Source organism: Lynx canadensis, chromosome A1 (assembly GCF_007474595.2).
Source record: "Lynx canadensis isolate LIC74 chromosome A1, mLynCan4.pri.v2, whole genome shotgun sequence".
Classification (NCBI taxonomy): domain Eukaryota; kingdom Metazoa; phylum Chordata; class Mammalia; order Carnivora; family Felidae; genus Lynx; species Lynx canadensis.
The window spans coordinates 155,850,951-155,991,475 of record NC_044303.2 but is presented as its reverse complement, the minus strand read 5'-3'; the positions used below and the strand labels follow the sequence as shown (position 1 = coordinate 155,991,475).

At 36.3% G+C, this 140,525-nt stretch overlaps 2 long non-coding RNA genes across 2 annotated transcripts; one reads left to right on the top strand and one right to left on the bottom strand.

Annotated features, from left to right (window-relative positions):
* Positions 1–39,064: 39,064 nt before the first annotated feature.
* Positions 39,065–47,466, bottom strand: LOC115520398. Its single transcript, XR_003970785.1, has 3 exons — positions 47,456–47,466; positions 44,070–44,073; positions 39,065–39,122 (listed from the first exon to the last, which is right to left on the bottom strand). It is a non-coding gene; the product is annotated as an uncharacterized LOC115520398 (long non-coding RNA).
* A 7,216-nt stretch (positions 47,467–54,682) lies between these two features.
* LOC115520403 lies at positions 54,683–107,525 on the top strand. Its single transcript, XR_004343795.1, has 3 exons — positions 54,683–54,813; positions 96,104–96,283; positions 106,945–107,525. It is a non-coding gene; the product is annotated as an uncharacterized LOC115520403 (long non-coding RNA).
* Positions 107,526–140,525: the final 33,000 nt, after the last annotated feature.

Sequence of the window (140,525 nt, the reverse complement as noted above, 5' to 3'; positions counted from 1 at the left end):
ATGGTTTTGATTTGCTTTTCCCAATTAGTGATGTTGAGTATTTTTATATAACTGTTGACCATTTGTAAGTCTTCTTTGAAAAAATGTCTATTCAGATCCTTTACCCATTTTTAAACCAAGTTATTTGTTTTTATGCTGTTGAGTTGTATTATTTATATTTTCTGGGTGTTAATATTTTGTCAGAGAGGTGATTTGCAAATATTTAATTTATAAATACAGTCATTTTAATTTCTAGAAATTCCATTTGATTCTTTTCCTAATTTGCTTTTCACTTCTTGTAGTTTCTTACACCTGCAGATATTTTTAAGCATGCCATTCATTTTTTAATGTAGTAAGCATAGTTTTATAATTTGTCTCTGATAATTCTAATATTTAAAGTATTAATGGGTCTCTTGCATTTGTTTTTTATTTGTGTAGGCTTTTGTCTCCTTGTGTTTTGTGTCCTTGTATTATCTTTCTCATTGCCCTTGAAATATTATTTGGAGAATCCTGAAGGCTTAGAATAAAGCTACTTTTCTATAGAGAGGATTTGCATTTACTTTTGCCAAAGAACCTAGGGCCATTTTAACCAAAAATCACAGCTTGAGTTTTCCTATCATTTAAGGTAATGAGAACCTGGTGAGCAAATCCCCATAAAGGCTAACCTTTGGCTAAAGATTTTTAGTAATGGTAGGCTGGGAGTTTTATGGTTTCAGGCCTTACATTTAAGTCTTTAATCCATTTCATCTTCATTTTTGTTAGTGATGTAAGATAGCAGTCTAGTTTCATTTTTTTGCATGTGGCTATCCGGTTTTCCCGGCACTGTTTACTGAAGAGTCTATTCTTTCCCCTTTGTATATTCTTGGCTTCTTTGTTGCAGATTAGTTGACCATATATACGTGTGGGTTTATTTCTGGGCTCTTTATTCTGTTCTGTTCATCTATAAGTCTGTTTTAATGCTTTTACCACACTGTTTTGGTTACCATAACTTTGTAATATAGTTTGAAATCAGGTTGCAAATGCCTGAAGCTTTGTTCTTTCTCAAGATTGCTTTAGTTATTTGAGGTCTTTTGTAGTTTCATATAAATTCTAGCATTGTTCATTGATTGATTGATTGCCATTGGGATTCAAGGTCTTTCATGGTTTCATGCAAATTTTAGGATTGTTTGTTGATTGATTGTTTACTGTTCGGATTTTGATAGGGGTTGCATTGAATCTGTAGATTGTTTTGGGATAATATGAACATTTTAACAGTATTAACTCTTCCAGGGCATGAGCTTGAATATCTTCCCATTTATTTGTGTCTTCTTTAATTTCTCTCATCTGTGTCTTAAAGTTTTCAGTGTATAGGTCTTTCACCTCCTTGGTTAAATTTATTTCTAGGTATTTTATTCTTTTTATTGTAATTTTAAAGTGATTGTTTTCTTAATTTCTTTTTCTGATAGTTTGTTGTTAAGTGTATGCAACAGATTTTTGTATGTTGATTTTGACCCTGTAACTTTACTGAACTTGCTGATTAGTTCTAACAGATTTTGGCAGAGTACTTAGGGTTTTCATATAAAATCATGTTGTCTATGAATAGGGAAAGTTTTACTTCTTCCCTTTCAATTTGGATGCTTTTTATTTGTTGTTCTTGCCTTATTACTGTGGCTAGGGTTGCAAATACTATCTTGAATAAAAATGGGGAGAGTGTATATCCTTCTCTTGTTCTTGATCTTGAAGGAAAAGTTTATGATGTGTGCTTTAAGTATATGGCCTTTATTATGTTGAGGTACATTTACTCTATACTCACTTTTTTTTTAAGTTTATTTAAGTTTTTTTTTAAGTTATTTTTTTTTAAGTTATTTTGAGAGAGTGTGCATGCAAGTAGGGGAGGAGCAGAGAGAGAGAAAGAGAGAGAATCTTAAGCAGGCTACATGCTGTCAGTGCAGAGCCCAGTATGGGGCTTGATCCCAGGAACCACGAGATCATGACCTCAGCTGAAATCAAGAGTTGAATGCTCAAAAGACTGAGCCACCCAGATGCCCCTCTATACTCACTTTGTTGAGAGTTTTTTAAAATCATAAATGGGTGTTAACTTTTATCAAATGTTTTTCTGCATCTGTTGAGACGATAGGGTGATTTTCATCCTTTAATTTTTTAATGTGTATCATGCTGATTTATTTGCAGATGTTGAACTATCTTTGCATCCTTGGAATAAATCCCACTTGATCACAATGTTTTATTCTTTTGATGTGTTTTTGAATTTGGTTTGTTAATATTTCATTGCATCTGTGTCCATCAGAGATATTAACCTACAGTTTTTTTGTGGTGGTTTTGTTATCAGAGTATTGCTGGCTTTGTGAAATGAGTTTGGAAATGTTCTCTCCTCTTTAATTCTTTGGAAGAGTTTGAAAAGGCTAGGTATTAAATATTCTTTAAATGTTTCCTAGAATTCAGTGATGAAGTTGCCTGGTTCTGGACTTTTGTTTGTTAGGAAGCTTTGATTATTGATTCAATCTCATTTGTAGTGATTGGTCTGTTCACATTTTCTGATTATAAATCATTCAATCTTGGAAGATTGTGTTTTTAGAAATATATATATTCTCAGTTGTCCAGTTTGTTGGCATATAACCATTCATAGTAGTCTCCTATGATCTTATGTACTTCTGTGATATCATTGTAACTTCTCTTTAATTTATGATTTTGAGTCATCTGTTTTTGTTTTTTTTTTTTTTTTTTTTGGCTTAGTCTCCTAAAGGTGAGTCATTTTGTTTGTCATTTCAAAGAAACATCTTTTAATTTCACCGATCTTTTCTATTGTCTTTTTGGTTTCTATTGCATTTATTTCATCTCTGATGCTTGTTATTTCCTTTCTTCTAACTTTGGTCTTCATTTCTTCTTTTTCTAGTTTCTTTAGGTAAAAGATTGTTTATTTGAGATTTTTCTTGTTTCTTGAGGTAGGTTTGTATTGCTATGAACTTCCCTCTTAGAACTGCTTTTGCTGCTTTTCAAAGATTTTTGTTGACTTGTATTGGCTTTTTTATTTGTCTCAAGGTATTTAAAAATTTTTTTTTAATGTTTATTTATTTTGAGAGAGTGACAGAGTATGAGCAGGGGAGGGGCAGAGAAAGAGGGAGACACAGAATTTGAAGCAGGCTCCAGGCTCTGAGCTGTCAGTATAGAACCCAATGCGGGTCTTAAACTCAGGAACCATGAGATCATGACCTGAGCCAAAGTCCGATGGTCAACTGACTGAGCCACCCAGGCGCCCCTGAAAGAATAAAATCTTGAAACTTATGACAACATGGATGGAGCCCGATGTTATTATAATAAGTCAGATGCTTAACTGACTGAGCCACCCAGGTGCCTCTGTCTCAAGGTATTTTTAAATCCCCTCTTTGATTTCTTTGTTGACCCATGGGTTGTTTAATAGCATGTTGTTTACTGTTCATGTGTTTTTGTTTTTTCCAGTTTTCTTCTTGTAATTAGTTTCTAGTTTCATACTATTTTGTTCAGAGAAGATGCATATTATGGTTTCAGTCTTCTTAAATGTATTGAGTGTTATTTTTTGGCCTAGCATATGATCTATCCTACAGAATAATTTATGTGCACTTGAAGAGAATGTGTATTCTGTTTTTTGGTGGAATATTCTCTATATATTAAGTCCATTTGGTCTAATGTGTTGTTTCCTTATTAATTTTCTCTCTGGATGAGCAATCAATTATTGTAAGTGGAGTATTAAAGTCCCCTACAACCATTGTATTGCTGTCGATATGTCCCTTTAGGTCTGTTCACTTTTGCTTCATATATTTAGGTGCTCTTATTTTAGGTGCATCGGTATTTACAAATGTTATATCCTCTTGTTGGATTGACCCTTTTGTCATTGTGTAATATCTTCTTTTTCTTTTTTTTTATAGTCTTTGTTTTAAAGTCTATTTTGTCTGATATAGCTACTCCAGCTTGTTTTTTTCATTTCTGTTTGTGTGGAACTTCTTTTTCCATCCCTTCACTTTCAGTCTGTGTGTGCCCTTACATTTGTAGGCAGCGTATAGATTGGTCTTGTTTTTTAATCCAGTCTGCCACTCTGGTCTTTTAATTTAAGAATTTAGTCCATTTATATTTAAAATAATTATTGATAGGTATGTGTTTACTGCCATTTCATTAATTATTTTTTGGTTGTTTTTAGTTCCTTTATATTCCTTTCTTATTCTCTTGCTGTCTTAGCTTGTGGTTTGATGACTTTCTTTAGTGTTTTGCTTAGACTCCTTTCTTATCATCTTTTGTGTATATATGATAGGTTTTGATTTTTGGTTATTATGAGGCTCACACGTAACAGCCTATATATTTATATAAATCCATTTTAAACTGATAGCAGCTTCAGTTTAAATGCATTTTAAAGTCTGCATTTACCTCCTCCCACATTTTATGTTTTTGATGTCACATTTTACATCTTTTTGTTTTGTATATCCCTTAACTGATAATTGTAGTCACACTTATTTTTACTACTTTTGTCTTTTAACCTTCATACTAGCTTTATCAGTGATTAATCTACTACCTTTATTATATATTTATACTAGTGAGGTTTATACTTTCATCTTCTTAATACTAGTTCCCTTTCTTTCCAGCTTTAAGAAGGATTTCTTGTAAGATTGGTTTAGTTGTGATAAACAATTTTTAGCTTTTTTTTTTGTCTGGAATACTCATCTCTTTTTGTATTCTGAATGAAAACCTTGCTGGTTAAAGTATTCTTGGTTGCATTTTTTTTCCTTTTAGCACTTTGAATACATCATGCGATTCCTTTCTGGCCTTCATAGTTTCTCTCAATAATTTGCTGATAGTCTTATGAGGATTTCCTTATATGTGACAAGTTGTTTTCTCATGCTGCTTTCAAGATTCTCTCTTTCTCTTTAATTGTTGACAATTTAATTATGATATGTCTTGGTGTGGATTTTTTTGGGTTCCTCTCATTTGGAACTTTCTGGGCTCCCTAAATCTCAATATTGGTTTCTTTTTCAGGTTAGGGAAATTTTCAGCCATTATTTCCTCAGATAAGTTTTCTGCCCTTGTCTCTCTCTCCCCTCCTGGGACTCCTGTAATGTGAATGTTGTTTCTTGTGATGTTTTCCTATTGGTCTCTTAAAGTACATTCACTTTTTAAAATTCTTTTTTCTTTCTGTTGCTTTATGTGGGTGAGTTCCACTGCCTTGTCTATGAGCTCAGTGTTCATTTCCTCTGCTCTGATTTAGTCTGCTATTGAACCTTCTAGTGTATTCTTCAGTTCAGTTGTTATATTCTTCATCTCTATGACTTCTTTTTGGTATTTTCATATATTTTGTATTGAAGTTCTGTGTTCATTCATTCTTCTCCCCAGTTAGTTGAGCATCTTTGTGACTATTACTTTGAATTCTTTATCAGGTATATTACTTATTTATCTCCATTTCATTGAGGTTTCTTTCTTTTCTGTTTCTTTTTTTTAATGAGGTTTTATCTTGGTCTTTCATTTGGTAGATATTCCTTTGTTTCCTCTGGGAAATACTCTGGTTTTGTTTCTGTGTATTACGCAGAATAGTACTTCTCTCAGTCTGGAAGGTAAACCTGGTTGTCTTTCAAACCTTTGTGATTGTCTAAGCAGCCTGATTTATACTTGATAGGTCAAGGTGTGCCAAGACTTGTCAATGTTCCAAAGGGAGAGATCTCCGTCAGCACCTATTTTCCGGCTGATTGAAAACGAGACCCTCAGGCAGCAGCTTTTAAGTATTCAGATATATACATCCTTGTGGAACTTAAACCTTGCTGGCTTCCAGATAAGGTGATCTGGAGGTGACCCCTGGGTGACAGGTGGAAATATCAGGGCTTCAGATGAATATGCAAGTCCTTTTTGGGAGGTTACTGCAGAACTATATTGAGGCTGAGGGAGAGTATGAAGATGGCATTCCCCTGCATACATTGATTGCCTAAGTGGCTCTGTAGCCTCTGAATATGTGGCAAACCTGAAATCTGCCCCCAGGCTGAAGCTCCAGGGAAAGTAAATAGGTCTTTTCACAGGAGGACTGGGGTGTGTTTCATTTTGTGTCTGTGCAGTACCCTTGGGGTGGCAGCCTGCCAAGAACTGTCTCTGATTCTTTCAGTACCATGGAGCCTAGAAATGTAAGCCACCCCCTTTCCCCCCAGAAGCCAGATCACCCACCAGAGCCAGGTAATCACAGAGTGTCTCCTGTGTGTACTGCTTATGCCTGCTGGCTTTAATGAGGCATCAGGAGAATGCAGGGCCAGCATGCACCCGCTGGCTTTTGCAGAGCAGCAAGAAAGCACTGGGCTGGGATTTGCTCCCTGGCATTAGCAAGTTAGAAGAACACAAAAATGGTGACTTGTAGCACCTTTGTCCCTGGAGATAGTCTCAGCAGGCGTCTGCCCCTCTGGCAGACACTTTAAGATTAGCAAATGAATCTCCTTTACATAGAATCTAGAACTTTTCAAACTGCTGCTTTTGTACTGGTCTCTACAGGGAGTAAGTCTGTCCATAAGCCCTTTTATTTTATTTATTTATTTATGTTTTTAACGTTTATTTATTTTTGAGACAGAGAGACAGAGCATGAACAGGGGAGGGGCAGAGAGAGAGGGAGACACAGAATCTGAAACAGGCTCCAGGCTCTGAGCTGTCAGCACAGAGCCCGACGCGGGGCTTGAACTCACGGACCATGAAATCATGACCTGGGCCGAAGTCGGATGCTTAACCAACCGAGCCACCCAGGCACCCCTCCATAAGCCCTTTTAGAGCAGAATCTCAGTTCCCTACAGCTCTTTGGGTCTCCTAGATGTGAACCCTATTGGTTTTCAAAGCCACACATCTTGGGGGTTTGTCTCTTTTTTGTAGGTCTCAAGGATTGGGGTGCCTTTATGAAGAATGACGAACCCCTTACTTCTCGGGGAGAAGCTTGGGATTTTTGAGATCTGACCCAATTGTGGGTTACCAACTTGGTGGTGGGGTTTTTGGTGAGACTCTTTCTACCTTTCTTAACCATCTCAATGTGGCCCTTTTACCATTTGTTGTGAAGGAGCTGTACAGGTACTTTTTGGATCTTTTTCAGAGGGAATCGTTCCAAATGTATCTGTAAATTTGGTCTGTGGAGGAGGTGAGTTCAGGATCTTCTGTGCTGCCATCTTGGATTGCCTCTGGAGATAATTAATTTAATCAAGTAATTTCTTCAGGTAAATGCTTAATATAAGGCAAAGCCTGACTAAGACAGACTGGAGTTTTGAAAACACATAAATAACTAAAAGATTGTGTGATTTTCGTTGTGTGTTTACAAATTTTGCAGTGTAATAGTTGAGAATATGTAATATTCCAGTTAAAAATTTCTGCTTTTTCTCTTTTCCATGTAGGCCTCATTATACCACTTCTAGTTTATGTATGATTGCTTTCACATTTTGTATGTTAATACTTGGAAGTATACAACATGAAAGTGAACTGAATAATTAATGATTGCTACACAGTCCAGCACTGATTTCAGCTGGTCACAATGTTGCAGTTTGGCTTAATTATAAGAGGAGTCTGAGGCCTAGCGTTTCTGTGACAACTCAAGGTCAGTTGACCTGGATATGTCCTGCCAAACTGTTCCTGTGGAATAAATAGGCTGTGTTTGTAAACAGGATGGCTAAGCATTCTCTCACAAGATTTTAAGTTCACAAAGTATGAGGCAACTAGGTAGAAGGTCAAATGTGAAAGGTAATAAGCCATTTTGGACCTATTCTTTTCGGAAACCTTTGGCTGCCTTAGACTGAGGTCTTGGATATAGTTCACACGAGGCCTTTTGCCAAAAGACTACTGAGAGTTGGCTCAGGCAGGATTCTATTACAAAATCCTCTTCTCTTTTTCTCACTCTTCTGTGTGTGTCCTGCTGTCTGAAGTTTATGAAAATGTAAGGAATTTTATAGAAGCTAAGTATATAAATGAGACAACCAAATAAATTCATATTTTATATAAAATAAATTTAGAATTTTCTTTTTAGGGACAGAGGTCCACACATTGAATGTGTTATGACAAATACTTGCAAAATTAATTACAAATTATATTTTAGAAAAAGAGTTAAGTTTATCAAACTAACAAAGAAGATTGAAAATACTTGCAGAAAACTTTGGGGCTATTATAGGCTTTTTAAAAAGATACTATATATCTGTTTCACCTAAGCCACCAGAGGCAGTCTTTAAATAGTAGTGAGATATTTTAATTAATGAGATCTTTTTCCGTTATATGTTACACCGCTGAGTGTTAAGATTTGCTCTGTATTATGAAGAAAAAAGATATAATTAGTTGTCCTCAAAATTTTTTTTGTCTTGATTTAGGTTTATTACTGTTGTTATTCTTCCTCAGAGGAGGAATGCATTCCAGGAATACAAAAACCAAAGTGAATGTTACATTTACTTTCTCTGGCAATAAAGCTTGGCTTCAAGAGCCTTCTTCAGTTTTTTTGGCTACCATACTTGTCTTCATTACTAGTTTGTTTTCTCATGCTTATACACTACTTCAGGATTACAAGTTCTGACTTGGTCAGTTCTAGTATATTTTCATTTTTGGGTCTGTTGATAAAGTTAATGAAGATGTAGTCAGTGGATATTCTTTTTTAAAATTTAATTTATTTATTTTAAGTAATTTCTACACCCAACATGGGGCTTGAACTCATGACCTGGAGATCGAGAGTAGCATGCTCTTCCACCTGAGCCATCCAGGCACCCTGGCACTGGATATTCTTAATGTATAAAAAAATTGGGGCAAGGGACAATGAAAAGACGGCAAAACAATGATCTCAAACACAAAGTATAAGCCACAGACCGTTTTAACTGTCAATAAACATGTGCGATAGTAGCAGTTACAAAGAAATCACCCCAATAAATGGAAATACAAAAACATTTTATTAGGAAATTTAGAGTAACTCCTAGTGGAAACCAAAGCATGCAGTTTGGATCATATAACAGTGATACCCTGGCTTTCATTATCTTGTACTAATGAGGATAGGCATGGGAAGGATGGGACTTTCCACTGTGTTTCATAAAGTCTGATTTCTTTTTTCCTTGTAGAAAAATAGAACAAAACCATTTATCTTTTAAACAATTTTCTGAGAATATCATAATTCACAGGTGGACTTGTCTTTATCTACTTTCTCCAGAAAGCTCTAAAAAAAATTCTGTGAAGTTTGGAATGCATTTGCCATTATTTTATTTTCCTTAAATTTCTTGGTTTTAGGAACACTGCTGAAACATAAAGTATTGTATGTGTTGATAAATAGATTTCTCCTCTCTGTTCTTTTTTTATTAAACAGAAGGGCAAGTTCATCTTCCTTTATTTTAATGTCTTTCAATCAGACTGTATTGGACAAATTTGAAAATGGCAACTTTTAAAAGAATGTATTTAAAACTTTGGGCAGATTTTTACTTCTTTTTCCCACAAAAAGTTTTCAAAGAAAACTTGAAAAATGTTTACTTCTTTAAAAAAAAAAATTAAACTTAAGAAAAGTAACCCTGGACAAGTCACTGAGCCTTTTTGAATCTTTTTTTTTAATAAATAAAATGAAGGCTAGAAAATCTTTAAGGTTTCCCCCAGTTCCAAACTAAAGTTGCATCTGACCAATACTGTTTCTAGGACTCAAGAACTCTGACTTTCTGATGAGGCCAGCAAGTAGGACCTTACTAGGGCCTAAAGGAGAGGAGTCAGCTGATCCCTGGTAGAACCAGAGATTGATATTCCTGGTATAACATCTCTACTAAGAGCCGGGCATGAAAGGACCATTTAAATTTCTCCAAATCAGGCAGGTCCTCTGATCTGAATTAAAAGTATAGATATTAGGGGTGCCAGGGGGGCTTAGTCGGTTAAGCATCTGAATCTTGGTCTTGGCTCAGGTCATGATCTCATGGTCTGTGGGATTGAGCCCCACGTTGGGCTCTGTGCTGGAAGCGTGGAGCCTGCTTGGGATTCTTTCTCCCTCTCTCTCTGCCCCTTCCCTGCTCAAGCTCTCTCTTTCTCTCAAAATAAATAAATATCTTAAAAAGTTTAGACATTAGTTCATTTTCATACCTTGGCTCTTATAAATACTGTTGCAAAGAACATGGCAGTGTAGATATCTCTTCAAAATCCTGTTTTCATTTCCTGTGGATGTATACCCAGAAGTGTGATTGCTAGATCATATGGTAGTTCTATTTTTAATTTTTTGAGGAACCTCCATACTGTTCTTCATAGTGGCTGTACCAATTTACATTCCCACCAACAGTGCACAGGGGTTTCCTTTATTCCACATCCTTGCCAATGCTTGTTATCTCTTTTCTTCTTGATGACAGCCTCTCTAACAGGTGTGAAGTGATATCCCATTGTGGTTTTGATTTCTATTTTCCTGATGACTAGAGATGTTGAATACCTTTCAGGTACCTGCTGGACATTTGTCTGTCTCTGGAAAAATGCCTGTTCAGTTCTCTGCCATTTTTTTTTTCTTCCAAGATTTTATTTAAATTCAAGTTAGTTAACATATAGTTTGTATCCGTTAGTAGAATTTAGTGATATAACACCCAGTGCTCATCCCAATACATGCCCCCCTTAATGCCCACCACCCATTTATCCCATAACCCCACCCATCTTCCCTCCAGCAACCCTCAGTTTATGAGACAGAGACAATCTTTTTTTATTTACTTAAAAAAATTTTTTTTTTATGTTTATTTATTTCTGAGACAGAGAGAGACAGAGCATGAGTGGGGGAGGGGCAGAGAGAGAGGGAGACGCAGAATCAGAAGCACGCTCCAGGCTCTGAGCTGTCAGCACAGAGCCCGATGAGGGGCTTGAATTCACAAGCTGTGAGATCATGACCTGAGCCGAAGTCGGACACTCAACCGACTGAGACACCCAGGCTGAGACAGAGACAATCTTAAGCAGACTCATGGTCAGCACAAGTCCGACAAGGAACTCAATCTCACAACCATGAGACCAAGACCTGAGTCGAAATCAAGAGTTGGATGCTTAGCTGACCTAGCCATCTGGGAGTTCCATTCTTTCTCAAGATTGTTATGGCTATTCAGGGTCTTTTGTGATTCTATACAAATTTTAGGATTCTTCATTGTATTTATGAAAGATGACCTTGGGATTTTGAAAGTGATTGCATTGAATCTGTAGATTGCTTTCAGTAATATGGATATTTTAACAATAGTAATTCTTCTTTTTTTTTTTTTTTTTTTTTAAATTTTTTTTTTTTTTTGATGTTTATTTATTTTTGGGACAGAGAGAGACAGAGCATGAACGGGGGAGGGGCAGAGAGAGAGGGAGACACAGAATCGGAAACAGGCTCCAGGCTCCGAGCCATCAGCCCGGAGCCTGACGCGGGGCTCGAACTCACGGACCGCGAGATCGTGACCTGGCTGAAGTCGGACGCTTAACCGACTGCGCCACCCAGGCGCCCCAACAATAGTAATTCTTCTAATCCATGAACACAGAATATCTTTCCATTTATTTGTGTTTTCTTCACTTTCTTTCATTAGTGTCTTAGAGTTTACAGAGTATAATTCTTTCACCTCCTTGGTTAAATTTATTCCTAGGTATTTTATTCTTTTTGATGTAGTTGTAAAGGTGGCTGTTTTCTTAATTTATCTTTCTAATATAAAAAGTTAGTTTATAGAAACTCAACTGGGTTTCGTGTATCGATTTTGTGTCCTATGACTTTATGAAATTTGTTGATTAATTCTAACAGGTTTTTGGTGGAGTCTTTAGGGCTTTCTACATGTAATATCATGTCATCTGCAAATAGAGACAGTTTTACTTCTTCCTTCCCAATATGAATGCCTTTCCCCACTCCCTTGATCTTGCCTAATTGCTCTGGCTAGGACTTCCAGTACAATGTGAATAAAAGTGGTATAGTAGGCATCCTTATCTTTTTCCTGATCTTAGAGGAAAAGCTTCTTGTTTTTCACCATTGAATATAGTGTTATTTGTGGCTTGTCATATATGGCTTTTGTTGTGTTGAGGTATGTACCCTCTATATGTAGTTTGTGAAAATTTTTATCATGAATGGATGTTGAATTTTACAGATGCTTTTTTTGCATATATTGAGATGATCATATGATTTTTATTCTTCATTTTGCCAATGTGTATCACATTGATTGCTTTACACATGTTAAATCATCCTTGCATCCCTGGAATAAATCACAGTTGATCATGGTATCTGATACTTTTAGTGTACTGTTAAATTTAATTTACTGGTATTTGGGGTGCTTGGGTGGCTCAGTCACTTGAGCATCCGACTCTTAATTTTGGCTTGCATTGTGGTATTGAGACTCATGTTGGACTCCGTGCTGAGTGTTGAGTGTGGAGCCTGCTTAAGATTCTCTTCCTCTTCCTCTGCTCCTCTCCCCTGTCATGCTCTCTCTCTTTCTAAAATAAAAAATCAAAATTAAAAAAATTGATTTACTAGCATTTTGTTGAGGATTTTTGCATGTGTATTCATCAAAGATGGTGGCTATAATTTTATTTTCTTGTAACTTTTTTTCTTATAATGTCTTTGTATAGGTTTTCTTACCAGGGCAATAATGACCTTATAAAATAAGTTTGGAAACGTTCTCTCTTCTAGTTTTTGGAAGTTTTTGACTAGAACTGTATTAATTCCTGTTTGAATTTTTTTAAAAATAGAATTCACCAGTGATGGTGTCTGGTTCTGGACTTTTATTTGTTATTGTTTTTGATTACTGAATCATTCTCCTAACTAGTAATCGGTCTGTTCAGATTTTCTGTTCCTTTTAGATTCATTCTTGGTCAGCTGCATGTTTTTAGGAGTTTATTCATTTCTTCTAGGTTTTCCAGTTTGTTGGCATATAATTATTTATAGTAGTCTTATATGATCTTTTGTATTTGTGTGGTATGAGTTATAATGTCTCTTCTTTCATTCCAATTTTATTTGAGCTCTCACTCTTTTTTCTTGGTAAATCTTGCTAACAGTTTATTTTGTACATCTTTTCAAGAAATTAGCTCTTGGTTTCACTGATCTTTTCTCTTTTAGTCTCTATTTCATTTAGTTCCTCTCTGCTTTTTGTTGTTTCCTTCCTTCTACTAACTTTGGACTTAGTTTTTTGTTCTTTTTCTAATTTCTTGAGGTGTAAAGTTAGTTTGTGTATTTGGTCTGCTTGATGGTGTCAAATCCCTTAAGCTATCTTAATCTTTTTTATTCTTTTTTCCTTTTGTTCCTCTTTTTTTCTTTGGATGAATTTGAATGCCCCATCTTTAAGTTCATGGATTCTTTTTTTTTTTTTTAATGTTTATTTATTTATTTTGAGAGGAGAGAGAGAGAGTGAGTGAGCGAGCTAGCTCGCACACGTCTGTGGGGGAGGGGGAGAGAAAGAGAGAAAGAGAAGCCCAAGCAGGCTTTGGACTCAGCACAGAGCCCCACGTGGGGCCCAGTCTCAGAGTCAGATTATGACCTGAGCTGAGATCAAGAGTAGGGTGCTTAACTGACTGAGCCACCCAGGTGCCCCTTGAGTTGATGGATTCTTTCTTCCACTTCATCTAGTTTGATGTTGACCCCAGTATTGAATTTTCAGTTTAGTTATTGTATTTTTCAGCTTTGTGATAATGTGTTTAATACTTTTTTATATTTTCTTTTTGCTGAAATTCCCATTTTGTTCATGCATTGTTCCCAGGACCTTGGTGAAGATCTTTATGACTATTATTTTCAAATCTTTCTTGGATAGCTCACTTATCTCTGTTATGGGAAACCTTTTTGGGGGAGTTTTATCTTATTCCTTTGTTCAGAACATATTCCTTTTTCTTCAGTTTCCTTGACTTTCTGTATTGGTTTGCAACATTTAATAAAACAACCTTCTCCTAGTCTTCACAGAGTGGTCTTGTGTAGGAAATGAACCTTACCATTCATCCTGGCCCAAACTTTTGATTGTCAAATCTTTATGGTTGTTCATTTCACCTTATTTGTTCTTTATTGTTCAAAATAGTTGACGGTGTGCCAAGACCTGTTCCCATGTGGGTGTTTTCTTATTTGCTAAATGTGTACTTGTCACTCAGCTAGTTTTTGGATTTCGTATGGAGTGAATTGCCTTGTATATAGTTGTACGTTAGCTGAGTCCTAGGAATTGATGAGTCCATGATCCTCCTATCTTGCCCTCTTGGACCAGAAGCAAATTTCAGTACAGAATTTAAGGTAAAGACATCATCTACATGATACACACTGGTATTCCAGCTTGCTTTTAGCTCTATCTTGGTCATTTCTTCTATAGCCCAGCTTTTTGTGTGTGTATGTGTGTGTTACAAAGAATATTCCATTTTATTTTATTAATTTTATTAATTTTATTTTTGTTAAATTTACATCCAAATTAGTTAGCATATAGTGCAACAATGATTTCAGGAGTATATTCCTTAATGCCCCTTATCCATTTAGCCCATCCCCCCCTCCCCAAACCCTTCCAGTAACCCTCTGTTTTTCCTCCATATTTAAGAGTCTCTTATGTTTTGTTCCCCTCCCTGTTTTTATATTATTTTTGCTTCCCTTCCCTTATGTTCATTTGTTCTGTGTCTTAAAATCCTCATATGAGTGAAGTTATATGATATTTGTCTTTCTTTGACTGATTTCCTCTAGCATAACACACTTTAGGTCCATCCACGTAGTTGCAAATGGCAAGATTTCATTCTTTTTGATTGCCAAGTAATACTCCATAGCACAGCTTTTTTTTTTTTTTTTTTTTTTTTTTTTTTGCATGTGTGTGTACATCAGTGGACATATACACACAAATGGAATACTATTCAGTCATGATAAATAAAGAAATCCTGCCATTTGCAACAACATGGACCTTCATGGCATTATGCTATGTGAAATAAGCCAAAGAAAGACCAATACTGCATAGTACCACTTATACGTGGAATTAAAAACAAAACAAAACACCCAACTTCAGACTCATATAATGAATGGCAAAGTGGTTACCAGAGGCTTGGAAGTGGGGGAAGTAGAGGTTGGTAAAAGGGCCTGAACTTTCAGATATAAGGTGTATAATGCATAAGAGCTAACATAAAACATAATGAACATGGTTAGTAACATTTAAAAAAAGGTATAGAGATTGGAATCTGTCAGAATTCCATTTTGTCAGTTTTGAGTTCTGTGACTTATTTTTGGGTAAATCATTTAATATGTTTGAGGCACAGTTTTTAATTTGTGAACTGGATATTAAGGCTAATGCAAGGACATAATAAGTCAGTTTATGTAAAAGAACTTCGTAAACTTCAAAGTTTACCTACTGTTTTTGGTAGATATGAAATTTGTGAATATTGGTACAAAATAACAAAAGCAAATAATTTTCCCCTCTTTCTACAACATCACAATTTATTGTTTATATTAAAATTTTTTTTAATGTTATTTATTTTTGACAGAGAGACATAGTGCAAGCGGGGAAGGGGCAGAGAGAGAGGGAGACATAGATTCCGAAGCAGGCTCCAGGCTCTTAGTTGTCAGTACATGGCCCGATGTGGGGTTTGAACTCATGAACCACAAGATCATGACCCGAGCCAAAGTCGGACACTCAACCGACTGAGCCACCCAGGCTCCCCTATTGTTTATATTTTAAATTAACAGATCTATATGAATAAAAGCAAAGTTAGAGTTTTAATGTAATGTAGTATTTTTAAATTCAGAGCTAGGATTCCTGGATCCTCAAAATTTCTATAACATGAATTAATTTCTTATTGAAAATGAGTCATCATTTGATTACATAAATTCATCTGTGATCACTTTGGTCTTGATTCCCCAGGAAAAGGGAAGTGGATAGTTGTAGGTGCTTTGAAGTAAATAAACTATTAAGGGAATAAGAAGAAGATTTTAAGTATTTTTTGGTACAATATTTGTGTCAATTAAGATAATTCCCAAATTCTTCACTTTTTCTATAAGCTAAGTGTTAGAGTCAGTGATAAGTATTGATCTTTTTTAAAAAATTTTTTTTTCAATGTTTATTTTTGAGAGAGCATGACTGAGGGAAGGGCAGAGAGAGAGGGAGACACAGAATCCTAAGCAGGCTCCAGGCTCTCAGCTGTCAGCACAGAGCCTGACATGGGGCTCAAACCCACAAACCATGAGATCATGACCTGAGCCGGCAGAGTCAGACGCTTAACTGACTGAGCCACTCAGGTGCCCCAAGTGTTAATCTTTTTTAAACTTCTTGATGTCTTCATCTTTCTTCTAGTGTATATGTATTGGTATATGGTCCCTTTCAGCATCACTTAGTTACCAGTAAGTTTGGTGAGCCTCCTACCTATAATATAGGATTGCTTTAGGAAATTTTATTTCTTTCTTATTTCTCCAGCAGTAATAACAGTACTTTTATCAACTGTTATTTGTATTATGTGATAAAGAATTTTAATTATCACTAATATAGGCTAACCAGCATACATTGAAGACTATACATAGTATATATACACATTCATATACACATATACACATACACATGAATACATACATATAATTTTATTTATTACTCATATTCTATTTTGAATTGCACAAAGCCAAAAATAATTGTCCTTCTTGCTGTTCATTTTTGTAAAGAGATAGAATTAGTTATATCTTCACTCTTTAAATTCAAAAATAAAGTACAGAACATCAAAAATTCATACTACTGAAGTATTCCTCTTGGGTATTTAGAGGATATAATTGTAAAACATTTATAATATTAATATTTCATCTGTTCATTGATGAAGTATTGTCACATTTCCAGATGCTTAGTTTTAGACTTTCATTCTTATTTTGGCCAAAGAATTACAAAAATCACAACTGTTTTTTTCTTTTAGACTAGGAATGTGTAGAAGCTTAATTTTACCACAGAAGAAGAACACTATATTAATCTGGTGTTTTGGTTATGACCATCATTTGCATTTTGCTCATTTAAACAATTTCCTTTGTTTTTTTAAAGAATATGAGAACTTATTTGTGTTCATCAAAGTCTCCATAACATTTGGTGGAAATTCACTTAAGAATGGGCTGTGTTACTCTTAAAAATTTTTGGGCGCCTGGGTGGCTGAGTCGGTTAAGCGTCAGACTTAAGCTCAGGTCATGATCTCACAGTCCGTGAGTTTGAGCCCTGAATCGGGCTCTGTGCTGACAGCTCAGAGCCTGGAGCCTGCTTCGGATTCTGTGACTCCTTCTCTCTCTGCCCCTCCACATCTCACTATCTGTCTGTCTCTCAAAAATAAATAAACATTAAAAAAACATTTAAAAAAAAAGAAAATTTTCTTGAAGTTCATAGGATGAGAATCTGGTCCTAGATTAAATAGTTTCTAATTTAGATTAAGGCATTCTTAGTAGAATAAACCTATACATTTCTTCTTGTTGGATAAAAAAGGAGAATGTAAATAAATAAAATTATTTTTTTGTTTGGACTGAAATTTCAGTGGTGAGTCTACTTGTTTAGGAACTTTCCTTTGGATATTATTGAACATGGTAAATATGTGAAAATGACGCTGTGGATTTGACAACTTTTTTGAGTGGATTTGGCATTTCTTTAGAAAAAAGGAAAATATGGAAGTGTTCATTAACAAAGTGGAGACTAACCAAAACAAATCTATATCCAATTTTAAACTATGCAGAAATGAACAACTAAAAACTAAAAATTTAAACAACCTGTGGTTTTTAAGGATGTACAAAATGTTATAATTATGTATATGTAGTTCAGTTTTGAACAGGGAAACCCCATTATTTTCTATGTGATTCACATGAGTTTTATAGGATCTATCTTTTACTGTAAATAATGGTGCATGTGAATTTATCTCTTAAAAACCCTATGATTTTTAACTTTGAGACTTTAGATACAGTAATGCTCAATTTTTCTTTCTATAAATAGGGTTTTTAAAAACCTTATCTAGGAGAAATGTCAATTTGTATGTAGTCATCGCTGATGAATAATCTTGAAATTCTTAGTCTAGACTTCTTAAATGTTATTTATTCTAATTTTTCAAATAGTATATTGTATTTTAAATGATCTATTGAACAAAGTGGTAGTAGCAGTTGTTGTAGAATACCTTTCTATAAAAGATCACACATTTCTTGTAATCAAGTTGGATATTTTCCTTTATGTCAATCTTTAAGAATTATTGGGCAATAGCAACAGGAATGGGGCTCTAAGTTGCATGTCTAATCAGAAAGCATTGTTTTAGAGGGTCTTCCTTTGAAAATTTTAATATACATTTATGTATGCTTTCATATTGTTAATGGGTATGATAAATAGGCTAACAAGTAAGTTATTACCAAAATATACAGTGTCAAATAGAAATTAAGGGTCCTCTTGGCATTATAAAATGTGGGCAGTTTGAGTATATTTTTGTTTCCACACATGTGAATATTAGTGTGGGTATATGTATTCAAATTTCTATTTTAATGACCTACATTGTGGACTCACATTGTACATATACCTTACCTAAATACATATGCACATATGTGGCCAGAGAGAGAAATTAAAGTATTGCATTCAATGAATCTGTGCTAGGAGTGAATGTGAGAGGTAAATTTTCTGTTCCTGTTGATTTCAACTCCTTTATATGTGCTAGGCTGAGTGTGTTTCTAGGGTTTAAAGACATATAATATGTGTGTGTACGTGAGTACACTTGTATTCATGAATACATATGTATATATACACACATACACATACATATACATATACAGGTATATATATGTACATATGTATGTATTTTAATACAATATAAAGTGCAGGCCAGCTAAATCATCTGGTATTCAACTAAGGAAAAAAGATAACTGTCTATGAGAGGAAGTATGTTGGTCTTCAGTGTGCATTGTACAAAAGGATTTTGACCATATGCAAATTTTTGTGTGCTCACTTTAGATCCTAATCCCTGAGAAAGAGGTCACTTAACTAGTGTATTTTGTTTGTTTAATTTAAAAATTATAATAGTCTGCTAGACAGTTTTAATCTACTTTAAATCTATTTTAATAGATTCCTGCACCAGCCTGTACTATGGTGATTTCCCAGATGCATATTGTAGGAGGCCCAAAGAAGCATAATACTGTGGGTTAAATTGTCAGCTTTGACATTGATCTCCATTAGGCCCAGGCCAGTTTCTTTACTGCTAGTACCCTATATTTTTGTGTGGATGTTTTGTTTTTGTTTTTATAGAGTGTCCAAAGTACTTTCAACATGCGTATCATTTAATCTTGCCTGTCATGTACTCACTAAATATCTGAGGAGTGAATGAAAAACCGTGTCATAGATATAATGGTTCCCATTTTAAGGATGAAGAAACTCAAGCACAGATGAAGGCAAATGTATTATCTTAGAATGAAAAGAGCTGGTTTCATATTCCATTTCTGGAATTATGTGATCTCTGGAAAATCCTTATCTTTTTAGTCTCTTTTGTCTCATTTGTAAAATGGGTTTTGAGGGTTATTGGGAGGGCTGAATGAGATAATCTAAGTGAAAATGTTTGGAACTATAAGTTTCCATACAAATGAAAAGCCAAAATTACAGTAATAATTACATTATCAATTGCATAGTCATCAGTTTAGTAACATTGGAAAAGAACAGTTCAGTGCTCTTTCTGCTGTTTCCACACAATCTCAGGTCTAGAGACACTAGGTCTATTTATTACTAGTTCTGTACCCCATTTCTAATATTTATCATAAATGAAATTTTGCAGAACTCTTGTTATCATGAGCCCAATTTTTAGAGGTCATTTTATGCCTGTAACATATTGCAAAAGTCCTTTGAATCTCTTCTGGAAAGAAGAATATAAGCTTGATTAGATATGACATTTAAGTTTCATGGCATGAGTATATGAAATAAGTTATCTAATTATTGTTGCCCAGCAACATTCTAAATCTATAAGAAAAATACCTAGTTCATATTTCATATTTCTTAAATTTATTTCCCTTTTTGATGAGATTTTTGAGGGTATCTTGGAGTTACCTAGCTTTTTTTTCCCATGTACTTTGAAACAATGGGATTACACTCTGAAACCTACAATAAACAAATAAGCTAACAAAAATTAAACCATTACAGGAGAAAATGTGAAATGGAAGTATGTAATCAAGTAAATGGGAAAAAAAAACTTTATTTTATTAAATGAAGGATTGTAGAAGACTAACAGGAATATCACTAGTGTACTTCTTCCTTGGTAGTTGTTTTCTTTCAGGAAATATCTTATCAGCTGGAGAGAGTTGCTCTTTTCTTTGAAGTAAGCTCTGGTTTCTCTGAAATCAGATTTTGTATTCCCCAGGCTCCACTCTGCAATGCCAGCGCAAACATACATTAGCAGCTGTACAACTTTTAAAGAGTTTGCAAGGAGGTATCAAGCAATTACTTATTCCATTTTTGACCTTTAGAAGTTTTTAAAAAAATTCTAGAGTGGTAGGGAGAGGAAAAATAAGACAGTTTAAATACACTTCATGAAAAAAATAATCATGTAAATTAATTGAAAGATTGCATTCTGTCAGTGAGAGATTCAGGGAAATATTCCTATTATATATATATTTTATAAACAAACTACATACTGGTTTGTATTAACTCTGTAATTGAGTAAATCTGTTATCAGGTTTTTTTGTTTGCTTTTTTTTTTTTTGTTTCTAGTTTGGTATATATGTGCTATTCTAGTGAACCTTTTGTTAACTAGTGCATTGTATAGTGAAACAATTCTAAATAAAATAGTGAGATCTCTTTGATGATTGGAAGGGCTCAGATTATTCTGTTCTAGTCTCTAAACTTCACAGAGGTATACTGCTGGTTTAATACTTGGCCATGCTGCTATGCATTTCAAGTATCTCTAACTTTGTGTATCTGTTTGTGGTGCCCTGAAAAGATGGTGTCAAAACATCTGAGCTATAGTCCTGGCTTTTCTGCTTACTAGTTTTGTGTCTTTGACAATTCATTTAACTTCTTTTGCCCTTAGCATCTTGATTTGTAAAACAGGGCTAATAATACTTGCCCACATAACTCATAGAGTTGCTATGTAGCTTAAGTGAAAATATATGTGAAAATGCCTTGTAAATCGTAAAGGGCTGTTAGATACACCTTTAAAATACCTTCTTCAGAATGAGAACAAGTATAAAGGAAAAAGTAAAAATTAACTGTATTTGTTATTTCTGTTTACTAATGTTCATATGAGAGATGACAGTCATAATCTTTATTCAGTGGGGTGGGAATACTTCAGAAAGGCCAAATACTCTGTCTATTGTCAATAGAGGATTAGAGAGTTTAACATAGGACATAGATTTTATTTTAGGTCATGTATATTCTTATATTTGACATTGATTTCAGCTCTAGAATCTTGTAATCTTACTTTTTGATCTTGTTTACCTGTATACTATGTATGAAAATAATTTGAGTGTCTATGTATTTGTGCGCAGTATATTTATTTGCATGTAATGTATATATACATTGTGTCTGGACAAATCAAAGTACTGCAAAGGTATATGAATAGATAACTTCTTTTGAGGAATTCACTCATTCATTCATTTTTGTGCCATTATTTGTGCCAGGTTACAAATTAATTGTCCTGGCTCCCGTATTTGACTACACTAATTATGAAAACTTGGCTGTCAGTTTGTTGACTGTATGATTATTGGTTTCTGTTCATATTATATACCCTTTCATCAGATCATCAAAATCTTCACTGGATGTAGATATTGTTAAGGATCCATTCTCTTTTCAGTCTATTATTTTAAATTTAAATATTAAAGGTTCAAAATTGATTCACAAAAGAGATAAAAATGGTGTATTTCTTAGATGCACAGCTGCAATTTGAGGAAGTTCTTCTGGTGTTATGTCTCCATTGAGTCACCTATTTATTGAGGCCCAATTTATATATAGCAGACAGGAGAGATTTTCTAAAAGTGAAAGGAACAGTTGGTATTTTGTTTTTGCTATCGTCCACTTATTAACACGTATTTATTGATCATTTGCTCTAAGTCAGACACTATGGTAGATGCTGGGAATAAATTAGGAGTAAATTACAATCTAGTGGAGAACATGGAATTAAATAATTTCAGAATTAAATTAAAACAGTTATAAATACTAAGGAGAAGTATGTGGTTTTAGGAGAACAGACATTTGAGAGAAATAGAAAAAGTAATAAAAAAATATATATGAATGATAAAAAGAAGTGAGAAATTTCCCTATCTAATCAATAACAACATTATTTCATGTATCTTATATATCACAGACTTCTAGCGGTAAGAGTTTTGATAAAATTATATAGTTGGAAGTAATTTTCTACTGACTAGATACACTTAATTTTGAGGTAATAAGGAATTCTATAAAATCGTTTATAAAAGTTATGTTAAATTTAAAACCTGAACCATAAGAGAAAAACCCCATGATTTTATTTTATATGCTTGAAATTGGTGGAATAAATCAATATGCTAAATTATCTCTTTACACATATCCCTTTCTTGTACACAGTGTTCCTTTGCCTTAAAGTGTAGGAAAATACAACTTTGGAAACTACGAAGATAGCCAAAAATTCTTTTCCTAAGATATTAATGTAAGCATTAAGAATTTATATTATTTTTTCATTGATGATTTTTACTCTTTTGAAGTTTAACTTTATAAAGGGAACCTGTTAGTTTCACTCTAAATTTTTCAATTTTGCTTTGTTACATGAACTATTCATACTGTTGTTTGAATTCATAAATTACAAGAAATTTAAGAAATCAAAAGATTTTTAGTTTTATAAAATATTTTCCTTCTCTTAAAAATTTTTTAAAGTTTATTTATTCTGAGAGGAGAGAGGGAGCTCATGTGGGAGGGGCAGGGAGAGAGGCAGAATCCCAAGCAGGCTCCACACTGTCAGCACAGAGCCCGATGTAGGGCTCTATTCTACGAATTGTGAGGTCATGACCCAAGCAGGAACCAGGAGTCCAATGCTGAGCCACCCATGAACCCTGACCCTTCTCTTTATTTTTTTAATCACAGCTTAAATCTAAGTCTTTGAGTTGTATATTTTAATCATGAGGATAGTGCACTTACGTTCATTCCCACCCACCCCACCCCTTCTTTTTTGGTAATTTTCAATTATTTATTTATTTATTTATTTATTTATTTATTTATTTATTTATTTTTGGTGATTTTCAATTTAGATTTATCAAAAAGTAACAATTTTTTGCATGTTCAGTATTTGGCATAGAATATTTAGTATTAGATGTTACTAGAAATACCAAACAGATAATACTTTGTCTCTCTTCTCTTTTAATCCTTGGACTTAAAAAAAGGTGTTCCTTTAAGTAGCCCTGTATTTTACAACCAGCAGTGTTATCTTGGTTCTGAATAGATGAGAATATAAAGGAAGTTTGAGTGTTTCAAACTACATTGTAATTTTGTACTCAAATACATTGTAATCTTATCTGTTAACTCCTGGTTTATGGTGGTCTCTAGGAGGGTCAACTTTATAATTAAGGTTAAGGAAGTTTAAAATGCTTTTTCCCCCCTTTGAGTAGCGGGCATGCTCTTCCCTATTTTCACCCCTTGTACTGCAAGCTTGAATTTTTCCATATGTTAAAAAATACTTATGTCTAGTAAGAATACTGCCTCCCCCTCCCCGCCATCAAGTTTGAGAAGTTAATTTCAGAGCATTGCTAAGTTGTATATATATTTTATGATAGGTGATAGAAACCAGAAATGTGTCAATAATTATGCTACAGAATAAACTAAAAAGTAAGAGTTAATTACCATCATTTCCTGCCTTTTGTACCATCTTCCAAAATAACCCCAAAGCCTCACCATTCAATAATAGTCATGTACATCTTACAACAGATCATAAGCAGTTAAACTTAATCTCCTTTGCTCTGAACATTCTTGTTATACACTTTGTGATGTAAGTAAAAGTTGTGTGTGTGAACAGTAGAGATCTAATTCTTCCACATTCTTTAGATGCATGATAACATGGGTAGAGCACTGAATGAATTGAGATCTCTGGTTAATGTTACACACGTGAGTAGTTGTATTTGCCTTTCTTTCTTCATAGGATCTTCAATATTTTTATAAAATGGGGCATAAATATGCAATTAGAATTATGCATATGTTAAAAATTTTTGTGAGGTGCCTGGGTGGCTCAGTCTGTTAAGCATTTAACTCTTGGGTTCGGCTCAGGTCATGATCCCACCATTAGTGGGATCGGGCTTCCTGCTGTCAGCACAGAGTCCACTTGGGCTTCTCTCTCTCCCCCCTCTCTCTCTCTGTCCCCGCCCCTGCTAGCATATGCACTCTAAGAATATGTACTCTAAGAATGCAGTATATATGGAGAATCACATATTCTGTTCAGGATCTTGAGATATCCACATGAAAATCAACCTATTAGAAGAGTTTCCAGCTTTGCAAAATGAGTTTGAGAGCCGTGGATCCCTGACCAGCTGATCATTTATTTTACTCTTCTATTTTTTTGTCTGTTGTATGGACAGTTAGACAGCAGTAAGGGAATTTGGATTTCAGGTATGCAGATTTTTCACACTTTGATATGAAGGGATGATCATTCTAAACAACTTATAGTACATATTTAAAAGAAGAAATGAAACTGGATTGAAAGTTCCCATCTTATAAAAATTGACAGTGAATGCAGAGACTCTCTAGGTCATCCTGTACAAATGAGCAAACGTGGTGAATAGAATACAGAAAGTTAATACAAACTGGTATTAGAAAGTTAGTATGAACTGCCTGGATTCCTGGTTCAGTGCTACCTTGACTATTTTATTTAATATATTTTTAATACTTCTAATTATAAGATAAACACATGGTTATTCCATTTGGTATATTTAGAATCTAAGTAAAATAACACATTTTTGAAATTTGTTTGTTGGACCTTTGAAAATTAATTGTAAAAATCAAGTTAGTAAGTATGCAAGTGTATTGTGTCATAGCTTTTGCTCCATTGTTTGCTTTTCTCAATGTTATATATGTATTCATTGAGACTATATATAGGATAGTTGATCACCTGGCTTTAGATCTCCAAGTATGATAAATATTTAAACACTGTTTACTTTCAAAAAGTTATTTAAAAATTTAAATAGGTAAATATTTCAAAGAAGTGAAAGGGAAACATTTAAAGTAGGAAATATTAGAAAAAGTAAATAGGAAATATTTCAAACATACCAAAAACCAGATTCTTCAGTTTTAACAAATACTAGTATTCTGGCATATTTGTTTTATATGTTTTTGTTGTTTTAAAGAAATGAAAGGTCACAGAGACTGTCAAATCCCTTCACATTCCATTCCCACCCACTTCACTTCCCCAGGAGTAACTGCTATCCTGAAGTTGATGTGTATTCTTCCTCTAAGTTTTTATATTTCTGTGTATGTATGTACCCATAAATTATATAGCCCTGCTCTGCCAAATAGGGTAGACACATTAATATCTGGCTCTTTAAACTTAAATTAATTAAAATAAAATACATTCAGTTCCTCAGGAACGTTAGCCACATTACAACTGTTTAATAGCCACATGTAGCTTATGCTACTGTATTGGGTGTGCAGATACAGAACATTTTTATCATTGCGAGAAGTTCTCATATAAATCATTGTTTGCATGTTTTTAAGTTTATTTATTTTAATGTTTTTTAAAATTTTATTTTTGAAAAAGAGAGAGACAGAGCATGAATGGGGAAGGGGCAGAGAGAGAGGGAGACAGAGAATCCAAAGCAGGCTCCAGTCTCTGAACTGTCAGCACAGAGCCCCAAGTGGGGCTTGAACTTACAAACCATGAGATCATGACCTGAGCTGAAGTCAGATGCTTAACCAACTAAGCCACCCAGGTGCCCCCATTTTTTGCATGTTTTAAACTTCATACAAATGGTATTATACTTTTAATATTCTGGAGATTAGTTTTAACTCAGCATTATGTTTTTGAGATTTATCTGCAATGACACACTGAATTATGGACATTTAGGCTATTTTCAGTTTTTAATTGTTAAAATAATGCTGCAGTGAGCACTTTTATGCATATTTCCTTACACATACGTGTGAAGGCTTTCTTTTTTTTTTCTTTTTTTTTTTTTTAGGGTATGCATTTCTTTGTTGTAATCATTATCAACTTCACACACTGAGGCCAAATCATTCCTTACAGTAGCTATTTCAACTTATGACTCAACCAGCACTCTGTAAGATTTCCTTTTTTTCATATAGTTGCTGAAACTTAATGTAATTGGACTATAGTATCAAATGTTATTTTGTTTTAATTTGCATTTCCCTAACATTTAGTGAAGTTGAGCAACCTTTTATATGTTTCTTGACCATTTGGATTTCCTTTTCTGTGAAATACCTATTTACATTTCTTTTTTTTTTTAAATTGTTTTTTTTTCTTTTTGATTTAGAAGTTCTTTATAATAATTCATTTTTGGTTGCAAGCTTTATAAATTTGTCCTATTTGTGTCTTTTTACTTTGTTTATGGTGTTTGGTATATTATATAGGAGTTTTAAAATTTACTATGTAAGAAGTTTTAGCTTTTCACTTTAATGCTTATAATTTTTTGTATCTTGTTGAAGCAAGTTTTACTTATTTGATGTCATATGGTTAATTTCCTGCTTTTTTCCTTAGAAATGTTATAATTTTGCTTTCTAGATTTAGCATTTTAAAATTACCTGGGATTTATTTTGTGAGACAGTGATCTAATTTTTTGCCCATATATGTACCTAATTTTCTTCAGATTAATTTTTTAAAATACTTTTTCCTTTTCCTAGTGATTTGTATTGTCAACTTTTTCATTTACCAAATTGCCATATGTAGATGGATCTATTTCTGGGTTCTGTATTCTGTGTTGTTGATTTGTTTATCTTTGTGCCAGTATCATGCCATCTAAACTATCAGAGCTTTATAATAAGATGATGGCTGTTCAAGGTAAGTCTTGCCACCTTGTCTGTCTTCTTGAAAATTGTTCTGTTTCCAGTGTCTTCTCTCATGTGTGAATTATGGGGTCCTGTTGTCAAGTACTGTTAACAACTCTCATGGGATTTCTACTGGAATTGAATTAATAAAGTAATTTAGTGAGAATAGACATTTTCATGAAACTTAGTCTTCCCATCTACTATTATGGAATATCTTCCCATTCATTTTTGTTTCCATTTATACCTGACAATAAAGTTTAATAATTTCCTTATAAATTATAAGAGGTCTTACTCTGATTTTGTTAGATATACTCTTAGGTACATTATGATTTTATTTCTATTGCTAATGAGATCTTCTATTACATTTCTACTTGGTTATTGCTTGTACATAGGAGTACTATTAGTTATTTGTATTTTGATCTGGTATCCAGTAACCTTGTTGAACTCTATTATTAGTTTTGACACTTTGTAGATTCTCTGGGATATTGTATGTAATAATATTACCTGAAAATAATAACTACTGTTGAAATTGGTTAGGATTTCCTGTACTTAAGAAAAGTTGAATGTAGGCAGTATGTAGTAATAAACATTCCCATCTTCTTTCTGACATTAAAGTAAATGCTTTTAAAGTTTTCCCATTAAATGTCAGGTTAAGGAAATTTCCTTGCATTCTTAACTTGCTAAGAGGATCTTAATAAAAGGTAATGAATAGATGTTGAATTTTTTCTTAGATCCTTTTAAAAGTTTCTTGTATCTTTCTTGTTTTACATATTGATGTGGCAAAGTACACTGATTAATCATTGGCTTCTTGGGATAAAACTTGATCATGATGTAGTCTGTGTAGATACATGTATGTAGATAGGTAGATATGTAGACGATGTATATAGATGCACTCTGCATGATTAAATTCATTAAATTTGCTAATATTTTGTGTAGAATTTCTTTAATCTATGTTAGTAAATTTGAATATCCTATTGTTTTTTAAATACAGTTTTGTCATTTTGAGCATTAAGATCATACTAGCTTTATATAATGGGCTGAACAGCTTTCTCTCTTATTCTGTTCTCTGGGATATTTTATTTAAAATAAAGGTTATCTGTTTTTTATAAGATTTGGTAACACTTGCCTAAAAACAACAGCCTTGGCCCGGTGCTTTCTTGTGGATAGATATTTGGCTGCTGATTTAATTCTTTTATGTTTATAAATATATTCAGGTTTTTGGTACTCTTCTTGAGTCAAATTTCGTTTATTTATATAGGTTGGCCCAAAAGTCTTACTGCAGTGTTAAATTTGAATGACCTAAAGAGTAGAAATTCCACAGACTTGTAGAACTATTTGGATGTTTATTTAAATTTCTTTTTAGGTTTTATGTTTCTGAATCATAGAATAAATTTTCAGTCCGTGTTTGCCATATTGAGTCATAGGAACTGAAACAAAACACTATAATTAAACATTTGTTATTAAATTTCTGTATAGATTTTCCCACCTTGTTTTTTGTGCAATTTATTTATTGAACAGATCAATTTATTAATTTGTAAAGTTTCCCATTGTGTTGGCGATTCCAAAGACCACCCCAGGTTTATTGATGGACTAGGGGGACTCAAAGGATTCAGCATATAGTTGTACTCCTGGCTATGATTTATTATAGCAAAAGGATACAGAGCAATATCAGTAAAGGGAAAAGGTGAATGGGGCAAAGTCTGAAGAAAACCAGGCACGAGTGTCTAAGAGTATTTTCTTAGTGCAGTTACACAGGTTGTATTTAATTCCCTCAGGAATGAGTTGTGACAACATGTGTGAAATGTTTAAAAGGGAAGCTTACTAGAGACTCAGTGCCCGGGTTTTTATTGGAGGCTGGTTATGTAGGCATCTTCTGCCTGGCATATACCAAAATTCTGGACTCGTAGAAGGAGAACAGATGTCCAGCATAAACCACATTGTACAAACAGGCACATTGAGCACTCTTATCAGTTCTGGGAATGGTGGGAACTCTACTGAAATACAAATTCTCAGACACCAGCTAAAGGCCAGTCTTGCAAACAGACTTTTCTAAGGATAGCAGTTTCAGTCCTGCTGTATTAACTCTTTCCTGTACACCACATTCAGGATTTGCTAATTGCTTCTGAAGTGTTGTTAAATGTGTTACTCTCTCTCTATTCTCTGTCAACCAGTATTCATATCTACAGGCTTACACAGGCTTGATTTTTATTTGGTAAGAATATTTCATACATGGTGTTGTATACTTTCTTTTGCATCATATCAGGAGGCATAAGAGGTTGCTCTTTTTGTGTGTGTGATGTTAAGATTGATCAGTAGTTTCAGGTATTGTCAGCGTGATCTGTAGATTATAAAGTTCCCTATCTGCTATTTACCTAATGATTTTCTTAGCACCTGTTGATGATCATTGCCCAGATTCATCCTGCCATTCAGAGTTGTAAAATCTAACTTTCTTTTTCATATATTAGCTGGAATATTCTATAAAGAAGAACTTGCCTTCATCAACTATTCAGTTTTTCTGAGATACAGTTAATAAGAAAAGACAGGAAAAAAATGCATGGTTTTTACATTTTACTTACTAGTTTTCAAAATAGTAAGTTGGTTTTCTGGCATCCTCCAAAAGCAATTATGAACATTCATTTTTTATTATTGCTATGAACATATGAATTTTTAACACATTTAATATTTTAACCTATTGACATTATTATCTTTTTCCTAAAATTGTCACATCTTTTGCCATCTCCTCAAGTTAGCTACTGAGCCCTTTTGACACACCACCATCACCTTTTGATAACTTACTTGTTTTCTGGTACAGTCAGGTATTTCAGGCTCATCTTGTCTGTTTTCTACCCCAGATCTGGGATCATTTGTGTTAAGTAACTCTATTTCCTTTTAGTGCATAAGTTCCATTTGGAGACCACAGTTTATTTATTTATTTATTTTACTTTTTATTTTTTATTTTTTTATGAAATTTATTGACAAATTGGTTTCCATACAACACCCAGTGCTCATCCCAAAAGGTGCCCTCCTCAATACCCATCACCCACCCTCCCCTCCCTCCCACCCCCCATCAACCCTCAGTTTGTTCTCAGTTTTTAACAGTCTCTTATGCTTTGGCTCTCTCCCACTCTAACCTCTTTTTTTTTTTTCCTTCCCCTCCCCCATGGGTTCCTGTTAAGTTTCTCAGGATCCACATAAGAGTGAAACCATATGGTATCTGTCTTTCTCTGTATGGCTTATTTCACTTAGCATTACACTCTCCAGTTCCATCCACGTTGCTACAAAAGGCCATATTTCATTTTTTCTCATTGCCACGTAGTATTCCATTGTGTATATATACCACAATTTCTTTATCCATTCATCAGTTGATGGACATTTAGGCTCTTTCCATAATTTGGCTATTGTTGAGAGTGCTGCTATGAACATTGGGGTACAAGTGCCCCTATGCATCAGTACTCCTGTATCCCTTGGATAAATTCCTAGCAGTGCTATTGCTGGGTCATAGGGTAGGTCTATTTTTAATTTTCTGAGGAACCTCCACACTGCTTTCCAGAGCGGCTGCACCAATTTGCATTCCCACCAACAGTGCAAGAGGGTTCCCGTTTCTCCACATCCTCTCCAGCATCTATAGTCTCCTGATTTGTTCATTTTGGCCACTCTGACTGGCGTGAGGTGATACCTGAGTGTGGTTTTGATTTGTATTTCCCTGATAAGGAGCGACGCTGAACATCTTTTCATGTGCCTGTTGGCCATCTGGATGTCTTCTTTAGAGAAGTGTCTATTCATGTTTTCTGCCCATTTCTTCACTGGGTTATTTGTTTTTCGGGTGTGGAGTTTGGTGAGCTCTTTATAGATTTTAGATACTAGCCCTTTGTCCGATATGTCATTTGCAAATATCTTTTCCCATTCCGTTGGTTGCCTTTTAGTTTTGTTGGTTGTTTCCTTTGCTGTGCAGAAGCTTTTTATCTTCATAAGGTCCCAGTAATTCACTTTTGCTTTTAATTCCCTTGCCTTTGAGGATGTGTCGAGTAAGAGATTGCTACGGCTGAGGTCAGAGAGGTGGAGACCACAGTTTAGATGTTGGGGGTGCTCAGTGCTCTGGACTTGTCATTATTTCTAGACCTTTAAAGTGGAAATATGATCAGTTAGGAAATAAACTTTTTTTAAAGAAAAATACTTCATGAATTTATCCTGATATTTCTAATTCAAATTTGGGATTACAAGGATTTTTAACTTTTTTTGGTTTTGTGTTTGTGAGTTTTTCTTTTAAGCTGAAAATGTTGGTTCCTAGTGACCTTAATACAAATAATTGCTGTTTATATATTGATATCAGTTTGTCAACACCGATGCCGTTATTAATAATATGGCTACTGAAATAGTTTAAATCTTCTTGCCACTATTTTGGTCCTTGTTGTACATCCCACTGACAATCTGTAATCAATCTGTCTCTTGATAGAATTGTTTGCTGTGTGTTTAAGCCATTGACTTGATACATGGATTAGTTTGTTTCAGTTTACTTTCAAATTTTGGGGAGTACTTTTTAAATTCTGGATTCAACTTTGTTTCTTAATCATATCAGATATTTTCGGTTTCATAGTAAAATAAGATAAATTTAGAAAAGTCTGGCTTCTCTCCTTCTTTCCACCCTCTTTTTTTCTTTCTTACAGATGAATAATTTAGTTAGCTTTTGATTGATATCTACCTTTTAAAGTAAATGGAATCAAATATGTGTGTCTATGTATTTCTATTTCCTTATATAAACATATGCTTACTATTTACACTGTTCATCACACAGCTTTTTTCATTTACTATTTCCTGGAGATCATACCATAATAGTATGTAAAAATTCCTTACTAGGATCTGTTGTTTTTTTTTAAAAAAAATTTTTAACGTTTATTTATTTTTGAAACAGAGGAGACAGAGCATGAACGGGGGAGAGTCAGAGAGAGAGGGAGACACAGAATCTGAAATAGGCTCCAGGCTCTGAGCAGTCAGCACAGAGCCCGACGCGGGGCTCAAACTCACTGACCGAGAGATCATGACCTGAGCCAAAGTCAGACGCCTAACCGACTGAGCCACCCAGGCGCCCCTAGGATCTGTTTTTTTATCTTACATGGGATTACCATACCATGCATGTAACGTAAATTCAGACCTCAAACCTATCTTCAGATTTTGCTCTTTCATAGGAAACTGTTCTCCTATGTAGAGCTTTTGGCAGAGAACCCTCTTCCTTTCTTCTCTTCTGGGATTGTGAGAAGAGATTTTGTTTTTATTTTTAACACTTTTTTTTTTAATAGGGTAAACAGCCCTGTGATTATCTGAACTTTTTACTCAGGTATCCCAGTTACTTCTGTTTAACTTCCCTATTGTGTGGGCTCCAAACCATGTATTACGTCCCTACTTATGGACCTTAAAACTTCAGCTACTGGCTCTTACACCTGTTTCTACTCTGTACTTCTCTAAGTTGTCATGCTGTTAGCTTTGGCTCTTGTAACTCTGGCTAGGGTTCTCTCTTTGCTTTTGGAGCCTGGGTATTTCTAAGCTATATATTATTTTTTTGGTTGTATTTTATCTACCATTTCTTTGTGTTTGGAGCAGGAAAAATTCACTTTGTCATGTTCCTAGAAATAGATCCACAGCATTTATTTTCTCTCACTCGTGTCTGTCATCCTTTTTTCTGTAATTAATGGGCTGAAGGAATACATGCCCACATTCACAAATATGAGACAAGTTTTAAAGAAATATCTTATGACTAAAATTATGGCATTTCCTACAAAACAGTCCCCTCTTTCTTCTGCTTGGAAAGATTATTGATCTTCTGTAATAGTTATTTTACGTATTTTCAGTATATTCTCTTCCTTTTTCTCTTCTCTGCCTTACTTATTTTCCTTTTTTTTTTTTTTCATCTACCTCTAAATCAAAGAAAAATCTGTGTTGAGAATCCAGGTCAACTAATGTTAGTGCTTTTTTCAAAAGGGCAATAAATAAAATTACAAGGCTTTTACACATTATAGTGAATATAAATTCTTTTTAGTAAAACAGAAAAAAAAATGACCAAAGTATGATTTGTGGATACAAGTGCAGATTCTTGGTTCAGGGTATTTTTAAAGTCATTGAAGAGCCTTTATCCAATGACATTCATTGCTATTTGATTTTATGTCTTTGTTTCACTTGTGCTGCCCTCTAACTTGGGTCTTCCCTTTCTTTCTTTTATACTCCTCTATTTGCAGTGCAGGTGTTTCATTAAAACTGTATCTGGTATTGGCATGCCACAGATGCACTTTGATATTTCATACATTTCACCTAGATCTTTTGCTGTGCATTTTTGCAAGTTAAAATATGGAGGCAATATTAATACACAGTAAATAGCCTGGAAACGTGCAAATCATAGTTAAATCTTAGATCCCTTAAAGAGGTTTGTAGCTTTCAGAGAGATTCTTCTTTGGGCATGATATATTTACTTGGAAATTTGACCAGAGGTAAGAATTTTGGGAAAGTATTGGGAAAATTGTTTCAACTGTTTCTGAGTTTCTTGAGTGATAAAAATAAGAGTAATTTTATTATTACTTATTTTTGTTAGCTTTTAACTCATACTATGTATAATGTTTTAACCATTGAAAAGCAATGGGAAAAGACTGTGTTCTTTAGACTGTTTTAAGCGCCTCCAAGGAAAGTTAACTTTCAGCGTACCCCAAAAGTTATTGTCATTATGGTTCTTTTTTTGTTATAAGACCTGCTTGTATAGAAACTTTGAAGCATAACACTTCTTTAGTTTAAAAAAAAAAACACTTAAAAATCCAGTGCAAAAATGGCACATATTATTTAAATCTGTGCATCGATGAGCAAACTGAAAAGTGAAATGTTTTCTAACTGACCTTTGATTCATGTTATAGGAAATCATGCAGTGTATACATTTACTGACATGTTTAGTGAAAACATAAATGTGAGAGAGCTAATGAGAATTTTAACTTTTTTTTTTAATATTTCAGGCTATGGCATTTGCTTTCATTTTCTTCATACATTCGTGATATCTGTGTCAAAGTTTTATCAACTTAGATTTATAAATATGCATTACATTAAATGCACTTGAGTATAGTGTATACATTTGAATATGAATTTGTGCATGGATACAATGAGACACACATCATTTAATAAGTAGAAAGGGTTCAACAAGATAACAGTCCAAGGTCCTGTAGTTGTCACTGTTCCACAGTGATGTGGAATTAAGAAAAAAAGCTCCATTTTTTATCTAATTGAATTTGGCAAGGGAATATATTTCATCCACATGTTTAAAACAGGGGCATGTATTCGCTCAGAATCTGTAAACCAGCTAGTTGAAAGATTGACAGCTCGGTGAGGAGAATACAACCTTATATTTGGTTTCAGGCAGCCAAAGTTTTAATTACAGCTCTGAGGAGGAGGAGAATGGGAACGTTTCACACAGCAACCTTAACAAACAGCATAATATCTCCGTTGTTATCCATGTTATTTACTATTTCGGCATCTTTTATATATGTCCTACATATTGCATTAATAGAAACTCAACTAGAAACCTGGTCTTGGATATACTTGGTGTCTGTCACAGTCTGTGGTAATGACTACTGAGAATCAGTGACACATGTGGAAGAAGTAGAGCTTTAAAAAAGTACTCTACTGAGGGCCTCCTAGGTGGCTCAGTCTGTTAAGCATCCAACTTCGGCTCAGGTCATGATCTTGTGGCTTGTGAGTTTGAGCCCTGCATTGGCCTCTGTGCTGACAGGACAGCTCAGAGCCTGGAGCCTGCTTCAGATTCTGGGTCTCCCTCTCTCTTTGCCCTTCCTCTACTCTCTCTCTCTCTCTCTCTCAAAAATAAATAAAACATTAAAATATTAAAAAAAAGTACTCTACTGAATATTATAAAATTTTAGGAAGGGCTGCATTTTAGAAGTACATTCATTTGGATGGAATATTTCAGAGTCATTGGGTTTCTTCTCATGTAATTTTTTTCTGTATGTAAGCTGTCTTACTGAAAATTGGCACGGTTTAATGAAGCTGTGTGTGTTCACAGTAAAGAGGAAGCTAACTAAAGGAAACACTTAGAAAGTGACCTATGTACTTGCATATATATCCTTTTTTCTGGCAAGAAAGTGACTGTCTCTTTATCACGCATCTAGGGATTTTGAATCCTAGAAAGGGATCGGAATCAGGAGAAAAGTTGTTGTGCTTTGAGAGACCTAAGATGAATATTCACTTAATACAAAAAGAGAGAAATGTCACAAAAGTCATGGTATGTAAATTAAGAGTGCCTGGGAGCAATTATTTTATATGGCAAAGCCAGAAAGACATTAAAAACACCTTATATTTCTGTTTTCAACTCATGAACAAATAAATGTAGGAAACATGTTTATTTGTTTAACAGTGCAAACAGTTTCCTTAATGCATAAATTAAGAGGATGTCTTACTATTTCTGAATACTCAAGGTAGAGAGACATCGTAGAGAAAGAAGGGAATAATAGCCGAAGTGCTTGAATAACAATTCTGGCAAAAATGGGAGTTCTTCCAATAAGGACCAAGACATCCCATATTCCCAATTCTGATTATTGATTGGATAGATTTCTTGCAAGAAATTTATTTTCCCCAGACTCTAGAATTTATAGGATGGGTTTAGCTAGCGTTAGCAACATAGCACTTTCTTTTTTTCATAGATAAGCCTGCTTGATCAAAGCAAGATATAAACAGCTAGAATGCTTTGCTTAATATTTACATAAACACAAAATGAAATGTGGGTTTTGTGTTTATTTCATATTACTATGAATGAATAAAGGAATTCAGAGTTTCTTTTTGTGTGTTTCACTTTGATTTTATTGACTTTTAGGGAAACCTACTGATATTTGAAAAAGAGATACTTAGTCTTGGAGAAGTAATTCATTTTTTTCATGATGGGGGTACTGAATTTCTTCTTTATGTTCAGATCATAGTCATGTTAGCAATAAAACCATTTATCTTCTATAAGAATTTTGAGAAATGTATACTGTATTTGATTTACACTACCCAAAAACATTCTTTATTTGTTTTTTTTAAGTTTTATTTAAATTCCAGTTGGTGAATATACAGTATAATATTAGTTTCAGGTGTACAATATAGTGATTCAACACTTCTATACATCACCCTGTGTTCATCTCAGTAAGTTCACGTCTTAATTCCCATCGCCTATTTAACCCATTCCCCTACCCACCTCCCTTCTCGCAACGATCAGTTCTCTACAATTAAGAGTCTGTTTCTTGGTTTGCTTGTCTTTCTCTCTCTTTCTTTTTTTTCCTTCTTGTTTTGTTTTTTAAATTCCACATATGGGCGAAATCATAGGACATTTGTTTTTCTCTTACTTATTTCACTCAACGTAATACACTCTAGCTCCATCCATGTCGTTGCAAATGGCAAGATTTCATTCTTTTTTTATGGCCGAATAATATTCCATTGAGTGTGTATGTGTGTGTGTGTGTGTGTGTGCATGCGCATGTATGTATGTGTATGTATATATTACATACATATACATACATACAGCATATCCTCTTTATTCATTCGTATTTGATGGACATTTGGGGCTACTTCCATAATTTGGCTATTATAGATAATGCTGCTATAAACATTGGTGTGCATGTATTCCTTTGAATTAGTGGTTTTACATTCTTTAGGTAAATACCTAGTAGTGCAATTGCCAGATCATAGGGTAATTCTATTTTTAACTTTCTGAGGAATCTCCATACTGTTTTCCAGAGTGGCTGCACCCGTTTGCATTCCCACCAACAGTGCAAGAGGGTTCCTCTTTCTCCACATCCTCACCAACACCTGTTGTTTCTTGTGTTGTTGATTTTAGCCATTCTGAAAGGTATGAGATAGTATCTCATTGTAGTTCTTTACTTGGTTTTAAACTTGTAAAATAAACTCAGCAAATTTGTTTCAGGAGAGCATTTCCAAAATAATTCATAGCTAATAGAGTTAAGTAGTGCTTTGAAATAAACTTATTTTCTCTTAAAAATTAGATGTCCAGTAATAGCCATATTTATATATACAATTATACCTTATTATAAGATTTTATATAGTACAAACATTTATATATTAAAGATTAAAAACTTTGGGAATACATTTTTTCCCCCAAGTAGAATACAAAGGTAAGTATTAGGATTCTGAAATTACTTGTTAGTTTACATGGCCTTGACCAAGCCTAGGTTCTCCTGTTTCTTGGTGAAAAGTCTGTAAACATTTACATTTCATGACAGAAACTGTGTACTTTTAAGAATGACATCTTAGAATTTTGGAGAGGTCCTCAGTCTGTGCATTTGCCTTATGCACTTGGCTTTATTTTATCACTTTAAAATAATTGTAGTTTAATGGTAGATTTAGATGTATAATTGTACTTTTTATTAATGAGAAAAGACAAAAATGAAGCATTAGAGATTAAAATAGAAAGATGCGCATCATATATGAAACGCTGTGGAGACTGTAGATTAAATCAATGTAAATAACAATATCACTACTTGAAAAATGCATAGTGTTTGAAAGAATCAAAGAAAATCATAGCAAACCTTACAAGCAGTTATTTAAGTAGACCATACAATATGTGATCTTTTGTGTCTGCTTTCTTTCACTTAGTGTAGTGTTTTTGAGATTCATCTAAGTTGTAGAATATATCAGTTCTCTTTTCCTTTTTATGTCTGAATGCACACACACACACACACACACACACACACACACGCAATACATACATACCTCAATTTGTTTATCCGTGTATCCACTTAAGGGCATGTGGGCTGTTTCTATCCTTTGGCTATTATAAATAATGCTACTATAAACATTCACGTACAAGTTTCTGTGTGGATATGTGTTTTCATTTCTCTTATGTGTATACCTAGGAGCAGAATTTCTGAATCGTATGGTTATTCTGTGTTTGCCTTTTTGAAGAATAGCCAAATTGTTTTCCATAGCAGCTGTACTATTTTGTATTCCCAACAGGTATGTATAAGGGTTCCTGTTTCTCTACATCCTTGCCAACACTTGTTATTTTTATTAATTTATTCTTTGATTAAAGCTGTCTTAGTGGATATGAAGAGTTTTTCATTATGTATTTCTTCAGTGACTAGAGATGCTGAAAATATTTTATGTGCTTTTTCTTCTTTGGAGAAACTATGTACGTTTCTTGCCCATTTTTTATTTGGGTTTGTTTGTCTGTGTTGAATTGTAAGGGTTCTTTGTATATTCTCATTTTTAATCCTTTATCAGATCTATGATTTGTAAACTTTTTCTCCATTATTTAGGTTGTTCCTTGGCATTCTTGATAATGTTGTTTAATGTACAACAGATTTTAATTTTTATGAAGTCCAATTTGTCTTTCACTTTTATTGCTCATGCTTTTGGTGTCAAATCTTAGAATCTTTTGCCAAATCTGAGGTTATAAAGATTACCCCTGTTTTTTCTTCGATAATTGTATAGTTTTAGCTCTTATATTTAGGTCATTTATTTGAGTTAATTTTTATATAAGAAGTGAGGTATGGGTCCAACTTCATTATTTGTATGTTGTTATCCATTTATCCCTGAACCATTTGTTGGAGACTGTTCTTACCCTGTTGAACGGTCTTGTCAAAAATCAGCTGGTTATGAATGATTGGGTTTATTTCTAGACTCTCATTCAGTTCTATTCTGTTGGTCTCTATACCTATGCTTATGTCACTGCCACACTCTTGGTTAGTGTAGCTTTGTAGTAAATTTTGAAATTGGGAAGTGTGAGTCTTTCAACTGCATTTTACTTTTTGGATATTATTTTGGCTATTCAGAATCCCTTGTAGTTCCATATAAATTTGAGAAATTTAGTTCACTTTGAGGAGTAGTGTCATCTTAACCATATTAAGTCTTCCAATTCATGAGCATGGAATGTATTTCCATTTATTTAGGGTGTTTTAATTTCTTTCAGCAATGTTTTATAGTTTTCAGTGTGTAAGTCTTTCACCTTCTTTGTTAAATTTGTTCCTCAGCATTTTATTCTTTTGAGTGCTATTGTAAATGGGATTATTTTCTTAATTTCCACATTGTTCATTGCTGACATATAGAAACACAACTAGTTGTTGTGTGTTGATCTTGTACTCTGCAACTTTACTGATTCATTTATTAGCTCTAGTAGGTGTGTGTGTGTGTGTGTGTGTGTGTGTGTGTGTGTGTGTATGGATTCTATGGGATTTTGTATAAGTAGAATCATGCCATTTGCAATTAGAAATACTTCTACTTCTTTCTACTTCTAAAAGGCATTATCAATTTGGATGCATCTTACTTCCTTTTCTTGGGTAATTGCTCTGACTAGAACTTCCACTACAAAGTCGAATAGCAGTGATCAAAACATGCATTTTAGTCTTGTTCTTGATCTTGAGGTTAGGCTTTCATTCTTTCACTACTATGATATTAACTATGGGTTTTCCATAAGTTCCCCTTATCATGTTGAGGGAATTTCCTTGTATCCTAGTTTCTGGGCATTTTTATCACGAGAGGGCATAGAATTTTGTCAAATGCTTTTGTTTTTGTTTTGTTTTGTTTTTTCTTTTTTTTTTGGCATATATAGAGATTATAATGTAGTTTTGTTTTTTAATTTCTATTAGTGTGGTGTGCATTACATTGATTGATTTTCATATGTTGAACCACCATTGCATACCTGAGTTATATCCTGCTTGGTGATGATGTGTAATTTTTTAAATGTGCTCTTGGACTTGGTTTGCTGGTATTTTGTTGAGGAATTTTGTATATATATATATATATATATATATAGAGAGAGAGAGAGAGAGAGAGAGAGAGAGAGAGAGAGAGAGAGAGAGATACTGGTCTGTAGTTTTCTTATGTTATTTTTATCTGGCTTTGGTATCAGTTTAATGCAGACCTCATGAAATGTGTTAGAGTTCTCTATCTTTTTGGAAGAGTTTGAGAAGGAATGTTGTTAATTCTTCTTTTAGTGATGGATAGATTTCACTAATGAAGCCTTATGATCCTGCCTTTCCTTTTGTTGGCATATTTTTATTAACTGATTCAATCTATTTGTTACTGGTCTGTTAAGACTTTTTACTTCTTGAGTTGGGCTTGGTAATTTGTGTTTTCTTGGGAATTCATCCATTTCATCTAGATTGCCTAATTTGTTGGTATAAAGTTGTTCATGGTATTTTCTTATAGCCCTTTTAGTTTTGTAAAACTGAACCACTGTTCCTCAAATTTATGTGCAACTTCAAGAGACTCCAAGTAGTCAAAATAGTATTGAAAAAGTGAATGTAGTAATGTCCCTGCTTTCATCTATTATTTCAGTTATTTGCATTTTCATTTTTTTTTCTTAGTCAGTCTAGCTGAAGGGTTCTCATTTTTGTTGATTTTTTTCAAAGAACCAATCTTTGGTTTTATTGGTTTTCTTTATTGCTTTTCTCTATTTTGTTTCTCTTGGCTATAATCTTTATTATTTCTTTCCTTCTCCTGGCTTTGGGTTTAGTTTGTTCTTTTTCTGGTTCCTTAAGGTGTGAAGTTGGTTTGTTGACTTGAGATCTTCTTTTTTAAATGTAAGTGTTTGCAGCCATGAATTTCCCTCAGAACACTTCTTATGCTGCCCCTTGTATGTTTTGGTATGCTGTGTTTTATTTGTATTTATTTCAAAGTGGTTTTTTTGTGCCTAGTGAGTCTTTACTTGTTCTACTGGTTGCTTGCTTAAGAGTATGTTGTTTAATTTCCATGTGTTTGAGTTTTCCAGTTTTTCTTCCAGTATTGATTTCTAGCTTCATACTATTGTGCTCAGGGAAGATACTTAGAATGATTTAGATATTTTTTTTAATTTGAAAATTGTTTTATGGCTTAACATATGGTTTATTCTAGAGAATGTTCCAGTGCAGTTGAGAATAATAGATATTCTGCCATTCTTGGGTGGAGTATTCTATATATGTCTCTTGGTCTAGTTGGTTTATAGTATTGTTCAAGTCCTTTATTTTCTTATTGATTTTCTTTGTACATATTCTATCCATTATTGAAAGGGGCTGTTTAAGTTTCCAACTATTACTGTAGACTATTTCTTCGGTTCTGTCACTGTTTGCCTCATATATTTTGAGGCTTTGTTGTTTGATGTGTATATGTTTATAATTTTTTTGAAAAATTTATTTTTATTAAAGTATAATTAACATAGTGTTATATTAGTTCAAATGTACAGTATAATGATTCAACAATTCTGTACATTACTCAGTGTTTATCATGATAAACATACTCTTAATACTCTTTACCTCTTTTACCAATCCCCCATCTACCTTCTGGCAACCACCAGTTTGTTTTCCTTATTTAAGAATATTTTTTGTCTCTTTTTTTCTTTGTTTTGTTATTTAAATTGCACTGTGAGTGAAATTATATGATATTTGTGTTTATCTATCTGACTTATTTCACTTAGCATTATACCCTTAGATCCATCCATGTTGTTGGAAATGGCAAGATCTCCTTCTTTTACATGGCTGAATATGTATGTGTATACATACATACATACATACATACATACACATACACACCACATCATCTTTATTCATTCACTTATCTTTGGACACTTGGGTTGCTTCCATATCTTGGCTATTGTAAATAATGCTGCAATAAACATAGGGGTGCATATATCTTTTTGAATTAGTGTTTTTGTATCCTTTGGGTAAATACCCAGTAGTGGGAATTACTAGATCATATGTTAATTTTACTTTTAATTTTTTCAGGAACCTCCATACTGTTTTCCATAGTAGCTGCATCAGATTGCATTCTCAAGAACAGTGAATGAGAGTCCCTTTTTCTCCACACCCTTGCCATTTATGCCTATAATTCTTATATCTTTGTGATGAATTGATCCTTTAATCACTATAAAATGTTTTTCTCTGTCTCTTGCAAAAGTTTTTTTTTAATGTTTACATATTTTTGAGAGAGAGAAAGAGACATTGGGAGAGGGGGAGAGGCCAAGGGAGAGGGAGAGACAGAATCCGAAGCAGGCTTCACCCTCTGAGCTGTCAGTGTAGAGCCTGACACAGGGCTTGAACTCGCAAACTGTGAGATCATGACCTGAGCCAAAGTCGGACTCTTAACTGACTGAGCCACCCAGGTGCCCTCTTGCAACAGTTTTTGATGTAAAATCCATTTTGTCTCATGTTAATACTGCCAGCTGGGCTCCCTTTTGATTACTATTGGTATGTAATACCTTTTTCTATCCTTTCACTTTCAACTTATGTGTTTGGGTGTAAAATGAGTCTCTTATAAGCAGTTTATTGTTGTATCATTTTTTAAATTCCTTCTGCCAGTAGCAGTTTTTTAATTGGTGAGTTTAACCTGTTTGCTTTTATAATGATTATTGATTATAATTATGTGATTATAAAAGTGATTATTTCTGCCATTGTTCTATTTGTTTTCTCTGTGTTATGTTTTTTGTTGTTGTTGTTCCTCACTTCCTTATTTGCTACCTTCTTTTGTGTTTGATTTTTTTCTAGTATACCTTTTGATTCTGTCTTCATTAAATTTATTTGTTTTATTTGAATATAGTGGACAATGTTACATTGGTTTCAGGTGTATTCATTTCTTTTTATGTTTATTTTTTAGTTATTTTCCTAGAGGTTACAATGGGGATTACAGTTAACATCCTAAATTGATAAAAATTTTGTTTAAGGGTGCCTGGGTGGTTCAGTTAGTAAAGCATCTGAGTCTTGACTTTGGCTCACGTTATGATCTCACAGCTCATGGGTGCAAGTCCCATGTTGGGCTTTGCACTGACAGAGTGGAGCCTGCTTGGGATTCTCTCTCTCCCTCTCTCTCTGCCCCTCCTCCACTCAAGTGCACACTCTCTCTCTCAAAATAAATAAATAAACATTTAAAAAAACTTATTTGAATTGATACCAGTTTAGCTTCAGTTGAAAAATTAAGTCTACTCCTTTCTAGCTTTATCCTCTCCTTTATATTGTTAGTGTCACACATTGCATCTTTATGCATTGTGTGCCTATTAACATAGACCTATAATTATTTTTTGTGCATGTCTTTTAAATGATACGGAAAATAAAAAAAAGATACCAAAAATTCAATAATACTAGCTTTTATATTTACCTATGTAGTTACCTTTACCAGTGATCTTTATTTCTTTGTATGACTTTGAGTTACTCTGTAGTATCCTTTCATTTCAACCTGAAGGACTTCCTTTAGCATTACTTATAGAGAAGATCTACTTAGTAGTGAATTCCCTTAGCTTTGCTTTTCTGGTAATGTTGTAATTTCTTTTTCATTTTTGAAGCATTGTTTTGCTGAGTACAGAATTCCTGATTGACATTTTTTTCCTTTCAATTTCTAAAAATATGTTGTCCTCCTGTCATTTGGCCTTCCGAGTCTCTGATAAGAAATAGGCTGTTAATCTTTTCTTTTTTTAATTTTCTTTTTTAAAATTTAATCGAAATTGGTTAGCATGTAGTGAAACAATGATTTCAGGAGTAGATTCCTTAATGCCTCTTACCCATTTAGCCCATCCCCTGTCCTGGCTGTTAATCTTTTTTGAGAATGCTTTGTGTATTATGAGTTGCTTCTCTCTCTCTTTTTAAAAATTTTTGAATTATTTATTTATTTTGAGAGAGAGAGTACAAGTAGGGAGGGGCAGAGAGAGAGAATCCCAAGCAGGATCTGTGCAGTGAGTGCATGGAGCCCAATGCAGGGCTCAAACCCACGAAACCGTCATGACCTGAGCTGACATCGGATGCTTAAATGACTGAGCCACCTAGCCATCCTTGAATTGCTTCTTTCTGCTTTCAAGATTTTTTGTCTTTCAACAGTTTGTTAATAATGTGGTGTGGATTTCTTTGTCCTCCATAGAGTTTGTTGAGATTCTTGGGTGTGTATATTCATGTCTTTCATCAAAATTGGGAAGCAGTATTTCTTCAAAAATTTTTTTCTGCTTCTTTTTCTTCTCCTGGGGCTCCCATAATGTGCACATTGAGATGTTTGATGGTGTCCCATAGGTCTCTTAGGCCCCTGTTTATTTTGCTTTATTTGTGTTTATTCTTTTCCTCAGAATGTGCAGTTATAATTGCCCTGTTTTCAGATGTGATGGTTATTGCTTTTGCTTGCTCATATTTGCTGTTGAATCCCTTTCATGAAATTTTTATCTTTTGTATTGTCTAGCTCCATAATTTCTACTTTTATCTGTTTAATAATTTCTCTTTGTTGATATTCATTATTTGTTCATATGTCATTTTCCTAATTTCCCTTAGTTCTTTGTCCATGGTTTTCTTCAGTTCATCAAACATATCTAAGGTAGTAAATTAAAGTTTTTGCCTACTAAGTTCAGTGTCTAGGCTTCTAAAGGATGGTTTCTGTCAATTTCCTTTTTTCCTATGAAAGTAATATTTCCTATTTGTGTGATTTATAATTTTCTTGTTGAGATCTGGACATTTTGAATATTGTAATGTAATTTAGGAAATCAAATTCTTCCCACTACACCAAGTAGTGCTGTTGTTACTTGATGAAGGTTGCAGTAGCTCATTTGTTTAGTGACCTTTCCACAGTGGATTTTGCAGACTGTATTTCTTGTCATGTATGGTCACTGAAGTCTATATTCTGTTATATCTTTGGTCAGCCAGTGACCTGACAGAGATTTCCTTAAATACCTGGATCCAATGAGAGAACAAAAAAAAATTAAAAGAAAAATTTTTTTTTAATGTTTATTTATCTTTGAGACAGAGACAGAGCATTAACGGGGGAGGGTCAGAGAGAGAGAGGGAGACACAGAATCGGAAGCAGGCTCCAGGCTCTGAGCTGCCAACACAGAGCCCGCTGTGGGCCTCGAACTCACGAACCATGAGATCATCACCTGAGCCGAAGTCGGAGGCTCAACCAACTGAGCCACCCACGCGCCCCGAGAACAAAAAAATTTTAAGGGTATTATGTCTCTGTGACTTCCTCCATTGATGGTAATGAAGCAACTTGATGGATTGAACCACTGGCTGTCTCTGTCCTCTCTCTCATTGAACTGCTGTATAGATCAAGACACAGAACTTTGGTTTTTGGAGGAGAAAGTCTCTACTGCCCACCCTGATGCCAAAAAGCTGCATCAGGAATTTAGGCCATTGTCCCCATGGTTACTTTCAGCAAGGTTGTGGATTATAGCTGTCATATGTAATGCTGAAATTCACCAAAACTTACCAGTCTTTTTCTTTATCAAGTGTTCCCTTGGATGCTACCAGTGTTCAGCTAGACTCCAGAGTTCTGAAATAGTTGATTCTAACAGGTTTTTTGTTTGTTTGTTTGTTTGCCAGAATGATAGTTGTTTTGGTGGAGGGACTGATTCTAGAGCTTCCTACTCTGCCATCTTCCATGACACTGCTCCCTGCCATGTCCACTCTTAAAAGTGTTCCAGTTTGGAAAATAATTTTTTTGGTCACCCATTGGTAAGTAAATGACAAGAGCAAGAGAGAGAGATGAAAAGAAAATATAAACCATGAGGATCATCAATAAATATTTACTGACTGCTTAAGGAAGATAAGCTGTTAGATGAATGCTATAGAATTTTCCTAGTTTTAGTTCCATTTAGTTTGTGTCTGTTGGGAGGTTTTTATACTAGGTTAGCATGGGTGCAGTGAATGCCTTTGTTGACAGGGTTGACAAAGCACGTTGATTTGTATCCTGAGTTTAGATAAGGGGTATTATAACATGTAAACTAAGAGATGGAATGAGTCTGTGGGACAGCTATATCTCTTGTTGCTGACATGGGTGCCATGTTGTCTGTCTTTCTACTTGTTCTACTTTCTCAAATCTGTAGGTGGGTCATGAACAATTGCTTCATGGCTGTATGCAGTCTGCAGGCCTTATGTTGTGTAGGCCTGCTATAGACACTACTCTTTAATTGGGCAGAAAAGTTGCTGCATTGGCTTCCCTCCCATTTCAGAAAGCTGAGTACATGCTGTTACTGCAGCAGTTTGTCTATGCCAGCTCGAGGAACAAGAACCTGAGATTGGAAGTCAGACTAGGGGCTCCACAGGGTGATAAGGACCATTGCATTTTGACTATTGAGTCTGATTATATTTATAATCATAGGGAGGTGCTTTTTTGAACATGGGTTAATGTGCATTTGCCCATTTTGGAAAATCACTAGACTTTTACAGTTCCCGATTAAAGTTTTTGGTAACTACTCGGAAAAGACTAATAGAGTACATTTGGGGAAAATGCTTTCAATGAGTGATCTTGTATTGACTGGCTGGCTGTCTCTCCATCACTCTCATACATGCTTAGAATGCTACAAGTGATAGAAATTTAATGTTTTCAAAATATAAATGAATAAAAGTAGAAAAGTGAAAATGTTTACTTTTTTTGTTCTGTATTAAATGTTCATTAAATTAATTTTGGTAAAATTAAGTAAAATAATTTCCTATTGCTATAAGTAGCCACATTTTATGGTTGAATTTAAACTGTAGAAAGGGGGTTGTGATGGAACACCCATCAGAATATCTGCTGTCTCATATGAAAGGACTGCATATAGTGTCTTGATAGTATAAAAACTTCTTTAACATACTTTTAATTTTAATTAAAATGTCTAAATTATAATATACCAAAGAAAATAGTTTTAATTTTTTCCATAGGTCTCTGTGTGATTTTAATGTTGTGTACATTATTATTGGTGCTTGAGTTTAATATTACCTTCTGTAGCATTAAAATTGTTAACACCGTAGCTTTGGTAATGCACGTTTGAATATTATGTTGCTGTAAACAGCTTCACTAATGCTGTATTTTCAGTGAATATTATGGGCCTTCTGTTAGTGCTGGCATTTGAGCAATTTTGCTTTCTATTTTTCTGTTGTGTATACAATGCAAAGTATTCCCACCTGAGATTTCCCCAAAATTTCACTTGGGAAACAGAACAAATTTGAAGGATGTTTTCTGTATGTTGCTGAAATCATGCTTTGCTTTGAGTCAAGCCAAATGATGAAAACATAGTCTAGCCTTCTTTCCAGCAAATTGCAATTACCTCTAAGGCCTATAGTAAAATGACCAACTAATTGAGAACACTTGTCTTTGTTTTCAGTTAGCAAAACTTACTAAGAATGGCAATTTTCTGAATTCAAAAAGGTGTGTTTATTTTTAATGAATTAAAAGTTGGGAGCTCTGAAAATTAAAGCATATGCAGGTTACTCTCTTCCTCAAGGGGACATATACTACTGCTGTGCTCGTGTGAAGTAATAATGAGATACCATAAGCAAACAGTAGATGATTCATGTCAGATGGTTCTTCAATAACATTAGGGGGAAAAAAGCAGCTGATGTATGGGATATTGAAGGCAGATTAAGTTGTTAATGTATATTAGTATATTCTTAATTTCCTTTTAATTGAAAAAGACATATTGACTTTAATTAGAACCATTTCACAGGAACTGTCAATTAGCACATGTCAAACTAGTTAATTCAGAACAGAATTCTTTTAATTAGGGTCTGCTTTCCTTTAACTATGGGGCCAATGAAATCAGCCCTTCCTTATCTAGATTTTAAATGTCTCTAAGACATATAATACAAATGTAGACTCTTATCTATTATTAGAAGCCCATATGGATAACATTAAAATGATGATGCTGGCATTGTTCATGCAGCACAAATCAGAGTCCCTTTATGACTGTTAGAAAAAAAATGGCTTTGAACAAAGACTATTTTAAATACCAGATTTATCCTACTTTAAAGAGACTACAAAATTTATGACATGCATGTTCACATTTAAAGTATTATTTAATACGTCTGCTCAAATAAATGGGCCTATTCAAACGTTTTGTGTGTTCTATCAGCCGAAGACACATAAAACATTGTCAAGCCATACAGCAACATTTTTTCCTTAAATGAACTGTAATCAAAAAGGGAAAACAGACTGAATGATTTTTTTTTTTTTGCACAACATAAAAATAGCATTGTTAACTTTCATTGCATCCAAAGATTTAATACGAATAGTTGATACGGTGACTAAACCACTGGTATGAGCTAATGTAATCTTAGTAATCAAACTGTAAAATCTGAAACTTGGCTTTTTCTTGATGTAATGTTGTGGAATTGCAGCATGTTAGTTACAGTTGGCATGAGGCTGAGCACGTAGAGTGAGTTTGCTGGGGCAGGACTCTATGGTGTTCACCTATGAAATAGGTATACTCAGTATTAAAAGAAGATTTAAAGCGGCATGTAAAAGAAAATTAATTGGAAGTCTAGCTTACTTTATCATGTAAGATTTAGCCGCTATTTTACTGAGTTAGAGTAAGCAAGGATTACAGAAATCAATAAAAAAGAATATTTAATAAGCCAGTCTGGATTCCAAAGAGAATTATCTAGTATGTATCCTCATATTTGTTCATTTGTGGTAGGTACATTTAATGATAACTGTACTGTTCCTTACTAAAGTATGATGTAGTGTAGATGTCTCAGTAGCTGCATTTGTGACAGTCGAATTAAATGAATAATTGTTGTAATCTTCTAATTTTGATTAACAGGCAAAACAGAGTTTACAAAAAGATGAAAAAACAACCAGAAAAACCCTTTTCCTTCTAGAGTTGACCTCATTCTTCTGAACTGTTCTTAGAGGGACCTCAGCTCTCTACTGTGTGTTTGAGAGACACAACTTACAGTTAGCATGCCCATATTTGTTTCAATCTGTAGCTTTTAATTATTTTTGGTGCCATATAGTCACTTGAGTCTGGGATAAAAGATATTAATCCTCTTCCCAGAAAATATACATAAGCAGACATGCACTAAATGTTCAGGGTGGGAAAACGTTATGAAAAATAATTTGGTACAGGCTGCTGAAAGATGGAACCTCAGTTTGATATAATTGACTACTTGTAGTGTTGCAGACACTGTGCTTGGTCTGGGAAAATAACAATGAGCAAGATGAGCAACCTTAACATCTGAGTAACTGTGACAAATTATTAACACATTTTCAGAAATTACTCTGTGATTATTATTTAAAAATTTTTTTTTTACTTTCTGAACTGGTTAAAAATTGACCTATATTTACAAATCTTGGACAAATTTTATATGTGACAAGATTGACAATTTTACATAAAAATTGCCTGAAAAATACAAGTATTGAAACAGTAGATGAGACTAATTTTATAAGTTTAATTCAACAGATTTTATTAATCATTTCCATCCTAATTATAATTCCATTTTGGTTAATAATCTTAGGTGATATTAATTAATGCTATAACTTTGATCCATCTTTTTGTTCTGTTTATTCACTTAAATTATATAATTTATAATAATTTATGAAGAAGGCATAAGGCATACTAATACAGTTTTACGAATTAGTCTTAAACTCTAAACTGTGTAAAGGATCTTGGGTGGGGTGCTAATTAATTTCTTGATTATCTTTGAGTCACTTATCTGTGCTATGCCAGGGTTTAAATTCAAACAAACTTTTGAGTAATATCAACACGTGCAGAATCTGTTATTCCACTAGATAGTATTAATTCCTTTGTAACTTCAGAGGGGTCATTTGGGTGTCTGTGTGTGTGCATGTACGTGCACATGTTTAATCTTTGGGTATACTGTAGCACTGTTATGTATAAAACATACTTGCATACTTAATGTGCTTTTAGTCCCACTTTTATCCTTGGTTGTCTCTAGCAGTTTAAATTGCCTTGTCTGTTTCAGGGGCACCTGGGTGGCTTAGTTAGTTAAGCAGCTGACTTTGGCTCATGTCATGATCTAATGGTTCATGAGTTCGAGACCCGCTTGAGGCTCTGTGCTGACAACTCAGCACCTGAAGCCTGCTTCAGATTGTGTCTCCCTGTCTGTCTGCCCTCCTCTCCCCTGCCCTCTCTTTGTCTCTCTCTGTCTCTCTCTCTCTTTCTCAAAAATAAACAAATAAAGTAATTAATTAAAAATTGCCTTGTCTGTTTTACCTTTTGCAAAGTTGACCATTGGTGTATTTGTCAGCAACAAAAATTTTGGCCCTTGGAAATTTATAGGATACATGAGCCTTAACTTGGTTTAATCATCTTAATGGTATAGATGGTATAGGTTATATATATATTGATAAGAATAGGCAAAAATTACTCAGAGCATATGTTTTTGAATCAAAACCATAGCCATTTTATTTATTTATTTATTTACTTATTTTTAGAGAGAGGGAGAGAGAGAGGATGCATGTGAGCGGGGTGGGGGAAGAGATAGAGATAGAGAGAGAGAGAGAGAGAGAGAACCCCATGAGGGGCAGAGAGAGAGAGAAGTGAGGCTCACTTGGGGCTCGTGTTTTTACTTGAAACAGGGTTTGTGCTCACCTGAAGTGGAGCTCGAGCTCAGCTGAAATGGGGCTAATGCTCACCTGATAGGGGTTCAAGCTCACCCCAACTGGAATTTGTGCTTCCCTGATACGGGACTTGAACTCACCAACTGTGAGATCATGACCTGAACTGAAGTTAAATGCTTAATGACTGAGCCGCTCAGGTGCCCAAAACCATACCCATTTAACTCTGACTTGGTTAGCTGCATTTTAACAGATTATTTAAATTATTAGGAGCTGTGATTTCAAATAGCTTTATCCAAATAGGAAAATTATTGAAATCACTGGCATGTTTTATGTAAAGGGATGTAACTTTCAGATGAAAAATTTGAATTGTTGGATTTTAAGAGTTAATTGGAAATTTTCTTAATTATTTCATCTACTTTTTGATCCTTAATCAACATCATATTGATTTTAATAGGGACTAAATGCACCACCCTGAATGTGGGATTTCTATACTCCATATGTGTGTAACTAGCCCCACCTCTGCAACCTCTGACATACACTTTTTTTCTATCTATTGATAAACAGTTGTCTAACATATTAACTACATAATTTAGTAAATTTAATTTTTTTATATCTTGAGAGTGTGTTCATGTTATCTTTTGGAAAGTGACAGGGAGTTATTGTGTGTGTGTGTGTGTATGTATTTGTGTGTGTGTGTGTGTGTGTGTGTGTGTGTGTGTGTGTGTGTGTGTGTGTGTGTATATGTAGGCAGCCAGTCTCAGGTTAGTTTGGTTCAGTACCACAAGTATTTATTAGGGATGCCTGGGTAGCTCAGTCGGTTAAGCGTACGACTCTTGATTTTGGCTCAGATCTTGATCTCATGGTTTGAGTTCGAGCCTGCACTGGAAGCACAGAGCCTGCTTGGGACACTCTCTCCCTCTCTCTCTGCCCCTCCCTTGCTCATGCTATCTCTCTTTCAAAATAAGTAAACAAACTTTTAAAAAATTTAAAAAACCCCAAAAACCAAGTATGTATTAACCACCTCTTATTCAGAAACAGTTAATGTTAGCTACTATCTTGTTGAACATTAGTTAAAATGTTTATTTGCCTTATCCTTGACTATGTAGAATCTTGTTAAAAACTAATAATGTTCAGTAAATTATTAGTTTCCTTTTCAAAATTATTTAATACTTTATAGTTGAAATAGTTTTTTAATTTTATATATTTATTTTGAGAGAAAGCGAGTGAGTGAGAGTCGGGGAGGGATAGAGGGAGAGGGAGAGAGAGAGAATACCAAGCAGGCTCTGCACTGTCACCATGGGGCTCAATCCCACGACCCTGGAATCATGACCTGAGCTGAAATCTGGAGTCAGACACTTAACCAACTGAGCCATTCAGGCACCCCTATAGTTGAAATATTTTCAATACTATTATCTAGTGCAAGATGAATAATTCCATCGTTACAGTTAATAGTTTAATTTCATTCACTGGTATCATTAGGTGTTCTGGCATATGGAAAAGCTGGGTTCAAATTACAGTATCACTATTTACTAGCTTTATAAACTTAGATAAATTGCTAACTTCTGAGGTTCATTTCCCTCCCCTGAAAAATGGGTATAATAACACTACTTGGTAGTGTTGTATGGATTAAATGGAATATGTAAAGCGTTTAGCATCTTGTCTTTTACATACTCAGTAAATACTTGTTCCCAACCCCTTTTCAGTTTTGTTGTACTAACTGCCTCTACTGAGAAATTTATTGTTAAATAGATTTACTCCTATATGGAAATACAGATTGTTAACATGAATGCTCTACTAATTTGATAGTTAATAGATATTAACAGGGGAAGTTACTACTATCTTTGTTGCTTCAGGAGAATCCAGCTGATGACAATCACCTACTTATGACCAACAGTCCTTTCTTCACTGTTTGTGTGAAATATATTTTATGACTATCACTAAGTGAAATGGCTTCTAACAAAAACCCTTTGTTTATAATAGTTCAATGTAGAATATTCAATTTTTTTTGTAAGCTGTCTGCCCAGTGTGGGACTTTAGCTCATGACCCCAAGTTAAGAGTTGCATCTCTACCAAATGAGCCAGTCAGGCACTCCCAAATATTCTTGAATAGCAATATTAGTTCCTAAATATGTGAAAAAGATGTATAAAAATAACCTGTAGGGGCGCCTGGGTGGCTTGGTCGGTTAAGCGTCCGACTTCGGCTCAGGTCATGATCTCATGGTCCGTGAGTTCGAGCCCCACGTCGGGCTCTGTGCTGACCGCTCAGAGCCTGCAGCCTGTTTCGGATTCTGTGTCTCCCTCTCTCTCTGCCCCTCCCCTGTTCATGCTCTGTCTCCCTCTGTCTCAAAAATAAATAAACGTTAAAAAAAAATAAAAAAAAAATAACCTGTAATTGTACCAACTAAAGGAAATCATTGTAAATATTTTGGTGTGTTTTATATGTATATGCTGAAAAATTTATTAGGCCATTACATTTTATTCATAATTGTGATTTAAATGGCTACACAGTATTCATTTTTTAAACTAAGTTCTTTTTGAAGTTTGCATTTTTTTCCTGCTCCACTAAGTTAGAATGAACATCTTTATATATATAAACTTTATATGCACTTCTTAGTATTTCCTTAGGATAATTCTTAGGAACAGAATTACTGATCAAAGAGAATTAACATTAACATTTGATATATATTAACCCAAGTTGCTTTCCAGAAAAGTGTCAATTAATACTCCCACTAGCCCCAAATATGACCTTCTGACAAAAGAATGAATTGCTTTTTGAATATACAGTTTGGCTAGTTGTTAAGTCAGTTGATTAATATATAGTTTTTGGCTAATTGATTCTTTCCTAATTGATTCAGTTTGGCACTAATTTAGGAAGAGTTCGAATAACATTATAATGACCCATGTGATCTTTCCTGGGATTTTCTAAAGATAGCTTTTAATTTAAAAGTAATGTTTAAAGTAACATTTGTTGTAAGTGGTAGCTGGTATGCCAATTTGACTTAGTCACATCTTGATTTTTATATGTGTTATGAGGTCTCTTTGGGGCTAATTTCTATAGCAATTTTTAGAGGAAAATGAGATTCTTCTAATGTGCAATTAAAGTATTTGCATTATTGGCAATATATAGGGAGAAACTTAAGGGTAAAAATCAGCTCATTTTATTTTGTAGAAAAATCAGAAATAGGAAAAATATGCTAACATGATTATATCTAATGAGGGAAATGTTCCATGCAGATGTCTTTTTTCTATTAATCCCTAAAATGACTGTATGCTTTTATTTATATGGGTAACATCAGATACAAACATGTTACTAGGAATATATTGCCACTTACAAAAAAGATACACAATATGAGTTTAGAATTTTAATAAATTCTCTTTTAAAGGTGATTTAAATCTTTAGATAATGTAAGATTTGAGATTTCAACAAAGGTGTAATGTCTGTGTATGCTACTTCTGAGAGTTATTTAGATATTTTTTTTCTTGCTTAGCTGTGTTTACTGCAGCTTCTAACATAAGGGATTGAGAACTGGGTCCTGTATGATGGATCTTTTATGGGACACAGAGAAATATAATTTTATTTAGTTATATTTGAAGCCTCTATCTAGGCACACTGCAAGCAATATTATTCTTACTATCACATATAGATAACAAAGTCACAAGCTCAAGCTAACAAAAAGGGCATGTGAAAGGAAAAGAGACATTATTCTTGTTTTTGCTGTTGTCAGTAGGAATTTTTACATTTTCTTTGTACATGGGCACCTTTTCATGTTTATTATACTACATTGATAGCACTGTCACATTTCATTAAGTTAACTCCAACTTAGTGAAAATGAGAAAAAGAGTATTTTGCTGCTAGTATTATTCTAGACTTTTTTCCTATAAATACTTACCTTTTATATAAGTTATGAGTTATTTGAGAATAAGAATGCTTTAAGGACATGTATTTTGTTTTAAGCTAGATTAGGCTGCTAAATAAGCTAAATTTGGACCTCTCCCTTCATGCTTGGTAAATATGTTGTGGTATTAATACAGACAAATACAAACATTTCTTATATTCCGTACTTGTCATTTTTTTTTTTTTTTTTTTTTTTTTTTTTTACTGAACATATGTTAGTGAAGGCACAGCTTTGGTAAGGGGTGGGGAGACACATATACACAAATGATCCACCCTCTTGCACTGGTATTAGCATCCTTGGTCTTGAAACTAAGGAAAGCAGATAATAAAGTCACCCTGGTAGCTACACATAGTTTATACAAACCCTCTCAGATTTGATAGTATTCTACACCTGAATGTACAATGACAGAGACAGGGAGTGTGGGTGTGGGGAATTGAAAAGAAACAGAGAAAGGTGTAGAGAATAATGTTCTTGTCTTTTGATTTTTAATTTGTAGAATTAACTTCTTTTCTCTTAAGTCTTGAACTTATGGTTGTAATTGGAGTTAATTTAAGCATAGTTACCAAAATAATGGAATAAATCGTTTCAGACTTGGTATCTTTTTGGTCGCTGAGTATATTCATTAGCTGTAAGTAGGGCATTATGTCGTTTATAAATTTTAATGCCTTGTCGTTTGTAAATATATCTCATATTTAAAAAAAAAAGTCCATTTCTCCTTATTTGGATTTTCTTTGCTCTCTAGGATTAATGGGCAAAACATGAACTTCACTCTGAATTTCTCCTGAAATTTTAATTTAAAGTTTACTTTTTCAAGACTCATTTTGAATTACAGAGATCATCTTCTACCTGTAGCCTCTTTTGGGAGGATTTCCAAAAGAGTAAGTTGACTTTCCGGGATATGATACTTTGGGAAACATTTGGCTTAAATAATGGATGCTTTTATGTTGGCTCCTGCTAATGTGTTAGAGATTATTCTTCAAAGAGTCCAGTTGAATACCAGTGTCTTTTGGTGAGGGGTGGGAATACAGAATCATTTATAAGCCTGATGGTACTATTTGTCAGTTTTCTTTTTCTTTTTTAAACTTTAATAGGCATCAGGATCAACTTAATAAAAAAAGGTAATGTCAGGCTTAAGATTTTAGCAAATACATTTTGGTGGATATTCCATGAGTTTTTTAATGGAATGTGAGGATAAAAATCAAAGATGTTGATTGTTTTTGTATAACCTGGTGGCTATAGTTAACAATATGACATTTCTACTTTAAAATATATTAAGAGGATAGATCTCTTGTTAAGTGTTCTTAGGACATAACAACAACAAAAAAAAGACACAAGAGAAAAGTAGGGAAGTTTTAGAGATAATAGATATGTTTATAGTATGTTGATAGTGGTGATGGTATCAGAGGTGTATGCATAAGTCCAAACTTATCACAATGTATACATTAAATATGTGCCATTTTTGTATGTCACTTATAATTCAATAAAGATTAAAATGCATGTTGATTGTATTTTAAAGATATCCTCTGGAGAAGGAAGAGAAAAATACTAAACAGATGACGTCATAAAGCATTCAGTTCTTGATGTAGGAGTTTGTGAAAAGGAATGGCTTCATGATTCTTTGTTTCATTCTGTTGCCTTCATGATGAGTACTTGATACTGCTAATAATGATATTGGTGTATTCCTTGGCATTTAAAGGAATATCAAATATATTCTTTACATTAGAAAGCTTTTCTTCTGCTGAGGCTACTGATTCACAGGAAAAAAAAAACCTCTTGGGTATAATCTACAAATGAAAAACAGTTGATGACAGGAAGCAAACGTGGAGGAGGTAGAGATGGTGAAGAGATGGCAAAAGTGGGTAGACACTGAGAGAGGAAATATTAGAGGAAGGAAGATGAGGGAGAATGGGTGGGCTTAAAACAAAAGAGAGTGATTTTTCTCCTTTTGGCTTAGGCCTCAACCGTGTCCTGGCTTTCTTCCTTTTGCACCTACCCTGATGATCACCCTCCAGCTATTAAAATCACTCTAATTCTGGTGCTAATCCAGTTCCTCCCGACTTTTTACCTTTGCATCCACAGGTATCCTAAGTTCACATGGCCACCACAACTATCACTGGGCTTTGTTTTCCTCATTCCGTTGTCATTTATTAGGAAGCCTTCTTTCTTTCTTTCTTTTTAAATTTTTTTGTGTTAATTTATTTTTGAGGGAGAGAAAGAGTACAAGCAGAGGAGGGGCAGAGACAGAGGGAGACACAGAATCCGAAGCAGGCTCTAGGCTTTGAGTTGTCAGCACAGAGCCTGATGTGGGGCTTGAACCCATGAACTGTCAGGTCATGACCTGAGCTGAAGTTGGAGGATTAACCAATTGAGCCACTCAGGTACTGCTAGGAAGCTTTCTTGAGTATTCAAGTATTTCCACTTAGTTAATGAACAGATTCACTGTGAATAATAATGCAGTGTCACTTTATGTATGCCAGGTAGTGTTCTAGGCTCTGGTTATAAAGAACTTAATGAGTTGAAGTCTCAATTCCCATTGAGATTATGTTACAACACATGAATAAGTATATATTTGAATTGCTTTGGGGAGAAAAAAATGCAAATTAAGGGGGTAGAGAATCACAGAGTATGCTACTTTAGAAAGGGTAGTTAAGGAAGTTTTGTCTGTGGAGGTGATATTTAAGCAGAAATCTGAATGATGTGAGGGAACAAGCCATATGAGTTTCAGGGCAGTATGTGCTTGGTGAGACAAGTGCATAGGCTTATGTTTGATGTCTTCAAGGGTCAGCAAGAAGTGCAGTGGATGGACGGGGAGAATGGTAGGAAATGAGGTTAAGAATTAGGCAGAGGCTGATCATGAAAAGCCTGATAGACCAGAGTAAAGTTCTTGGATTTTATTTTAAGAGTGATGAGGTGGATTCACTCCATGCTAGGGGTATCTTCTCAGATGAGAGCAGAGCTGCAAGGTATCAGAATTCTTACGCACTTACCCAGTTGCATTTGTTAATATAAATACTGTAGTAGAAATGGGAAATGGTTGTTCAGGACAGCTTACGCTGAGTCACATTACTGAAGGTCTGTTTTACCTTCAGAAGACGACTATAGTACCGTAATGAGATAGGTGACTGTTCTCCTGGGAAGGTTTCAGTGATAAATTCTTCTAGAGGCCAGTAGAAGTGAAGTCAGTGGTAGCCAATCCAGCAAATATTTTTGCGGGCTTATTAAATATCAGACACTGTGCTGGTTGCTTGTGCACATGTTAGGCTGTGCAGCAATTTGTCCCCATTTTACGGATCAGAATACGAAAGCTCAGAGGTCCTATTGTGCCACAACTGCTGTAATTATTCGGTTGAGTATCTGAATATTCATACTAAAGTAAGGTCCTTGCCTGAATTGCTGGGATTAATTGCAACAATGTAGATCTGGGTATTATAGTTTTAATCAGACAATGTGCTGTTAAATTTCTAAGACTATATTAAAGAGGTAATTAAAAGTCTTTTACTTTAAAACACATTATAATTTTCTGGAAATTAAAGGACTATGTATGTGGTCATTTTGGAAAAATTAGAAATATTTGTTTTTTACTATGAATAATAGCAAAATTATGGAAAGAGCCCAAATGTCCATCAACTGATGAATGGATAAAGAAAATGTGTAATGGAAGATTACTCAGCAATCAAAAAGAATGAAATCTTGCCTTTTGCAACTAGAGTGTATTATGCTAAGCAAAATAAGTCAATCAGGGAAAGACAAATATATGATTTCACTCATGAGAAATTTAAGAAAAAAATCAGATGAACATAGGGGAAGGGAAGGAAAACTAAAATAAGATAAAAACAGAGAGGCAAACTATGAGACTCTTAACTATCGACAACAAACTGAGGGTTGATGGAAGGGAGGTGGGTGGGGGGATGGGCTTGTTGGGATGAGCAATGTGTGTTATATGTAAGTGATGAATCACTAACTTCTATACTTGAAACCAATACTACACTATATGGTGACTAAATTGAATCTAAAAAAAAAAAGAAATACAATTTTTAAAATGCACATACCCACATACACATGCTGTGACCGCCTCTCTGCTTCCACCTTGTAAATACCTCAGATTAACACTTTTCCCAATGTAGAAAGTGGATTCTGGTGGTACTGTTATTGTATTTATTTAAATAGTTGCAGAATGAGTGATTTTACTCATTTTGTTTAGTGTTACCAATTGTTTGGGCTTGCCCTAAGATAGTTTATTACTTTCAAATGAGTTTGAGAAACTTAATAAATGTGTTTGATAATTCAGTGTATCTAGTGAAATTGTTACAGAAGTCATCCGAAGAGCTTGGTTTTGTAGTCTCTTTAGTAGTGATGTGAAGTCTTATACTCTGGTAGCCTATCTATAGGGCATGTTACCAAATCTAATATTTATTTGGTGTAATTCATGTAAATAAAGAACATAAAATGCGTCCCCCTTCCCGTCATAACCTCCCTGCTTACAGCCGACTGTGGAAGTATTTCTGTCTACAATGTCACATGTTCAAGGGATACACTTTTTGTTCTTTGTTTGAAACTCAGTTTCTATTTTGAGCTTCCATTTTGTCCAGGTGACTGAAGTTTTAACCTTGATGAGGAGTGTCTTTTTCCTTTTCTCTTAACTCTGCTAATTCTTGGATGGGGGTGGTGGGTCCTACTACACATCTTCATCTTTCCACAATAGTGGCATTTGTAGAAATGTTAGTCCTTCATTTTGTTTTTGAAGTTACTTGGCCACCATAGGTTGCTGCTCATTCCTCATTCACATCCACAAGGTATTAGCTAGTAAAATAACTTCTTACAATTTCCATGCTAATGACAACACTGTAATCTTTCTGTGGTCTCCAGACTTTAATAAGATATGGAGAATTCTGTGAGACTGCTCCTTGTCTCAGCTTTGCTGGGCCTGATTGGGGCCTGGGAAATTCTGGGGATAATATCTCATTTGCCCCTTACAATTATCCAACCAGTTCTGTGGGATCTTCCTGCCTCCCTGAGTCTGTACCTCGGAAGTGGGATGCAGATTGCCTCTGTTCTCTCGTAAGAACAATGTCTAAATCCATTATTCATTTTACTCTTCTTTTCCCCATTCAAGGATTTTCATCAAGTCTAGAGGGTGAGGAAATCTTTTGTCTTTGCTCATTTTGTTTTTGTTTTTTTTTTTAAATTTTTTTTTTCAACGTTTATCTATTTTTGGGACAGAGAGAGACAGAGCATGAACGGGGGAGGGGCAGAGAGAGAGGGAGACACAGAATCGGAAACAGGCTCCAGGCTCTGAGCCATCAGCCCAGAGCCTGATGCGGGGCTCGAACTCACGGACTGCGAGATCGTGACCTGGTTGAAGTCGGACGCTTAACCGACTGCGCCACCCAGGCGCCCCAAAGGTGTTCTAAATCTGTTTTCTGTCCTAGATGTTGCACATACGTGGGCTGAATTTGACCCACAGAAGTTCATTTTACTTGGGTAATATTTTAAAAAGGGGAAAATTCACATAAAAATCTGAATTTCCAGATTTTTTTTGATGGGGCGGGGTGGGGGGGGAGAATGATTTGACAACATTGGACCCACATTTCTATATGATAAAAATCGGTTGGAGCTGAATAGTGGCTCTTTACGGGGTTTGCTCATTCCAGTCCCACTTCCTTGTTTGTTTTGTGTTACTCACCTGCCTGACTTGGTTAGCATATGTTTTGAATCCTTCCCATAATTCTCAAGGCCCAGGATTTTGGAATTCAAATATTTGGAAAAAGACTCCTTATTTCTGCTTTCTGTTGCCATTGCTTTCCCTTAGGCAAGGTGAGCCTATCTACTACTTGAATGGAGGAAGAATCTAAGAATAAGGGAAAAAATTGGCTAGTATATAAAAAATGTTAAACTACTAACATAAAGGGTAAACTACTAAATTAAGGATAGTATAAGAATTTTATTTTACTTATTTTAAAAAAAATATTTATTTTGAGAGAGAGAGAGGGCACGCACATGTGAGCAGGGGAGGGACAGAGAGAGGGAGAGAGAAAACCCCAAGTAGACTCCACAGTGTCAGCATAGACAATGCCGGCGTCGAACTCACGAGCCATGAGATTGTGACCTGACCCAAAATCAAGAGTCAGTGCTTAGGGGTGCCTGGGTGACTGAGTCAGTTAACCATAAGAGTTCAGCTCAGGTCATGATCTCTCAGTTCGTGAGTTCAAGCCCCACAGCGGGCTCTCTCAATGGTGGAGCCTGCTTCAGATCTCTGTCTCCCTCTTTCTGCCCCTCTCCTGTCTGGGTTCTCTCACTCTCTCTCTCAAAAATAAATTAACATTAAAAAAAAAAGACGCTTAACTGACTGAGCCACTCAGGTGCCCCTTACTTTACTTATTTAAAAATGTTTTGGGGCACCTGAGTGACTCAGTTGGTTAAGCGTGGGACTATTGATTTCATCTCCTATCAGGATCTTGCAGTTCATGAGATTGAGCCCTGACAGCGCAGAGCCTGCTTGGAATTCTCTCTCTCTCCTTTCTCTCTGCCCCTTCCCCTGTTCTCTGGAAATAAATAAATAAACTTAAAAAAAATGTTTTTTCAAGTTGATTTTTAAAATTCAGCTTTATTCAGGTAGAAGTTATATAAAGTTCACCACTTGTAGAGATACAATTCAAACTGGTTTCCAAAGTGATTGTATCATTTTACATTCCCACTAGTGATGTATGAAGGTTCACCTTCTCCACAGTCTTGTTCTCATTTGGTGTTATCAATGTTTTAATTTTAGTAACTCCAGTAGATATGTTGTATCTAGTTACATACATCTCATCATGGTTTTATTTGCATTTTCCCGGTAATTAATGATGTTGAGCATCTTTTCATATGCGTATTTTCTATTTGTATATCTATTTTTGATAAGTGTCTGTTTAAATCTTCTATTTTAAAAAATATTGAGTTGTGATTCTTGAATAATAAGAACTCTTAAGTATTATGGATTAAAATCCTTTATCACATTAATCTTTTGTTAAGTATTTTCTCTCATTGTCTTAATGGTCTTTTGAAAAGCAAAAGTTTTACTTCTGATAAAAGCCAATTTGCTGATTTTCTTTTTTTACGGTTCATGTCTTTTATGTCCTATCATAAAGGACTGAGGGGCCCTTAACTGAGGGTCACAAGATATGTTTTCTTCAAGAAATTTTATAGTTTTTGCTCTCACTTTTATGTCTACAGTCCATTTGGGGTTAATTTTGTAGATAGTGTGAGGTAAGGGTAGAGTTGCATTTTTTTTACGTGTGACCATGTGGCTCTCTTTGTTAGAGACCACTCTTTACTTATTGCATTAATTTGATGCATTGATAATTAGTTTATCATAGATATATGCTTTTTTTTATTAAAAATTTTTTAATGTTTATTTATTTTTGAGGGAGAGACAGAGCATGAGCAGGGGAGGGGCAGAGAGAGAGGGAGACACAGAATCCAAAGCAGGCTCCAGGCTTCACACTGTCACCACAGAGCCCAATGTGGGGCTTGAACTCATGAACTGCGAGATCAGGACCTGAGCTGAAGTCAGATGCTCAACTGACTGAGCCACTCAGGCGCCCCTATCATAGATATATTTTGATTTATATTCTGTATCATTGACATTTATGTCTTTCTTTTAGTTGGTATTAGTTAGACCATCTTGGTTCTCATACCTTTAATGTAAGTGTTGAAATAAAATAGTGTAAGACCTCTAACTTTGTAGGTTTGTTTTTCCTTTGTCAAAATTCCTTTAGTTATACTATATACATTTTCATATAAATTTAATTAAAATATTATTTAGTAATGTCTGTCCTCAACCTGAGGCTTGAATGCCCAACCCCAATATCAAGAGTGGCATGCGCTATTGAGTCAGCCATATATATGAAATATAAATGTTGTATGAATTTTAGAATAAGCATGCCAATTATTATATAAAGGTTTACTAGGATTTGTTTTAAATGTAATTTATTGTCAAGTTAGCTAACATACGGTGTATTCAGTGTACTCTTGGCTTCGGTAATAGATTCCCATGATTCATTTTTTACATACAACACCCAGTGTTCATCCCAACAAGTGCCTTCCTCAATGCCCATCACCCATTTTACCCTCCGCCCTCGCCATCAAACCTCAGTTTGTTCTCTGTATTTAAGAGTCTCTTATGGTTTGCCTCCCTCTCCGTTTGTAACTATATTTTTCCCCTTCCCCCATTGTCTTCTGTTAAGTTTCTCAGATTCCACACATGAATGAAAACACATGATATTTGTCTTTCTCTGGCTGACTTATTTCACTTAGCATAATACCCTCCAGTTCCATCCATATTGTTGCAAATGGCATGATTTCATTCTTTCTTATTGCTGAGTAGTATTCCGTTGTGTGTGTGTGTGTGTGTGTGTGTGTGTGTGTGTGTGTATATATATATATATATATATATATATATATATACACACACACCACATCTTCTTTATCCATCAGTTGATGTACATTTGGACTCTTTCCACAATTTGCTCTTGTTGATAGCACTGCTATAAACATTGGGGTACAAGTGCCCCTATGCATCAGCACTCCTGTATCCTTTGGATAAATTCTAGTAGTGCTATTGCTGGGTCATAGGGTAATTCTATTTTTAATTTTTGAGGAAGCTCCATACTGTTTTCCAGAGTGGCTGTACCAGTTAGCATTTCCACCAACAGTGCAAGAGGGTTGCCATTTCTCCACATCCTTGCCAACATCTGTAGTTTCCTAAGTCGTTCATTATAGCCACTCTGGTGTGAGGTGGTATCTCAGTGTGGTTTTGATTTGTATTTCCCTGATGCTGAGTGATGTTGAGCATCATTTCATGTGTCTGTTAGCCATGTGGATGTCTTCTTTGGAAAAGTGTATATTCAAGTCTCCTGCCCATTACTTCACTGGATTATTTGTTTTTCAGGTGTTGAGTTTGGTAAGTTCATTATAGATTTTGAATACTAATCCTTTATCTGATATGTCACTTGCAGATATCTTCTCCCATTCCATGAGTTGCCTTAAAATTTTTTTTAATGTTTATTTATTTTTGAGAAAGAGAAAAGGAGAGAGAGAGAGAGAGAGAGAGAGAGAGAGAGAGAGAGAGAAAAAGCAGGGGAGGGGCAGAGAGAGAAGGAGACACAGAATCCGAAGCAGGCCCAGGCTCTGAGCTGTCAGCACAGAGCTCAGTGTGGGAGCTGGAACTCATGAACTGGGAGATCATGATCTGAGCCAAACTTGGATGCTTAGCCAACTGAGCCACCCATGTGCCCTCTGTTAGTTGCCTTTTAATTTTGTCGATTTTTTCCTTTGCAGTGCAGAAGCTTTTTATCTTGATGAGTTCATTTTTGCTTCTATTTCCCTTGCCTTCAGAGATGTGTTGAGTAAGAAGTTGCTGTGGCTGAGGTCAAAGAGGTTGTTGCCTGTTTTCTAGGGTTTTAATGGTTTCCTGTCTCACATTTAGGTCTTTCATCCATTTTGAGTTTATTTTTTGCGTAGGGTCTAAGAAAGTGGTCCAGTTTTTCTTCTGCATGTTGCTGTCCAGTTCTCCCAGCACCATTTGCAAAAAAGACTGTCTTTTTTCAATTGGATATTCTTTCTTGCTTTGTCAAACATTAGTTGGCCATACATTTGTGGCTCCAATTCTGGATTCTCTATTCCATTTGTCTATGTGTCTGTTTTTGTGCCACCACGATACTATTGTGTGATTACAGCTTTTTAATGTCTGGGATTGTGATGCCTACAGCTTTAATTTTCTTTTTCAACATTACTTGGCTATTTGGGGTCTTCTGTAGTTCCATACAAATTTTGGGATTGTTTGTTCTAGCTCTGAGAAGAATGCCAGTGCAATTTTGATTTGGATTGCATTGAAAGTGTAGATTTCTTTGGGTAATACCGACATTTTATCAATATTTGTTCTTCCAATCCATGAGCATGGAATGTTTTTCCATTTCTTTGTGTCTTCTTCAGTTTCTTTCATAAGTTATCTATGGTTTTCAGCATACATATCTTTTACCTCTTTGGTGCAGTTGTAAGTGGGACCAATTCCTTGATTTCTCTTTCTGTTGCTTAATTATTGATGTATACAAATGCAACTAATTTCTGTACATTGATTTTTTTATCCTGCGACTTTGCTGAATTCATGTATCAGTTCTAGCACTTTTTTGGTGGAGTCTTTTGTGGTCTCCATGTAAAGTATCATGCCATCTGTGAAAAGTGAAAGTTTTACTTCTTTGCCAATTTGGATGACTTTTGTTTCATTTTGTTGTCTGATTGCTGATGCTAGGAATTCCAACAGTATGTTAAACAATAGTGGTGAGAGTGGACATCCCTGTTGTGTTTCTGATCTCATGGGGAAAACTCTCAGTTTTTTCCCATTGAGGATGATATTAGCTGTGGGCCTTTCATATATGGCTTTTATGATGTTAAAGTATGTTCCTCCTATCCCAACTTTCTGGAGGGTTTTTATTAAGAAGGATGCTGTATTTTGTCAAATGCTTTTTCTGCATCTATTGACAAGATCATATGTTCTCATTCTCTATTAATGTGATGTATCACATTGAGTGATTTGTGAATACTGAACCAGACCTTCAGCCCAGGAATGAATCCCATTTGATCATGGTGAATAATTCTTTTAATATACTGTTGAATTCGATTTGCTAGTGTCTTGTTGAGAACTTTTGCATTCATGTTTATCAGGGATATTGGCCTGTAATTCCCCTTTTTAGTGGGGTCTCTGTCTGGTTTGGGATCAAGGTAATGCTGGCTTTGGAGAGTAAGTCCAGAAGTTTTCCTTCCATTTCTATTTTTTGGAACAATTTGGGAAGAGTAGGTGTTAATTCTTCTTTAAGTGTCTGGTAGAATTCCCTGGAAGCCATCTGGCCCAGGACACTTATTTGTTGGGAGATTTTTGATAACTGATTCAATTTCTTTGCTGGTTATGGGTCTGTTCAAATTTTCTTTTTCTTCCTGTTTGAGTTTTGGTAGTATTTGGGTGTCTAGGAATTGTCCATTTCTTCCAGAGTGTCCAGTTTGTTGGCATGCAATTTTTCATAGTATTCTCTAATAATTATTTGTATTTCTGTGGTGTCTGTTGTGATCTGTCCCCTTTAATTTGTGATTTTTCTCTCTTTTTGAGAAATCTGGCTAAGGTTTTATCAGTTTCATTTATTCTTTCAAAAAACCAGCTGTTAGATTCATTGATCTGTTATACTGTTTATTTTTTATTTTGGATTCTATATTGTTTTTTTCTGCTCTAATGTTTCTTATTTCTCTACTTCTGCTAGCATTGGGGTTTCTTTGCTGCTCTGCTTCTAGTTCCTTTAGGTGTGAAGTTAGGTTTTGTATTTGGGATTTTTCTTACTTCTTGAGATAGGCCTGGATTGCAATGTATTTTCCTTTTAGGACTGCCTTTGCTGCATCCTAAAGGTTTGGACTTACCTGTTTTCATTTTTATTTGCTTCCGTATATTTTTAAATTTCTTCTTTAATTACGTGGTTGACCCATTCATTCTTTAGTAGGATGTTCTTTAACATTCATGTATTTGGAGGCTTTCCAATTTTTTTTTTTTTGTGGTGATTTCAAGTGTCATAGCATTGTGATCTGAAATATGCATGGTATAATCTCGATCCCTTTATATTTATTGAGAACTTTTTTGTGACCCAGTATGTGATCTTTTGGGGGAATGTTCCATGTGCACTCAAGAAGAATGTGTATTCTGCTGCTTTGGAATGAAAAGTCCTGAATATATCTGTCTAGTCCATCTGGTCCAGTGTATCATTCAAGGCCATTGTTTCTTTATTGATTTTCTGTCTAGATGATATGTCCGTAGTTGTAAGTGGAATATTAAAGTCACCTACAATTACAGTGTTATTATCAATAATATTGCTTACGTTTGTAATTAAGATATATAAAAATATATATGTGTGTGTGTGCACACACATATATTCTTTCAAGTTAGAGGCATAAACATTTATACTTGTTAGCTCTTCTTGATGGACAGACCCCTTAATTATGATATAATGCCCTTCATCTCTTGTTACAGTCTTTAGTTTATTTTTTTTTTTGAGGATATATTTTTATTTTTATTTTTTTTAATGAATGCAAATATAACATACTTTTTACTTTTTTTATTTTTATTTTTTTTTAGATTTTATTTTTTTTTCAATATGTGAAATTTATTGTCAAATTGGTTTCCATACAACACCCAGTGCTCATCCCAAAAGGTGCCCTCCTCAATACCCATCACCCACCCTCCCCTCCCTTCCACCCCCCATCAACCCTCAGTTTGTTCTCAGTTTTTAAGAGTCTCTTATGCTTTGGCTCTCTCCCACTCTAATCTCTTTTTTTTTTTTCCCTTCCCCTCCCCCATGGGTTTCTGTTAAGTTTCTCAGGATCCACATAAGAGTGAAAACATATGGTATCTCTCTTTCTCTGTATGGCTTATTTCACTTAGCATCACACTCTCCAGTTCCATCCACGTTGCTACAAAGGGCCATATTTCATTCTTTCTCATTGCCACATAGTACTCCATTGTGTATATAAACCACAATTTCTTTATCCATTCATCAGTTGATGGACATTTAGGCTCTTTCCATAATTTGGCTATTGTTGAGAGTGCTGCTATAAACATTGGGGTACAAGTGCCCCTTTGCATCAGTACTCCTGTATCCCTTGGGTAAATTCCTAGCAGTGCTATTGCTGGGTCATAGGGTAGGTGTATTGTTAATTTTTTGAGGAACCTCCACACTGTTTTCCAGAGCGGCTGCACCAATTTGCATTCCCACCAACAGTGCAAGAGGGTTCCCGTTTCTCCACATCCTCTCCAGCATCTATAGTCTCCTGATTTGTTCATTTTGGCCACTCTGACTGGCGTGAGGTGGTATCTGAGTGTGGTTTTAATTTGTATTTCCCTGATAAGTAGCGACGTTGAGCATCTTTTCATGTGCCTGTTGGCCATCCAGATGTCTTCTTTAGAGAAGTGTCTATTCATGTTTTCTGCCCATTTCTTCACTGGGTTATTTGTTTTTCGGGTGTGGAGTTTGGTGACCTCTTTATAGATTTTGGATACTAGCCCTTTGTCCAATATGTCATTTGCAAATATCTTTTCCCATTCCGTTGGTCGCCTTTTAGTTTTGTTGGTTGTTTCCTTTGCTGTGCAGAAGCTTTTTATCTTCATAAGGTCCCAGTAATTCATTTTTGCTTTTAATTCCCTTGCCTTTGGGGATGTGTCGCGTAATAGATTGCTACGGCTGAGGTCAGAGAGGTCTTTTCCTGCTTTCTCCTCTAGGGTTTTGATGGTTTCCTGTCTCACATTCAGGTCCTTTATCCATTTTGAGTCTATTTTTGTGAATGGTGTGAGAAAGTGGTCTAGTTTCAACCTTCTGCATGTTGCTGTCCAGTTCTCCCAGCATCATTTGTTAAAGAGACTGTCTTTTTTCCATTAGATGTTCTTTCCTGCTTTGTCAAAGATTGGTTGGCCATACGTTTGTGGGTCTAGTTCTGGGGTTTCTATTCTATTCCATTGGTCTATGTGTCTGTTTTTGTGCCAACAGTCTTTAGTTTAAAATATAGTTTGTCTGATATAAGTATGGCTACTCCAGTTTTCTTTTGACTTCCAGTAGCATGATAGATGGTTCTGCATCCCCTCACTTTCAATCTGTAAGTGTCGTCAGGTCTAAAATGAGTCTCTTGTAGACAGCATATGGATGGATCTTGTTTTTTTATCCATCCTAATGCCCTGTGTGTTTTGATTGGGGCATTTAGTCCATTACAGTCAGAGTGATTTTTGAAAGGTATGGATTTAGTGTCGTTGTGTTATCTGTAGATTTTGTGCTTATGGTGATGTCTCTGGTCCTTTGCAGTCTTTGCTGCTTTCCGCTCACGGATTCCCCTTAGGATATCTGGCAGGACTGGTTTAGTGGTCATGGACTCCTTCAGTTTTTGTTTGTCTGCGAAAGCCTTTATCTCTCCTATTATAAAGGATTCTTGGCTGCATATTTTTCCTATTCAGCACAGTGAATATTTCTTGTCACTCTCTTCTGTCCTCCCAAGTTTCAGTGGACAGTTCTGCTATTACCCTTATGTGTCTACCCCTGTAGGTTAAGGACTGTTTGTCTCTAGTGCTTTCAGAATTCTCTCTTCATCTTTGTATCTTGCCAGTTTCACTATGATATGTTGTGGTGAAGACCTATTCTTTTTGAATCTAAGGGGAGTTCTCTGTGCCTCCTGGACTTGAATGTGTGCTTCCTTCCCAGATTAGGGAAGTTCTCAGATATAATTTGTTCAAATAAACCTTCTGCCCCCCGCCTCTTCTTCTTCTGGAACTCCTGTGATATGGATATTATTATGTTTCATTAAATCAGTTAGGTCTCTAATTCTCCTCTTGTGGTCTAGTATTTTCCTATCTCTCTTTTTCTCAGCTTCATCATTTTCCATAATTTTATCTTCTCTTTCACTTATTTTCCCCTCTGCTTCCTCCGTCCTTGCTGTTGTTACTTGTAGTTTACTTTGCACCTCTTTTACAACATTTCTTTTTTTTTTTTTTTTTTATGAAATTTATTGACAAATTGGTTTCCATACAACACCCAGTGCTCATCCCAAAAGGTGCCCTCCTCAATACCCATCACCCACCCTCCCCTCCCTCCCACCCCCCATCAACCCTCAGTTTGTTCTCAGTTTTTAACAGTCTCTTATGCTTTGGCTCTCTCCCACTCTAACCTCTTTTTTTTTTTTTCCTTCCCCTCCCCCATGGGTTCCTGTTAAGTTTCTCAGGATCCACATAAGAGTGAAACCATATGGTATCTGTCTTTCTCTTACAACATTTCTTAATTCATCGTGATTATTTCGTAGGTCCTTGATCTCTGTAGCAATAGATTCTCTGCTGTCTTCTATGCTTTTTTCAAGCCCAGCTATTAGTCTTGTGTCCATTATTCTAAATTCTTGTTCAGATATGCTGTTTATATCTGTTTTGAGCAATTCTGTGGCTGCCATTTCGTCCTGGAATTTCTTTTGCAGAAAATTCTTTTGTTTTGCCATTTTAGCTAGTTTCCTGTCTTTTACATGTTTTAATAGCGTGTTATGTGTCCTGCACCTGTGAGTAGTACTATATTAAAAAGTACTACTTTTTAATACTGGCCCTTCAGAAGGTGTTTTTAGAGTGTGTTACATGCTCACTGTTGTTGTATCTCTGGTTGCTTTATCTCCCTAGTGGTGGTTTGGACCTTCCACCAAGTGCGCTTTGATTTGTTCATTGAAGTAACTCTCTGTTCCTCCAAGTTGTCTCCGTGGGCCCCTGGATATGTTTATGTCACTCTGTAGTCCAAATTCCTGGAATTTCAAGTGTTCTGGCCTCAATACTGCTGTGTTTGAGGAGCGAGGGAACTTTGCCTCCCCCCCACCATCATGTTGACTTCTCCTACTAGGATTTTCATTAGGGAATTGTATCAAATCTATAGATTAGTTTGGGGGAAATTGGATCTTCTCCATGAATATGGTATATCTCTTAATGTATGTAGATTTTTAATTTTTATCAGCAGTTGTTTTGTAGTTTTTAGTGTACAGATCTTTCACACATTTTGTTAAATTTTTTCCCAATTATTTCCAATTTTTGTTGCTATTAAACAGTATTGCTTTGTGAATTTCAGTTTCCAATTGTTTGTGGTATGTAGAAATACAGTAGATTTTTGCATGTTGACTTTTAATTCCATGACCTTATTAAATTCATTTATTAGCTCTAGTAGTTTTTGCTGTTATTATTTGTTTTTTGTAGGTCCCTTACATAGGAATAATAATACACATGCCATTTATCACATGCCATTTATCACAAAGGCAGTATTACTTTTACTTTCTAATTTATCTGCCTCCTATTATTATTTTTCCCTGGGAACTCTAGCACAATGTTGACTAGAAGTGGTTAAAACATGCATTCTTGCTTTGTTCCCAATCTTGGGAATAAAAAATTCAGTCTTTTTCTCATTTGTATGACTTTTTCCCCTAGATTTCCATTATCAGTTTGAGGAAACTCTTTTATTTCTAGTTTGCTGAGAATTTATTATAAATGGGTGTTGTATTTTGCCAAATGTTTTTTCTTTATCTTTTGAGATGATCATATGTATATTGTCAACATGGTGAATTACACAGCTTTTTCAAAAGTTGAATATTACATTTCTGAAATAAATGCTTTTGTCTGTATCTTTTAAGATTGTTTTTTCATGTATGTGTTTTTTTGGTTAATATTATTGATGAATTACATTGACTGATTTTGAATGTTAAACCAACCTTGCTTTTGTGTGGGATAAATTCCACTTGATCATTATTATCCTTTTTATATATTGTGGCAATCACTTTGCTAAAATTGTGTTAAGGAGTTTTGCATTTCTTATTCACGATGGATAATGGTTTGTGGTTTTCATGCAATATCATTGGTTGGCTTTTTAGAATGAGTTGGGAAGTGTTTACTTTGCTGCACTTTTCTGGAAGAGTTTGTAGAGAATTGATAATACTTCTGCCTTAAATGTTTGATAGAACTCATCATTGAAGTCACATGGATGCAGGATATTCTTTGTAGTAAGGTTTTAAAAGATATGGGACTACTAAGCTTTGGTAATTTGTATCTTTCAGGAAATCTGTCCATCTCATCTAAGATGTCAAACTTACTGGCATAAATATTTCATGAATTTCTTTTACTATTGTTTTAATGTCTATAATATCTATGGTGCTTCACCTTTTTCTATTTCTGTTATTGGTAATGTGTATTTTCCCTTTTTTCTTGACTAGTCTAGACCCAGCTTTTTATTTTGTGTTTTCTTTATTGTTAGCTCTTCTTTTATTTTACTGCTTTCTGCTCTTTATTATTTTCTTCCTTCTGCTAATTTTGGATTTAATTTGCTCTTTTTTATCCTTTTTCTTTCTTTTTTTTTTTTTTTAAACGTTTTTATTTATTTTTTTTAGGACAGAGAGAGACAGAGCATGAACGGGGGAGGGGCAGAGAGAGAGAGGGAGACACAGAATCAGAAACAGGCTCCAGGCTCCGAGCCATCAGCCCAGAGCCTGACGCGGGGCTCGAACTCACGGACCGCGAGATCGTGACCCGGCTGAAGTCGGACGCTTAACCGACTGCGCCACCCAGGCGCCCCTATCCTTTTTCTTAAAGGGGAGGATGTTTCAAACATTTTATTGTTATTGATTTGTATTTTTAAAAAAAATTTTTTTTTCAACGTTTTTATTTATTTTTGGGACAGAGAGAGACAGAGCATGAACGGGGGAGGGGCAGAGAGAGAGAGGGAGACACAGAATCGGAAACAGGCTCCAGGCTCTGAGCCATCAGCCCAGAGCCTGACGCGGGGCTCGAACTCCCGGACCGCGAGATCGTGACCTGGCTGAAGTCGGACGCTTAACCGACTGCGCCACCCAGGCGCCCCTATTGATTTGTATTTTTAATTCTGTTGAGGGCAGAGAACTTACTTTGCATAATAATTCTTCTAAATTTATTGAAACCTTTTTTTTATGGCCCAATATATAAGATGTTTTGGTAGTTCATATTTACTTCAAAAGAATGTATATTTTGCTGTTGTTAGTTGTAGTGTTGTTGGTTCTATACATTGTCATTTAAGTCAAGTTGGTTGATAGTATTGATATACTTAGTGATTTTGTGTATTCTATCCGGTTACTGTGAGAGGAGCATTGAAATCTCTTGCTAAAATTTCAAAGTTGTCTAATTTTTTTCAAATGTATTGATTTTGTTTTATGTATTTAAATGGTCAGTTATTAGGTACAAACACATTTAATGTTGTTTTGTGTTCTTGATGTAGTAATCCTTTATCATTATGAAGTGTTTGTTTTTATCCCTGGTCATACTTTTAATCTGAAGTCTCCCATCTCTGATATCAATACAGATTCTCCAGTTTTCTTTTGATTAGTGATTATATATCTATTGCACCTTTTACTTAAGAACTATGTGTGTCTTTATATTTAAAGTAGATTTTCTTTTTTTCCTTTCCTTTAAACCCATGCTATCAAACTGTAATTTAATTATTGATATGGTTAGTGTAAACAGATCATCTTTCTATTATTTTTCCTGTTTGTATCATCCTCTCTTATGTTGATTTATTAGCTATATACCTCTTTGGTTTTAATTACAGTGATTACTGTGGGTTTAAATTATATGTCTTTAACTCATCACAGTCTATCTTTAAATAATATTATACCACCTCACATATAGGGTAAGAACCTCACAAATGTCATATTTTCATATATTTTACTTCTTGGTATTTTATAAATCCTATAATACATTGTAATTGTTTTGACTTAAATAATCAGTTATCTTTGAAGGGGATTAAAATACATGAAAAAACGTCTATTAATTTTACTTAAATATTTACATTTGTGATATTTTCCATCCCTTTGTGTAAAATTACATTCCCTCTGGTATCATTTCTTCAGGATGAAGAGCTTCCTTTAGCATTTCTTATAGAGCCAGTTTGCTAGCATTGATTACAAGCAGTATTTACCTGTCTAGAAAGGGTCTTTATTTTGCCCTCATTTTTTAGAAGATATTTTTTCTGGGTATAGAACATTTTTGGGTTTGTTATATTTTCAGTACTTTAAAGTTGTCACTCCATTGTCTTGTGGCTTGACTAGTTTTTGATGAGAAGTTTTCTGTCATTCTTTATCCTCTTGCACAAAATGTCTTTTTTCTCTCTGTCCTTCCTTCTCTCTCTCTCTCTCTCTCTCTCTCTCTCTCTCTGTCTCTCTCTCTGGCTGCTTTTAAGACTTTCTCTTTATTTCTTGTTTCTGACAGCTTGATTATGTTGTGGTTTGTGATGATCACTTGTGGTTTTCTTTACGTTTATTTTGTTCAGGATTTCTTGAGCTCTCTGTATCTGTGGATCGATATTTTTCACTAAATTTAGAAAATTTATGGTGATTATTTAAAAAAATATTTTTCTCTTCTCTCATTTTCTTCTGAGACTCCAATTACATGTGTATTAGTCAGCATGATGTTTTCCTACAGGTATCTGAAGCTGCATTCATGTTTTAGGGTCTTTTTCTATTTGTGCTTCATTTGGGATAGTTTTGCTGTCGTCAAGTTCACTGGGGTGTTTTTGTTTTGTTTTGTTTGTTTTTTGTTTTTTGGTGATCTCTGTTTTGTGATTTATCCCACCTAGTGCCATTTTCATTTCAGATTTTATAACTATCAGTTCTAGACTTTTAACTTTTTAAAAAGTACGTTATATCTCTTTTCTTCAACATGTTCATGTTTTCCACTACATTCTTTAACATACGGAGCATATGATAGTTGTTTTAATCTCCTCTGCTAATTCTCCCATCTCTGTCACTCTGTTGATTTTTTTCTCTAGGTTTCGATAGATTGCTTTTTATCTGGTTATGGGCCGTATTTTCCTACTTCTTTACTATCTGATTGATCAGATGCCAGACATAATGCATTTTATATTTCTGGGTGCTGGGTTTTGTTATATTCCTTTAAAGAATATTGGACTTTGTTCTGGCTGTAATTGAATTACTTAGGATCAGTTTTACACTTTTGTGGTTTGGTTTTGAGTTTTGTTAGGGCTTCCAGAGAAGCCTTATTCTAGCTGTTAGTCTCTCTAACTTAGACTCACTAAGTTAGTCTCATTGCAGACTCTACTGATACTTTATGTTTTAAATTATCTCTCTACTCTGACCTGTATGAACTATTCTTAGCTCAGTGAGACTATGAGAATTGTTTGATGTGCTGTTTTTTTTTCCCTTAGCTTTGAGGAGTTTCACTTCATCCATATGTAGATAAATATTCAGCCAAAGATTTGAGGAGACCCTCTGCATATTTTCAGAGCTATCTTTCTGTTTAGTTACCCCCTGCCCCCAAAATTCTAGATGTGTCAGATTACCCAGATGCCTCTCTATCTCTTAAGCTAACTGCTTTAGGTCTTATTTGGATTTACTGTCTCTGCTCTTAAGCCTGGAGAATGCTTCCAGGTAGTAAGGGCAATTGGAGGGTTCATCTAGTTTGTTTGCCTTCTTTCAGGGTTTACAGTTCTATGCTGTTACCCAGAGTCAGAAAGCTTTTGTTTTATGTATTTTATCAAGTTTTCTAATATTTACAATTATAGGGCAGTTTTCATAGAAGTTAATCTTTCATGGATGGAAGTTAAAGTCTTGTCAAATTGTTTTAAGAGTTTTGTTAATGTTCTTCAAGAGTAACTGTGTTATTATCATTTTTGTACTTTTGACAAAAATATATTTGAATTTTAGGGGTGCCTAGGTAGCTCAGTTGGTTAAGCGTCCAACTTTGGCTCAGGTCATGATCTCAGGGTTCATGAGTTCGTGCTGACAACTCAGAGCCTGGAACCTGTTTTAGATTCTGTGTCTCCCTCTCTCTGTGCCCCTCCCCTGCTCACACTCTGTCTCTCTCTCTCTGTCAAAAATAAATAAACATTAAAAATTTTTTAAAAAAATCTTTGAATTTTAGCAGTTATAATGCCTTCCATGCTATAGTATAATTAATTGCTTTAAACCAGTATATTTTAAAAATAGAAACAGTTTTTAGTTATCTTTATAATTGAAGACAAATGGTATGCATTACATGAAACACTAGGTAATTTAAAATTAATTTACAGGGATCTTCGGAATGCATTATGTGATTTTTGAGGCACAGTAAAATTACCTTACAATTGTGTAAATAAGTGTCAATAAAGTCTTTCCCTTCAGAAACTTCAGCCATAAGCAAAGTAGAGAGCTCATTGCCCTCAAGTGTACTTAATTATGTCAAAATTATGTGTTGGTTTAGTTAATATTTAAATTACTTTGTATTGGCTGAGTATACACCGTGTGCTTGTAGGGAAAAGGAAAGTATGATTCTGAAATGTGTTCAGTGGTAGGGAGAAGCCAATTTAGAATTAAAATTTGTTGTAGTCATAATCAAGAAATGGTTATATATTACACATTTAATTCACCAAGAATTCTATAGCTGTCAGTTTTCTTCAAAAACCTTCGAGGGGTGCCTGGGTGGCTCAGTCAGTTAAACGTCTGACTCTTGATCTCAACTCAAGTCTTGATCTCAGGTTTGTGTGTTCAAGTCCCACGCTGGTCTCCACACTGGGTGTGAAGCCTACTTAAAAACAAAAAACAAAAAAAAAACCCTTCTTAAAACCTTTTGTAAATTAAATTTAGATAGTTTTTTTAATATGGTTGCCAGATTGTCATCATGTTGTTAATCAATTCAGATTTTCAATTTGTTCCTATTTTCTAATGTTTATTTATTTTTGAGAGAGAGAAGGGGTAGAGAGAGAAGGAGACAGAGAATCTCAAGCAGACTCCACACTGTCATCACAGAGCCTGATGCAGGGATTGAACTCACAAATTGTGAGATCACAACCTGAGCCAAAACCAAGAGTCAGATGCTTAACTAACTGAGCCACCCAGACACCCCTGTTTCTATTTTTTTAAAAAGGAGTTATTGGTGATTCTGCCTTAACTAGGAATATTATTTTTCTTATTTGTACTTGTATCTTTTTAAAAAATATTTTAAGGTTTTATTTTAAGTCCAGTTAGTTAACAAAGTGTTATGTTAGCTTCAGGAGTACAATATAGTGATTCATTACTTCCATACATCTCCCTGTGCTCATCTTGACAAGTGCATCACCTATTTAACCCATTCTCCCACCCACTTTTCCTCTGGTAACATCAGTGCTCCATAATTAAGTCTTTTTCTTGATCTCTCCCTCCCTCCTTCCCTCTCTCTCTCTCTCTCTCTCCCTCCCTGCTCCCCCTCCCTCTCCCCTTCCTTCCTCCCTCTCTCCCTTTCCTCTCCTCTCTATTTTTTCTCTGTGCTTGTTTTGTTTCTTAAAGTCCACACATGAGTGAAATCATATGGTATTTGCTTTTCTCTGACTTACTTATTTCACTTAGTGTTATACTCTCTAGCTCCATCCATGTCATTGCAAATGTCAAGATTACATTCTTTTTTATGGTTGAATAATATTCCACTGTGTGTGTGTGTGTGTCTGTGTGCATACCCATATATATACCACATCTTCTTTATCTATTCATCTATCATTGGAAGCTTGGGCTGCTTCCCTAATTTTGCTGTTGTGTATAATGCTGCAATAAACATAGGGATGCATATATACCCCTTTAAATTAGTGTTCTTGTACTGTTTGGGTAAATACACAGTAAAGCAATTGCTGGATCATAAGGTAGTTCTATTTTTATTTTTTTGAGGAACTTCCATACTGTTTTCCACAGTGGCTGCCCCAGTTTTCAGTTGTTCCTTTTTCTCCACAGCCTCGCCCAACACGTGTTGTTTCTTGTGTTGATGAGTTTAGCCATTCTGACAGTTGGGAGGTGATAACTTACTGTGTTTTTGACTTACATTTTCCTAGTGGTGATGAGCATCTTTTCATATGTCTTTCGGACATCTAGGAATATTTTTTAAACTACTTGACTATCCTCTTACTTAAAATATTTGCTAGGTTATTGCATTGACTAGTGACTGATACAGGTAGAAAATAAAAAATGCAGTCACTTCATTAGTATTGGAGAACACAAAGATCAGATTTACAAATTGTTTTACAAAACACTAATATCCTAAAACATGTAAAGAAGTTTGTTAAAAAAGAGTTCCATTGTTAAATAAGTTTGGAAAACATTGCTTCCTGAATTTATCTCTTAAATATTCATTATATACATAAATGTTTTGGAAAATGTTATAGTAAAGAAACCTTTTTGATTTTGTTTAAGTAACCTTTTCCACAGTTACTTGACTGCCTTTCTATCCATGAACTCCTCTTTATATCTCTTGAGACATTAGTGTTCCAGAGAGCACAGTTTTGGAAATGCTGCCTACATGATGATGATACATCTCATTTAGTTATGTTGTATTTGTATCTGGACCTGTAGCGTTATAAAAAAATGTTTAAAAAAAGTTGGTTGAGAGTTTAGAACTATTTTGCCAACTATGGACTTTGTTTATTTTGATTAGTAATTAGTAATCAGTAATTTTGAATATAAGTTTTCAAATTAGTAATTAGTAATTTTCAAATACAAGTTTTCCGAGCAACTTTCTCCCTTCAAAATAAGAATGTTTCAAAGTGTTATAAAACCAAACCTCATAAAGCATTGTAGAGAAGAACTCTTATAAAAAATAAACTTTGGATGAGCAAAGGGTACATAAGTTAGAAACACATGAAATAAATTGATTTTGAAGTATACCTAGAGCATACATATTTTGAGAAATGGCTTTAAATAAACTTTGACCAAATGTGTTTTGGGTTTTTCTAAATTCATACATTAAAAACTTTAGGATATGCATGATCCTCATGCAGAGTCATCCATTCCTAACTTAAATTCCAAAAAAGAGTTATAAAATGAACATTTGTATTTAGAATGTGCTTTGCAGATCTTGATAAACTGCAAAGCAAGTTTTTTGAGGTTACTACTCTACTCACAACACTTTTAATGATCTATCAGAACTATCTGTTGATATTTCAGGTTGGACCACTAATCACCCAGAAATATAGACACGATATTTTGTCTTTTATTTATTTTTGGTGATGAACAGAGGTAAGGCAAAGGGTCTTTAAAAAGTTGTTTCCTTTAGATGCCTCCCACTCCAGCAATTTGATATTTGGTTTTAGTACACAGCTCTAATAGGTATCTCCTTGTTTATGCAAAACAATAATCAGTGATGCCAACAGGCCTCTGGAAATAGCATTTCTTAGCTTGTGTTTACTCTGCTGTTTTCAAAGCAGTAGAGCAGAAAACACTGTAATTCTGTAGAAGCACTTACTCTTGATTTTTATAATGTGTAAGATTTACAATAAAATTATTTTATAAAGAGGTGAGATTTACAATAAATTGTCTGTAATTGATTAGTTTCACTAATCATAATACCTTATTATTTCTTAAGGAAAGGTGAAGAAATTTTAGGTTTAATAAACACATTAGGAGGTGAACTTTAGGAAAATATGGTTAATGAATGGTTTTGTGTGTTAGTATTTTACAAGGTTAAAACACATTTTCCTACTGAGTTATTATAGCAAAGAAGGAGAAAGCTAAAGTGATCTGCATTGTAACTGTATCTAGGTCTTTACAGCTATCAAGGTATTTGGAGTGTTAGTTGAAAGAAAGAATATTTTGGTTAAAGATAGACTCTTTTTGTATCTGATGAGAGTGTTTGTTATGGTCTACTTTGTGATGCTTACAAGAAATGAGGGTTGTCTAGCTTTACAATAACCCATTATTTTCAAGAAGTCCTCGATAAATTTTACCTTCTGTCATAAATATGCTTATTTACATAATGTAGTTTCAGGAACTAATTCTCACATTGAATCCTAGTTTTCCAGTGTGTAAAATTGCTCCCTTAGATATTTCATGTAAGTAATTTTTAAAATCCTAATTGTGTATCCATGTATGTAGCAGCAACAAAAATGTTTTTACAGAATATATTATGTATATGAAAGTTCTATATTTTCTACTTGATAGAAATATTAGTTCTCAGCTGCTTGCCTTCTGTAATGGTTAATTTTATGTGTCAAGTTGACTGGTCACGAGATTCCCAGATATTTGGTTGAACATTCTGGGTGTATGTGAGGGCTCTTTATGATTGAGATTAACATTTGAATTGATAGACTGGGTAAAAAAGATAGCTGTCTGGTTTTTCTTAAAAGATCAACAAAATTGATAAACCTTTAGCCAGACTCATCAAAAAAAGAAGAGAGGACTCAAGTAAATGAAATCAGAAATAAAGGAAGAAACGTAACAACTGACACCACAGAAAAATACAAAGGATTATAAGAGAATATTGTGAAAAATTATTTGCTGACAAATTGGACAATCTAGAAGTGAATGAATTCCTAGAAACATTACCTTCCAAAACTGAATCAGGAAGAAATAGAAAATTTGAACACACGGATTGCTAGCAGTGAAATTTTATCAGTAATCCAAAAACTGCCAGCAAACAAAAGTCCACTATCAGATGGCTACATGGGTGGATTCATTCAAACATTTAGTATATGTGCTGCCGAAGCGAGCACATCATTCAAACATTTAAAGGAGAGTTAATACCTGTTCTTCTCAAGCTACTGCCAAAAGTAAAAGAAGAAGGAAAGCTTCCAAATTTCTTCTACAAGGCCAGCATTACCCTGATACCAAAACCAGATAAAGAGACTACAAAAACCAAAACAAAACTACGGGCTAATATCTTTGATGAACATAGATGCAAAACTCCTCAGCAAAATATTAGCAAACCAAATGTAACAATGCATTAAAACATCATTCACTACAATCAAGGGGAATTTATTCCAGAGGTACAGGCATGATTCAATATTCACAAATCAAACAATGTGATAAATTACATTAATAAGAGAAAGAATAAAAATCCTATGATCGTATCAACAGATGCAGAAAAAGCACCTGACAAAGTACAACATTAATTCATGATAATTATTCTTAAAGTAGGTTTAGAGGGAAAATACATCAACATAACAAAGGCTATATATGTAAAACCCATAGTTAATGTCCAACTCAATGGTGAAAAACCAAGAGCTTTTCCTCTAAGGTCAGGAACAAGATAAGCATGTATACTCTCATTGCTTTTATTCAACAAAGTACTGGAAGTCCTAACCACAGCAATCAGACAAGAAAAAGAAATCAAAAGCATATAGATTGGTAAGAAGTACCACTATTTGCAGATGACATGATATATATAAGAAAACCCTAAAGACTCCACCAAAAAACTACTAAAAGTTAAATGAATTGAGCCAAGTAGTAGAATACAAATTAACATATATAAATCTTTTGCATTTCTATACACTAATAATGAATTAGCAGAAAGAGAAATTAAGAAAATAATCCCACTTGGGACGCCTGGGTGGCTCAATTGGTTAAGGGTCCAACTTCAGCTCAGGTCATGACCTTGTGGTTCGTGGGTTTGGGCCCTTTGTTGGGCTCTGTGCTGACAGCTCAGAAGCTGGAACCTGCTTCAAATTCTGTGTCTTCCTCTCTCTTTGCCCCTCCCCTGCTCATGCTCTGTCTCTCAAAAATAAAATAAATATTAAAAAAAATAAAAGAATCTCAGTTATAATTACATCAAAAATAATAAAATATCTAGGAATAAACTTAACCAAGGAAATGAAAGATATGTACTCTGAAAACTATAAAATATTGATGAAAGGAATTGAAGTGACACAAACAAATGGAAAGATATTCCATTCTCATGGGTTGGAAGAACCAATATTTTTTAAATGTCCATATTACCCAAAGCAACCTATAGAGTTAATGCAATCCTTATAAAAATGCCAACAGCATTTTTTCACAGAACTAGATCAAATAATCCTAAAATTTGTGTAGAACTACAAAAGACCCCAAATAGCTAAAGCAGTCTTGAGAAAGAAGAACAAAGCTGGAGGGACCACAATTCCAGATTTCAAGATATATTACAAAGTTTTAGTAATTGAAACAGTATGGTACTGACACAAAAATAGACTTGTGGATCAGTGGAACAGAATTGAGTCCAGAAACAAACTCATGATTGTATGATCAATTAATCTATGATAAAGGAGGCAAGAATATGCAGTGGAAAAAAGATAGTCTCTTCAACAAATGATGTTGAGAAAACTAGACAGCTACATGCAAAAGAAACTGGGCCACTTTCTTACACCATACACAAAAATAAACTCTAAAGAGATTAAAAACCTAAATATAAGCCCTGAAACCATAAAATCTTAGAAGAGAGCACAGGCAGTAATTTCTCTGACATTGGTCTTAACAACATTTTTCTAGATATGTTTCCTGAGGTAAGAGAAACATAAGTAAAAATAAACTATTGAGACTATGTCAAAAGCTTCTGCACAGCAGAGGAAACAATCAACAAAACTAAAAGACAACTACTGAATGGGAAAAGGTATTTGTAAATGACATATCTAGTAAAAGATTAGTATCCAAAATATTTAAAGAGCTTATACAACTCAGAAACCCAAAAAACCCCAAATAATCCAATTAAAAATAGGCAGAAAATATGAACATTTCTCCAAAGAAGACATGTAGGTGGCCAACAGATGTGTGAAAAGATGCTCAACATCACTAATCATCAGGGAAATTTAAGTCACACCAGAATGAGAAATCTTACACGTGTCGGAAAGGCTAAAATCAGAAACACAAAAGACAACAAGTGTTGATGAGGATGCAGAGAAAAAGGAATCCTTGTGCACTGTTGGTAGGAATGTAAACTGGTATAGCTACTGTGGAAAACAGTATAGAGATTCCTCCAAAAAATGAAAAATAGAATCACCATATGATCCAGTAATTCCACTACTGATATTTACCCAAGGAATATAAAAACACTAACTTGAAAAGACATATACACCTGTATTTTTATTTCAGCGTTGTTCACAATAACTGATATGGAGAAGCAACCAAAGTATTCATTGATAGATGAATGTATAAAGAAGGTGATATGTGTATATAAAATGGAATTTTAGCCATAAAAAAGTGAAATCTTGTCATTTGCGGCAACATGGATGGATCTAGATAATGCTAAGTAAAGTAATTCAGAGAAAGACAAATACCATATGACTTCACTCATGTGGAACTTAAGAAACAAAACAAAGGAATAAACAAGCAAAAAGAGACACAAAAGAAAACAAAGAAAAAAAAAACACAGCAAAAACACCCCAGACTCCTAAATATAGAGGACAAACATGGTTGTCAGAGGGGAAATGGGTGGGAATATGGATGAAATGGAGGAAGGGGATTAAGAATACACTTATCTTGATGAGCACTGAGAAATGTATAGAATTGTTGAATCGCTATAATATACACCTGAACCTAGTATAATACTGTATGTTATTTATACTTGGATAAGAAAGACTGTGCTCCCTAGTTTGGGTGGTCCTCACCTAATCAGTTGAAGATATGAATGGAACGAAAAAGATGAGTAAGAAGGGGCTCATTTTGCCTGACTGCTTAAGCTGGCACATAGATCTTTTCCTTTTGAGACTGAATATGAGAAATTGGCTCTCTCTTCTTGGGTCTCAAACCTGCTGGCTTTCAGACTAGAACTTATACCATTGGCTCTCCTGGTTCTTAGGCCTTTGGACTTGGACTGGAACACTGTTGGCTCTCCTGAGTCAATGCTTTCTGACTACAGATCTTGGGACCTTTCAGGTCAATTCATTATATTAAATCTTTTCTCTTTCATTTATTTGTTCTGTTTTTTTTTTTTAAAACGTAGACTAATGCATCTGCCTTCCTGTCTTGGTTAAGCCTAAAATAGAGCTATACAAGTAGCACACTTAAGCTCTCAGGTTGTTATGAAGAGTTGAATTTTGCATATTATTTTGCTTAGCCATCCCTATCATTATTTTTAGCTATGTCTAGTCACTATGGAGGATAGATGAAGAGAAAGGGCCATGAGATTAGCCATTTTGTTTATGAAACTTAATATACTGCATTTAGTAACAGTTTTAAGTATATTGAAAATCATCCAAATGATATTAACTTTTTATCACCCTATGAAAACAATTTTGGTCTATCTTGTTGGCTGATTTTGGACCCCATGAACAGAAAGCCAAGGAAGCTTATCTGGTTTATTCATGTTCTAAAAAGAGATAATGTTTTACTTTAGAAGTTGTAGTGAAATCTGTGTTATAGGTTTTCTGTAAAGGCCCAGATAGTAAATATTTTAGGTTTTGTGCAATATATGGTCTCTGTTGTAACTTTGTCATTTTTCTGTCTGGTACTTAACTCTGTTGTTATAGCACAGAAGTAGTCATAGACAATATGTAAACAGGACTGTGGCTGCGTTCCAGTAAAGCTTTATTTATAAAAATAGGTGGTGAGCACATTTGGCCTGCAGGCTCTAGCTTGCTAACCCCTGTTGTAAAGAACCTTAAAAAAATTATCACTACTGGAATGCCTGGGTACCTCAGTCGTTTGAGTGTCCAACTCTTGGTTTCAGCTCAGGTCATGATCCCAGGGTCATGGGATCAAGCCCAGCTTTGGGCTGTGTACTTAGTGTGGAACCTGCTTGGGATTCTCTTTCTCCCTCTGCCCCTTTCCCCCACTTGTGTGTGTGCGCGCGCTCTTTCTCTCTCTCTCTCTCAAAATTAAAAAAAATAAATATTATCACTGCTATTTATTGAGCACTAACAGCATAGTGGGTAATATTAAAGGCACATTGTGTTGTTATTTATTTAATCCTCACAACAAAGGGTAAGCTGAGGCTCAGACGGTTTTAAATTATTACTCCAGATTCATGTAGCAAGTTGCATAGTCATTACTTGAGCCCAGATTTATCTCTATATGTGATGCTTTTCTTTATACAAAGGAAAATATTCTCTGGTTTAAGAATTTTGTTTTCTATACTCTAAAAGAACCAGGTTGTAAATTATGAAGCTCAGTGACAGTGATCTTATTGGAAATCATTTTATATGATGGTTCAGATATTGGCCAAGGAAACTCTGAAAATTTAAATTGGGATGACCAATTTCCAGGTCACCAGTTTCTCCCTTAGCTATTCATACTGCTGGGATCAGAGGTATTCTTGAAATCTGCAGTGGTGTGCCAGTTGCCTTAAAGGCCTCTTCTTTTTACTTTGTTGGAAGGCTACACTGGCTGTTCTGGGTTAGGTCTTGGAAGAAATTTTAGCAGCATTATGAGTTTCTCTTCTTAGAATTCAGAACCAGAGGCAAGAAATACTTCAACTCTTTGGAGAGGATAGTGGGCAAAGATGATGCTATTTGATCCTAAAAAGTTGGTGAAGAAATTGTCCAGGTCAGAGACTCGTAATGATAGGGAACAAACTGAGGGTTGATGGACGGAGGTGTGTGGAAGATGGGTTAGATGGGTGATAAGTATTAAGGTGGACACTTGTGATGAGCACTGGGTGCTGTATGTAAGTGATGAATCACTAAATTATACCTGAAGCCAGTATTGCACATTATGTTAACTAACTAGAATGTAAATAACAATTTGAGGGGTGCCTGGGTGGCTGTCGGTTAAGCATCTGACTTTGGCTCAGGTCACGATCTCACAGTTGGTGAGTTCAAGCCGTGTGTCGGGTTCTGTGCTGACAGCTCAGAACCTGGAGCCTGCTTCTGATTCTGTGTCTCCCTCTCTCTCTCTGCCTCTCCCACTCACACTGTCTCTCTCTCTCTCTGTCTCAAAAATAAATAAACATTAAAAAAATAAAAAGCACAAAAACAAAACTTCTGATCACCCTTAAAATGAAAACCTAGGAGTAGGAGGACTGTTGAAATTATAGAAAACATCAGTGACATGGCATGTCAGTGTGTATGAGTATGTGATAGGAGATAAGAAAAGCTCTACAATCTAAATTACTCTCCTTTTTTAAAAAAAGACTATAGTTCTCTTTCTGATTTTTGAAAGCCTGATCTGATTATTCATGTATGCCAAACAAATTATGTGGTACTTACTATGTTCCAGCCATGATGCCACCATTGAGGGTACAATGATGAGTTTGACACACCATCTTCAAGGAGATTGCCATCTAGTTGAGAGATAAATATACAGATGATTTTAATACTGTGTATTAAATGCGGAAACATGAGTAAGCACACAGGAAAAACATCTAACCCTACTTTGGGGGTAGAGAAGGCTTCCTGGAAGAGAGAATAATCTAAGTCATGAAGAAGAGGAGTTTTAAACCAGACAAAAAGCCAGGATGAAGCTCATCTGAATTTTCAGCGCAATCAGCATAATTTACCTGAACTAAGTGTGTTTAATATCCGGCATTTAAAAAGAAAAGAGACCTGTTTATTGAGTGCCATGAATCAAAAAGAAAAGATAGATGTGAGACCAATCACCCATCCCAAGCCTAGTCACAAGAAGGCAATGTTTGCTTGCAGCCTGAACATCGTCTTCATCAGAATAAATGTGGCTGGCAACCAATAATAATGAGAAATAACACAAGTGGGGAAGTTTGTATACAAGACATGAAAGAACATTGTTTCAAAACTTCCACAGTCCATTAGAAATTATAAGGGGTAGTTATAGCATAGAGAGCAGATAAAGAATGAAAATGAACTTCATTAAAAGTTTAATAATGGGTATATCAAAATGAATAAGAACAACAGTAATGCTTACAATGTACAGATGTTTGTATGTACAGGAGCTGTGGCTTTTGGGCAATTTGGAAAATAATGAAATGAAAAATGACTTCTTATGAACAAAGGTGATACAGGGGTAAAAAACACAATCGTTATAAAAATGGCCCTTTTTTAGAAATTAGGAAAAACGTAAGTAAAAAAAAAAGATGTTGAATGGAAAACAATCTATAATTTTAATCTCTGTGGACCTGGTATGAGAATAGGTGCAGCTAACTTGAGGAGGAAAGCTTGTTGACAAAAGGAACAATTTAGGCGGCATATAAACAGGCTCTGTCCCAGAGAAAGAGTGAAACGTCAGTGGTGGTGGGAATAAAGCAACAGAAGAATATAATTGAATGACCACTTATAATAGTCGTTACTCTCTGAGATGGGATGAGAAGAGCAGCCAGATCTAGTGCTCCACAACACGAGGTGGTTGGCTGAGTCAGGAAGAAGTGTTAATGTAGTTGGTGTAGCCTTGCTTAGCTGTGCAGGGACCCTCTCTGTTCCAGGTATTATCTATTGCTGTCTGCAGAATTCAGACATGGAAGGGCCAGTGGTGTGCTGGCCTTTAGAACATTCTGTATTTTACTTACCATTGTAAATGCTTAGAAAATATGCAGGAAATACAGACATGTTGGTATTTCAGTAGAGTAATGATCACGTCTGTCTTTTGGTTGGTGTTTTCATTTAAATCCTGAGGGCTAGTGATGATTTCCCAGTCACATATTTTATTAAAAGGATTGACTGTATCTGACATTTTTGATTCTCTTAATGGACTGGATTTTAAACACTGGAACCACAATTCTGCCCAGTGAAAAGCACAGGTGTTCTGACAAGTAATAACAAATAAGGTATAGTATTTTTATTTTGTAAAGTAGTGTGCATACATATAGTACCTGCAAGGATCTGGAATATAAGGCTGATTTAACAGCAATCAAATTTTAGTAGAATTTACTTGATTGTTATATCTTCCTTTTCAGCTGGAATATGGTATGTTAAAGATCAGACAGATTACTCATTCTGAGAACAAAGACTTTTGAAAGCTGTCAGCTAACTGACAGTTATGATGAGCATTTATTTCAAGCTTATAAAACATATTAATCAAACTTGTTCACAGCATGGTGGTCTAAAGAGGGTTATTTTCTTTTTGAGAGATACTTTGAATAGCTGGAGAGCACTGGTAACATGAATACAAAGCTACAGTGTTGTTGTTGTTGTTTTTTCTTCAAAGTGAGTTAATACTTTTCTCAGGCTTAAAGAAGGAAACATACTGCAGGAATGTGTTTATTACAAGACTATTTGCAAAAGACCTATGCACCATTCATTGAACCTTGAAAAAACACTTGAAAATATGGGTTGCATTTGCAAACTTCAGTGTATGACATGGAAAGCTGGCAAGCTGCCTGGCTTCTACTTAAAGGATTGTCATTCTGGGAAAAATAAATTTCTCTAACTAGACAAAAGTCAATGTTTTCATGTTTTACTGCAATCAAACTGATAGAGCTGACAATTTAATGTCTCAACACTTAAAATATCTGTGGATAATCAGTTACCTCAATCAATCATAAACACAAATCCTTCTATTTTCGAAGCTTGTGTCTGTGACTGAGATGTAAAACAGTTTGGTGAGCCCCTTCCCCCACAACACCTCATCATCTATCCCCCCCCCCCCGACCTTCCCAATATTCCTGATTTGTCTTTAGCTATGCAGATATTTATACATGTTATGCATCTGGAAATAACTTTTAACAACTCAAGTGTGATCAAATTTAGAAACTTTTCTTTCACTGTCCTGTTTTATTTAATTTTTATGGGTAGTTTATAGACTGTATGCCTGTCAGAAAAATGTGGAAGTGTGCTGGCATTCCAGTTGAAGACATCATTACGAGTGAAAAAAGTGCTCAAGGCTTTTTCAAAGTGGGTGCTGAAACATACATTTCCTTTTTCTGACTCCAGGGGATGCTGGTAGCTGCCCCAAACAGACAGGTATCTTGGGGTCAAATGGTGGTGTGCTGGCCCCGTAGGATTTCCTGGCAAGCACACTGAATGGCTCACTTCTGGGAAACTAATCATAATGATGATGATGATAAAGCAAGGGAGGCACTGACAACAACATAAAAAGCTGCCTGAGGAATTGGATTCCAGGTTGCTCTACACTTGGCAGAGCTGACAGGTTCAGTTCACTAAGCTTTGGTATTGATAATGACGGGAAACTTCAGACAGTTTTAGAAATCTGTTTCTATTAAGACATGTCATGGTGTTTCTGCAACTCAAGAACAAGTTTACTGGGGCACACTATTCTTTCAACATTGAGGTGAGTGGTTTTACATCCCTACCAGATAATTACTTGGAGCACTCAATAAGCCAAATTCCTTGCTTCAAGTATTCTTCTATAAATTTTTTTGTATATGGTGTATATGTGGCTATATGTATATATAGACATATACATTCACTACCACTGCCTCCTTTTTGTTTCTTTGATTATCTGGGGCTTTGCAATCAAACTGAGTAGAATTTTAGGACCCTTGGGGCAGCATCCTTTGGTTCTGTGTCAGGCTACGTTGGAAAACAATCAATCTTGCTCTTACACTCACTTGGCGGAAGTGCCACGACACGGATTGTGCAGTGCTTTGCTCTTGCCATGAAGCCTGGGTGACAAAAGTTTTTACAAGAAGCTGACTGTATTTGGGGTTATGAATATGCAATGACTCTCATTAGTATTGAAGCGCCAGAGCAGGGGCTGACATCCCCCGCCACTTTGAGCTGCTGCAGAATCGGCTAATGAATTGTCTTGCTCCTTCACGCACACAGTCTGCTGTTGTGGCTCCTAAGTTCCAAGGGGAGTTGCCCAGTTTGTGAAGACCATTGACTGTAGAAATCACTTGTCAAGAACTACTCTTGATTTTGTGAAATCATGTTTAGACAGAGCTTAGACTGTCAAAACAGGAAAGTGCTGAACTTTGCATAAGGTGATACCATGAGTAGGAAAATTTAGAAAGGGACATGACAAGGTATATATGTTCTCATATACACCACTGTGTACAGATATGCTTCCATTCTGGATCATTGTACAGGAAGTGTATCTATATATAGGTGAAATCAAATCCATAGAAATCTGACATTCTTTTGGTTTGTCTATTACCCTTCCAAATAGAACAAACAGATGATAGAAAATTTCCAAAATGAATAGGGTTGAAATACAAAGCTATTCCATCAACTCTTTACCATATTCTTTCTTTCTTTTTTATTCCTGGGCCTCTGCCAAACGTTTTGCAGCTCATACACATACCATCTTTCATGAATAAGTTACTGATAAGGATATGTTTCTAGCCACTGATTAAGATATCTGAGCTGATTTGTAGTGTGTAAGAAGATGCAAAAGTGCGCAGAAACCATTTAGAACAGGCCCTTTTCAATAGCATAAATTAAATGTGTTTTTCCACACCCCTCCTCCCTTGAAATTTCCTTTCAACTAACTGGGGAACTTCTGTGGCTTGCTGCAGATTGTAAAGAATGGATTGAATTGAAACGGATAATATATGCTAAAAGGTAAGGGATATGTTGTAAGCTGTGCAAATAAGGCAACAAACAAAGAGTAAGTCCTTACATTAGGTGCTTGCCCTACAGTCATTTATTTTATCTGCAATGTAAAGGCATCCTTTGCAAGAAAGCAGGTACGTTACTTTTGTAGAGTTTTTAGGAGGTAGTGTTATTATAATATTTGTTTGATGCATTGCTGGAAACAAGAAAAAACTAAAGCCCAAGAACATACACGTAGAAGAGTACCAAGTATGAGTATAGCTTAAAATAAATGCAGTCTGACAAAAGTGGCTCAAGTATCATACATCAAACACTTGTTACCTCTGCTGGCCTTAGTGACTGCACATGACTAAGAACAAATCAGTGATAAAATCTCAAGAAAGATGAAACCAGTCTGGACCTTTGTAAAGACCATCAGTCATTCTACAAAGCTGTAATATTATTTCTTCAAGTAATCTTTGGCTTCCTATTTACTGGACGTAATATACCCTTTACTTCTAAATCAAAGCCACCAAGGGACATTTTTTTCTTTTTCTGGTTTTAATTGGATACATCTTAGAACCAATGAGATCTGATCAGATGACAATGAACTGAATTATTCAGTTGCATTCGTAAATGTGCATTCTTGTACTTCACTATCAGCATAGGTCTTAAAAACTTCATGTTTAAAATTTTTTTTAATGTTTATTTATTTTTGAGAGAGAGAGCGTGCGCGCGTGTGCGCGCGCACGAGGTGGGGAGGGGCAGAGAGAGCATAGAGCTGTCTCTGTCAGTACAGAGCTTGATGCGGGGCTCGAACTCAGGAACCATAAGATCATGACCTGAGCCAAAGTTGGGTGCTTAACTCACTGAGCCATCCAGGCACCCCAAAAACTGTGTTTTAAAGTGCCTGTATAATCAGAAGTAAAAGACCTTTATAATTACAAGCACTTTCTTATTTAGGCCTTTTTCCTAGGTATCCAAGCATTTTTCATCACAAGGCAAGGTTTACCTGGGTACCTCAAAATAAGCAAATTCCACGTTCAACTCATACAGAATACACTAAGATTTTAAAATATAAAAGTGGAAACAGATCAGCTGAAATAATTATATCTAAGCATAAAGTATTCAAATTTATTGGAAATATTAACCAATATCTGTTCCTATGAATATGAGAATCATAAGTGAAATATTTTAGTTTTAATTGCAACTACGGTGGTTTTGATTTGACTCTGTAATTAACATCTGCATTCTAGACTTTGTGATACTTTGAAAACATTATTTATGGAAGGTTTGTCCAAATATAATTTGGTGCTTATTGCTTTTATCAAATGTTGAATGAAATAAAATGCAAAAACTTGTGCTTCTGAGAGTTGTGTTGATAATCATTTATTGTATCTCCTTTTCTAAACACAACCACAATACAGTTGTAACAGCAGGCAAGGCAATGTTAGGTTGTTTCTATTCATACCTGCAATAGAATTTGAGCCATCAAAAAGAATGAAATTATGCCATTTGCGTTGACATGAATGGAGCTAGAGTGTATTATGCTAATTGAAATAAGTCAGAGAAAGACAAATACCATATGATTTCACTTATACATGGAATTTAAGAAACAAAAAAGATGAACATAGGGGAAGGGGAAAAAAAGAGGGAAGCAAACCATAAGACACTCAACTATAGAGAACAAACAGGGTTGATGGAGGTGGGTGTGGGATGGGCTAAATGGGTGATGGTGGGCATTAAGGAGGGCACTTGTGGTGAACACTGGGTGTTATATATGTAAGTGATGAATTGAAATATGTAAGTGATGAATCACTAAATTCTACTTCTAAAACCAATTATTACCCTATGTGTTAACTAGAATTTAAATGAAAACTTGAAACAAACCCATAAGGGAACAGCAAATATACATAAGAATTTAGGCAATCATTTGATTCATAGTTTTGTGAATTGGACCAAGAATTGGAGTATTTTATAGCAGACCAAGCCCAGGAAATTAGAGACACATGCTTCCTCCAGCTTATCTCTACCCCCCCCCCCCATATCTTCTTCCCTCCCATACATATACTCACCTCACAGTGGGGAGGGAGGAGAATGAGAGAGGTGTTCAGCTTTTGATGAGTTTACCTAAAATTTTGCCTGAAGAAGCTATTTTAATTTAAACATTTATGTAACTTTGAACATATATGTAAGTTTTGTGCTTTGTGGCTTGATACTATTTTCATTTTGATTTACATGTGGATGAAGGCACCATATTTTTTCAGTCTTGAAGGTCTCTAGAGGTCTTAATCTGAACTTGAACGTACCAGTGAATTTACCCTAAGCAAACGCTTATACATTTTCTTGCCAGTTATAAATGAACATTTGTTGAGTACAGTCAGGGTGCTGGGAGTGGGGAGAAGTGGATTAGGAAAATACAGAAAGTACAATCCTGGGTACCAGGAAGTTTACGGTATAGCTGATATGAAAGATTGCAGGGGAAAGATGGAGATTCTTTTACAGGGCTAGGTATCAACAAATATAGATTGATTTAGTGAACAATAAGTATATAAGTGTTTCAGAGCTGCCATTGAGATGTGAGAACATCCTCAGGAGGGCTAACTGTAGAGACATCTTACAAGAGTCAAGTTTCTACTTGGATTTTGGAAGTTTAAAGATTTTATTAAAATGTATTAAATTTGCCTTTACTTTGAAACAGGACTTCAGTGTTTGTAAAACTCACTTTATATTGGTTTCACTGGTACCATTTCCTTTAGAAGTGATATAATTTGAAGTTTAGAATCATGTGTTTGTAATTTGCTTTTCATTTTTCTCTCTTAAAAAATTGTATCCATAGGGAGAAAAAAACTTGTTTACCGCAACTACTCCTTTTAAGTGTAAAAACTAAAAGAGTGAGGGAATATGCATTAAAAGATTAGGATAACATCATTTTTTTTTTCAACGTTTATTTATTTTTGGGACAGAGAGAGACAGAGCATGAACAGGGGAGGGGCAGAGAGAGAGGGAGACACAGAATTGGACGCAGGCTCCAGGCTCCGAGCTATCAGCCCAGAGCCCGATGCGGGGCTCGAACTCACGGACCGCGAGATCGTGACCTGGCTGAAGTCGGACGCTTAACCGACTGCGCCACCCAGGCGCCCCTAGGATAACATCATTTTGAACAACCTCTTTTCTTCCTTAGCTTTTCACTCAGTAATATTACCTAAGTAAATGTATAAATGTTGATTCCATATTGATGCCCAGCAAAATAGAGATTCCTAAGTCCAGTATCATCAGAGATAGCTTCGCATTCCTTGGGGAGGGGGATCTTTTATTCCCTGATTGGGTACCCTGCAACGTGACGTAACTAATTACTAGCTGCAGTTCTGACTGTCAGTAACATTGTGAAATTGTTTACTTACTTACCCTTTACTTACTTTCACACTCTTCTTACCCCTCTCCCACTCTACTCAGATGTCCATGAAGTCTGGAGGTTACCCCCTCCCAGGTGACCTGCTTTTCTTACAGGAGCCCCTGGGGTTTGATGAGTGTTAGGTGTATGACAGGCACTGTGCTAGTTGCTTCACATAATTTATTGCAATACAGATAACTATGGATGTAAAAAACGTACTGCAGAGAAATGCAAGAAATGAATAGCATCACACAAGTAGCCAGGTTTTCAATCCGTTTCAGACTCCAAAGCCTGTGTTGTTTGTACTACAGCAAAACATTTTAAAACCTAGAATAATCTGTGCTGCAAGTTCAGGTTTTGTGCTGGTCACAAAGGAAAATTGCTTCTGGCTGGGAACATTGCCCTGGTGCCCTTCAAATTAGATGAGGTGGATCTAATTAGTCCTACTAACTTATAAGGCCAGTTTTATATAGTTGCACCTTAAGTTGTTTAAATGTAGGCTTATTTGAGGGAGATGTTAATCTTTGTTTTGAATTTATTCAGTTCAATTCAATTTAGTGAACACTTACGAATGCCTGTTCTTTGCTAGTCACTGTGCTAGATGCTGGTGGTACAAAGACCGTCTATTTAGGGAGACATTATAACATTGTAATACAATTTATTGAATGCTATAATAGAGGCGTATGCAAGGGATCATGGGAGCATAGGAGGGAATAATTAATTTGAGGAAAGATGTCATTAAATGCTGTATTTGATCAGAGCCTTGAAGGTCAAGAAATAAAAATTTGCCAAAAGGACAGAAAGAGGTTGATAATTTATTTCAGGTGATGGGACCAGCCTGTGCACATGTGTGAATATGCCTGGTGTGTTTAGGATACGACAAGAGTGGTAGATTGAACGATGGTCAAAAATTCTTCCTTTTCCTGCATCTGACTCCTGGCAAAATGATATTGAAGATTCTGCCATTAAGAAGTGGAATCTGTTTCCTCATCACTGAATTTGGTTGACCATGTGACTTGCCTTGGCCAATGGATGTTAGCAAACGTGAAACCAGCAGAGACTTAAAAAGTGCTTGTGCACTAGGGATTCTGTGCTTGGAATTCCAAAGACTATACTGTGACTGAGCCCAGGTTATCTTGCTGGAGGATAAAGTAGCCACCTGCAGGAAACAGAGTCTCTGGCTGACAGTCCGCTAACCACTGGAGATGTGAGTGAGATCATCTTGGACTATCTCGCTGATCCACCATTTGCCCATAGCCACATGGGAGAGTCCAGGAAAAATCTGTTGTCAGCCCAGACGGAATGACCCAGCTTATTTGCACAGTTAAGAACTAAATAAAATGTTGTGTTAGCCACTAGGTTTGGAGTGTTTTGCTGTGCAGCAAAGCTGATACACAGAGGGTCTGAATAGAGTGCAGAGAATGTGGGAAGAGGCAGTGACTGATGATGAAGAGGAATGTAACATCTGCAACATCATGTTGAGAAGTTTAGATCTATTTTACAGGACCAAACTTCCCAAACTTCACGGATTAATGTACCACTTTGATGTCTTTAAAAAATGTCTACCTACTACATGAACTAGAATTTTATTTAAGTTTTCTGATTTTTTTTTAAGTTTATTTATTTTGAGAGAGAGAGAACACTCTTGCAGGTGGGGAGGGGCAGAGAGCAAGGGAGACAGAGAATCCCAAGCAGTCTCCACTGCTGTCCCCGTAGCCCTGTAGTCCCTCCTTCACATATGGTAAGATCATGACCCGAGCCAAAATCAAGAGTCAGATGCTTAACCAACTGAGCCACCAAGGTGCACCAAATTGTCTGATTTGTATATCAAAATTTATTTTAAAAACAAACTTAATATTAAAACCCCAGTTTGATGTGTTATTTCTGAAACTTAAAATATAAATATTTAAAATGTTGTCTGTGTGCTATCAAAAATCATCTTGTATATTGTGAGGGCTCCATTCTAGTATTTCCTGCTTTAATCAGTATGAACCAGCAGCATGTGGAGAAAAAATGGAAGTAGGGAGGGGCTGCAGTTGGGAGGAGTGAGGAGGCTATTGCAGAGGTCCAGGTAGGATATGGCATATGGTAGACAGACTTAAGATGTGTTCTGGAAGTGACAGGACCTGGTGACAGATTTGATGTATGTGGGATGAGAATGGGGACTGTAAACTATCCACTGAATGGATACTATTAAGAAAGGGAAGAGAAAAAAAAAAAAAAAAAAGAAATAGATATGATGTTGCACCAAGTTTGAGTTAGTAAATCATTTGAAAACAGAGGTCCCTGAGGCATTTATATATGTGAGTCTAAACTTAAAATGTTATTTTTGAAGTCATCAGCATGTAGGTGATAGGTAGTTGAAGTCACAGAAGTAAATGAGATAAAGAGGAAGAGTTTAGTATAGAAATCTTTGGCTTTTTTTTTTATCCCCAAATTCTTAAGGCATATGATTTATCCCAGAAATAGTTCACTAGAAACCATTCACTAGAAGTAGTGAGTGGTTCATATAGGTAAAGATTCTCAGATAGGGGTAGAAGGTATCGTGTAGTTTGAAAAAAATGAAGAACAACCCTTAGGTAATTTTGATACATTACCCTTCACCCCTTGATGATTTAGAGTGAAATGAGGACACTGCTGAGGAAGAGGACAGAATGGTCTGAGAGGTATACCTCTTCAAGAGGGACAGGACTTTTATAGAGGCGAAGAAACTTTAAGATGAAGGGCTAAGCCATGACACTAAATTCAGCAGAGAAATCCAGTAGTTTGTGGATCATTTTTTAATCAGATCTGGCTCATCAAAGTATAGTACTTGGGATATAATAGGAGCATAGTAAATGTTTAGGTGGACGATTCATGTAGAACCGCTCTATGTTTGAAACATTCCATGAGCCTTAAATAATCAAGTCAGACGGGATTTGTAATTATACTGTTTTGGGCTCTAAAATCAATGTGGATTTAAATTTTGTTTCTCTGTCCATGGTCGTCGTCTTCGAAGAGTTCTCACTTGGGCACCATTGTCCTGATCTTAGTGCAAAGGAATATCTGAGCTTGTTTTCAGGAGATGATGAGAGTCAACATTTTTGTTATGGTCACTTCACACATGGGCCTCCTAACCTTTGCCACCCATGGTTCCCAGAAGTAAGTTATTTGCCTTATGATGGTTTGGGTTGACAGGGTGAAGATCTGTGACGGGCAGAATTGGAATGTCATCTGCCTGTGTGGTTCTCAGGTAGTGCTCAGAGTCATATCAGGTTTTAAAATGATCGTTATTATTTTTTGAATGACATAAATTTCTGCCAGGCTTTCCCTGAATCTCAGGAAAGGCCCCAGATCAGGGCAGTTTCCTCAGACCATGATTTGGTGCCTGTGCATCTTGCTTAGAGCTTGCTCAGCAGCACACACTGGTTTGACATCTGGCAGTCACGACTCCTGTGAGATTGGCTTCCCCACAAATGTGCCCTGAAAGCATCCCTGCTGTGCCCCTTCTGTCCAAGTGTAAACACATCACAGGAAATGTACAAATAAAGGCCCAACTTTTCTGGAAGGAATCAGGATCCCCTTACCCAGCTGGAACCCTGGGGTTTGGTGTCCAGCTTCAGGAAATCTGACCAGCCATTTGGGTAGAGGCTGTTGTCTTGTGGCACCTTTGTCCCTTTCTCCTTCTGATTTCCCATGTGCTATCCATACCCTCTGTTCTAAGTCATTCAGCTGAGGAAGATTGCTTCAGGACCTTTAAAATGTGAAATAAGGGTTGTCTTTCATTGTAGATTCATTAGTGCAGCTGGATTTAGTTATTTACAGTTGTAGATTTGGCATTGCATTTGGTGGGGTAGGGGACTCTTAAAAATAATTGAAGCAGTCTAAAGCTAAATCTGCAAATAAGTGAATGTTCACTTCCACTTATTTTCATATGAAGATAAAAATATGAAAATGATTAAAATAGGTACATGACAAGGAAGTTAAGATATCTGTGTAAAGGAAGAAGGCCTTTTCACTTTTCCCTTGCTGTCTTCCCGGTTTCATTTTTTTTTTTTTTTTTTTTTTTGCTCCAGCCTAATGAATGCGTCTTAAGTAAAAATACACACACTCTCTGTGCTTTCTATCTGCCTCCTACCACAAATATCAGCTCAGCTCCTCTTTCAGATCCACTTCAAGGAAACACAGACTTGAAAACTCTCCTGCATGGTTTTGTCTGAACTGGCTGCCATTCTGCAGCACACGCTGGATCCAGTTGCTGAAGTGGGGGAACCTGAGAGGTGCGTGGGCTGGCAAGAGTGACCATTTAGGCGCGTGAGTCAAGTGGGCCTGCGTGAAAGGATGTAGGTAAGCCCGAAGCTAATGGGAAAAATAGGGGGTCGTCACTAATTTTGATGTGGGGAAATCTTCTGCGTGCCAGGGTATTTGAATATTTGGCAAACAGCTGGCTGGGCTCTGGGAGAGTGCCTCTTGATTCGCCTCGTCAGATGTTCAAAGATAAAATGAGGCAGCCGGCGCGCCAGCACATAGCTCATAGCCCTGCAGTCAGTTTTGAATTTAGATTTGAATTGTGATATCAATGTCATGGTGGCACATGCTTTGAGAAAGTACTTATATAGAATAATTGAAAGATTCAGTGTGAAGCTTCTGAAAGCCATAATTTAAAGTCCCAGAAGCCTCCATATTACTTTCACCATTAAAATTTAAAGTGACAGAAGCCCAATTATGTATGGTTATTTTCTTAAATAAAATCATATTTCTAACCCGACTGAAAGATTCATTGCTGCCCACTAATCTCTGTCAGGAGAACCAATCTCAGTTGCATTCAGTGTCGGCAGCAAAGATGGTTCCCTTTATCTTAGGGACCGTGAAGTGACACTGAGGAAGCAGAAGTGGAAGCCCTCTGTGGAGGAGCTGGACTTGAGACGGCTGATTTGCACTATGATCACCTTTATGGATCCTTTCTGGTGCCAGCTTCCACACTTAATGCAGTATAACTTTAATAGCAGTCGACAAACCCAAGTAAGGGCTGTAGCACACAGTTTGCAAAACCTGAATGACGTCAAAAACTGTTAAGAGGGGGCAGCTGGTTGTAAAGCTGAATCTCACAGCAGAATGGAGACTGGAATATAACTTTAAAACCTGGTAAAGAGTATAACTTTGGGGACTATTGAAAGATATGAAGCTTTTCCCTCTTTTATGAATTCATGGAAATCGATCTACCAGAAGCCTCTTTACCTGAAGACTCAGTTTGCCAGAAAGGCATATATGGCCACTGACAACGTGGCATAAAAATAGATCCGTGGGAATATAGCACCATGTCCCGTGCAGAAATTTTAGTTTCTATCAGTCAAAAGTTTGGAGCCAGACTTTTAGACTATGCATCTTTCCACCAATTTCTTTGGTCTGTTTGATTTTACTTTATAGTGTGTTGTGATTTGGAAACAAGGTTGTGATGGTAGCCAGAATTGTGATGAAAAATTGCACAAGGCTAGTCAAGCTTAAACCATTGTTATTTATGAGAAACTTTATTCCTCAGGGTTCCCAGGGACAAAGGAGCATGTGAATCAACTAATATTATGTTGCACAATGTTGAATGATATCAAGAGTATATGTACATCAATACTAATCTAAGCAATGTCTTATAAATTATACATCACAATTTCTCAAAAGTTTCACAGTATGATAAAACATTTACAAGTACATCTTGGTTCTGCTAAGTGTTGTTATGACTTTAGCACAACCAGCCCTGTGGCAGTTTGCAAGTTCAATTTTTGTTGCCTGGCATTGGCCATAGATTCTTTCTACCCTTGTACAGAACTGGTATCATGCTGTGAATTCAACTTCCCTTCCTTCATCTCTGCCTCAAAATCACTGTGGCTTTTCCTGTTCTTTCCCTTTTATTCATGTCTCAGTGAGAGGCATTCACCTTCACTTGTGTCCATGATTCTGTCACTGTGCTTAGACTCTTCCGCTTTCCACATTTGACATTTTGTTGGCCTCTTCCTTAAAAATAAAAAAATTCCTTCCCTATATTCCCTACTCTGTTTTCTGTCTTTATTCTTGACTTCTTTCTTGCCTTTGCTTTCGCACCATTTGCTCTTTCACCTGTTGTAGTCTACGTTTGGCCACTATAGGCGCTACTCTCTCAAGGACTACTGTCTCTGTAGGGCACAGTGACTTACCTAATTGGTAAATTTGGGGTGGATAAGTAGTCCAGCTTAGCCTCCTGCCACTCTCCTTCTACTTGAGAAGGGCCTGCCTACCAGGAACCTACATTCTCCCAGAGGAAGGAAGCCCACCCCAGACCAGCACTGTGGAGATGGACTAATTCTGTAGTTAAGAAAACTAGGCTTGTCTGGCTTTTATCTCCTCTATGCTGGTTGCAGTCTGTAACAATGGTTATATTCTCATCTGTTTTATTTTTGTATTTTTTCTTGTTCACAACCCACGAGAAGAAGGAAGTCTCAGTTTGGGAGAATTGCTTAGAAACCTAAATAAATGAAATAGTATGTACAAGTAGAAAGTTAGTTTTCCTTCCCAATCTCATTTTCCAGAGGCTTGGCTTCTCTCTCTTTCTCTCTCTGCACTTTTGAAGATAGCAAAAAAGTTGCCGTCTGTAAGCCAAGAAGCTGGCCCTTACCAAGAGCTAAATCTGTTGGCACCTTGATCTTGGACTTCCCAGCTTCCACAGCTGTGGAAATGTATGTCTGTTGTTTCAGTCACCCAGTCTGTGGTAGTTTGTTATCGCAGCCCAAGCTGAGTAATTCTTCCTGATTTTTCTATGCATATGCAAATGTATGTATAAGTTTATAATAGAAAAATTTTACCTGAATGTCACATAACAGAAATATACATAGCTATATATTTATCTCTATATATTGTATCTCTCTAAAATGGGTATTTCTATTTCATATAATCTCTTTACACATACATTTATTTGTATACATACACACTTGTATTTTTTCCAAAAATAGTAGCACACTATCTATACATTTTGTTCTGCACCTTCCTCTTTTCACTAACACATTTTTACATCAGTAAATAGAGACCTGTATTATTATTTTTAGTGGCTGCACAGTATTCTCCAGTTTAAATGGTCTTTAGTAAACCATTCTTCAACTGCTGGCCATTTAGATCCTTTTACACTTTTGAGGTTATAAACAATGCTTCAGTGAACATGGTACTGTTTTTATTTTTGTGAATTCATGCTAGTATTTCTGTAGGAAAGATTTCTAGAGCTGGTATTGCTGGGTATCTCATAAGATTTAATTGATTAGTAATGATCAGACACTCAGGTTGGGAAGAATTCTGAGAGAGCTCAGAGTTTATCCCACACTTCCAGGAAGGTTGTTTTTTCTCGCCCTGACTTTGAAAAGTACAGAGAATGAGACTCCATATTCTTTCCAGTAATGCCTTCCAGTGACTTGAAATTGAAATAGACTGTCAAAGAAATAATGGTCTGGACAAGAGAGTTGAAAGTGGAAGACTAAATCCTAAGGCCCTTTGGTGGGCCTGTTTTGCAAAGCAACCAAGCAATGCCAGATAGAGGATTGTAAGAGCTACGGCAGTCTGATATTTGGATACGTGGACCTCTTGAGTCCAGCCAGACTACAAGTGATCTTAAAAATCTGGTTCCACTACCTACCTCGCAGTGCATCAGGCCTGAAAGAATAGTTGGGCTGTCTTTCACCCGGATTGTTTTGCTTCTGTCCCAAGGCTATTTCTATTGCACAGAGGCATTTGATAGCTCATTTACAAGCTGACCTAAAGAAAACAAAACAAACAAAACAAAACCGGATGCAACTGGAGAGAGCTGTGGCATCCTTCCTGCTTCAGGTAGCTCCCTGCAAAGCAGGTAGATTTGTTTGGAATCTTTGCAATGCTGTGATGACTCTAAGTGGGAAAATACTGTGTATTAGGATTTGGCTGTCAGAGCAGACATATGCTTGACTGTCACAACTTGTACATTTTTCCCATTCAGGGTGTACATGGTTACATGTCTTTGTTAGAAACACGTGCAGTGTGGGTAGCAAAGATGACCATGTTAAACATCCAGGAATTTTCATTTAATGTGCATATTTATACAATACTACAGAAAGGACTAGGGCGGCTTGGCTATGTTACATCATTTCCCTGCTAACCAAAGAGATTTGAAATGGACTTTTAATTATTATTACCGATTTGCTATGGCTGTATTCCTTAATATGAACATCTGATTAGGATTAATTTTCTTTAATTGATGAATAGAGCACTTAAAATTGTAGAGTTGAATGTGTTGTTACATGTTGGCATATGTGTGTACTGTATGTTGGCATATGAGGTATGACTTTTTGCTGAAATACAAATTACAGACACTTAACTGTTTTAGTTTTAAGGTCACTGTTCTTTCTCCGCCTTTGTGTGGCCTTTTACATTTGTTAATGGAGATAGAGCGGGGCTAAGTGACTATTAAACTCTTTTCTATATACAGTAAAACCCATTAACATGGACCTTACTAAATTTGGAATTTATGATAATTAGAGAGGGCTGGGTTAAAGTTTACTTTTGCATTGTCTCTGAACCAAATCTTTGCTGAGCTAATAAATAGCATAATACAATTAAAGGGGAATGGCATTATCGTTTTATAAAGCAAGCTTTTCAGGCAGTCTAGAGAAGTAACGCGGGATGGAATGAGGTAGTGTGGCAAAAAGGCATAGTGCAGAAGGAGCCACTTTCTATCTGCGTGACCTTGGGCAAATTACTTAGGTTCTCTGAGTATCTTTTCCCTCACCTGTAAATGGAGATAGTTTACCTAATTTATGGAGCTGTTATGAGGGTTAGATTGAATGTATATAGAAAGCGTCTGGTGTGAGTACATACTTAATGAGTTGCAGGTAATTACCACCTACCTAAAATAATTGGTGAGCTAATTTTAAACACTTCTCATTTTTTCACTGAAGCGGTGTTCCACATGTTAGGGTTTTGGAACACTAATCTGAAATACTGCTTTACTTTTATTATTGATTGAAGGAACCCCCCAGCAGTTTGATGTGGCGGTAAAGAACATGAGCTTTGGAGTCAGACAAACTCAGGTTTGAAAGTATTTCTGTAATGCATTAGCTACGTGGCTTTAGGCAAGTTACTTAATATCTCTCAGGTTTTATTTTCTAATTTGTAAAAATGGGATGAGAATACCTGCTCCAGGACTTTTATGAGGACTCAATGAGATAGTGCATGTAAAGCGTTCAGCCTACTGATTTTCATGTGGTAACCTCTCAAAATATCACCTGTTGCTATTATCGTGATCTTTTTGACAACCATCCATTCTTTAGGCTTTTTAATTAATTCAGACTCGTTTTCTTCAATTAACCTAATTAACTCATTTCACTTTTGATATAATCTCCATTTTAAATGTGGATTTTAAGTACATAAGTAAAAAATTATAGAGGCAAAATGGCTATAAATAGGTAGGGTGAAAGAGGAAAGAATAATATTTTAAAAGTGGGAGCGCAAGGCCTTAAGTTAGACTTAAGTTACTGAATAGTCAATTTTGTGCATAATATTTGTGTCCTTTATGAGAGGTCTTTATATTAGAAGGAAATCAAATTGTGTGTGTGTGTGTGTGTGTGTGTGTGGGTGTGTGTGTGTGTGTGGTAGACAGTGTGGACTGGTCACCAGCTCCTGCCATTCACTGGAGAGAGAAGCATTGAAATCCATGTTCAGTTTTATTTTCATCTTGCTTTCCTTGTATGTTTCATAGGCTGTATGGATGAGAAATGTAAGCACTATAATGTCCTGCATGGAGACAGTAATCTATCCTCCCCTTAATGACAGGCTTACACAGTTTGTCGGAATCCATCACCTCAACAGATCAGACTGAATTACTTCAGTGACTGGCAAATGGGTGGCACTCATGGTGAAGTGAAAGCAGCCAGGTGTGTGTGTTTATTAAGTGCTCTTCAATAGAAAAAAGTGGGTTTTACTGAAATCTCTCTCATCCATGCTATTTTTGCAGAGGCAAGAAGCGCCCATCTTCCTTTGGGAAAACAGAAGAATGATTTTTCTTAAGATTCTGAAATACTGAAATACAAATTCACAACCATAAACGTGTTATAAAAATCAGGTTTTTGGGGCACCCTGGGTGGCTCAGTCGGTTAAGCGTCTGACTTCAGCTCAGGTCATGATCTGACCATCCGTCACTCAGTCCAACCGGACTCAGTCCGTGAGTTCGAGCCCCACATTGGGCTCTGTGCTGACAGCTCAGACCCTGGATCCTGCTTCGGATTCTTCCCTCTCTCTGCCTGTCCCCTGCTCATGCTCTGTCTCTCTCTGTCTCAAAAAAAAAAATCAGTTTTTTTTCCCCCACATCGTATACATGCACAGTGGAACCTTGTAATAAAAACTAGAACCAATAATGTTGGGGCTATGTGCCTTTGAATTTCCAGGGATGCCCAATTTAGGCAGATGATTTTTGAAAGTGAAGTCAGTTCATTAAGTTGGCAACCAGTGGTTTAACATATATGAACTTTCATAAAACTAAGTTCACAAGTCAGAAAAAACCTTCTGTAAGACCAGGTTTATTAAGATTTGGGTCAGAAAAAGCGATCACTCTAATGTACACCATGTTGATTAGTTGCATTATTCATATCTTTATTGGAAGTACCTAATGGTTTGTTGTTAAGGTGTGGCATTATGTGTCTAGATTTGGCATATCAATAGGAACAGCAATAATAATTAATTTTTATTGGATTCTTACTGTGTGCCGACACTGTGATAGAAGCTGGGGCTATAATGGGAAGCAAAAAAAAAAAAAAAAGATACAATCTCATGTTGGTAACAACCTGTGAAATAGGTATAGACACAAACAAGGCCATAGAATTTAAATAATTTGTCCCTGGTTTGATAGGTCATAAGTGGCAGGGCTAGAAATACCGTGCTGTATTTGCTATAGCAAACTAACTTTTGCTTTGGTTAAGAGACTCCAAACAAGCTAGAAAGAGCTCCCTGACATGGTGGAGGTGCCATACCAGCTTTGGACTGCTTATGCTTATACTGTCAAGGAGGGGAGAAATAAACTTCTGTCTTACTACTCAGCTATCCCTGGGTGTTGGCTTCATTCATATGTCTGAAGATGTATAATCATTCTTTAAAATTTTTTAGGTTTATTTATTTATTTTGAGAGAGACACAGAGAGTGAGTGGGGAGAGGCAGAGAGAGTGGGGGTGTGAGAGGACCCTAAGCAGGCTCTGCACTATCACCACAGAGCCCCAACTGGGGCTCAGACTCATGAACCATGAGATCATGACCTGAGCTGAAACCAACGGATGCTTAACCAGCTGAGCCACCCAGGTACCCCATAATCATTCTTTTTAAAGGCATTTCCTAGATGTTGCACTTCTAACTCATACTCACATCCTACTAGCTATACCTATCTGCCAGGAAAATATATTTTTGTAGCCATGTACCTCTCAAAATTTAGGGGTTCTAGTAATGAAGGAAAAAGGAAAGAATGGGTATTAGAGGATAGTTGGCAGTCTCTGTGTCATATGCCAATTACGAACATTGTTTCGAAATAAAATTTTCACCACAGGCTTAGACAATGACAGATGAGCTCAAGGCTTTGGGATATGCCTACGTCCATTATCCATTTCTTTCCAAGTAGTATATCAAAGTTATGTATGTATGTGTGTGTATGTATGTATGTATGTATATGAATGTATACAGTGCATGTATAATATATTTAAATATAATATGTGAGATATCATAAATATTACATGATTCTACAGTGGACTCTGGTCATCTGCAATTGCTAATTCAAAATTTCACAAGAGAAGAGCCCCCCTGCCCAGCTCTCAAACCTAATGCAGTCTCTGATGAACTCAGTTGCCCATATGGAGCTGCTTGGAAATATTGTGTCTTGCTCACAGATAGACCTCCATGGTCCTTTTTCCTGGGTCCAGCTCTTTAGGTCCTACTTTACTAGTGACTAAGAGAAAAACAAAAAAAGAAAAATAGAAGTTAAGTTAGAGCTGGTCTTATTAGTCTGCCGTAGGCCTTATCTAGAGGAAGTGTTATTGAGGAGCATCTCCCAAGTGAAAGGCAGTTCTATACCTGTTTTGCCTCACTGGCCATGTGGAAGTGGAGAGAAGCAATCTAAAGAGAGTGAGAATCACAAGAGATGAACTCCAAAGACGCCACGGCCTACAGAAGTCAGAACTTTTAACCTTTTTTCTGCATAGACCAATAGCTTCGCTGCCTACTAAGAGGCTTGTTTGAATCCAGTGACTTGATTCAGTCTCTTGCCTCTTTTCCTCCATGGGAATGAGGCTGGGGAGTGGAGTAAGGGTAGAGAGCATGTGGAAGTGGAACTTTGCTGTCCTTCTAGAGATCAACATCAAGTACTTTGAAGGCACCATAACAAATACAGGACATGGCCTTTATCCCACTTTTCTTTTTTTTTTTTTAATTAAAATTTTTTTTAATGTTTATTTATTTTTGAGAGAGACAGAGACAGAGACAGAATGCGAGTGGGTTAGGGCAGAGAGAGAGGGAGACGCAGAATCCAAAGCAGGCTCCAGGTTCCGAGCTGTCAGCACAGAGCCCGACGCGGGGCTCGAACTCACAAGCTGTGAGATCATGACCTGAGCCGAAGTCGGTTGCTCAACTGATTGAGCCACCCAGGAACCCCTGTATCCCACTTTTCAAAGAATTAATTGTCTGGGAGCTAATAGATATGAAACATTTGGTGAAGATTAAGTAGTTGAACTGTGTGTTATTGATTATTCCAGAAGAACCCAGGTAAGAGATAAGTCAATGTGGATTTGTTTCTTGGGGAAAGCTTTTTAGATCATGTCACAAGTGAGGTGCCAAAGGATGAAAGGAACTAATTAAGAAGGCAGAAAAGAGGGGGTGATGCATAATGAGCTTAGAGGTCAGTGCATCTGTGTGCCTGAAGCAGAGACTTCATTTTGGAGACCAGAGAGTGAAGTAGAATAGGAAAGTAGGGTACTTCAGAATTCAGGCAGGAGTTAACCTGTAGGTAGTCATGTAAGTTGTTTTTTTTTTTTTTTTTTTAATTAAGTTAATGTTAACCTCTTTTAAGTTTTTATGGAATGAAGGGAGGATAAATTAGGAAATTGAATGAATGAATAAATATAAAGACATTGTAGATATTATAAAAACTAGCCTCTTAAGTAGAATTTGTGTAGGCTGAGAAGACAGGGTTTCTATGCAGTATCTCAGTGACATAGATTGCCAGGGAATAAGAGAAGTCAAGGCTAGGTGTATCAGGGACTGGAGTCTGCCTGCACTAGGGTTAGCCCGCAGTCTAGTCCACAGTGAACAAGAGGAAGTGATGATCTTAGGGTTGGGTCATGAAAGAAACTGAGGAGATCCAATTCAGCAGGAGACTTGGTTAACTAGAATGTAGACAGCAGGTGAGATTGAGTCAGGAATGGTGGTGTCATGGCAGGGAGCAATCTAATCGTAGCTGGATCCCAGCCAGCAGCTGGAGTTCTGGAATAGAATCTGGGGAAGTGTAGTGTCATGGCCCTAGTCAAGTAGGTTTAAGTTCAGGGCAAGGCACATGGTATTGAAGGAAAGAGGGAAACTAGTCAAGGTAAAAGCCAGCTCCAAAGATTGGGCCAACATGTCTAGAAGAAGCAGGGAAATGGAGAAATGATGAAGCCGTGTAAACTCAGTGCAATTCATTGCACTTGTGGCCAAGGAAGGAATACGGTTCCTGCTATCTGGTGGGCTGAGGTTGCTTCTCTTTTGCTTGCCTGATGAGGATGGGTTGAAGGTCACAGCTGGGCTGAGCCTCTTTAGTAGAGACTTCAGGGGACCGAGCTCAGACAGATCTTGGAGCAAATGGCTGCAGTGGAGGCCCAGTGGAGGTAGCATCACCTGGAAGGAATTGAGACTAGAGCAGAGGAGATGTAGGCATAGCTAGGAGCCTGTCATATGCCAGGCAGAGGAGATCAGGTCTTGACAAAGGGGTAGGGAGGATTTAGTAGAAATTCAGAAGTAAAGGGCACTGCAAAAGACATTTCAAATTAAGAAGATGTTTCAGTGACAAGTTTGATATAATGGGTAGAGAAGGAAAAACCTAAAATGATTCCAGGCTGATATTAAATGCTCATATAGTATGACATTTTTGTTCATGAGCTGGAGGGTGCTTTAAGCACATTACTTTGCGCCTGCTTTTTTAAAAACCCAAATAAATAAAGTAAATTAGTGAATAAATGTGTTAAGGCTAAGCTTACTTGTGTGTTTGTTGGCTTTACATCTCAACTGCAGTGGGTCTGCAGTGGGACATTTTAGAGAGAAATAGCCCTTGAGCATGTGAATGTTTCTTGCAAAGATGGTTTTCTTTCCTGTTCTAAGATAGCGTTAGTAAGGTGCATGTGCCTGAGTATGACTGAAAAGCCTAAGGTGGGGCCTACCTGTATCTGTCTGCTGCTATCAAGGGGCCTTGTCTGCCGGAGGTGACCTTTGAAGTGTTTACGCTTCTTTTACTTACCTGGTTAGTTCAGAGCCTTTGCTGAATAAAGAGTGCTCCTCCCCAGCCTGATTGCTTCACAGCAGGAGGCTGTCTGCAGCTGTGATTTCCTGGCCATCCACTTTGGTGCCACCTGATGGGACACAGGCATGGACAAAAATTTACTATTCATTAAGGGATAGGGCTCGGCACCTCAGGAGGGGTTTATTCCTGTTTATGGAGGCAAGGGAAGAAAATGCAGATTCCTTACCTGGATAGGGACATTTTGTTTTCAAAATGTATAGATATGTGGTGTTTCTGATTTTATTAGGGCTCGGATCTGCACCTGGGTGGCATGGGTTTCAAAGTCATTATTTAAGGTAAGGAAAGATAACTTCAAACAGCATTATCACCAAAGATCTTGGTTGTATTTTTGAAAGTTTGAGCTAAATAATTGTAGTGATCACCAAAAGACCAACTGCTGTACTTCTGAAAAGTTGCTCTTAGAAAGGCTTGGATTAATCATTTGTTTCCATTTTGTTCACAGATGTACTGTCTGTAGGACAGGGGTAGACTGAATACCTGCTTCACTGAATACCTGCTTCACATCACCTTTCACATTTTCTTATTGGAAAGACAGCCGTTGGAGAATCATCTTGTTACCATCAGCAAAAATGCAAACAAATCAAGACATTAAGAATGCCACAGTGGCCAGCAGTTAATGATGCCAGTGTTACACAAGCTTCGGCAAAGTTTTCAAGACAGTGTGCCTCACTAGCCATAAATCAGGAAAGATTGAACTTATCCTTTTTTGTCTCAGCTGTTCCTTAAATCAATGCAACCCCTCCAAATTAATGTGAATTGAAACATGCATTGTCTTTTCAGCTTAATTGAGTACTTACTATGTGTGAATCACTGCACAAAATAGGGGAGGGAAAATGAGGGAGACAATTAGGATGTGTTTCCTGCCTTCAATGGATTTACAATTAGTTTCAGGGCACTTTTTTTCTTCTGCTCTTAATTAAGTGTGTCCCTAAGATAGAAAACAAATGAATGGAAAAGTGTATTCTGCAAGTATTTTAAATCCCTTTAATAAAACACAAAACAAAACAAAACAAAACAAAATAATCTAATGTGGGCAACTCAGGACATCTTCCATTTTTTTAGAGTTTCAATAGGTAGGATTTATTTCATTGATTTTATAAATATTCAGTAGATGTTAGAGATATTAACACATTATAGTTGGAGTTAATTGAATTAAATTCTTTTTTTTCCCCTTTAGGTGTAGATTGTCTGTTGGAAAAGTATATTGTGTTTGTACATTTCTTGCAGAGTAGGTAGATGAATTACATCTGTTGTCTCTGTAGGCCTCTACCTTCTGTGCCCTAGGGGCCTGACATTCTGAGTAAGTTATTAGCGTGGGGAAGGGAAGATTTGGATCAAACTTGGGAAAGCTCATGGACCCAAGATAGGGCAGGGAAGGAGCAAAACAGACCTAGGCAGTGACTCTGTAGGAAAACTTGGCTGTTTTAGTATTCATTGTGTTGTCTTCTATGTTCCAAAATTACTGTACAGTTTTTTCAAAAATTTATTTCTGATCTGAGAATAAGTCATGATTTTTCCAATGTTAAGGCACTAATATGACTGCAGACACCAGACATTTTATGTAGTGTATGTAACACATTTTAGTATGTACGAACCAACAATAGACATGTCTTTGTCTTCAGTAGTGTCCATCTGAATTGAAAATGTGCCAGCTTTTTTTTTCTTAAAATCATTATCAACAGACTTCTTAATTAAGCTGCCAATACATACTGCCAATAGCACTATGTGCCCTTTGAGAAATGAATCGTGTAAGTGCCGTTTCCCTCTTACTGAATAAACAATGTTGCTCCATAGAAAGTGGATTTAAAATGTTCTTTGAATAGGAAATTATATTGCTTCTGAAAGAATTTGATAAGAATTCTCATACCTTCCTTTCTTTACTTAATTTCCAAAAACTTTTATTTGCTCCTCAATAAGGAATAGTTCTAATTTGACTGATAACTTTAGTTGTATGAGTCATCCTTAATAGGATGCCTGCCCCCAAACTCCTGATGGTGATATTGGATATTTGTTAATCTGAGTTACAAAACTATATTGTATGAAACTGTAGCATTTGTTTCCTATTCTGGGAAAAATTTGTGGAGGGACCATCTCTGTGTTCCCAGAACCTAGCACAGTACCTGGTGCATAGTAAGTATATGTTGAGTAACATTTGGTGATTAAAATGTGTAAAGTAGCTTTTTTTCTGTGGTTCTTAAAACTCTATAAAAAGACAGAGGGGTCTTGCTAACAGAGTAGCACCTTCACTGGTTTGTAGTTTATAGTCAGTCTCGTTAGAATGAGTCCCAAATCAACTGGATTCTTCATATACGGTCTAGTCCCCTGGGCTTCTGAATGAGTGTCTTGGATTCATCAGTTCAGCCCTGTGATTTGTACCAACATCCACTCTGCTTCCTCTGGCCCTTGGCCAGCTCAATAGGGGTGGGCCTTTGGAGGGGCTGTTCCGCTTCTCCTCCTCTGGCTTGTCCACCAATAGAAGAGCAATCACTCTATTCACTGGGTATTCACGACATGCCAGGCGCTGAGCTAAGTGTTTTTACACATATTCTCTCACTTAATTATCTCATTTAAACCTTACAGCAACCATCTGAAGTAGGTATTATCTACTGCAGAGATATGTATGTATCTTGCTTAAGTCATGGGGATCTAAATCCAGATCTCTTAGATTCTAAAGCCTGAACTATTAACCTCTCCCCTCTGCTGCATCCCAGGAGAAATTCCCAGTGCCTGGTGGTGTGGGGGCAGATCAAATCTGGACGTAGTCCAGAATCATTTCATTTAGTATTCCCAAACAGCAAACTGTCTAACAGATAAAACCCAGCAAATCACAGTTGTTTTGAGAATGGGGGAGGGCAGAGCAATTGGGAGAAAGCAAAGTTGGAAACAAACCAATTTGAGTCAAGCCTTTAGCCTTTATCTCATAATGCCTTTTTTTTTAACTTTCTTTTTTTAACACAGCCTGACACCATGTGATAAATCAAAGCCTGACGTAATTGACCCAGAATTGATCCCCAAATGTCTTTTAGGGGAACATGCTTTAACTCTGGTTGTTGATTCTGAGGAATAATTGCCACCCTAGTAAGGTAATTACATATGCCATTGTTTATACACATAATAGGCTCAGAATGCATATTCTGCACAGAGGGAAAGAGAGTCCTGCTTACACATTAGGGGTGTGTACCATGTGTTGTGTCAGAATGCCACAAATAGCACTTGAACTGCTCCGTTACCGCTGATTTCCCTGACGTGTGTGTGCATGCGTGTGCGTGTAAGGGTGAGGTTAGGAGTGAGGAAGGAGATGGGCCATGGAAGGCTGTTTGTTGAGCCGGGTGGCAGTGATTTGCTTTTCCTTAATTTTTTAGTTTACTCAAACATCTTCTGGATCTGATTCACTTAGCTCGGTCTGGTAAAAGGACTGTTTTTTCTTCCTGTTTGGCATGTGCTTATTAATGAGCTCTCATATTTCTTTCCATCAAAGGCTGTTTACTTTGTGGAAATATAAAGTGAGAATCATTCTCCACAACATCCTCCTAAATGCCCTGTTTTTGACCACCCCTTTAAGTACACCAAAGAGTCAGCTAAAATGGTAGCTAGTGCCTTTCCTTTCACTGTGCTTTCTGGTAAAACATAAATGGGATTTAAACCACAAATGACCAATTAAAGCACTTCATGCCTTTTTCCTTTAGCCATAAGACAGTAGTTATCCTAAGTAAATATAACAAATAGGCTATTTTGTGGTAGTCTAACCCTAGCATCATGTGTATATATTTTTAAATCAAAGCCTTAAAAAACCCAAAATGTCATGACTTTTTGTAGTACTGCGCATTGTAAGAAATACATATGTATTCCAGTATGGAACTGAGCATTGTTTGAGGCCAAAGCAATTCATCCTGGGCTATTCTCTGCCGCAGTGTCCAGCAAATTGCACGACCTGCTTGTTAGAGTTGACAATAGTGTTTTACCCAACAAAGGCCTCTGCAGCTCTGAGCAGCAGTGGAATGTCAGAATGAGCACATTTCACACACAGATGTGCAGCCATAATAGCCTCTTAAGAAGATGCATGTGGCAGGGAGCTAAGGGTGGGGGTTGGGTGCTTGGAGTAGGCGGTGTGTGAGTGGGTAGGTTGGGGGTCAGTGAGAGAAGGAGGCCAACAGTTAGCAGTAGGGACATGGCCCCACTGACCACATTTAATCAGCCCTCTGTAAACAATTCAACATTTTCATTGTTCTCTAAAAACTAATAAAGAGCAACAAGCACTTTTCATTCATCTTGAAGTAATTTTCTGTCAGGTTGGAGCCCCTCGTGGCCTCCAGCTTGTGCAATGCTAGCTGTGTGATACAACAACTATTGCAATTTATTTTACAAACTCTGGTCATTCACATGTCAGTTAGTGTTCACCAAGCCGGCATCTGAAATTGTGCAGTTAACGAGTTTTACAACATTTCTATCAAGAGAAACTGTTTAGCATAACTGACTCTTAAGGAGTTATTATACCTCTAAAAATCCATTTTAAGGGGCATTATTTAAATAAAATAGAAAAACGGTTCACTGCCTTTTAAAGGGGCTACAAAAAAAGTCCATCAGCTCCAGTGCAGTAATCCTCAGCTTAAAGCACTCTTGAGAGTACTTCTGGGAATTGTCAGCATAATGAAATGTTTTGTGAAATGTCCAGATAGATTCCTCTACTCAACAATTTTACTGCACCATATTTATTTTCCTTCCAGTTTTTAAAGAAGTGAATTACTTTTTGAGAGGATGACTCTATGTTGTGTAGATTAACTGAGCACATTATTACCCAGGTTGTAGCAGAAGTGATGGTTCTCTTTGCAGTGTTATCTACATGCAGCTGCAGACGGGGGCAAAGAAGAGAAAGGCAGCTTTCCCTTCTTAGTGCTTTAGCTCCAGAAGGGTTAAATCACCGTGAGGCTTACAGATTTTTGTATTTTCCTCGGGCTACATTTCCTCAGACTTTGAACAACTTTGGGACAAAATAACACCTGTAAACACTTTATTTAAACTTTAAAAATTGGACTCTGTTTTCTTACCCTAAATACAAATGCAGGAAAACCCATACACTTGTACCTTGGCACATGCATAACGATGCATATCATTTGAATCTGGCCCATTTCAATGGGAGATGCTATTGAACATTTTGCTTAAAGAACAATGGATTCCTCACATTAACTGAGATGGCCAATGACCCCAAACCAATTAATGGCGAAAGTCTGTAATAGAGCACTATATAGCATAGCAGCAAGTTCATTTAGCATATTATATTACCTAACGGGAGTAGAAGCCACCACTTGTAATGTAAATGGCTTAATGGTTCTTTCTACAGTGAGCAAGACCAGGAGAAAAATTATGTTCTGCTGTAACAAGAGATACTCCATATCCTTGGGAAGTGTATCTGTAACAGGGCACATTTTTATTTTGCCACAAATGGTCCCCTAATTTCGTAGACTGATGTTTGTGCACATGACTTTAATTTTCTGAGGGAGACAGGCAGGTGTTCTTGTGCCTGTTAGCTGTATCTGCCCATAAGAAGCACAGTAACATCCATGAGCCAAATACAATTTGACATAATTCATACCTTTATTACCTCCTACAGAATGATATTATTTCATGCTGGCACATTAATGTTTCCAGCACGATACTGTCATTCCTGGAAATTTTACCTTTTGAAGTTCAAATATTGAAGAATGACTTTTAAAATTCTCTAAGTGCCTTAGATTTGGGGGAAAATGCAACTTATTCCACGGTCAGCTGTTTTACTCTTTTGTGATATTTGATGGCACTGCAGATAATGTTCAGATAATGGAGAAAGATCATATCTGAAAACTTACTTCTTCTTGACCAAAGAACTTTTTCCTCTTCTATTTCCATTTTTGCAAATAATATTTCATCAACTTCTCATGTCAGACTTCACTGTTATGTGTTCCCCTAGTGATGCAAATTCAGGAGATGCTGACCAAAAAAAAAAATGTTTAAATGATTGCAGCTTGAATCCATTTGGTGTCGTACTTTGATCTGTCCTAATACTCCAGCAGTCAAAATTAGTTAGGTCAGATGGAGTATATAAGTTTCCTGTTGCCGCCATAGCAAATTACCACAAATTTAATGGCTTGAAATAATACAAATTTATTAGCTCACATTTCAGTAGCTCAAAGGTCTCATGGGGCTAAAATCACTTGTTGACAAAGCTACATTCTTTCTGGAGGCTCTGGAGGAGTGTCCTTTCTCTTGCCTTTTCTAGCTTCTAGACACCACCTGCTTTCCTTGACTTGTGGCCTCTTCCTCAAAAACTAGCAGTTTTTTTTTTTTCAAAACTAGCAGTTTCTTCAGAATAGTGGTGAGTCAAATCCTTCTCACATGGCATCTATCTGACTCTTTTCCACTATCACTTTTCTCTTTCTCTGACTGCAGCTGGAAAATGTTTTATACCTTTGAGGAATCATATGATTAGATTGGGCCCACCCAGAGAATCCAGGATAATCGCCCCATCTCAGGGTCCATATCTTAAAACACATCTTAAATATCTCTTTTGTCAAGTAATCTATATTTACCGATTCTGGATAATGGGACTTGAACATCTTTGATGGGGAGAGGAAGTTGATGGCGTTAATCTGCCTACCACAGGGAATCTCAGAGTTCTTTCTCATACAAGTATTTGGAGAGTTAGTTGCAGTTCCCAAACTTTTAAAATGATGCATGAAAATAGTTTTAAACTTTTTATTATGTAACCCAAAATATGTACATTTCCTTCTAAACCATCCTACTATTATTTTTATTAATAGTATATATACTATTAGAAACGATGGATTTCTTTTTAGTATATAAATAAGTAAAATGGATCTCCTAATGGTTTCTTTGCACCCCAGTGCATCTTGTGTGCCCCTTATTTTGGAGAAGAAGGAAAAAGGATGAAGTTGGGATTAACTCGTGTAAATGTGGCTCTTTATTCTTTCAGAATGTAAGTCTTCAAAGTGAGGAAGGGACTGCAGAGACTTTTTGTCGGTCTCTGTTAGTTTTTGGAAGTGAGGAGGAAATTTATTTATTTGTTTCACTTACACTCTTACTGCTGTTTGTTCTTACTGAGTGTAACAGTATAGAATGTAACATACCGGAAAGTTACCTGAAAGTTGAGAGCTGCCAATTACAGAATTACAAGACAAGTGCCACTTTATAAAAGGCTGGAAAGAGATTATTCACCAGAAGCACTAGAATAAGGCCATATCTCATCAAACAGCTACTCAGGTCAGCACAGTTGAAAATCCCAAGAAGCCAGGGGCTCAATGGCCATTTTAAACTCTAGGGGCAAGGTCCATGTGAAACTGGGTTGAGAGAAACAAAGCGTGATTCTGCTAAGTTCATTTTAAATCATAGTTTCTGACTCTGAAATCATCTGCACTATACCAGCCACTCTTGATCTCAGTGCCACATAGGCTTATTACAATGTAGGAAAACCAGAAATTGTAACACAAGCAGACTCTGTAAGTCCCCTCGTGTTAAAATGTGAGATGTTTTTAGAGCAGTCACCCTCAAAAGTGGAATCTTGCTAAGACATGCTGACACACCTCGGAAATCAAAAAGACCGTCTACTGGCGAATGAAAAGTAGGTTGCCGCAAAAATGTACATCAACTAGGAAACAAGTCAGTAAATGTTTGCCAACTGCCCTAAGTGTCCTGGAGGCAGTCTGGGAAGTATATTTTTATTTAATTTTGTCCAGGCCACTTCCATTCTCTTCCTGAAAGGTGGGTAGGTAGTATCTTTCACTGATAGTTTCCATCAATGATCTCAAAATGTAACCGATAGCATGTCAATGATTACCATACAAAGAAGTTAAACACTACAGTGAAATTTCCCCATTGAAACCCAATACAGGGATTAGCAACAATGGGGAATCTGTTTTATTTGCATTTAATTTGTACCTTCACACTATTATCTCCCATGTTTTAGTTTCGGGAAATGTGGTCTCAGGCTATTATAACCACATTTCATGCTGCTGTCGCACTGTTATTTGATCTCTATGGTTGGAAATGACTTACTGAAAAAATAAAGCTAGCATACTTTATTTTAATTATACCAGTGCAGTGTCTAAATAAAAAATGTACTTTATATTTAATGTGGAGCACAGATTAACAGTTTTATGGGACATAAAATCTATCTATATCATTTTCTATTTACACATCAGTTATATATCTTTCTCTCAGCAAAACAAATGCCTATGGTGTGAAAACAAGGAAGGAGAGCATCGAAGTTACAATCACATGGGCAGTAAATAACATCTTAATTGGTCTGGAATGCCGGAGTTTGATTTTTTTTTTCCTCCTGGCTTTTATTTATTGATCTCTATAGCTTATTTATCTTTCCAGTGATTTGTACAAGTCTATCTCCTTTCCTCAATAAGCCAATCTATGGTGGTTTTATATTGCACATCCCATCTGGGGAAATGGTCTGGTGAGAGAAGTGCAGTTGCTCCTGGAAAAGCCATTATTTAAAAGCTTTTGTGGAGGTAAGGGTGACTTCTTAGTTTTTACGCTTTGTCTTCTGGAAAAAAGAAGGAAAGAAGAAGTGCCACTGTTATGAAGTTGCCACCCAATGAATGTTTCAGCAGTTCTCTTCTCTGCCGTGTTTGGCAGCAGTAAGAAAACAAAGAAGGATTGAATGTACACTGGGAAATGTCTTTTAAATGTTCCTGTCTATGATTTAGCGCCTAGTGACGGTAGCGGACAGGAATGGATTGTATATTCCTCCTACAAGATATGTAAACCTTGGGCTTTCCCCTCTATGCATTTCTACTGTTCCATTCCTAATATCTTTTTAAATAGCTCTTTAGGATAAACTGCACTTCAAATGACACACGATGCCCCATAGGGCAGTTGAGAACTGGCAAATGTAACCATGCTCAGGAAAACTAGTTGGCAAAATGCAACACTTTTTCTAGTATATAGCTATCCACGGTTGAAGTGAACCCTGGAAAATTAGTCATTTTTTCCCCTCCAAAATCAATGGTCCCCTTGTTCATCAAATCAGCACTTCCAGTGTTTGTCATGATTCTGTTTGGTTGTCTTGATCTCACAGAATATTAGAAAAGTGCTCCGAAAGATTTCTTCTGTTGATAGCTGAGGGAAAAACAAGTTTACAGATGGCAATTCTATACTTAAACTATGCAAACGATGCTCTGCAAAGTGATTCTGTAAACATATTCCAAGGAAGAGACTCTGCTGTCCCATCATCACCCTAATATAACCTTAACTGCTTTAAAATGAGCTGATGAAAATTTGGGGCAGGTCTTGTACAGAATGCATTTGCATTTGACATAATTAGTGGTAGGCAGATCTCACTACATCCAGAGGGAATCTCAAGACAACTGCCTGGTCGACTATTAGTGCTTAATTTCTGAATGTCAAACCCTGCACATCTTAATTTCTAGAGAATAAGCTCAATTGAACTTGCTCCCCAGTTATGCAAAAACTGCTCAGATAAAACCAAGTGGACACCAATGTAATGAATGTGGTTATTAAATTGTTTCAATTGAAAGAACCCTATTCTTACACCATCATAATGGGAACAATTTATCCCCACTGATCGGGCTGTCTCTCTCTTTCTCTCTTTCTCGCTCTCTCTTTTTCTGAGCTTTCTTTGATCTTGAAGCATATTGCAGTGGTGTGTCCTATTGAAAAGCGAAACTGGGGCAATTTTAATGCTTTTGTACCTTACCAGTGCTCTATTTTTTCACTGTTTAAAAATAGCTGTTAATTATAAGTGCAGTTTAAATGTCTCAAGTGACCCAGAAATGCAGGTTGGAATGAGACAGATTGTGTGTCTCATATAAAACAGATGTACTCTCACAGAGCATTCTGAATTCAGCCTTTCCTCTGTATCCTCCTCTTGGGTTATTTCAATCAGGTATTGAGCTGGTCTAGCACTGTGCTATAAAATCCCACACATTTGAAGTAGGAAAAAGAAAAGCGAGTCTCCCCCGCTCTCTCTCCCTCTCTCTCTCTCTGTCTCTCTCTCTTCCCCCCCCCAATCTCTCTCTTTTTTTGTGTGCCACAAAGAGCCTCTTTTTTATATCAGTCCCCACTATGTGGGTGAATGTGGTGTTTTGGTGTTAGATAATGGGACAAGGGCCACTTTCGTGGCCTGGAAGACCATATGATTTTCTAGAGATCCACTTTGCCTGTCTCTTCAGTCAGGGTGGGTGTGGCTTAAAAAGAACACTGCAGTAGTGATAAATGTATTTCTTGAGGTCCTTCTTCAGCTTGATTCAGTAGTGCCTTAGGACAAATCAATCTCCTGCTAGATTTCAAAGATCTTTGATTCTTCACTGGTTTCACAAACTTGTGTTTTTAGCTCCTTGCTAACACTTAGATGCTGGAGATAGTTACACTGCTGGGGATGTTTCAGGGACCAAGGCTTTAATAAGCAAGGTGCTTACTCAGTGCAATCATGTTATTCATTTATTCTGCTACAGTCTGAACAAATCTGGTACTTACCTAATTATATGCACTTGTATATAGCAGGTTTTAAGATGTTCCTGTTTTGTGAAGTTACCAGAAGTGATTTCAAAAGTGAATTTAAGATAAAGTACGTTCTAGTGGTTTGATGAGCTTTTCCAAGTTTCTTAAAATCTTTGGTACACATCCCAAAGCCACATGAATCTGAACATTTAGACAGTGAGGGAATTCAAGACTCATCCCCTCTTCCACTTGGATTGAAATCCTGTGGTCTAATCTCCCTTGCTGTCAGGATGAAAACATGTCTCAGAAGGAGGAGGGCAGTCTATGTGCATTGGCTACCTATTTGCTTCTAGCTAGAAATGCCCAACAGAAGAGTTCTTCATTGCCATGGCAATTATAATGAATGTAGTCATGGTGTGGGCTTAGGGACTGGTTCTTCAAATTCTTTCTAGAAAACTTGTAGACATTTTAGTCAAGTTCGAAATGAAGGGACTGATGTGAACCTTTTTTTATAGCTAATTTTCCAAATCAGTAATTCTAATTTAATTGACTGATTTGACTCTAATACAATCATTCTAATTCTGATCATTCTAATTTGTCCACTAAGATTTATTCCATTTAATGTTTATTGTCTTGTAAATGACAGTCTAAAACACTTGAGTTATGGTCTCATGCCAAGTTGGTGGTTTATTTTCAGGAAGAGGGGAAGATATGGCCTCAGGTAACTTTAAGAGAATCTATATCACACAGAGTTGGTGCTGAAAATGAATTCAGAAGAAAGCATTCTTTAAATCCATATCTTATAAGAATATTGCACTTACGAGATACATTTATATTGCTATTCGAAGAGGAATGATAACGTGTTTATAGTCTTTAGAATTGCCCTCATCTGCAGGGGAATGGGCTATGGGCCTGGAACTTGACTTACCAAGAGATAAAGAGTCCTCACAGCCTGTGTTGACATGGTCGCCTTATGTGGGCACATCTTTTCCTGTTTCAGACTCAGTATATACTCCTTAGTTCTGCTTAGTGTGTGTGTGTGTCATATGGCTATATCTTTTCCGTGAGGGGAGGGGACAGGGTCCTTCATTCTATGGCACAAGATGGGTGTTTGCAGGCCAATGGCCTTGCAGCTGTCAGGAGTAACCATGGCCATGAAGGACCAATGAAGCTGAGCTTACTCTGTCTCTTCTTTATGTGAGTAAAATGTTGTTCCCTCTGGTGCCTGACTGCATTGTGTTTTCCTTGGCATCTCAGATACCAAGATGCAGTGGGAAGCAGTGGTCTGACTTCACCTTTTGGTGATAGGCAACAGATGCCACTTTCCAATAAGAACAAGTTACTGTATAAGCTATATGAGTTTGGAAAGGTCTTCAATCCTTTGTTTCTAATCAGGCTGTTGGTAAAAAATGGGAAAGAGTGGCATCTATCTGGGGACATTAATAGCTGTTGATTATGGGTGTTGAATGGGCATTGGGAATGTGAAATCCAGATCTGGATAAAAGTCTGGATAGATGGTAGGTACCTTCAAGGAAGGGGTAGAGTCTGGGTAAAACCTGGTTTTGAGAAATAGCAGGCTGGAATGGGAATGTCCTACTTCTGAAAGCCAGGTATTAGAATTATCCATGGAAGCAACAAAAGAATGAGAATTAAAGCAAGCAGTGAGCTGGAAGCCAGGTAAACATTTAAGACAAGGGGAGCCTCCAATTCCAGATGTCCAAATCAGGAAGTAGTCCAAAAGTAGGCAATTGCCAGCAACCAGTCATCTGGGGAGATGAGGAGGAATGGCCAAGGAGCAAGAGCACAGGTATGAGGCCTTGGAAACAAAAAGGACTATGATGGATGAGGCAGCTTTCCTACTTCAGGTGCCAGAGGAAGGGAGGGACCTCAGTCAGATATCCAGGTGGAGCAAACACGAGAGGGCATTGGATTCTGGCTTTGCTGAGGTGAGAGCTGACTTCTGGTAGACAGATGTTGAAGACTCGTGTGTCTCAGGAGTCTGTAGGAACTACTTACTAGCTTTATTCTCTTGAGTCCTGAGCCCTGTCACCCTGACAATTCTTATCATCCAACTCCCTCAGAAATTTCCTAGTAATAACCTAGTTCAAGCCTGATCATAGATAGGACATCTAATTTAAAGGCTGGAAAGCTCTATACCAAAGTATTCACAGAGGGTATGGGTGATTATGGATGTTCTTAATTTTCTTTTTCTTAATTTGTATGTATTCTTTTTTAAAAAAACTTCTTTTAATGTTATTTTTGAGAGAGTGAGAGACAGAACGTGAGTGGGGGAGGGGAAGAGAGAAGAGGGAGACACAGAATCTGAAGCAGGCTGCAGGCCCTGAGCTGTCAGCACAGAGCCTGATGCGGGGCTCGAACTCACGAACTGTGAGATCATGACCTGAACCGAAGTCAGCCGCTTAATTGGCTGAGCCACCCAGGCGCCCCAATTTGTATGTATTGTGTACAGTGATCCTATGTTACTTTTGTAAGAAATAAAAATATAAGTTAATATCCTTTTAAATTTTGATTTTTTTTCCAGTTTTATTGAGATATAATTGCCATATAACATTGTACAAGTTTAAGGTGTACAACATGATCTATGTGTAAATTGTGAAATGAGTACCACAAGTTTAGTTAAACATCCTTCACTTCATATAGTTATAGACATTTTTTTTCTTGTGATGAGAACTTTTAAGATTTATTCTTTTAGCAACTTTCAAACATATAATACAGTATTTTTAACTGTATCACCATGCATACATTACATCCCCATAATTTATTTTTATTATGACTGGAAGTCGTACATTTTGACCATCTCTATTTAAATCCCTACCCTTCATCCCCTGTCTCTGGCAACCACCAATCTGTTTTCTTTTTCCATAAATTCAGGTTTTTTTTTTTTTTTCAACATTTTTATTTATTTTTGGGACAGAGAGAGACAGAGCATGAACCGGGGAGGGGCAGAGAGAGAGGGAGACACAGAATCGGAAACAGGCTCCAGGCTCCGAGCCATCAGCCCAGAGCCTGACGCGGGGCTCGAACTCACGGACCGCGAGATCGTGACCTGGCTGAAGTCGGACGCTTAACCGACTGCGCCACCCAGGCGCCCCTTAAATTCAGTTTTTTAAATTTAAAAAAATTAGAATTTTATTTATTTTTTAAAGTTTATTTATTTTGAGAGAGAGAGAGAGAGAGAGAGAGAGAGAGAGAGAACAAACAGGGGAGGGGAAGAGAGAGAAAGGGAGAGAGAGAGAGAATCCTAAGCAGGCTTTGTACCATCAGCGCAGAGCCCTATGTTTGGCTCAAACTCATGGGCCATGAGATAATGACCTGAGCCGAAATCGCAAATTGGACACTTAACTGACTGAGCCACCCAGGCACCCCGTTGTTTTAGATTCCCTATAGAAGGGAGATCATAGAGTATTTGTCTTTGACTTAATTCACTTGAAATAAAGCCCACAAAGCCCATTCACATTGTGAAAAATGGCAGGATTTCCTTCTTTTTTGTGGCCAAATGATATTTCATTACATCTATACATGACATTTTCTTTATCCATTCATCTCTTGATAGACACTTAGGTTGTTTCCATGTCTTGGCTACTGTAAGTAAAGCTACAGTGAATGTGAGGGTGCAGATATTTCTTTGGGATACTTACATTTCCTTTGTATGTGTACCCAGAAGTGGAGTTGCTGCATCATGTGGTAGTTGTATTTTTAATTTTTTCAGGAATCTCCATACTGTTTGCCACAGTGGCTGTACCAATTTACATTCCACCAAAAATGTATAAGGGATCCCTTTTCTCCACATCCTTGCTAACACTTATTATCTCTTATCTTTTTGGTGATGGTGATAGCCATTCTAAGAGGTGTGAGGTTATATCTTATTGTGGTTTTGAGTTGCATTTCCTTAATGGTTAGTGATGTTGAGCACCTTTTCATGTACCTGTTGGCCATCTGGGTATCTTCTTTGGAAAAATGTCTATTCATATCCGCTGCTCATTTTTAAATTGGATTTTTTGTTTTGTTTTTGCTATTCAGTTATATGAGTTCCTTATATATTTTAGATATTAACCCCTTACCAAGATGTATGGTTTGCAAATATTTTCTTCCATTCTGTAGGTTTCCTGTTCATTTTGTTGATTGTTTCTTTTGCTTTGCAGAAGCTATTTACTCTGATGTAGTCCAATGTATTTATTTTTTATTTTGTTGCTTGTGCTGTAGGTGTCATATCCAAAAATGATTGCCGAGATTAATGTCAAGAAGATTTTTTCTTATTTTTTTTTTTAGGAGTTTTATGGTTTCAGTCTTGCATTTAAGTCTTTAGTCCATATCTAGTTATTCTTTGTGAGTGGTATAAGATAGGGGTCTAGTTTCATTATTTTACATGTGAATATCCAATTTTCCCAGCACCATTATGGAAGAAACCCTTTTCTCTATTGACTATTCTTGGCTCTCCTGTCAAATATTAGTTGACCATATATGTATGAATTTATTTCTGTACTCTTGATTCGATTCCATTGATCTGTGTCTATTTTTAATGCCAGTACCATACTGTTTTGATCACTAGAGCTTTGTAATATAGTTTGAAGTTGGGACATGTGATGCCTCTAGATTTGTTCTTCTTTCTCGGGATTACTTTTCCTATTCAGGATCTTTTGTGATTCCATACAAATTTTAGGATTTTTTTTTCCTATAAGTTAATTTCTTAAATGATATAGTACAAAAAGTTAGGATTTCTGAGTCAGACTGACCTGAATTCAAATGCTGAATTCTTTTTTCCTCCTAGCTTTATGACCCGGACTAGTTAGTTATCTACACTTTAGAACTGTAGTTGGCTAGTCTGTAAAGTATGGAAAATAAGACCAAATTTTTTATTATTCCTCACTCTTCCATACAAAGAAGGTAATTTGTCCTTCTCTTTTATCCTGTCCCTTTCTCACTTTTCCCATTGGGACAAGGAATCATTTATTAAGTGAATAGTTTTTTTGACCTCTTTCTCTTCCTTTCGTGCAGAATGCAGGTATCCATTTTTTCTTTTTCTACTTTGGACCAAGTTGACAGAAATAGATTTTATGTTTGTGGAGGAAGGTTCCCTTTGGGGGAGATAAATTAAGAAACTCATTTGACAGCAAATCCAAGTCAAGTTTTCTAATTTTGTTTTTCAAGATTAAAGCGGGCATTTTAGTAAACATTGGTGTGATCCTTGAGTCTTACTTCTTAATTGTATCTACACTCAAAGTGCCAGCAGCCAGCAAAAAACACAAGAATAACACCATCTATCTGTTCTTCTAATACCTCCATGGGTGTGAGGTTTGGAAGGCATATGTGAAGTGCCTAGTACTGTGCCTGGCAAATAGTGATAATTCAATAAATGGAAGTTATTGATCATTGCCATGGTCACTTTCTTACTATCATTACTAACAATGGTCATGGAACATCATTATTCTTCTGACCTGGCAAGTTTTTTTCTTCCCATTTTCGTCTATTATGGAGCAGCATACTCTTTCCAAAGATCGATCCTTCTTTCTGTATTACTATCACAGCTGTTTCCTCCCTTGTTACCAAATACCATTGTTCATAAGTGGGTGCAGAGCATTTTTCTGATCGTTTTAGTGCTCTAAGACTGTTTTAGGACTGTTTAGGTGTGTGGAAGAGTGAAATATTGAGAAACTTGACCCATGAATTCAGAAGTAGGAGGGCCTGTTTGTAATGATCCCACTTCCCACCTGTCTGGGCCCTTCCCCAGCTGGGAGAACTGATCCCAGCTCTGTTTAGGAGGACAGTAAGTATTCAGCATTAATTTCCCCCAGGCTGCCAGACCTGTTTTGCTTGAGACCTCACCTTTGAGCAATGGATTCTTCCTTGTCCTTTAGCCAGGGCTTCACCTTGATTGACAGCTCCATGAGTTGCGTCTGTTCACTCTGTCCCACTGTTCTTCTCAAGACCTGGGTTCTGCCCTCTGCTGCCTGCTCTCCTGCCTTCCTGCATTGCCCCACTGTGCTTGTTTAGAGTTTTGGCACAGCCTTTTGGCAGCATGCCGGCCCCTTGCTGACCTCATTCTCTTCCCTGCCTGACTCATAACTCTTACTCACCATCATTGTCTGGCTATCTGCCTCCTGTCATCTGTGGTCAATGGTGGCTCTGGTCACCTGTCCCATCCCATCTTTTTTGAATTTTTAGAACCATGCCTACATCCTACGTTTTTCTTCTGACTTCACTTCCCTTGTCTCAGTCCATCAGGGTACTCTACCACACTGGCATCCTCAAACAGCACCCTACCCTCTCTCTGCCTTACCCTTGACTTTGCGCTTGCTGTCTCCTCAGCCTGCAATACTCTTCTTGCAGAAAGTCACAAGGCTGGCTCAATTATGCCTTTCATCTCCATTCAAGTTCTGCCTCCCCAGAAAGGCTTTCCTTGGCCATCCCTCTACCCTCTGTCACTCGTTAGGCCTTTTCTTTGGTTTATTATTATCTTTTTTCATTGCATTTTTAACCACTGGATCTCAGATTGTATTTTCATTTGCTTGTTTGTTTATTATCTGTCCCTACCCCCACCTTTCCCAGAATATAAGCAAGCTCCATGACAGCAGGACTTTGATCTGCTTTGTTCAGTGGATACAGAGCCTAGAATAGTCCTCAGCACCCAGTGGGTGCTCAGTGAATCACCCATCCTTTGCCAACACAATTCAATCATTATTAAACATTTTAGTTGGCTGTTAATAAAATTATATGTGATAGGAATAAAAGAAAAAATATTAACTTAAAAGTATAGATTTGTTTCTGGAAACAAAAAGTTCTGTTCCTTTCTGTCAAATCTATTTGGTCCAAAACCTGCTCTGAGCTTGAATAGTCTTACGTATGATATATGTTTATCTCACCAAATATGAATATTCACATATTCCACTGCCAAATTATTAATGGGTTTGATTTTAGGGTACTCTCCATTCCCTGAATATAATATGCAGTATATGCATTATATGAACCTTAGAATCTGGAAAGTTCTGAGTTCAGAATGTATGTAACCCCAAGGATTTCAGACAAGAAAGCTTAGGACAGTTTTGCAATTTTCCCTTTTTGTTCTCTTCTGAAGAGTATAAAAGAGGGGAGAGAGAGGTAAATGCGTGAAGAGAATTAGCACAGGGGTAAGATTGGGGAGTAGTGTGGGGGCACTGGTAGAGAGAAAGGAGGGCTGCCTTTGTATGTAACTTTGGGAAATGTTAATATTTTTAAGGAAGTAGGTCTTGCTGAATATTATGCAATGCAATTCTCCCCTGCTACTAACTCCAGACCCACAGTAAAAACTACCATTATTTTTTAGTGCTTTTTATACTTAGATTTTTATTTTAGATGCATTGCTGAGCTGAGATCGAGTTCAAAGCATCCAGTACATTTCTGATTCCATGAACATTCATAAGAAATTGCATATCTGTTACCGGTTTATACCAAAATGTGAAAACTTCATTGCATTCTTATTCTGAGAGTTCTTTTCTTTTCAGAGCACAAGAATATGGAGAGGTTCTTACCAGAATATTAAGGAAACTATTTGGATAGCTATAAGATTAATCAAATAAATTGACACATCAGACACAGAATAGCAGGTTCAAGATAAATTTGGGCTGGTATTCAATATTCTCTGTTAGGCACTTGTGTTGGGTAGGTACTATGCCAGGAATTTTCACATATGTCAAACTCTAAATCCTAAGAAAAACTGCTGGTATTTATTTCACCATTGTGTTTTAATCAAATGGTAGCATGCTTTTTCATTACCCACATGATATTCTCTGTTAGCATGGAACAGAGTGATTTTTTTTTTTTTTTTTTTTTGCCATACAGTGGTTAATTTCCTAAATAGTAAAATATTGAGATGATTGTGTTTGTCATTTTTCTTCTGGACCTTTTGGCAATATGTGAACATGGGCTTAATGAGAGTTTATCTGGTTTGATAAGAAATTGTCACCTAAAATTTTCTCACTGGTTAAAACAGTTAGATTCTACTCTGTAACTCCGTGTGTTTTTAGTACTTTGTGGGGTGGAATTGCAGAATCCTGCTTTTCCAATGGGAGTTTCATGCCTTGCTCTTGAGCAGAGCATGACTGCCTGTGGGTGAGGGTAAGAAGGGCGGGTTCCCCCACTACCAATGAGAGACTACACCATGTGAGTGGAGGAGCTAAAATGGAAAAGATCAGAGTTTCTGAAGCTGGTGGTGTCTTGATAATCATAGATAACTGTTTCAAATTAACTTTAGTTGGTATATTGGAAAATAGAAAGATTTGATATACTGGTGGCAGGCACACTGTGGTTAATTTATATGATGTGACAAAAAAACTAGCATTTGGAAACAAATTGGTAATTATTGAAGTAATGTTTGCATCTCTTTTCACTCTGTCTTGGGGAATTCGCTTTTGGGTATTGCCTAGGTAACAGTATCTCAATTTCATTCAAAATGATCACTATTATGATAGTAAAGATCAAATTTCATGAAATCTAGACACATAATACTTTCCATTTTAAAAACTCAAACTCTTTTCCTTTTCTTAAAGAAATATTCAATATCATTTAGTACTAAAAATCATAGTGCTAATAATTTTTTTTATTATATAGTAAAGAATTATGCTAAGTACCTGCTGTGTGCCAGGTACTGTGCAAGGGGGGCTTTAAATGTATATTTTTTAACTCTCACAGTAGTCCTGATGGATGGAAATTACCAAACTCCTTTTGCTGATGTGAAAATTGAGGCCTGGAGAGGTTAGGGAACATGCCAAAGATCACGTGGACAGTCAGCAGCAGTTACAGGATTTGAACTTTGGTGTATCTGTCACAGGCCTTTGGAACCTTCCACAGTTCCAGAGTGTCTTCTCATTCCATGTCAATAAATGGCGGTAGCTCACAAGAGGCATTAATGTGTTAAGTGTGAAACCAAAAAAAAAAAAAAAAAAAAAAAAAAGCCTAAATCCAGATAATGACAGGAAATGATGACCTATGAAATGTTCCAGCAACACAACATCACTTCTCATCAGGGAAATACAAATCAAAACCACAATGAATTACCACCTCACACCTGTCAGAATGGCTAAAATTAATAACACAGGAAACAACAGGTGTTGGTGAGGATGTGGAGAAAGGAGAATATTCTTACATGGTTGGTGGGAATGCAAACTGGTGCAGGCACTCTGGAAAACAGTATGGAAATTCCTCAAAAAGTGAAAAACAGATCTACCCTCTGACCCAGCAATTGCGCTAAGTGTGTACATAAAGGATACAAAAATACTGATTCGAAGGGGCACATGTACCCTATTGTTTATAGCAGCACTATCAACAATAGCCAAACTATAAAAGAGCCCAAATGCCATCAGCTGATGAATGAATAAAGAGGTGGTATATATATACAATGGAATATTACTTGGTGATCAAAGAGAATGAAATCTTGCCATTTGCAATGATGTGGATGGAACTACAGTGTCTTACACTAAGTGAAATGTCAGTCGGAGAAAGAAAAATACCACATGATTTCACTCATAGGTGGAATTTAAGAAACCAAGCATAAACAGAGGGGAAGGGAAAAAAAAGAGGGAGAGAAACCATAAGAGACTCATAACTATAAAGAACAGAGGGTTGATGGAGGGAGGTCGGTGGGGAATGGGCTAAATGGCTGATGGACATTAAGGAGGGCCCTTGTTGTGTTCAGCACTGGGTGTTATATGTAAGTGATGAATCACTAAATTCTACTCCTGAAACCAATATTACCCTATATGTTAACAAGAATTTAAATAAAAACTTGAAACAGCAAAAATTAAAATGTTCCAGCAACATGTAAGAGCTAGCTTCATAAAAGCTAGAATGTTAACAGATACCTTGCAAAAGTTTCATGTACAATTGCTAAGATTTAGTTATTTAAGATATTTCTCTTAGTACTTTAATTAGGCTTCTTTAAAGACCATGGGTATTCATTCAGAGTGAGCCAGATTGGAACTTTGAGATTTGGTCAGTGAGAATATTTTTCTTATGTAAGAGCCAGCAGTGTTTGAGGATGAGTATGAGAGCAATGAATCTTCAAACAGAAGTGAGTTGGTGGGGGGGCATTTTTCCCCTTCACTACCACCTCCAGTATCGTAGTGGAGGCAGGGGACCGTGTGGTTTGAAAACAAAATATCACTTTGTTCCATTGCTTTGATTCGGTGAGAATAACAAGATTCATTTGGTTCTGAATTTTAAATAACATTAAAAGAAAGCATGAGATTTTGGTACCTTTCAAAAGAGGACACGAGTTTCAAAAATGCGAAAAACACTTTGCTAGAGAGAACTTCTCATTCTTTTTAGATTGTTTGCCTTCTGATGTACTAGATCACAGAAGCATAGACATTAGAGTTGCTTCTAGTAGGGTCACTGAGAAAAACAGGGCATCTCACTTATTACTGGAAGACTTTTATAAAATAAAATATAATTAAAACATTCATGCATAAATTAAGTTTCTCCAGTAACCAAGGAATCGATTTTGAAACCTCTAAGGACAAATAACGTAGCTTCGGACAAAAGTAGAATGTTATCTGAACCATCTTTAGTCAGCTTATTTGGACCTTTCTGTGTACAGTTGGGTCATTTTCTGGTACTTGGTCATTCTGGTATTTTTATGGCTTTTGGTCAGTTTGGTAATAATTCAGTAAAGCTCAGTATTTTCAAACGACTCATCGTTTCTTCCTGCATAAGGTGGTTTTATAATAGGTGTCAAATTTTTGCATAGGTCTCTGATCTTTTCTGCTATATTGTGCTAATTGTGGATGTACACTCACCTTCCTTTTCTCTTGTGGAATTAAGCTGCCTTTTATAAAATGGAGGCACCTTATAAATATCTCCATTCCTGCCCTGTCACTCCTAATGCCAATCTGTTTCCTTCACAGTGGGCTATCGCCTGGCTTTTTCTAAAAGGACCATGCCTTTCCACTCTCCAATTCAGAAGTAAAATAAAATATGTGAGAGCCATGTGATCAAGGAGGGGGCAAAGGAAAGAAGTGACATTTGCTGAGTACCTCTGATGTACTGCACAATGGCTGGGCCTTCCACATGTAACCTTATTTCATCTAGGTAGATACTAAGGACATTACATCCACTGTATTTATATGATGATAGTATCAATTCAGTTCCAGGCTCTTTGAAGGTACCTTCCAAAGAAAATTTTTGTGATTTGATTTGTGTGTAATTAAGAGAGAGAATGTGTTTGTTCTAGTTGTGCATGTACATGTTGACACGTCATGGTTGGTTCATGCAATGGAGAGTGAGGGGCAGAATGTCTCCAGAACTGCATTGTTTCCGGGTGTTGATACAGTGAGGGCCATTTGGATGGCATATGGAAATCCAGAGGCAGCCTAAATCAGTTCTCAGCTTGGTGGGCAATGCCTGGTGACTGATGACACACTGAATAGACAAGGAATAAATTTCGATATTTTAGCCACCTGGTTAACTAGATTTTATCTTAATACTCCTTAGTGCCTTTCCCCATATTGACTACAGTGTCACAACAAACCAAGTAAACCCAACTTTAGAGTCCGAGTCTGGCTTGTCATGATGTAGGACTATCGGAAGGGAGAGTAGTATGGTTCGTGGTTCAGAGCGCTGACTCTGGGGGGAAGCTGCCTGGGTAGGGATCCTAATCCTACCATACACTGCCTTTGTGACCTTGGATAAGTTTATTTAACTGGGAATATTCAATTATTTTCAGCTGTAAAATGAGTATAATAGCATCTACAGTTGTACACCTGAAACTTAAATGTTCTATGTCAATTATACGTCAATAAGAAAAATAATTTATAATAACAAAAAAAAAAGTAGCACCTACAATGCATGTAAAGTACAAAACACAGTGCCTGGTATGTTTTTAGTGCTCAATTGGCACTGATGTAATAATAATGATAATAATAATATCAACAACACAAATTATTGTTAAAACAAGAGCCTTAATAAGAATAAATCAATTCTGTGATTTCATGGTGGCAAGCTTTGTTAAAAGTGCGTCCTCTTGACTTTCCATTTAATGATAATTTATGCATTTAATAATCTTAATTGTCAGGAAACTTTTCCTTATTTTTAACCTAAATCCTGAATGCTATAGATAGGTTCTCATTCGTCTTGAACTATCTGTGGAGATTGTTTTCCTTGGAGTCTTCATTTTCTATAAAATTTTCTCCATCCTTCCCAGAAGGCCCAAATTTCATTAGATTTTTGGACGACATGGAATGTAAGTTTAACCCTTGCAAAAGCCTCATTTTAGTCTATTTTGGCACCTCAAATAAATTCTTTAGAAGAAATCTGTGTTCTTTCCTTTCAATGTTCATGGTCATTTTATAATGGAATGAGCCATATGGATCTAAGTGTATCACAAAATAATTCTTGCCAAGGGCAGTTTGCCTGAAAGACAAAGTTAAATCTATTTAATGGAATATTTTGGAAAAGAGACAAAGAAAAGTAATGTTGGTCCAAGATTTTGTTTTGGGCACATTTGGGGGACAAAGTTATTTTACAGGAACCGGTTTTATTTTTCTTATTCTTTCCTTAATGTGGTTGCATAATTCATGTTCATGTTAAGTGTTATTAAAATAAATGTAACTATTTTAAATTTGATATGCACATAAATTCTTTTCTTTCAGTGGATGCATATATGGTTGAAAAATTTCACTGTGGGGCAATTCATATCAGTAGAGACAGATCTTATAAGATGTCTTCTTATTTCAGTCACAAATCAGAAGGGTTTCGTGTTATACTGCAAGGAAGACGTGCACATGCATTATAAATTCTCCCATATTCTAGAAATTACAACCAGAAACTCCAGGTAGCTTTGAAAACTCTTTCCAATTATCAAATAGTATAGTCCAGAGCTTTTCAGGCTTTTAATGTATGGAGGAATTTAGCCAGTGGAGATTATCGCAATGCAGATTCTGATTTACTAGGTGTGAGGGAGAGCCTAAGATTCTGCATTTCTTTTTTTTTTTAAGTTTTTTTATTTCTTTTGAGAGAAAGAGAGAGAGCAGGGAGGGGCAGAGAGAGAAGGAGAGAGAGAGAATCCCGAGCAGGCTCCACGCTGTCAGTGCGGAGCCCAATGTGGGGCTTGAACCCACGAACCATGAGATCAAGACCTGAGCTGAAAGCAAGAGGCGGATGCTTAACCAACCGAGCCACCCAGGCTCCAAGAGATTCTGTATTTCTGATAGGTCTCAGGTGATGCTAATGCTGCTGATCCTGGACCCACTTTGAGTAACAAGACTGTGGACTTCCTATCCTCTTTGTGACTTCTACCCATGTTAGAGATTCTACAGAGTTTTCTGTACACAAAAAGTGGGGAGTAACTGAAGTCAGTCAAAAAGGATGATGAAATATATGATCACATAAGTAAATGTGAGTCTCAGAATAAACACTTGGGGCAGTATTTCTTGGTATCTTTGGACAGCAGGTGGGTTTGAGTCAGCTCTTCTGCATTGTGGTTCCTTTCGTTCATGGTTCATTATTCACCATTATTATTACTATTATTTTGCCTTTGCCATTTCTGTATCTTGTTGTTTCTTTTACAAAGAATGGGAAGACAACACAGTCTGTAAAAGCTTGTGATCCAAGGACGTTCGGAGCTCAGAGAGAGAAAGATGTGGTCTTCACAGGAAAATAGATACCAGTCCTGAAATTTGGTGGTATCACTACAGTGTTATAAGTAAACATTACCCTCTATTGTTATTATATTCATGAGAGTGGCTAAAATAAGGCAGTTATATAAGAGGTGTCTAAAATGGAATTTGATTGCTGAATTCCAAATTGGTATAAGAATGGTCATTTGCCTTAGGGAACAATTCTGAATGAAAGTCTGAGGTCTCTGCATTACAAGGGGTAGCATTATGCCTGTCACTAAAAAAGTACATTGGTGTGGAATCTCCCTTCTCACTCAGCAGGATCTGGGGGCGGTTGTAGTTCAAAAAGCTGGTTAAATACTGGCCTACACTGTCCTTCATGTTAAAGAACGAAATCAAGCTGAGGATTATTAAATATCAGAATTAGTTACCAAAGGCAGTACCTTGGAAAATGTGAGAAAACTACTACATAACTCTCTTTAAAAACGGGACAGAACAGAACAAAACGAAACAAGTTTTTTGCATGGTTCAGTTTTGTTAAAAGTTTGGGAAAAAAGTGTAGCCCCTTTAAAAGTCTAATGGGAATAATAGTAACTTTTATAGCTTCAAAGGATTCTGGAATGAATGATTAAAAAAATTATTGTTCAAGCTCTTTTTGTTATTTGAAAGAGGTTGCTCTGGTTTCTCACAGTGTCCTGGGCTGCTTTGCAGGGGGTTGGTGGAAGGTTGCCTCACAGTGTTCTTTGGCCAACTGAAAGGGAGCTGCTGGTAGTCAACTGTGTGAAAGAAATGAAGAAGTGTGTCTGTGCCAAAGAGGCACAGAGGGACATCTGTCTAGGAAGCTAAGACAAGCCTCAGGGACACTCAAGTCCTGCCTTTCCTTCAAATGAGTGAGTATGGGTTAAAAACTGCCATGGCAACTCCTCAGTCCAAGATGGTTGACCAAGTTCTCACTAACCATGAATCTCTAGACAAGTCGTGTTTTCTGTTATTATTATTTTTGTTTGTTTGTTTGTTTTAATGTGGAGAAAAACCCGTGTTTTTGGTAAGGAAGTATAATATTAGATTAAGAACTGTTTGGTATTATCATTTCAGCCTGCTATAGCAAAACTACTGTAGACTGCATGGTTTAAACAACAAACATTTATTTCTCACAGCTCTGGAGGCTGGCAAGTTCAAGATTTAGTGTCTGGTGAGTGTCGGTTTCTTGGTTAGTAGACAGCCATCTTGCTGTGTGCTCACATGGTGCAAGGGGTGAGGAGCTCTCTGGGACACTCTCCTGCTTAAGACTAAATTCCTGTAAAAGAGAGATTCTGAGTGTTTTTAGTTGAAGATGGAGGGAGATGCTTTCTTCACCAAATTCATTCTTTGGAGGAGTAGTAGTTCCCCAAGGCAAAATCGAGATGCTGCCATCAGAAGAAGGGGGAGAGGTCAAGCTGGTAGAGAAACAGATGTACGAAGTTGGAAATTACAGGCAGGAGCTAAGAGGATGGTTCTTCCCACTGCAGGAGAGATTTGAGTCTATGATTTAATTGTTGGGCTTGTCCTGACTTAGTGCCTCTCTAACTGTGTTGCCCCTGTATTCAGCTTTAACAGGTGTTACTTTTCTCAGTGGGTGCAGTTGCTGAGGAGACGATTATTCATTTATGTATTTGATTTTATTTTGTATCCAGATGTGCAGCTACTGTAAGGAAAGCTAAGGAAAGCTATCAATACCCTGTTTAATGCTTCAATAAATTATATCCTATTCATTCATTTCAAAACCATTTATTTCTCTTGCCCTCAACCTTTGTGTACACACACACACACACACACACACACACACTTCTGGGAAGCAGTTCCAGGCACAACATGGAAACGATGGAAGGCAGTGACAATTATGAATGTTTCTCAGGGTCATAGGCATATTAATCATTCAAATGTAGGAGGGGCAAATGTGAATATTTGTGATTCTTGACCCTTCACTCTCAATCTATTAGTTCATATGAATTAATGGCATGGATTAGCTAATAGGATTTTGCATGATTGGACCCTGTTGGCAGCCTTCTAAATGTTTGACTCTGTTGATGATAAAGAAAAATGCTTTTTACTGAAATTCATAAAACTTATTATCCTATCCTAGATCACAGGATGCATGCAATGTGTAATTGCAGAATCCTTCTTAAAAAGCAGCAACTACCCATCGTTTAATTTTGTGTAAAGAAAATTCTAAGCAAAGTTTAGTTCTTTAGCTTAAAACAGAATTGTGGGATAACTGTCTTTTGCAAACTTTTTGGCAACCACATAAGTGGCATATAAGTGGCATAATTCTAAGGGTATTTGGGGGGATATGTAGCCTCAAAATTTTGAGTTTTCAGCATCCACTAATGACTGTTTCCCTTAGTAACAAAGGCTAACATTTATTGAACAGTTCCTACTTGCCAGGAACTATGCTAAATGCTTTTTTTGGCAAAGTTTAATTTCCACAAAATTTTGAGGGTCAGAACCATTATAATGACAGTTTAACAGATGATGAAACTGAGACTCAAAGAAATAAAGTAATATATCAGCGTAAATTCTGGATTTAGACTTAAGAAGCAGTCAGACCTTTGCTCAAGTTCATAATCATCACCCCACACTTTGTTTCTTTTTCATTTGCTATGGGATAAAATTTAAGAAATACATTAGCTCATTTTTTTTTCCTATTTATTTTTATTCCATGGCCCTTTCTCTACTTAAGCTACATTCTTGAAACATCTGCTGCTTGAGAAGGGGTCATTGTAGTGGAACCCCTGATGGTAGACATGAGAAGTGAGCCAAAATCCTGAATTTTGAGTTTTGGAAAGATCTAGGCATATGGTAAGATGATTTGGGAGGGTAGAAGGATACTTCATTGTCAGAGCCAGAATCCACCCACTCTTGTAATGTTTGCTGGTAGGGGAGGGACCATGTATAAAAGAGAAGGTAATCAATCAAGCTGAAGCTAAAGGGGTATTTGTGGGTCTTGAGAAGAGGATCTTGGATTGTGTTCCAGTATAGAGTTGAAAGCATTGATAGAATACCCAGATTGGTTTGGAAATCCAAGAAGAAGCCTGTGTCCTCTTTCAGGAAGGGCTCAGAAAGGGAACAAACTCTGCTTTGATAGGGAGAGATAAGAGCACCTTTTGAATGGGACATTGAACTTGAGATTCCTAAAGAGACCTTGAGCATCCTAGCCTAGCTTGTAGATCCACAGAATGTTTTTCTAGGTTACAGAAAGCTGTTAGACCTGCCCAAAGAACCAGAGCACCCGAAGGGCGTCAAGATCACGAGAGGAAGACCTTGTGACTCTATAACAGCAAAGTTCAGGCAGGAAGATGGTAGCTCATTGCAACACCAAGGCGTGCCAACACCAATGCGTGCTGGTGTTGAGAGAAGCTGATGACTAGAGTTCAGAAATTTACTCACCCTACTACCCTACCACAACCTGGCATTATATAAGCCTCTTGAATTCAGACACAAGCTCTAGACAGGTACTTTATTTTTTTTCAACGTTTTTTTTTTTTATTTTTATTTTTTTTTATTTTTGGGACAGAGAGAGACAGAGCATGAACGGGGGAGGGGCAGAGAGAGAGGGAGACACAGAATCAGAAACAGGCTCCAGGCTCCGAGCCATCAGCCCAGAGCCTGACGCGGGGCTCGAACTCACGGACCGCGAGATCGTGCCCTGGCTGAAGTCGGACGCTCAACCGACTGCGCCACCCAGGCGCCCCTAGACAGGTACTTTAAAGGAAATTCTGTACCGAATAATATTAGATTTTGCCACTTGGTGAAATAAGCGTTTAAATAGAAAATAAGTTTTATAGAAAGTTGAATATTTCTATCTCCTACGTAACTGTGTTTTACCTGAGATTTATTTCCTCTACATTCTGAAGAGAACAGCAAGCCCTGTGCTTAGAAGTTTAGTAAAATCCTTTAAAACAGAGAGAAAACACCCAATGACTAAATTTAGGCCAAATCAAATCAATGGGAAAACCAATTCTCTAAATACAACCAGTCCTCATTTTGCATGGTTCAGATATGCATGAATTTCAGTTATCACAGTATAGTTAGATAACAACAGTCCCTCGACAAAATGGTCGAAATTTCAGTTACTACAAGTAATTGTATAATGCACAAACTTCACGGGTACTCATTTGGCCCCCAAATCATGATGTTAAAAGCAGATGCACATCGTGATCAGTAACCAATCACATCACCTTATTTGGTGCCTGTTTGGTGATTGGTCGGTCAGTTGCATCTATTATTCAGTTTATACACAGATAGTGAAGTGCTTAGTGAGGTTGTGTCTTTGCCTCCTAACTGATGAATCCAAATGACATTTTACAAGTCTACATCATCGAAACAGGGAATTGGCCAACAAGATGAAAGTGCAACAAAGAACAAACGATGATGACTCTGGAAGTGAACTGGAAAGTGGTTATGAACAAAAAGGTGAACATGTCCTACAGAAAGTGACATTGGCAAAACCCAAAATCCCAAACCAAAAAACCCCACATTAAAGTACTCTCCAAATATTATGTAATGTCTAATCATAAGGAACAAAATGCTAAAAGCTGACCCAAACTTAGAAAAGACTATAACAATTCAATATGACAGAAAAGATACATGCTCTATATCCTGTTATACAATAAGAAGAGGGAAACACTGTTTAGTCTACTCTTGATAAGATTTTTATGAAATAAAACCTTTAATTTTCAATGAAATGTTTAAATTAGAATGTTTGAACAAAAGTATTTTTTTCTATGTTTTCATTTCTCTATATATTTGTAATGGATATAAGAGATGACTTGTTGTGACAAAAATTTTTAGAGACCACAGAGCAATCATAATTTTTCCCCATTGATTATTAAAAATGACTTGCACAGGGGCACCTGGGTGGCTCAGTTGGTTAAGCGTCTGACTTCGGCTCAGGTCATGATCTCACGGTTCGTGGATTCAAGCCCTGCAATGGGCTCTGTGCTAACAGCTCGGAGCCTGGAGCCTGCTTCCAATTCTGTGTCTCCCTCTCTCTCTGCCCCTTCCCAACTCATGCTCTGTCTCTGTCTCTCAAAAATAAATAAACGTTAAAAAATTGGAAAAAAATAAATAAAATGGCTTGAACAGTTTCAGCATGCATGACCACTTATATGGTTCCACAATGTTGTGCAATGTGAGCACTGTCTGTATACAGAAATGTTCCTTTACCTGCATATTTAAAATCAACCTCAAAATAGCTCCATCTCAAAAAACTGCATACCTAAAACTTCTCGTGTGACTCTCAAGGTCAAGAGTTGCCTGGAAATAGGTGTTCTCATCCTATAGACAAAGAAAGAGAAAATGTGCTGTAAACTGGGAGCTGAGGCTTTGGGAAGTCCTAGGAGCAGGGTTAGTAAATGCTTTCTCTCCAACAAGCGTTCAGTATTCACATATCCCTCTATGTTGTTTAATAGTCATGTGAGGTACAATGGTTGCCATTGCTCATTTTTGGTATTGTTAGCACATCATCTCATAAGTGGACTGATGGTCATTGTGTGGGATGTTCACAAATCCAGTCATTGCACTCTAGTCATTACTACTCATTCTCCCTGTCATGTTTTATGTGGGAATATGCCTTGTGGGACATGAAACAATCAGACACTTATATTAGCAGAGAGGATAACAGATGTGCTCTTCTTTTATTGTCTCTGGGGTTCTTTTAGATCATCTGAAATGACTCCATGAAGTTTAAAAATATTTTATTAAAAATGCTTAATGCAAGAAAAAATTGTGTTTCCACATATAATGTTTATCAAGACAACCTTCAAGTGCTCTCAGGCAGAAGAAAGGTTTAAACTTTTAAATAAAGGGCTTTGTAGGTACAAAAGTATTTTTGCCTAAAAACCCTTTAAATATACTTTTATGTGTAAATATCAGTGTCTGTAAAGAAAGGAAGAAAAGCAAAAAGGGAAATTGGGGAACTGGATATTTTTTTAGGTAGCTTAGAAATCCTAGTCTTTTGCAAGATTAGTAAGTTTATTCTATCATTTCATGATAGGCATATAAAATAGTGTGGTGTGTGTGTGTGTGTGTGTGTGTGTGTGTTCTTGGAAGATTTGAAAGCATGCCAGATTATTAACTATTTCCCATTTGTTTCTCTTCATTCTACCCCATGGCACATATGTGAAGTATTATAGTTCTTGAGTATGGAAAATTCTCTTTTATATTTCTGGGACCTTTTCTCTCAAGAAATTCCAGGCACATTCCCAATATTCTAGTCATTAACCTATACAATTCTCTATTACATTGGTGCCAACTTTTCATTTTAAATGGGAAAAATTTGGACCATTTTTTTCTACCCCAGCACAATGATGTAGTAGATTTGTAAGAGTGTTGCTACTATAATGCCTTTAAGGAAATGATTTATTTTGTTTAAGCTTTCAGAAAAATCACACCACCCCAGTGTTGACTGGCAAGGTCAAAGTGGTAGTCCAAATGCTGGCCCTAATTGAATCCATTTGTGCATATATAAGGAATGAGGCTGCGACCTGAGATATTCTCTAACTTTTGAAGCAAGATATTACTGAATCTTAGTATCTTAGAGGAGGCAGACTTGTATAGGCAACCCATAATTTTACAAGAGGAAACTGAGGCTGAAGTTATTAACTCTGGCACAAGATAATAAATTGATGAATTATCAGTAGATTGGATTTCTTTTTCTGGATATATTAGAGTAACTGGTATAATATCCTACTGTAAATAATTATAAAACTGAACCAGCTATATGAGGATATAGTTTTCCAGGCACTGGAAATAGAACAAAGCTATGATCCTTGGAAGGAAAGCTAAAAGGTAAGTTTCATGTTTAATCCAATTTTCTGACTTGTAGCATCTTTCAGACTGGGGTTCAAGGAGATGAGGCCCAAGTATGAGTCTTGCTTAGCTGAGAAGGCAAGGATCAGAGTTCAAGTTTGCCAAGGTGGCTGGAATATTCAGGACAAGGTCCAAGAGAGGAGGACATGACTGAGGCCTAGAAATCTGTATGTATGTTTTCTTTTCGTCCTTTGCCAAGAGTTGGGCTATATATATGTAGGGGTAAGAATCTGTAAGGCCTAGCAAAGTGAAGCTAGTGGGTCCAAAGGCTGAATGGAGCTTCCATAGTTGTGCAATGCTGGAAGGTACTGAAGTTCTAGCCTAGTCAGAGTGGGCTGACATTCAGTTGAAACCTCTAAAAGGCCATGCTTAGGGATAAGGACCACAACTTAGAGTAAGAGCCACATCCTCAATTAGAGAATACACTGACAAAATCTAAAACCAGGTCTGACTGGACTAAGAGAACCTGCCAGTAAATTATCTAACTGCCACAATTATACTAGCATACCTTAAAGGGAGATAAACTCTGTACAATGTGTTATTCCCAATATCCAACATGTAAAAATATTAAATATGTGAAGAAGCAATGAGCTATAGTCCACAATAGCAGTCAATAGAAACAAACCTTAAAATAGTCAAGATGTTGGAGTTTGCAACAAAGATTTTATAAAAGCTATGAGAAATGTGTACAAGGGTTTAAAGGACAACGTGGTCAAATGAATGGACAGATAAGGAATCTCAGTATGAAGTGGAAAATATGAAAAAGAACCAAATATAAATTTTAGCACTGAAAAATAAAATATAAGAAATAAAAATTTCACTCAGCGGGTGTAACAGTATATTGGACAATGTAGAAGAGTTAGTAACCTTCAAGAAAAATCAATAGAAATTGCTTAAGCTGAAGAATACAGAGAAGAAAAGATGGCAGGGGGAGAACAGGGCCTCAGTGATCTGTGGAGAAATAGCCAATGGTATAAGACATATTCAACTAAGAGAATTGAGAGAATGAATTAATAGAATAGGGCAGAAAAACCTTTTGAAGAAATAATGATCCCAAATTTCTCAACTAGGTGAAAAGCGTCCAATTAAAGATCCAATTCAAGCACGATAAATTTTAAAAAATCTATACTTACACATATAATAATAAACTTGCTGGAGGCCAGTGATAAGGAGAAAATCTTTAAGAAAGAAAGAGAGAGACAGAGGGGGAGAGAGGGAGGGAGAAAAGGCATTACATGATGGGAAACAATGATAAGAATGATGATTAATTTCTTTCTTTCTCTTTTAATTTACATTCAAGTTAGTTAGCATATAGTGCAATGATGATTTCAGGAGTAAAATCCAGTGATTCATCCCTATATGTAACACCCAGTGCTCATCCCAGCAAGTGTCCTCCTTAGTGCCCCTTGCCCATTTAGCCCCTCTCTCCACCCACAACTCCTCCAGCAACCCTCTGTCTGTTCTCTGTATTTAAGAGTCTCTTATGTTTTGTCCCCCTTCCCTACTTTTGTATTATTTTTGCTTCTCTTCCCTTCTGTTCGTCTGTTTTATATCTAAAATTCCACGTATGAGTGAAGTCATATGATATTTGTCTTTCTGTGACTAATTTCGCTTAGCATAATACACTCAGTTCCATCCATGTTGTTGCAAATGGCAAGATTTCATTCTTTTTGATTGCCGAGTAATACTCCATTGTGTATATACCACATGGAATGATGATTGATTTCTTATGAGAAAGTATGGAGATCAGAAGACAATGAAATATCCTTTTTTTAAATGTTTATTTTATTTTGAGAGAGAGAGAGAGAGAGACAGAACGTGAACAGGGGAGGAGCAAGAGATAGTGAGACACAGAATCAGAAGCAGGCTCCAGGCTCCAGGCTCCGAGCTGTCTGCACAGAGCCTGATGCGGGGCTCAAATTCACAAACCGTGAGATCATGACCTGAGCCGAAGTCGGATGCCCAACCCACTGAGCCACCCAGGTGCCCCGACAGTGAAATGTCTTTAAAGGTCATAAAAAAGTAACCTGTCAGCCTTGAATTCAATATGTAATGAAAATATCCTTTAAAAATCATACTGACATAATAAGATATTTTTAGATGAGTGGAATTTGAGAGACTTCATTTTCAACAGATCCATACTGGAAGAAATGCAAAAAGAATAGAAGAAAACTTAATGTGATAAACAGCATCTTAAAAAAACTAAGAAACAAAGAAAAAAAGAAAAACAAATAAAACCCTACAGCTAACATTACATTTAATGGTGAAAACTGAATAGGTTTTCCCTAAGATAAGGATTAAGGCAACAATGTACTCTTATGGATGTCCAGTTTTCCAAGTTCCATCTACCATTATATTGGAGGTTTTAGCTGCCACCATATGAAGTATTTTCTCTTAAAAAAAGAGAGGAGCACCTGGGTGGCTCAGTCAGTTAAGTGTCTGACTTCGCCTCAGGTCATGATCCTGCATTTGAGCCCTACATGGAGCTCTGTGCTTACAGCTCAGAGCCTGGATCCTGCTTCAGATTCTGTCTCCCTCTCTCTCCTGACCTCCCCCATTCACTCTCTGTCTCTCTCAAAATAAATAAACATTAAAAAATATTAAAAAACCCAAAAACCTAGAAAAGGAGAAAAGAAATAAAATGAATAGTTAAATAAAAAGGAATTTAAGACATAAATATTGAAAAGAAAAAAAGTCAAACTGCTTTTATTTGCAGATACTATAATAGTGTGTATAGATAATCTTCAGAAAGCAACAGGAAAACTACTAGAACTAGTAAGTGGGTTTGTGGGGCACCTGGGTATCTCAGTTGGTTAAGTGTCCAGCTTTTGCTCAGGTCATGATCTCACGGTTTGTGAGTTCGAGCCTTGCATCGAGCTCTCTGCTGTCAGCATAGAACCTGCTTCGGATCTGCTCTCCCCCGCTTTCTCTCTGCCCCTTCCCCACTCATGTGCTTTCTCTCTCTCTCTCAAAAAATTTTAATAAGTGGGTTTGTAAAGTCATAGGATACAAGGTCAATAGATAAAGCTATTTGTATTTTATATTATAGGAACAAAAAATTTGAACACAAAATTTAAGGATACAACAGCATCAAAATTCCTAA